Source organism: Magnolia sinica, chromosome 4 (genome assembly GCF_029962835.1).
Source record: "Magnolia sinica isolate HGM2019 chromosome 4, MsV1, whole genome shotgun sequence".
Lineage (NCBI taxonomy): Eukaryota > Viridiplantae > Streptophyta > Magnoliopsida > Magnoliales > Magnoliaceae > Magnolia > Magnolia sinica.
The window spans coordinates 8133558-8264939 of NC_080576.1; the positions used below are offsets into that span (position 1 = coordinate 8133558).

Below are 131382 nucleotides of genomic sequence, written 5' to 3' on the forward strand. Positions count from 1 at the left end.
TGGGACTCTAAGTCCAGTTGAGTTCTTAAAGAAGGCATAAGATCTCCCTGATCTCTACAAGTAAATCTTCTGAATCCCTAGTTTCCTACCTCTGAATTCTTTAAGTTTTAAATTAATATTTCATTATTATTCCCTCAATTACGTTCGATTTAGATAACATCTTAGTCTAGTTCTAGTTCTATTTAGTTTCAAATTACGTACAGGTTCCAGTCCCTTGGGATTCGACCTCAGTCTCACTGAGTTTATTACTACATCAAAACCCTATACTTGGGGAGTGAACACCCATTCTTGTACTATTAAGCTGGCTACACTTTTTTGTTTATATTCTTTTTTACTCAAAGCATCAGCAACTAGATTACCCTTACCCGGATGATAGGACAACGAGAAATCATAATCCTTAAGAAATTTCATCCATCTTCTCTGCCACATGTTCAAGTCCTTCTGAGAGAATAGGTATCTCAAACTCTTGTGATTTGTATAAAGCTCGAACTGTTTGTTATATAAGTAATGCCGCCAAATCTTAAACGCAAATACAGTAGCACCCAACTCTAGATCATGTGTTGGATAATTACGCTCATGGAGTTTAAGCTGCCTCAATGCATATGCGTTCACCTTGCCCTCTTGCATTAATATACAACTTAGACCTTTAGTTGATACATTGGTGAAAACTTCAAATACCAACCCATCCTTCGAGTGGGTTAGAACGGGAGTTGAGGTTAGAAGTTGCTTCAGTTCAGCAAAAGCTTCTTCGCACTTTTCAGTCTACTTGAAGGCACTCCATTTCGAGTTAAACTCATTAGCGATCCGACAATCTTCAAAAAATCCTTAATAAACCTTCTATAATATCCAGCAAGCATGAGAAAGCTTCTAACTTCTAACACACTTGCGGGCTATTCCCACTTCACCACAACTTCGATCTTCATAGGATCAACCGCAATGCCTTTTTCTGAAACAATATGCACAAGAAATTTAACACTCTCCTTTCAGAACTCACACTTAGAAAACTTAGCATACAACTAGTTATCTTTTAGAGTCTAATATGTCGTCTTTAGATGCAGCTCATGCTCTTCACTGGTCTTCGAGTAAATCAGAATGTTATTAATAAACATGATGATAAAGTTATCCGAATAAGGCTGGAACACCCTATTCATCAGGTCCATAAACACTGCAGGTGCATTGGTCAACCCGAACGGCATGATCAAAAATTCATAATGACCATAACGCGTTCTGAAAGTAGTTTTATAGATATCCTCTTCTTTAACACGTAGTTGGTAGTAACTTGATCTCAAATCGATCTTAGAAAAATATCGAGCTCCTTTCAACTGATCAAACAAATCGTCTATAAGGGGTAATGAGTACTTGTTTTTAATTATCATCTGATTTAAGCGGTGATAATCAATACACAAACGCCGAGTGTCATCCTTCTTATTTACAAAAAGCACGGCGCACCCCAAGGAGAAGTACTTGGTCGAATAAATCCTCGAGACCTTAATTCTTCTAGTTGCTCCTTCAGTTCCTTCAGTTCAATAGGCGTCATTCGATATGGAGACATAGATATTGGTATCGATCCTGGTAGGAGATTGTTCACTCCCCAAGTATAGGGTTGTGATGTAGTAATAAACTAGGTGAGACCGAGGTCGAATCCCCAGGGACTAATACCTGTACGTTATCTGAAACTAAGTAGAACTAGAACTAGACTAAGATAAAATCTAAATCGAATGTAATTTGATGAATAATGATGAAATAATTATCAAAAATTTTAAAGAATTCAGGGAAAGGAAACTAGGGATTCAGAGGATCCACTTGTAGAGATCAGGGAGATCTTATGCATGCATCAAAAACTCAACTGAACTTAGAGTGCATCTTCATCTAGTTGAAGGGTGTAACCATGAAGATCAAAACTGAACTTCCTTTAATCTAATTTTCAAGGGATGAAAGGTATATGAATTAGAATGGATTCCATCACCAAACCATGCCCAAGAGACAAAGTAAACAACAGAATTAAACTAATTACCAACCAATCAACAATGTATGAAGGTTAGGAAGGGTACCATCATCCGACCATGCCCAGGAGACGATGGTGAACAATAGGGCTTCCTGACGTCATACACATAAAAGGAAAGAAACATGCTCAAAGTCATCGCAGACCCATTGTAATTTTAGTCACAACAGACCATTAAAAACTGAAAGCATTCCCATAATCAAACTAGTATCAAGTTCAATTCAACCTAAATAAAAAAAAAAACACAAGCAAAAGTTCTCCTCATTACGCTACAAGCTTCACCTCTTAGCCCTAACTAAGAGGTTTAGCCCAACATAATGGAATTAAATCTCTCAAAAATAATCATAAAAAAACAGGAATTAAACAAATAAAAATTTAAACAAACTCTCTCTACTCCACGCCCCTGCTTCCTAAGATTGGATCCCCTGGCCCCCTCTCTCTCCTTTCCTTTTATAACAGTAGCAGCAGTCCATGGCTGAATCGAGTCAGTAAAGCTTCCCCACTCTTTTCTTGCGCAGGAAGAGTCCCGGACGTGCACCATGTTTTTGTGCCATGAAAGCCCTTGCGCTCGACCCGTGTTTGGAATGTTGATCATATATATCTCTCAAAAATGACTTCTTAGAAGGTGTTATGGCCACCTTCTCTCCCTTATGTACGGTTCAGATCTTCGAAAAGATTAATGATCGTGGCCCACAACTCCCCCGAATCTCCGGATTTCCCGGACGCGCGTAAGGCTTACGCAGACATGCTGACATGTTCGGTGGGCCCCATAGTGATGTTTTATGAGAAATCCACACCGTCCATTGAAGTACTTGTGAAAATCCAATCAGGAAAGAGTGATTTTGGTAGGTTCTTATGTGGCCCACTGTACTAACTCAATTCGTTATTCATCCTACGTTTAACGGCTGGGAACGTGCAGACGTTTGCATTGTGAAAAAATGACACCTAGGTGTTGGTCTTGGACATCTCCTGAGACAAGTAAACGGTTCGGATCATCAAACTGGATGATGAGTGAGGCCCACTACTCAAAACCGGCAGCCGCAGTGCGTCCGCTGGTGAGTTTTTCTAGAAATTGTCGGTCAGTGTAGTATTACGGTGCATGGCGAGTGCGTGCACACTGTGTACATGCACTCTCTTGAGTGGGGTCCACTGTGATGTGTATGATACATCTGCTCCGTCCATCTCCTTCCTCATTTAATTTAAGGGGTTGGGACCAAAATTGAAGTATTTCCAGATACCAGGTGGGCCTAAAATTGACCGTTTATGGGATGATCTGTCTGTTGGGCCACTTACAGAGATATGTAATGGCTGAAAACCGACATGTACGGTTTAATTATAGTCTTCATGCCATGTATGCAGTTTTGAGCTGAACGGATGGTGGAAACCCTGTGATCTTGCATTCTTGTTGATTTTCGGGTCACTTGAGCTTCAGTTTCTCAATTTTCTCAGATCTCTGGCGTGTAAATCCGTTGATCTTGCTCCCCTGGGGTCCATCCCTTGACTTGGTGATTCTGGAGCGTCAAATTCATGCATTTAGCACCCTTTTTTAGTCCAAGCTCGTAAATACACCTTGCATCACAAACACGATTAAATTGAGCCGTTAAATAGTACTATGTTTGTAAATCTATGTAATAAATGGGGTCTAATATGCAATATTCGACCCTCAACAGAGATCGATACCAAAATCCACTTCTTGCTGAGGTGGTAGTCCTGGTATACCTTAAAAAACTTCAAGATATTCCTGCACAACCGGAATCAAATCCACTATCTTTTCTTATTTCTCACCACTAATCAACGTCATGACATGCTCGATCTTCTCATTCTTCTTCTTCCCTTGAATAATAAGTGGTTCTATTCCTGGCGCTGCGAAAGTGTCTTCGCATAACAATCCAATGTCTCATGATTTTAAGTAAGTCAATCCATTCCGAGAATAACATCGTACTCCGCCATACTCATTTCTACTAAACTAGCTAATATAGGAATATCGCCTATCATAAGGGGGATAGATTTATATATTTTGTCCAAAATAATTGACTTGACAATGAGAGATTCTACCAAAATTTGCTTATCGAGGATTTCTGACTTTAATCTTAACCAAGATACTAACGATGATGAAATAAAAGATAAAGTAGCCCCAGAATCAAATAACACAAAAATCAGAATACCATGCGTTTCAATCATACCTTCAACAATGTTATCATTTTCTTCTAGATTCTCCTTAAATGAGATGGAATAAACTCATGCACGTGGTGGATATTGCCTGCTGGGATGATTCCCTTGGCCTTGAGGAACTGATGGAGATAGTCGATTTTGCTGATTCTGCTGCGGTCGAGGCGGTTGGGTACGTGATGCTTGCGATGTCTGACCTGTTTGTTGAGATGATGTTGAAAGTTGCAATCGTGGTGGTATCTATTGAAGAGGCATTATACCCATATCTCTCATCTTAGTTCTACGAGTCATATGACCGTACTTATCACAATACGCACAATTTCCTGGAAAGTATCGTTCTTAGGTTCTCGGTGTTGATGACTGAATTCTCATTCTGTGTTTCTTCTCTAGTGGTTGGTGTTGGGTAGGTGTCGAACTATTTTTTTATCCTATTTTTATTATTTACACACGAGATTTGAGAAACCACTCTGTATCTTGTTCTGCTCGTAAGGCTTTATCAACTACTTCTGAGTATTTCTTCACATCTATGCAATAAAATTTTGTTCTGATATTATGTCTTAACCCTTCTTAAAATTTTGTAATCTTATAATCTTTATCTTCCATTACCTTTGGCACATAACTTGCTAATTCAGCAAATTTTGCTTCATACTGGGCTACCGTCATGGAACCTTATTCTAGCTTTGAAAATTCTGCCATCTTTTGGATGCGGTACGCTTTAGGAAAATGTTTCTCACGGAACTTTTTCTAAAATTCATTACAGGTCCACACGTAATCAGCTGGAACCATTCTCTTTGCAGCTCTCCACCATACATCGGCTTCGCCCTAAAGAATAAAGGACTCCAGTCTAACATTCTGATCATCAGGGCAGTTCATTGCTTCTAGTACTTTCTCAATCTGCTTCAACCAATCTTCTACTATTGATGGGTCAGATGCACCCTTGAATACTGGTGGTCATAACTTTATAAACCTTTCAAGCAAATCTACCTCAAGAGCCTGATCAAACTTTAGTGAAGATGTGTTCTAGTGATGTTGGGGTGTCGATTCAAGATGGTTAACATGTCCCACTGAACAGCGAACCGTTCCTGCTGTTGTTTTAGCATTCCCACCATTTGCACTACTAACCCAAAGGCAGCGTCCCACGGCTGAACATTTGGTCCTACGAGATTAGCTCAAATAGTGGTTGAGGATAATGGGAGTTGCGTGCTAGGTCCAACATCTACCATGTTAACTGGAGGAGGAGGCGGTGGAGGAGCTTGCCCTGCTTCATTGACTTCATTCTCGTCTTGCTCATCAGGAGCTATTCCAGATTCTTCAGGAATATGAGGATTTGGTAAAGGAGTATCTGAGAGAGGTGCACTTACAGATGGTATTAAAGCACGAATACTACGTGTCTTCTTAGGGGCTATAACTCCTAAAAAATGGATTATTATTAATTCAATGTACTTTATAAATTCTCTAATTCATATTCAATATTATCAAAATACCTTAGTGTTAATAACAAAGAAAATTCTACAAGTAATTAAGTTAGTAGTACTACATTATGGACAGACCAGTTCACTATCAGTTGCTACTATTCCAATTGTTGGTTTACATAGTTAAAATTTTTAAATATATCTCAAAAATTTTCTGAAAGTTTTTACATGAGAGGGTCCAACTAGCTGTGCATTAAATAAAAAACACCTTTTTAGATTCACATATAATACCTCCTTATGAGAGGTTGTATGACATCAAGTTTTATACAGGTATAATAGGAACATTTTAATTAATAGCCCCTTCAATACATGGATATAAAAAACATAGTAGAGGGTGACCCGGTCCATCCGAGCCAGCAACACGTACAAGGGGACTGACCAAAAGCACTTTAACCGAGAAAGGCGTAGGCAAGTTTTGCTTATGTTGCAACTTAGGATCATTAGCATGTGTCGCTTTGATTAGGCCCCACATGCTGAGACAGTTTCCATGGGAATCGTCCATGATCTGGATGCTATGAATTATGGGCCAACTCCCGCCAGATGGAAGATTCTGACCAGCACACTATGTAGATGAATTTAGAATTCATCCTTGAAGCTTGATTATTGGACAATAGTTCAATTATGGTAAGGATGAGAAGATGGACGGTTTCGATCATTGGATGATCTCATCACGTAGACCCATGTGATGACGTAATGATGGTTATCCCTAGACAACGATTTCTATCGGAGGCATTAATTATACGAGTGCAAATGATTTCTACAAGGTGTATTATACATGCAAGTGGAATCGACCAGCCGCTCCTCCTCCTATAGACACCAGACTGGATTAGGTGCAACTCCGCCTTACCCAAGACGGTGGAGCCCACCTTGATATATGTATCTAAGTCCATTCCGTCCATCCATTTTTCCTGATCATTTTAGGGCATGAACTCAAAATTGAAGTAGATACAAATCTAAGGTGGATCATAATATAGGAAACAGTAATGAATGAATACCACACTATTAAAAACTTCTTAGAGCCCACCATAATGTTTATTTGCCATCGACCTGTTGTAAGGTGACACAATACTGGATGAAGGGAAAGGAACAAATATTAGCTCGATCCAAAACTTTCATGGCTCGTAAGAAGATTTTAATGGACCACAAAGTGGGGATTGAATGTCCCACCATTAAAACTTCGGGGAGCTGGAGAAGTTTCGAATCAAGCTGATATTTGTTTTTTCACTTCATCCACGTCTACATGACCTTATGAATAGGTTGGATGGTAAAAAGACATCACAGTGGCCCTTAGAAAGGTTTCAACGGTGGATGTCATTATCACTGCAGCTTCTTTTGGTGTGGTCACTGTGTACCTACTTCATTTTTACTATTATATCTTGGAATGATATGAGAAAAGCGATGAACAATGTGGATAAAACACTTACATCATGGTGGGCCCCACTGATCCCTACCCGGATGGATTACCATTCTGGCCGGGGGAGGGTGCAATCCACGTCCGTCCACTTGAGCCTTTAATCTGCCGGGGTTAGGATGCAATCCGCGTCCCAAGTGGACCACACCATAGGAAGCAGTGAGAATTAAAAGCATATCTTTAAAAACTTCTTAGGAGCACAAAAGCTTTGGATTAAGCTGATATTTATGTTTTCACTTCGTTTGGGTTTATGTGATCTTAAGAATAGCTTGGATGGCAAATAAATATCATGGTGGGCTATAGGAAGTTTTCAACTATAGAAGGTCATCACTACTATTCCTTGTGGTGTGGTCCACTTGAGCCTTCCATTGCTTTCTCTTGAGGCTCATGCTGTAGAATGATCTTTCAAAATAGATGGATAGAATGGATAAATTATATATATCATGATGGCCCCACGGATCCCCAAACACGGTTGTCCGTCTCTAAGTCCTAGTTTGGGCAATATGCAATCCACACCGTGGTAGCTATGTGGGGCCGAACCAGAAGTCCACACGAGAAATCCAACCCCTCCATTAGTTTCTAAGACTCATGTTAGGTTAGCATGCCAATAATGAGGTAGATCCAAAAGTCAAGTGGACTACACTATAAGAAATGGTGAGCGTTGTCCCCATCAAAACTTTTATGGAGCCCAGCATGATGTTTTTATCCCATCCAAACCATTCATGAGGTCATTCTAACTAGGATGAACCAAAAAGACCAATATTAGCTTGATCCAAAACACCTATGGCCCTATAAAGGCCATTTTATCCTCACTATTTCTTGCAGTGTGGTCTAACTTGAGTTTTGATTCTACCTCATTTTTAGCATCATGTCTTAACATACACATCACATGTGGACCCACACTACAGTAACAACCCTGCCTTCAAAATCACATGATCATTCCCTGTATATGATTAAAAAAAAAAAAATTTTAAATGAAAATTATTTTTGACATTTTAAAACAATACCATACTATATAATTAATACTTTGTGACAATATGGAGCATGCCTCGAAACTATGGGCTGTAGAAGTGAAACTATGGGCTGTAGAAGTATATTATACAAGGCGAATGCTGACATGCAAGTCAACTGTATAAAAATCGTATGAAGTTCCCTACTCATTTACTCGTGGAAAACAATTTATTTTATCAAGATTTTTGATCAGATGGGCCACCCGATGGAAGACCATTGGCCAAAAATCACTGCGATGGGACAATAATAACCATCCATTTGCTGTCAACTTTTCGCTGTTGAACGTAGGTAGTTGCTGTAACTGTTTCGATCAATTGATCAGATGTCCAATCTCCTTCATTATTAAAATATAGATTATCTAAGGTGGTCACTAGAGCAATGGCTTCCCAATATAGATGCATTTGCCATGCGCACCTTAAGGAGCCTGCATGGCAATTGGGTGCAACAACCTACGTTCCTTATAATACTACGCTACCGCCTAAGTTGTTCAAAACCATTAGTGGTTCTTATATAGCTCGTATAATGTTCACACCCCAAGTATAGGGTTATGATGTAGTAATAATCTCGGTAAGAGCGAGGTCGAATCAACAGAGATTAAAACATGTACGTAATCTGAAAATAATTAGAACTAGAACTAGATAAAGATGAAATCTAAATCAATTGAATATGAGGGAATAATGATGAAATAACAATCTAAAACTTAGAGAATTCAAAGGTAAGGAACTAGTGTGCTAAGGATCCACTTGTAGAGATCAGGGAGATCTATGCTTGATTCAAGAACTCAACTAAACTTCGAGTCCCATCTTCATCCAGTTAGAAGATATAACCATTAGAATCCAATCTGAACTTCCTTTAATCTAGTTTTCAAGAGATGAGAAAGATGTAAATTAGAATGGATTCTATAACAAAACCATGCCCATAACACAAAGCAAACAACAGAATTAAACCAATCAACAACCAATCTAAGAGATGTATGATTGCTAGGAAGGGTTCCATCATCCAACCATGTCCAAGGGGCGATTGTGAACAACAAGGCTTCCTGACTTCATAATCATTAAAGGGAAAAGATATGCTCAAAGCCATCGCAGATCTATTGTAATTTTGGTCACAACAAACCATTAAACACTGCAAGTATTCCAATTAATCAAACTAGAATCAAAATAGTTCCTTAACCATGAATTAAAGACATAGAACCATCCATCACACTATAGGCTTCACCTCTTAGCCCTAGCTAGGAGGTTTAACCAGCCATGGATATGATAAAGTTATAATCTCTTAAACAAAAATAAAAAGAAAAAAAAAACTCTTCCACGTGCACCAAATGGCTCCATGGCTGCTCCACGTTCTCAACGATGCCTCTCTTACATGCTCATGCGTCCTCCTTTATAGGAGTTTCCAGTCGGTGGTGAAGTTGGTTTACGCGGCACTACCTTGCGTAACGCCAGCAGAAAATGCAAACAGGGTCGCGTTTGGAATCTATTTTTGACAAAGCGGACCATCTCAACCTGCATTTTGCTTCCTTGGATGGGATCTAATCTGACTGGGCTTCCCTCTGGACGGTTTGGATTTGCCAACCAACCCAAGATGGTGGCTCACAGCATCCTGGAACGTCCGGAATTTGCTAGCTTGCGAAAACAGGGGCCTGCGCACTTTCTTGCGGTGTAATGATTGGTGGGGTCCATGATTGGTGACAAAGGAAAAATCCACTCCATCCATTGGATGCGGCTCGAAATTCTGGTCAGAAATGGATGTCTTTTACTTAGCCCGTCCATCTTCCGTTTAGATGGTAATCTGCCTGTCCGTACGTTTATGGGTCCAAAAGGATACCTAGTTGAGGGTCATAGACACCCCTTGGACACAATAGAAGGTTCTAATCATCAGAATGTGTGATATGTGAGGCCCACAAGAATTCCTCTGCACGCTCTATTTGAGCGTTCGCAGGCGGGAGAGAAGGATTCAAAATCCTTTAAAAATAGGAAAGCTCCGTCAAAGCTTTGTTGACCGAGTCCTCTGGTTTGGTGCTTTGCGAGTACACAGCCACTGTGCACTCCCATTCACGTAAGGTGGGTCCCACCTTGATGTATATGTGAAATCTTATCCATCCATCCGTTTTTACACCTCAATTAAGGGGTTGAGACCAAAAGTAAAGCATATACAGATGTCAGGTAGGACCCAAATTGACAATTCATGGGCTGATCTGGCCGTTGGGCCACTTTCACAAGGATCCAAGGACTGAAATTTGATGTGTACGGTTAATTTATAGTACTCAACCCATATATGAATTTTCGAACCAAACGGATGGTGAAAACCTGTGATCATGCATTCTAGACGATTTTCAGGCCTATTTAACATGAGTGGCCTGATTTTCTCGAATCTCTGGCTTGTAATTTCTTCGATCTTAGACCTCTGGAGTCTCTCCCTTGCCTTAATGACTTTAGAGCATCAAATCCACTCTTTTAGTGCCCTTTTTCAATCCAGACTCTTAAATTCACCTTGCATCACAAACACGATTAAAATAGGGCAGTAACCGATATCATGCTCGTAAAATCAGGCAATAACTAGGGTCTACTATGCAATATTCGACCCTCAACACATAAATGGGTCCATGGTTCACTGATCTGAACGGTTGATGTTATGGCTCCATTATGGCCAGCTCAAACATAAAAAACTTCCAAATTTATAAGAATCCTGACCCTTCAACAAATTATTAAAAAAGGTACATCACACCCATTTATTTCACCAATTAATATCATGATAATGTAAAAGAAAATGTGTAACAATTACATATTACTTGTCTTTTGACAACATATGCATTTAACCGCTGATTACTATGCTAAGTTTATCCCCAATAACATCGTAATAATGGCACTTTTATATTACTTTAATATTAAATCATTATTAAAATACATTGTTGTGAAATAATACTATAAATAAGTAAAATGATTATAAATTACTTTATTTGTTGATTTACCATTTTTGTGTTTGGTTTGACCATTAAAATCATAATGATAATGTATTTACTTTATAGTACCAAGTTAATTTACAAACAAACAGTGCAGGGCACTGAAGGCTTTGGTATCAACCTAGACCATGGGCCATCAAATGCTGAACCCTATCATATCAACAGTTTAGGGCACTGCACCATAGAGCCCACTCCACGAAACTGAAAACCCAAATGGCACTGTACATCTTTTATGTGATGTGCTAGTTTGATTTTCTTAGGATTATTGACACAATAGGCATTCATTCTTGCTGCCGTGGTGTTGTGGAGTGGAGCCCACCTTAATTAATGCCCCCATCACATACCTTCTAAATGATGTTTTTCTTATGTTGGCTCACAAGTCACACAGATGGTCCTATCCAGTGCACCAAAATATATATGTTAGTCGCTTGTAACCCGTGGTTGTAGGAATCCCCTATTCCAAGATTTGTGAGGTCCACTAAAATACTTGTGTTATATTTGCTCCATTTATTGAATTTGGCAGCTTATTTTAAGACATAAGCCCAAACATGTGGAAGATCCAAGATTCAAGTGGGACTACCCAAGGAAGAGTAGGGATTGGCTGCCCACCATTGAAACCTTCTAAGGGTACAGAGGTTTTGGATTGGGCTAATATTAGTGGTTTCCCTTCATCCAAGTGGGAATCACCTTATAAATAGGTTCAATGGCAGATAAACATCATGGTGGGGGCCATGAAGGTTTCCCCTATGAGCATTCCTTCACCACTGGCTCTGCGGTTTAGCCCACTTGAGTTTGAATCTCCCTCATGTTTAGACTTATGTCCTAAAATAAGTTAGTGCAACGGACGAATGGAGATAGCACAAAAACTGTGGAGGCCCCACAAAATGTGGACTCACAAGGGATTCCCATAAAGCAAGTTTCATCCCTAAAATACAGTGGCACAACATGGTAAAATTGCACCTACTTCTACTAGCTTGACAATGTAAACATGTTGGAATATTTGATTGAATTAAATAGACTATTAGAATGAAACATTGTTCTTTTTATGTTTCATTTTATTCTTATATTCTTTTTAAGAGGGCGGTAACTTTTCTATTAGCATTCCTGACAAAAACACTTCATCCAACTTAATTCCTTCTATCGATAATTCGTGAACTAGTTGAAAATCATGAATCTGATTAGTGACAGGTTTATCGTCTATCATTTCATAATGAAGAAAATTAGCAATTGCATGTTTCTTAGCGCCTGCATCTTCCAATATTATGATTATATGAGGCCCATCATGACCATGTGAAGCCCATTGTGATTACCTAAGACCCATTGTAACCATGTGAGGCCCATTGTGATTGTATGAAGCCCATTGTGACCATGTAAGGCCCATTGTGATGGTATGAGGCCTATTGTGTATGTATGAGGCCCATTATAATGTGTGAGGACCATTGTATTGTGATGGTATGAGGCCTATTGAGAATGTATGAGGCCCATTGTGGTGTGTGAGGAACATTGTGTTGTGATGGTACGAGGCCTATTGAGAATGTATGAGGCCCATTGCGATGTGTGAGGACCATTGTGTTGCGACAGTATGAGGCCCATTATGATTGTATGAGACCCGTTATAACTATATGAGGCACATTGCGATGTGAGAGATCTATTGTAATTATATGAGATCAATCATTATTATGTTCAATAATCATGCATAGCATCATGTTACATGCCCATACACATCATCTGCATGTTTGATATGAGATGCGGTTGACCATTGCATATGCCATTAGGCAAGTTGTTTATAGGACTCCCTGATAGGTGGAGTTGCCCCACATGAGTGCGCGATACGCGCAGGTTTGATGCATGACTAGATGGTATGACTCATACATCTCACATTTTATGATATGACCACCGTACGCCCTAGTGACATCAGAGTCATAGCCTCCACAGACATATCATGGATGGCCAAATGAGACATTGGAAATCTTTTCTTCATGGGTGTCATAGATGTCTCTGAGTGAAAGTCCATAAACCCTCTTGGTACCAGAGGACACCCCAACGTCTATGCCAAGTAGATATATATGAGCGTATGAGGGCCATATACTAGTAGGTCGCGTCTCCCACTGCGTCATGGTCGGTTGGGAGGAGGTGTGGTCTTACCCACCTGAGGGAGTAAGCAATATTAGGCTGAGTCTGACCAACTCATAAATGGGTCCGCTATCGACAAGCCGGGCCCAGATATTGGCAAGCAGATAGTTAGATCTCTTCCACTTACCCAATTATGCACTTGATGGGGCGGCAAGTGGTGTAGGGTGTACTAGACCCCAGTGATGATCCTAGAGATGTACGGTACTGATATGTGGACTTATTGAGCAGGAGTTGCATACTCAGCATTTTACTCATTCATTCATTCATTCACTATCCACTCGGGCTGGTGGTGCGCAACTAATTTGATAAGTGTACCTTCAAAATGGTCAGGATTTTGGTTAAGCGCGCAACTAATCTAAGATCAGGAGTTTACCACATTGAGTCTAGTTATTCAAATTTAGGTATAAGACTGGTTGGGATAGAAGTCCCTTGTTATAGACCTCACAGCTTGCGATACTAAGTACTATCATCCCGACTTCACGCTTTAACTTGGTCATTTCATTCGTACCACATATTGCATTACATTCTCAGCACATAGCATTTGGTTTACTATGCTCATGTATTGCATATTCTAAATGAGGCCGATGGTATTTATGGACTTACCAGCATGTTTCTGCATTGCTTTGATATTGTATACTTGGCACTTACCTTGAGCACACACTTACACCACCCTCTAAACTTTCTATAAGCTTATGCACGATAGATGCATACAGGTAGCGTTAGGTTGTAGCAGCATCGAGCTTGGACCGTGCAGCTGTCTTCTGGAGCTTTGATTTTCAATATATGTATTTCTCTTCCAGCACTGTATTCAACTGCTGATATTAGTGGATATATGATGATGATGTTGCCTTTGTGATTTGGATAAACTTGTAATTATGATTATTACGATATAAATGTATGTTTGAAAATCCTCCTTTTAGGATCCCAGGATCGGAATCTGGCGTATGGGTGCCGGAAACTGAAAATGGGGCACTACGGAGGTTGTCAGCGCCGGATTCGGCGATCGAGAATTCTGTGAGCCAAATTTTCGAGTTTGGGCCGTGACACCCTACATCTACAAAACACTTTCTAAAGTTCCCATAAAACTAATGTCCACTATAGATTTTTAATTCCAACTAGTAGAGCAATCAAAGTCCAAATTACAACTGACGCATGGAAGGACGTGTAGGGTTGAGCATCATCTTCCTCTAGGATAACTACTTCAAATCCACAGAGTTTCGCTGGACTCCTCACGGAGATTTCTCGAATCCAAGAGAAAATTAATAATAATATAAAAATAAATTCTAGAAAATTTGATTGTTGGTTAAAATAAACAAGTCTACAACCTTTTAAATGGGTCGTGATTCCTACTAGTGCGCATGGTTTTCAGCCAAAAATAGTAAGTATCCTATTTGGCTTACCACGCATTCTCCTAATTATTCTAATCACTTTTCATGTTAGGCGCAACTCCTAAAGCCCAATGGATGAAGAGTTATATTAAAAGTAAAACGTATTATAAATAATAAAAATGAAATTAAAACAAGAATTTGACCGTCGATCTGATGATATTTCGCAAATTCAGCATGGGCAACCTGGCGCGAATAATTAGGAGATACGTTGGTTTGCGAGATATGTAAGTTTTAAGTTCTGACAATCTAGATCACTTCTGTCATCAACCGGGCTTTTTCTGATCCATCTTGGCCATGAAACTGTATGTGACCCTCTCTACATCAACAATCTTATGATGGGTGATTGATCATGGAGATTTTTCTACCATCTCAACCATTGTACTTTTGTGCAGTGGAAGTACTAATCCTAAAGATAGCAACCTCATCGTATTTAGCTCCACGGTCTTACAGCATTATGCACAACTCAACAAACTCACACGTTCTCTCGTCATTTACACTAGCTCCTTGTTGAGGGTCGACTATTGTATATCAGACCCCAGTTATTGCCAGGATTTACAAACATAGTACTGTTTAACGGCCTGATTTAATCATGTTTGTGATGCAGGGCGTATTCACGAGCCTGGACTGGGAAATGGTACTAAAAGCATGGATTTAACAGTCTGAAGTCACCAAGGCAAGCGATGGACCCTGGGAGACCAAGATCGACAGATTTGCACGCCAGGGATCTAAGAAAATCGAGAAATTAAAGCTCAAGTGGCCTGAAAAGTGTCCAGAATGCAAGATCATAGGGTTCCCACCATCTGATCAGTTCGAAACTCCATACGTGGCCTGAGGACCATAAATGAACCGTACACGTAAAATTTCATCCATTGGATCGCTGTGGAAGTGGCCCAACGGACAGATCAGCCCACAATTTACTGATCTGGGGCCCACCTGATCTCTGGATACACCTCATCTTCGGTCTCAACGCCTTAAATCATGTGGAGAACCAGATGGACGGAGGAGATTTTGTACATACACCATGATGGACCCCACGTGTGCATTGCATGTGTACAGTGTGCACGTGCACCAGCCGTGCACCCGTGCACTCAAAGTCGGTCAGCAGGCGCTGACCGACAAAAACTAAAATTTTTCAAAAAAACGCAACAGCGTTGGCGCTGTCATCTGCGGCTGGCGTTTGTGGGCCACCACCGTGTTTCAACGGTCCAATCCGGACGGTCCATCAGATCCCCATGACGCCTATTATCACTGCCTAGGTGGCGGAATTGCAAAAGATCGCGAGGAGAGAAATCCAGCCGTTCAAACGCAGGAATGGACGGCTGAATGAAAGCATCTATGGACCACACCGATTGTGATCCAAAAACAGTGATTCCCGCCTGGCTTTTCGAGCAGAATGCAGTGGACGGCTTGGATTGATCATTTGAAGCTGATTGTGGACCCCACCATCGTCACAGCGTAACGATACGCAGGCCCTGTTTTTGCGCCAGACGCTGTCCGGCTTTTGCGGCAGGTTGTGCGCTCTTGGGGGCGATCGGACGGACGATCTGAACCGTTCATCATGTAGGTCTGTCAAAACACTCCCAGAGGACGTTGTCCTTTTGGAAAGAAAGCAAAGAAGAAGAAGAGTGGAGACGCCGAATTCCTGACTGCGTGAGGTATCGTCGCAGCAGAGGGCGTGCGTGAAGTCCGACTCCAGCAAGGTCTCTCTCCAAAAACCTCCGTCTGCACTGCCCTGACACATATAAAATAGAGAGAGAGAGAGAAGAGGGGGGGAAGGTGGCACGTGAGCTTGGCTTGGTTGGAACGAGAAGACAGGAAGAGGAAAGGAAAATTTTTTCCTGATTTTCTTTTTCTTATTTTTTTTCTTTGCTGTTATTCTTTTCTTTCCTTATGACTCCTAAGGATTTTAGCCTAATCATGGTCGGCTAAACCTCTTAGCCAGGGTTAAGAGGTGAAGCCTGTAGCGAGATGGGCGATTCTATTCTATGCTTTGAATGTAAATTCATGGACTGAATTTGTTTTTTGTTGATTATGGAAGGAATGTTTTTAGTCTTTAATGGTCTGTTGTGACTGAAATTACAATGGGTCTGCAATGGCTTTGAATATTTCCTTTTCTCCTTTTTTATGACGCCAGGAAGCCCTGTTGTTCACCATCGTCTCCTGGGCATGGTTGGATGATGGAATCCATTCTAATTTTCATGCACTGTTGATTGGTTGGTAATTAGTTTAATCCTGTTGTTTGCTTTGTCTCCTGGGCATGGTTAGATGATGGAATCCATCCTAATTCATATACCTTTCATCTCTTGAAAACTATATCAAAGGAAGTCCAGTTGATTTTCATGATTTTTGAAGCAGGCATCAGATCTCCCTGATCTCTACAAGTGGATCCTCTGAATCCCTAGTTTCTTATATCTGATTTCTCATAAGTTTTAGATTAATATTTCACCATTATTCCTCAAATCACAATTGGTTTAGATTTCATCTTAGCCTAGTTCTAGATCTGGTTATTTTCAGATAACGTACAGGTTTCAGTCCCTGTGGATTCGACCTCGGTCTTACTGAGTTTATTACTACGTCACAACCCTGTACTTGGGGTGTGAATAAGTTTTTGGCGCCGTTGCCGGGGACTGACGGTTGCGATTTTCTGAAATTAATTAGGTTTAGAATTAATTTAAGATTAGAATTTGACTAACTTTAGTTGTAAACTTTTATTTGATTTCTAGAACTAACTTGTTTTCCTGTGTTATAGAATCCTGACATAAGTTTCTAAATTGGTAATTCCTTCCTAATCTCTCTACTTTTTCTACTTTTTAGAATTAGGGTTTAAATTTTAAAAATTTTAATCCTAGTATTTTTCTATTTTTAGGAAGTAATTTATTTTTAAAAGCTTTCCTCTTTTGTTTTTTTACTTTCTAATTTTAACTCTTTTAGTAATTTACTTTCTAGTTTAGGACTTTCCTAATTTATTTTAGAAATTTTCACTTTCTTTTAGGAATTCCTTCTTTTAGAAATCAGTTCACTGCTATCTTTCTTTTAAAGGATTGTTCTTCTCCTTTTTAGAATCTAACTTATTTTGTTTTATTTTGCAGGTCTTCAACTTAGGGCCTCCAATTTGGTAACTCCTTTCCAACCCTCTCTTTCTTTTTAGATTTTCTTTCTTAGGATTAGGTTTCAAATTTAAATTGAGGGCTGCGAGTGTTTCATGCCCAAGTGGGCCCGTGACGGCACTCGACGTCTCTTGACTGAAGGAGGATTGGTTGAGGGGTTGACTATCCATCGCAGGACTAGACACCGCTCGAAATCCCCTGAGTTAATTGAAGTTATGGCTGAAGACCAACCTCCTCTACTTCCACCCAGGGTGGAGGATACCTAAAATGAGAACGAGGTGCATCAGGCACCCCCGCCTCGTACTTTACGAGATTATCTACAACCGGCGGGAGTGAGTATGCCCTCATGCATGATTTTTCCTGAAAACACAGGACAAATGGACATCAAGCCAAGAGTTATCCAACTCCTTCCCAAATTCCATGGACTTGAATCAGAGAGTCCATATTTACATTTGAAAGAGTTCGATGAAATTATAGCTACATTATGTTTTCCTAATGTATTTGAAGATACAATTAGGCTGAAACTCTTTCCTTTTTCCTTAAAAGAGAAAGCTAAGACGTGGTTATATTCACTGCGTCCTAGATCCATTGGCACATGGAACGACATGCAGAGGGAATTCATAAAAAAATTCTTCCCACATCATAAAACGATTACCCTCAGAAAAGCAATCATGAACTTTGCCCAAAAGGAAGATGAAACATTCTTCCAATGTTGGGAAAGGTTCAAAATTTTGGTCAGTTCATGCCCACAACACGGATTTGAAACGTGGTGCATTACAAATTTTTTCTACGATGGACTAACATCTTCCATGCACCAAATGGTCGAGACAATGTGTAATAGAGAGTTCATTAATAAAGATGTCGACGAGGTATAGGACTACCTCGACAGTCTGGCTAAAAAAATACAATCTTGGGACTATTACCCAAAATCAAACACCACGTCTAGGCCGACTCAATTAAAGGAGAAAGGTGGATTATATCTCTTGAAAGAAGAGGATGATCTCAAGTGTAAAGTGACTACGCTCATAAGGAAAGTTGAGGCCATGGAAAGAAAGAAGGATAAGGTTAATGAAATTGTTTGCGGCATCTGTGATTGCAACATTCATACAACTGAAAATTGTCCTACAATACCCGCCTTTCGAGGAGTATTGATGAACAAGCTAATGCCGTAAACAACTATCAAAGACCTTTTACTGGACCTAAGTCCAATACATACAATCCTGGTTGGAAAAATCATCCAAACTTTAGTTGGAGGAATGGACAAACGGCTACTCCTCAAGATTTCTTCAATCAAAATCCAAATCAAGTGAAACCTCAAGAGGAACCGGTTCAAAATTCCATACAAGAGCTGGCTCAGGCAATGCGGAGAATTACAGATTTTATGCAAAAGATAGATTCTCGTATGACGGTTATAGAAAAGGGGATGCTTCCTGCACAACCTCTCCCCAATCATAAACCGCAGTACGAGATCAATGATCCCATCTCTTCAAATCAGATGGGGCACGCTAAATCCATTGTCACTCTTAGGAGTGGAAAGATCATTGATAACTCTTTCGGTTAGGCCTGAAAAGCCTCAAGAACCAGAAGAGGACAACAATGATGGATCTAGTGATGTCCCACAAAAATTAGAACCGGAACTTCTGGAGAAGCTAGTTGCTCCATTCCCCTAACGGTTGGTTTCACCAAAACCTCTCTCTAACTCTCAGGATATCCTAGAGGTGTTGAAACAAGTGAAACTCAACATTCCTCTACTTGATGTCGTGAAACAGATACCTTCATATGCCAAATTTCTAAAAGACTTATACACGACTAAAAGACGGCAAAGTATTCAAAAGAAAATTTTCTTGACTGAGAAAGTGAGTGCTATCCTGAAGCAAGACGTGCCGCAGAAATTCAAGGATCCCGGTAGCCCAACCATATCATGTGTAATCGGGAACCATCAAATTGATCACGCACTTCTTGACTTAGGAGCGAGCGTCAATCTGATTCCCTACTCGATATACAAACAGTTAGGTTTGGGTAAATTAAAACTCACCCTAACCACACTATAACTTGCTGATCGCTCTGTTCGTATACCAAGAGGGATAATTGAGGATGTGTTGGTCCAAGTTGATAGATTTTACTACCCTGTAGATTTTATCATCCTGGACACCGAACCCATCAATAACATAAGCACTCTGATCCCCGTCATTCTTGGCCGCCCATTCCTTGCCACTTCAAATGCAATTATCAATTGCAGGAATGGTGTCATGACTATATCTTTTGGGAATATGACATTGGAGTCAAACATCTTTTTCAATAACGGCAGAAACTTAGAGGAGGATGACGATTTCCACGACATTAACATGATTGACTCTTTCGTGGAAGATACGACACCTCTAACCTTATCCTCCGACCATCTAGAGATGTGCCTGGCCCACTCCCATGATTTTGATGATGACATGATTAGGGAGACGTGCGCCTTGCTTGATACTGCACCGGTACTTGAAGTTAACCGGTGAAGGCCACAATTTGAAGAATTGCCACAAACCGATGTATTGCCTCTACCGTCTAACTTCAAGCCGCCGAAGCTTGACCTAAAACCTTTGCCCTCTGATTTGAAATATGCCTATTTAGGTCAAGATGAAATATACCCGGTGGTAATCTCTGCCCACCTGGAGAAAGAATAGGAGAGTATGCTCATATCTACTCTCATTGAGCATAAAGGAGCCCTGGGATGGACGATAGCGGACCTCAAGGGAATCGATCCCTCGATTTGTACTCACCGCATATATCTTGAGGATAATGCAAAAACCGCTCGGCAACCACAACGTAGACTAAATCCAAACATGAAGGAAGTGGTTAAGGCCAAGGTTCTTAAACTATTGGACGTGGGTATCATATACCCTATATCTGATAGTCAATGGGTGAGCCCAACTCAAGTGGTCCCTAAGAAGCCCGGAATCACCATCGTAGCCAATGCTAATAATGAACTCGTGCCAACTAGAGTCACTACTGGCTGGAGAATGTGCATTGATTACAGGAAGTTGAATACCGTCACGAGGAAAGACCACTTTCCTTTACCATTCATTGATCAAATCCTGGAAAGGTTAGCTGATCATTCCTATTACAGTTTTCTTGACGGGTATTCGGGCTACAACCAGATAGAGATAGCCCCTGAAGACCAGGAAAAGACCACATTTACATGTCCCTACGGCACCTTTGCCTATCGAAGGATGCCATTCGGACTATGTAATGCCCCTGCCACCTTTCAGCGATGTATGCTTAGTATCTTTTCTGATATGGTGGGGCAATATCTAGAGGTCTTCATGGACGATTTCTCTGTTTACGGTCCATCTTTTAGCAAGTGCTTGAAAAGTCTTAAATGTGTGTTGAAAAGATGTGAAGAAAAGAACTTGGTACTTAATTGGGAGAAGTGTCATTTCATGGTTCAGAAGGGAATTGTCTTTGGGCATATCATCTCGTCCAAGGGAATTGAGGTAGATAAGGCAAAAATCGATCTTATCTCTAACCTACCTCCACCCAAGAATATCAGAGACGTGCGATCCTTCTTAGGACACGCAGGATTCTACAGGCGATTCATAAAGGACTTTAGTCTCCTCTCTCGTCCTTTATGTACTCTTCTTCAAAAGGATGCTCCGTACGAGTGGACTGAGCAATGCCAGGAAGCTTTCACGAAGCTTAAGGGCACGTTAACCACTGCACCTATCATGCAGCCACCCGACTGGAACCTTCCTTTTGAGCTTATGTGCGACGCGTCTGATTATGCTCTTGGGGCGGTCCTAGGCCAGAGAAAAGATAAGAGGCCCTACGTCATTCATTACGCAAGTAGAACTTTAAACTCTGCCCAGGTGAACTACTCGACTACGGAAAAGGAACTCTTAGTTGTAGTGTTGACCTTGGACAAATTTAGGTCCTACTTGATCGGATCCAAGATTATTATCTACACAGATCATGCGGCACTTAAGTATCTTCTTTCTAAGAATGATTCTAAGCCCCATTTGATACGATGGATCCTTCTACTCCAAGAATTCGATTTGGAAATTAAAGATAAAAAGGGAGTAGAAAACGTTATGGCCGATCACCTTTCTCGCCTTAATACCTCTGATTCCCTTGAGACGACCCATATCAACGACATGTTCCCTGATGAACAACTGTTCAGAGTCTCCCATTCACCTTGGTTCGCTGATATTACTAATTATTTTGCTACAGGTGTCATACCGACACAGTGGACTGCGCAAGATAAGAAGAAATTTTTCACCGAGGTGCGCAACTTTTTCTGGGATGATCCTTATTTATTTAAATATTGCCCAGACCAAATTCTAAGGAGATGTGTACCAAACGATGAGCATCAGAGCGTCATCTCCTTTTGTCACTCACAAGCCTGTGGTGGTCACTTTTCTGCTAAAAAGACCACGACCAAGATTCTGTAGTGTGGCTTTTACTGGCCCACTATGTTTAGGGACACTCATGAGTTTTGCAAAGCTTGTGAGCATTGTCAGAAATTGGGAGCATTGTCCCGTCGAAATATGATGCCTTTGAATCCCATCCTTATCATTGAAGCATTTGATTGCTGGGGCATCGATTTCATGGGACCATTCCCCCAATCGTTTGGAAATCTGTATATTTTGCTCGCCGTGGATTATGTCACTAAATGAGTCGAAGCGATTCCGTGTCGAACTAATGATTATCGCACGGTCATTAAATTCCTAAAAGAAAACATCCTTTCTCGATTCGGAACGCCTTGAGCCATTATTAGTGATGGGGCTCACACTTTTGTAATAAACCATTTAAGAGCTTAATAAAGAAATACGGTATCTCTCACAAGGTGAGCACCCCGTACCACCCACAGACAAGTGGGCAAGCCGAGATTTCTAATAGGAAAATCAAACACATTTTGGAGAAAACAAACGGTTAACCCTGATCGTAAGGATTGGTCAATTCGATTGACCGATGCCTTATGGGCATACCGTACTGCCTTTAAAACCCCTATTGGAATGTCTCCCTTTAGACTTGTCTATGAGAAGGCTTGTCACTTGCCTGTGGAGCTGGAACATAAAGCGTACTGGGTGATCAAAAATCTTAATTTCAATCTGGACAACGCCGGCTCGCTACGCAAACTTCAATTAAATGAACTTGAGGAAATCCGGAATGATGCGTACGATAATTCGAGAATTTACAAGGACAAGATGAAAGCATTTCATGACCAACACATTTTGCGAAAATCATTCACGCCTGGTCAGAAGGTCCTTTTGTACAATTCTCGATTACATCTCTTTCTGGGTAAGCTTCAATCTCATTGGACTAGCCCTTACATTGTTGTTACTGTTTTTCCTCATGGGGCCATTGCGATAAGAGATCCCGACAATGGCAAGGAGTTTAAAGTCAATAGACATCGATTGAAACCATTTGTCGAGAAATTTGATTCAGAGGACATATCCATACCCCTGACTGCTCCTGTTTACCAGGATTGATCTCCTAGTCTGATGGAGGTATAGGTAGGTTTATCGCTTTCATAGGACTAGGGTAGTAGCTTTATTTGTCTGGCTGAAGACAGTAAACTTAGCGCTCCTGGGAGGCAACCCAGCTCTTCATTTCATTTCGTTTTTATCATTAGTTAGTTCAATGTTTGTGGGTTACATTACTGCAAACCCTCACGAGACTACAACTCGTCCACTAGGGGCAACCTAGGGGTTTAAAGGCTTGTTGCATACGCTAAATGCAATCGAGAGCACCTACGAAAGTGGTATAGGTAGGATTTTATTTTTGTTATTTTATTTTACTTCTGTTGGTTTCTCTCTTGTGCTGACCCACTCTTACGTAGATACTTTTGGAAAGCCTCTTGATTCTTTCATCCAGGTACTATCTTTCCATCACTTCTATTATATTTTCGTTATTCCATGTGCATTGCATGCTTATTTCTTTTACATTGAGGACAATGTAGATCTTAGGTTGGGGGTGGGAGATTAGGTGACCTAATCAGCATTTTCTTGGTCTTGAGCAAAAATTGTGTAAATTTTTAATTTTTCTGGACTCTCTTGTGAATTCGAGGGGACTTTGACAGCCATCTAGGGCACTTGGAATTTCAAGATACATGATGTTGGAAATTTAAGACGCCTGGATTCAGTATCTATTGGATTGCATAATTAAGTTTGAATTGTTAATCCAGAATTAGAAGTTGTACACATTGATTGAGTTATGATCTCACATGTCACATCTCGCTTTCACATTAAGGTTTCAGTTTGATATTGAAGGATTTTCTTGGTACTCACTAAGCATGAAAGGAACCGGCCTGAGAAAATTGAAAGGATTGGGTGAATAATCTTCACCATAGGTTTGCTCCCTATAGGTGAAGGTTTAATTTCCCAAAGTAGCCGGCGGAAAGGGGTGGGCAATGGTCTTCATCATAGGTTTGCTCCCTATAGGTGAAGATTTGATTCCTCCCCTTGGCGGTATTTTAATGAAATATATATATATATATATATATATATATATATATATATATATATATATATATATATATCAAAGGTCGATTAATGAAAAGATGATCCGTGAGGAAAGTTTGAGTTATTATGAATTATCTTAGTGTTTACCGATAATATCATGAAATTAAGAAGTGAACCTTAATGATAAGCCGAGATTACACGATACACCCATGGAACTCAATATTTAGAATCGTTCTAATTAATGGATTAATATTTGAGCTTGATTATGAAGTTTACCGGGAGCTTGATTTCAGGAGAAAGTAATGCCAACATTCATGAATCTTAGAATTCGAGGATCTGAATTGTTTTTCATAAATCTCTTGAGTTTGTAGAAATTGTCCTGTAATTCTCAATTTATTCTTCGCATACCTTGCTCGGGACTAGCAAGATGCTGGTTGGGGGTTGTGTTGAGGGTCGAATATTGCATATCAGACCCCAGTTATTGCCAGGATTTACAAACATAGTACTGTTTAACGACCTGATTTAATCATGTTTGTGATGCAGGGCGTATTCACGAGCCTGGATTGGGAAAGGGTACTAAAAGCATGAATTTAACAGTCTGAAGTTACCAAGGCAAGCGACGGACCCTAGGAGACCAAGATCGACAGATTTGCACGCCAGGGATCTAAGAAAATCGAGAAATTGAAGCTCAAGTGGCCTGAAAAGTGTCCAGAATGCAAGATCATAGGGTTCCCACCATCTGATTAGTTCGAAACTCCATACGTGGCCTGAAGACCATAAATGAACCGTACACGTAAAATTTCATCCATTGGATCGCTGTGGAAGTGGCCCAACGGACAGATCAGCCCACAATTTACTGATCTGGGGCCCACCTGATCTCTGGATACACCTCATCTTCAGTCTCAACGCCTTAAATCATGTTGAGAACCAAATGGACGGAGGAGATTTTGTACATACACCACGATGGACCCCACGTGTGCATTGCATGTGTACAGTGTGCACGTGCACCAGCTGCACCACCCGTGCACTCAAAGTCGGTCAACAGGCGCTGACCGACAAAAACTAAAATTTTTCAAAAAAACGCAACAACGTTAGCGCTGTCATCTGCGGCTGGCGTTTGTGGGCCACCACCGTGTTTCAACGGTCCAATCCGGACGGTCCATCAGATCCCCATGACGCCTATTATCACTGCCTAGGTGGCGGAATTGCAAAAGATCGCGAGGAGAGAAATCCAGCCGTTCAAACGCAGGAATGGATGGCTGAATGAAAGCATCTATGGACCACACCGATTGTGATCCAAAAACAGTGATTCCCGCCTGGCTTTTCAAGCAGAATGCAGTGGATGGCTTGGATTGATCATTTGAAGCTGATTGTGGACCCCCACCATCGTCACAGCATAACGATACGCAGGCCCTGTTTTTGCGCCGGACGCTGTCCGGCTTTTGCGGCAGGTTGTGCGCTCTTGGGGGCGATCGGACGGATGATCTGAACCGTTCATCATGTAGGTCTGTCAAAACACTCCCAGAGGACGTTGTCCTTTTGGAAAGAAAGCAAAGAAGAAGAAGAGTGGAGACGCCGAATTCCTGACTGCGTGAGGTATCGTCGCAGCAGAGGGCGTGCGTGAAGTCCGACTCCAGCAAGGTCTCTCTCCAAAAACCTCCGTCTGCACTGCCCTGGCACATATAAAACACATAGAGAGAGAGAGAGAGAGAGAGAGAGAGAGAGAGAGAAAAGAGGGGGGGAAGGTGGCACGTGAGCTTGGCTTGGTTGGAACGAGAAGACAAGAAGAGGAAAGGGAAATTTTTTCCTGATTTTCTTTTTCTTATTTTTTTCTTTGCTGTTATTCTTTTCTTTCCTTATAACTCCTAAGGATTTTAGCCTAATCATGGTCGGCTAAACCTCTTAGCTAGGGCTAAGAGGTGAAGCCTGTAGCGAGATGGGCGATTCTATTCTATGCTTTGAATGTAAATTCATGGACTGAATTTGTTTTTTGTTGATTATGGAAGGAATGTTTTTAGTCTTTAATGGTCTGTTGTGACTGAAATTACAATGGGTCTACAATGGCTTTGAATATTTCCTTTTCTCCTTTTTTATGATGCCAGGAAGCCCTGTTGTTCACCATCGTCTCCTGGGCATGATTGGATGATGGAATTCATTCTAATTTTCATGCACTGTTGATTGGTTGGTAATTAGTTTAATCCTGTTGTTTGCTTTGTCTCCTGGGCATGGTTAGATGATGGAATCCATCCTAATTCATATACCTTTCATCTCTTAAAAACTATATCAAAGGAAGTCCAGTTGATTTTCATGATTTTTGAAGCAGGCATCAGATCTCCCTGATCTCTACAAGTGGATCCTCTGAATCCCTAGTTTCTTATATCTGATTTCTCATAAGTTTTAGATTAATATTTCACCATTATTTCTCAAATCACAATTGGTTTAGATTTCATCTTAGCCTAGTTTTAGATCTGGTTATTTTCAGATAACGTACAGGTTTCAGTCCCTGTGGATTCGACCTCGGTCTTACTGAGTTTATTACTACGTCACAACCCTGCACTTGGGGTATGAACACTCCTCTCTAAAGAGACAATAAGCCTGCACTAATTTCAATTTCTATTCTTAGCTGTCTCTCAAACTAACCTCTTTTCATCTCAAAAAGATATATGCCAAAGGAGATTCACATGGAGAGACTATGGGGTTCCCCCACGGCACATATGCCAACATGTCACAAGCATGTGAGATCAAGAAGGCCAGACATTAGGTGGGGCCTACCGCAAACGTACCCCAGCCCACTCATTGGATGGCCACATGCATATGAGGAAATGGACCACTAGAGTAATGGACCAACTCTGTTTACATATGTGGCCCACCTAATAAGTGGTCCGCCCTGGTTCATGCCAGGCAAATTCATGGTGGGTCCCACCTGATGAATGGCCGCACGTATGCCACATTGGCACAATCCTACATACAAATCCTCATTCCACACCAGCCAATGTGCTGAGAGGCCCTGGCCCAATCCAGGCCTCGGGCTAACTAATCAGGTTCCAGCCAGGCACATCCAAATAAACAAAAGTGGCTAAGCTAGGCCTACTTATTAGGCCTTGAGACAAACTCAACCCTGGTCCAGGCTCATCAATTATCAGGCCCAAAATTCACGGCCCATCTGATCCATGGCCCAAAGTGCACTGGATCTGGCAGGACCAGACCAGTGTGGTCCATTTACAACCCAATCTACTTATTCTAGCCCTAGATCAATGGAAACGTTAACATTGGATGATGACAGTCACTAATTTCCTACCAGTTATCCCATGGGTTGTTGGTCTGTCACAAACTTTACAATGCACAAGATATGGGCTAACCTAGCTCTGTATCTCTCACACTCTTTTAGGAAGCCCTACGGACAAATCAGTATTTTGAATAGGCTGGCCTTTGCCGAAAAACAAAGTCCTACGTACGCCTGTTGCCAGCCCTTCTACTATGGAGGGTCCATTGGTCAAAAGACACATTGACCTGGCGGTCCTAACTATCGGATCAACAGCCCATAAGCAGCACAAAAAGACCGAATAAAATCAAGCAATGAGCTACATTCCTAGTAAAGGCTTCTGTTTTGAGTGTTAGGATCCCTCCGTTGTTAGGTGGTTGCTCGGACATGCACATCAGTTTATATTCATTGGATTTTATTGGTGATTCTTTGTGAATGTGATTGGTTTTCACGCAGCATATATCCTGATTATCATCAATTTTAAGGTTTGGTCCACCTTTGGATGGGAATTCAGAACTAGAACTGACTGATAAACATCGACTTCGAAAGAATTAACTCTGTAAAAACTCAACCAGTTGACCGGATGACTCAAACCGAATAACTCACACTGTGATTAAAATAAAATAAAATAAAATAAAGGTAGTTGTAGAAGAAAGATTTAAATCCCAGACCTCCGGCAGTGTAGTTGACTCTCTTAACCAATGCGTCAACCGCCCCGTTGTTGCATTGGTTTGTGTTTTATTATTTATATAAATACAAATAAATCTATTCAAAATATTTATTACCTTTCTTAATAAATTTAATTCATAATAATTAAATATTGAGTTAATTCATATTGAGTTGGTGCTGGAAAAGCTATGTGGGCTCCACTATAATGTATGTGTTTTATTTATGCTGCCTATTCATTTTGCCAGCTCATTGGAGTGCATGAGCCCAAAAATGAGGCAGATCCAATTCTCAGGTAGATGACATTATAGGAGACCGTGGTGATTGAACGCCCACCATAAAAGCTTCATAGGGCCCACTGTAATGTTTATTTGTCATCCAACCTGTTTATTAGATCACACAAACCTAGATGAAGGAAAAACTCAAATATCAGCTTGAACCAAAACTTGTGTAGCCCAAAAGAAGTTTTTAATGGTGGCTGTTTGACCACCACTGTTTCCTATGATGTGGTCCACTTGAGATTTGGATCTGCACCCACGGAACTTTTCCATCACCAACCAGTACCGACATGGATGCTGTCTACTACACTAGGCAATCCAAGCCCATAAAATGTGTATGTAAAAAGATGCACTGAGAATTATGAGTAGGGATGAGAATAATCATGCCTAATTGTAATTAAGTGACCAAATCCAAATCTTAAATTTGGTGCAGCTTCATTTTCTAGCTTATAAAGAGAACCCAATAGACAACACGCCATGCCCTGTAGGATCTTGATCAGGTTACAATGTGGTTTTGGAGCGCCCATGTTCTGTGGCATCTTAATTTGAGCTGGCTCATTGCATGTTCTCTAATTTCTGATTGTTTTACCATGTGTTTAGATGCCCTATCCAATTAAATTGAATTGGAAATGAGCAGTTGTCTGTAATATTCATACTTTCAAGTTAGACTTCGAAGGAACGTATCTGCAATTTGACTAGGAGATGTCACATGCATATGGTGGTTGAGTTGTGGCAAATGCACGCTAGAGATCTGGCCCATGGAGTATTCCTTACAGCTCTTGTCACAAGCTGTAATCTCATCTCACCACCAAAAACCAGGGGATAACTGCAAACGTGGACCACACAGGATACTTGACCGTGATTAGACTCCCCTAATACTTTGCTAATTTTCAAAATGGTGCCCCATTCATCGAAAGAAATATGCAAAATGCACTCACCTGGGTGGCCAGGGACTTGCAGCTTACACTTGCCCATGTGGTAGACATAGGCGAGGCTGAAGCTAGTAGTTAGGTGGGCCACATCTGGTATTTTCCATGGGCTTAAATGCAGGCTCATCTTGTTGGCCTCAAAAATCTTTTGAATGTAGACAATTACTAAAATGGATGTGCCACCAGAGGATGTGACATCCCGCGCCCATCTTACCTGCCAAAAAAATAGTTTCGTCTGTCATCCTGAGACATGATCTGGGTCTTAGTCCTGATTTCAGCAAGGCAGTGGCCCCGTTGCTTGACAGAAATTGTTGGGGCGATTTCATGGCATGTATATGCGAGATCATGGCCATCCATCAGGTGGTACTGCCCTGAACACAGACCAAGCATCTCTTTGATAGCTCTTTTAAAAGGTGAGTTATAGTGCAGAGTGGAATAGCTTTATTGTTGTTGTTGTTGTGAAGCATCCCCCGCCTTGCCAGCATTGGGTTTGATCAGTGGCCTTAGTCCATGTTAGGTCAACCATGCTAACTTTGTTTTAGGTATGACTTTGTTGGGTGCATGGGCTTAAGTCTAACTTGAAGGGTAAGGGAGGTAAGAAAGAGAATGTAAACCACCGGGAAAAGGAAATTTCTGCCATTGACATTAATTCCAAGGGGTGTGTTGGACAAGAATGGAATTGGGACCCAACGCCATTAGAGGTTTGTTAGAAGGGAAATGAATAATACAAAATGCCCTATAATAATAGGATAAGGTACCAATCAGTAAGGGGCATGTAAACGGATACAAATTGTTTGCAATTCAGGACTGCGGCCCTAACATGACTCATTGAAGGAATGTCATCTGTACCCGTCAGATGTTATGTTAGGGCTTGTTTGGATTTCGCTCAATGAAAAACTTTTACCTTATGTAGGTTAATAAGCAACTTTTTTATAAAGAAAAATTTTAATTAGTTTAATAAGCATCATTTAAAATTAACTTAATTATGTAATGAAAGTTGTTCATTCTCACTAGTTTTTGCTCTCCCTCTCTCATAGATGGTCCACATCCAAGGAGGCAACATGATGGGCGGTCCACACTAAAGGTGGAGCCCACATGATGGACAATCCACATCAAAGGTGAGCCCCACATTATGGACAACCACATCAGGGTGAGCCCACAAAGTGGATTGTTCACATCAAAGGTAGCCCCTAATGATGAATGGACCACATCCAAAGCGGGCCGCGCATGATGGACGACCCACATTGAAGGTGGGACCCACACAATGGACAGTCCATATCAAAGGTGGGATCCACATAGGGGTAGTGGATATTGAAGGTGGCCGCATGTGATCGACAATAACATTAAAGGTGGGCCTCACATGATAGATGACCCACATCAGGATGGGCCCCGCATAATGGACGGTCTACACCAAGATGGGCTTCACATGATGGGCAGTGGATATTAAAGGTACACCCCACGTGGTGGACAAGAACATTGATGGTGGGCCCTGCGGAATAGATGACCTGTATCAAGGTGGGCCCCACATTAGGACAGTTCACATCAAAGGTTGGCCCCTAACGATGAATGACCCCCATGCAAGGCAGGCCTCACTTGATAGACGGTCCACTTCGAAGTTAGGCCCTATATGGACAATCCACATTATAGGTGGGCCCATATGATGGATGACCAACATCCAAGGTGGGCCTCGTATGATGGACAGTCCACATTGAAGGTAGGCCTAACATGATGGATAGTTTACATTAAAGAATGGGCCAAGATGGGTCCAACATAATGAACGGTCTTCATCAAACGTTGGGCCCACATGATAGACGGTGGATATTAAGGGTAGAGTGAACAAAATTGAGGAATAAATACTAATGCGTTGTTATAAACCCAACATATTTTTCTACTTTTTTATTAAAAAATACATTATTTGTCAAACATATTTATCTATTGAATAAATATATTTATCTATTGAATAAATAAAAATTAAAAGAAGATACTTAAGCCTAATGCCCCTTAGTGAAAAGCAAAATTTTCTCATAGTAAAATGATGCTTTAGTTATATATTTACCATAGAGCCTATATTTAACAAGCGTACATCACAATTTTTCACTGAGCTACATTAAAACTACTAGCGATTTTTCTAAGAGTTCCTGTAGCCCTTAGTTACTAGCAATTCGCATAGACCCTAATGTATTACAGAAGGATACAATAGATTTTTGCCACTTGATTTAAATTCTTTCCTGTGACCCAAACCATTTGTGTGGTAGGACTCTCCTTGGATGGGGATGCCCCGAAAGACTCTCAAAATGACTATTTTAATCATTTAGTAATAGCAAAGGTAATGATGGCTTTTCATATTTACATATTATTTACCATTAAAGAGCCAAATTATCAAAGATTTGAAATAACCCTACTTAAGAGCTTTTATTTATTGGAATCTACTATATGAAACTAGTCCTAAAAGTGATTAGGATCATTGGAAGATAAAGCAGATACAAAGACTAAAGTCCCAACATATCCTAGCAAACCTCACCCAACACGAATGGCTTATGCAAAATCCATAACTCTAAAAGAAAAAGAAAAGGAAAAGGTAAACCCACTCAGTGGGTGTTACTTGTCCAATGAAAATGAATGCCTACAAGAAAGAATATGAACAATGACGGTTATTCAATTTAAATGTATGGCTAACCTGATGAGTGTAAAGGTGTCAAACTGTCGAACAGTCCACCCAGCATATCTGGTCTTCGGGGGAGATGATACCGTGGAGCTGAAACATGGAAGAGTCATCCATCGCTCAACATGACATATTACAAGACAATGTATGGATCACGACCACTTATCTTCTAGAACCTACATCAAAGGGCTGACATTTTAAAAATAAAAACTTATGGTATAATTGATAGAAATAGCTGAAATTCTTAAAGATGAATCAAACAAATTAAGTATACCTAATTGTACAACTAAATCCAAGCAAGAACAATTAAATTTTTACTTGAAAAAACTTTGCGGAGAAAAAATCATAACACAAAGCGATGAATAATGCACTATAAAAACAAAAATTACAAAAGATAATATCTTACTGATACGACCAAGTCTCAAATCTCTTTTAATACTGTCTAATTGTGCCCTTGAACCCATAATTTAGAAAGTTCTAATACACTTTTCTTTGTCTCAATTTGTGATCGCACTTGATATATATAGTGTTGTAATTGGAATTTGAAATAACATACACACTTACTTGATTCTACAAACATCTTGCATGGGACCTTCGATTATTACATCGATACCTTTTTTATGATCTATCAATGGCATCAACTCCTTCACTCTCATTGACATTTCAACAACTAACGTAAATTTTATGGATTTTCTCTATGAAATTGAACATTATTGATGACATTAACACTCATCCAAACAGCCAATGAGTTTTTTAAATCATCAGACAATCCATTAAGCGGAGAATGATAGGTGCTGCCCTCTATACCCAATCTAGGGTACCTTGTCTGGTCTTCTGCTGTACATGTAGCATGTACTTGGAATCCGAACCGTCCATACAGTGGAACCCATTAACTACTGGTTATATCTATATCACCAAAATTATATTTATTAGAAAATCTAGAACTGATGATTAATGAACACTTGCTTGTTAAACTTTGGACAATTTAATGCTTTCATTATTAATGTCCATTAGATGGCCAAAATATTCGGCCATTTAGCATCACATTTCAGCCTGTCTTTCGTGATATGGTCCATCTACGTGGGTTTCACTATATAGACGGTTAGGATTCTAGTCAAATGCCACGTGTACAGTAGGAGATGTGAGGCTAACAGTAGTTTTATTCTACTGCTCAGCACCCTCCGTAAAATATTCGTGTCCCTATTCTTTATCGAGGTGTGCTAATCTCACACATATATGCACGCGGAGAGATGTGCCAATAAGTCACAATTGTACCGAATCCGGTCCGTACAACTGGTGGGGTCCCCTAAGCTAAATGATCCACCCCAAGAACCATTCTGGTCCAATCAATAGGTGGGCCAAAAATGGGAGTTAAATTCGGACATTTGGAAATTCGTTTTAAACCGTCCATTGTTTTTACAGCTGTGGAGCCCGCCCTAGTAGTTGAACACCGTGATTTTACGTGACAAGTCATCTCCATCGTTGCTCCCATGCTCGGATGGCAGATCAGGAAGTGTATCAACTTGTAGAAGTGCGTGTACAGGAATGCGTGTAGAAATAGTAAAGCATTCCTTCCCATACTCCGCAATCTCAGCCCAAACATGGGAGCGAGCGAGCGAAAGCTGTCTGTACTCTATTTTACTTCCCTGTCTGATCGTCTGCTCGCTTGCTTTTCACAGCTCTCTCTCTCTCTCTCTCTGCGTTTTCTTCTGCAATGGCGAACGGAGTAGAATCGCAGCAGAAGATCGACTACGTTTTCAAGGTGGTGCTGATAGGAGACTCGGCCGTGGGGAAATCTCAGATCCTGTCCAGATTCGCGCGGAACGAGTTCAGCTTGGATTCAAAGGCCACGATCGGGGTCGAGTTCCAGACTCGGACGCTCGTCATCCAGCACAAGAGCGTCAAGGCCCAGATCTGGGACACCGCCGGACAAGAACGGTATCTTTCCTATCTTTCTTTACAAACCCTTGACTCTCATCTACCGTCTCTTGATTCAAGTGCCATAACACATAAATATCACCCACCCACCCCCCCCCCCCCCCCGCTTTACCCGTGGCAGTTCGATGGTGAATCGGGACCGTCCATCCAATGGCCACTGTCGTGGATGGCCCATTGTTCTGAAACCATGCCGATCGCAGAATCCTAGATTTCACTTACACTCACTTCGTCTCGATGAATGTCAACCGTTAATAAACTTGGGTTGGTTCCTTCCGTTTGAAGGTCACCATTTGGATGTGGGATCACTCAGTTTTTTTTTTTTTTTTTTTCCTGTTTTTTTCTTCTCCTTTATTTATTTACTTATACATTTGATGATCGTGAGTCTGGAATCTGAATTAGGGAAGCGGATGTCGTGGTAAACCCAACACCACCAATATCCCTGGTGACCGGATTCTGTGGGGCCCACCATGATGTATGTGTTTTATCCACGCTGTCCATCCGTTTCACCAGCTCATTTTAGGATAGGAATCCTAAATTGAAGCATATCTGAAGCTCAGATGGACCACACCACAGGAAACAGTGGGGATCGAAGCCCTACCATTGAAAACTTCCTGGGGGCGACAAGTTTTGGATCTAGCTGATATTTGTATTTTCCCTTCATCCAGGTCTGTGTGACCTTAGGGGTCGTTTGGATGGTGGTAAATGGTTTACATTGTAAATGATTTACTAGTAAATCACTTAAAGCTATAAATGATTTGCAGCATGTCTGTTTGGCTTTAAGTTGTAAATCATTTACAGTTTTTGGATAGCCTGTAAATGGTAAATGAAATCTGCCTTATAGGCTTTCATTCAAAAAAATAGAGCCGTTGCCATCTCCTCACTTACTAGTAAATGAAAACTCACATTTTTGCTGGTAAATGAGAAGGGGGATTTGCGAGTAAATCATTTACAAGTAGTAAATGATTTACTAGCAAATTAGAGTAACTAAACACAAGTAGTAAATGATTTGCTAGTAAATCATTTACTATTTGCCCCATTCACCACCGTCCAAACGACCCCTTATGAACAGGTTGGATGGCAAATAAACATTACAGTGGGCCCTAGGAAGGTTTCAATGGTAGACATTATTATCCCCAATGTTACACGTGGTGCAGTCCACTTGAGCTTTGGATATGCTTCAATTTTAGGCTCATTCCCCAAAATGAGCTGGCAAAACGGATTAATGGTATGGATAAAACACATACATCACGATGGGCCCTACAAAATCCGATCACCAGGGATAACCGTGGTTTTGGGGTCACCACATAATCTGCTTCCCTGAACTAGTGTCAATTTGGCGTAGGATGATGGATGAGAAAGAAGCAAGGAAGAGGCGAAGCACAGATTTTTGCACGTACAACACAAGTAGAAGGCTTGATTCATTTTGTAGGGTTTTCTCCCTCTTTGAGAGAATGCTTCTCCCTAAATTTGCACCATTTTTTTTCCAGTCTCCATGCCATGTGGCATCTACAAGGATGCACATGCCCACATGCATGCACAAAAATATTAACTCGAATATTTTAAGTTAAGAAAGGAATCCTAAAATACAACATATATGGAGATAAATTTCTATTCCTTCTATTCTCTTATGCCCATCTCTCTCTTAATGTAATATCTTTACTAAGTAAAGACTCCAAAGAGTCAAGCTAACAAAGAGTTAAGCAAAACTCAACATGTGTGGCCCGCATTTTTATCAAACATTTCTTGCGATCCTTCCAACTTGCACTAAGTTGCCAATCTTCTGCTATGTTGCATTTATGGTGGGTTTTTTTTTAGTTTTATCAAGCTAAAGATGATAATTTAGGGATACATGAGAATTTGCTCTTGAAATTGTTACACCATTGCTAGTGGCTGCTTGGTATGTGTTTTGATACTCCTCTGATCTTGATTTCCATCGAATCTTATCTTAGATAGCTGCTCATGTGAAGGCAAGAATGAAAAATGACCTACCTGGTTCCTTACATTTATGAATTTCAACATCTGTTTATGCAAGTTCTTAACTGTTCGAGATGCAGATTCTTTTGTCGAATGCTGAGCACTTCGAGAAGTTATTAGGTCAGCTTTTGGTAGATTTGGTATCAGTAGAATTGTGTGAATAGGAAAGATATTTCCAATGTTGATAGCTGGAACCCATTCTGCTGACTGTTTCAACCTAGACGACACAACAAGCAGCTTCATCTGTTTTTGTTGATGCCAGATTTAAGCTTACCAGATCACAGCATATAGAAATATAATTTTCTATTCAATCTTCCTTCTCGCACACAGCCACTTGCGTATATAGTACGCGAGCTACGCAAGCCCAAATTTTTTTTTCTCAATTACGAATCAAATTCATAATTGCAGGTGGGAACCGAGTGAACTCCTTAACGCTCATGCATTAGAGCTCATCATCTTAAGTTTTTCTCTAGTAACATTAATACTTGGCTTAAGCATGAAAATAGGGCTCCCCCCGAGGGCGGGTTACCAGCTCTTTTCACCACTGGGATACTTGTATCGCGTCTTTCCCTTCAGTAGTTGCAATTAAAAATTAAGAATAGTTCTTTTAGGATGATGCTAACATTTGGTTCTTTCCATCATTTGCTTAAATTTGAGGTGAACTATTGATCACATTTATTATTTACCTAAATTGAAAGTACAAGTATTTGTGGCTAACTAACACAGGTTGTAATAGTTGGATTCTTGGGAGTTTAATCACAAAATCAAGAGATAGTACAGAGATAACAGTCTTTTGAGTAAGCAATTTTAAATTCACCTCCAATCTTGGGAAGCTCAAAGCTTTTACCCTTAGTTCTGTGCACATTGCCTGCCTAAGACAACTAGACCACCAAGAAATAGTTCAATTAGGAGGTCCCATTGATGAATGCGCCTTTGGCATCTAGGAACATAGGTGGCAAAAACCATTGCACCTCAGCATCTTAGAGCTTTCTTTTTCTAAAATACCTTGCCTGAAGATTTGGGTTGTGTCAGAAGGGAAAGAAACTAGAGTACTATCATGAGAACAGATTTACCTCTACAATTCTTCTAACATTTGGGACTCCTATAAATTAAGCGAGTGTGCCCTCCCTCGGGGAAGATGTAGAGTGTAGATTCATTTATGTAATAAACCCGACAAACGGCTTTCTAATCCGTATGAGCTGTTTAGTGGTTAAAATATAATTTCTCCATTGATGCTCTTGGGATTAGGTGAAACCATGGGTGGAATTAATGACAATTCAGGTAGAAGTGTAATGCAGGGACGTTTTCACACTGGGCTCGAGTGGGGTTGCTTGTGGGATGCAGGGGCACACTCGGGGTGGGCGGCCCCTGTGAGGTGGGCCCCACCCGTGTAAAGCGGGTGGCTTGTGTGAAGCGGTACCCATGTGATTTAGGGCCCATGAGGGGGGTTTGGCCGAGGTCCTAACCCATGAGATGTGGGGCATGAGTTATGAGATAAAGGGATTAATTCGTTATGCTCTAATAGTTTGAGCTTTTAGAGCAAATGGTTAATTGTCCTGCATCAAATTGGTATCAGAGCAGGAGGTCCTGTGTTCGAGACTCCTTACTGGGGGTGATTAATGCAGGGACATTTTCACACCGAAAACGATGTGGATCCATACCTGGTCTGTGGCAAGGTTACCAGTATGTTGTACAATACTTCCTCCAATATGTGGTACACTAGGGGTAGGATCTTGTGGGAAGGCAGTTTTTTCAATCTTTAGCTTTCAACTGTTTTAAGACTACATACAGTTGTAATTGCACCTGTGCCACCTTAGTTTCTCTTGGTGATGTTTGGACTACATTATGAAACTCTACTTCCATTGCTTTCAGGATTTTGAGCAGTTCATTAATGACTTCTATAATGAGCAGATACAGAGCAGTCACAAGCGCATATTACAGGGGTGCAGTTGGAGCCTTGTTGGCATATGATATAACCAAGCGCCAGAGCTTCGATCACATCCCGCGGTGGCTGGAAGAACTGCGTAGCCATGCTGACAAGAACATAGTGATAATGCTGATTGGCAACAAAAGTGACCTTGAAGACCAGCGGGCTGTACCCGCTGAAGATGCGAAAGAATTCGCTGAGAAGGAAGGGCTCTTCTTTTTGGAAACATCAGCATTGGAAGCTACCAATGTCGAGGCCGCTTTCATGACCGTGTTGACCGAGATCTTCAACATTCTGAACAAGAAGAATCTGGTCGCAGGCGAGGATCAAGGAAAGAGCAATGGACCTCCACCCTCAGGAAAGAGGATTGTCATCCCTGGCCCTGCACAGGAGATCCCAGCAAAAAGCAGCATGTGCTGTAGATCTTGATCTGGCAAGTGTGCAGGTTGGTTCTCTGCATGGTTTCGTGGGTTCTTCGAGCTGGGCATTTGTACGTTTTGTATATCTTGATTGTTTTAGGCTGTGTTTGGATGCACTATCGTAATGAATTGGAATGGTTTAGTTCAAGAAAGAGGAAGTAATCGATGATCAATAGCATTCATATTGAGGGATTAGGTCCCAAATTGCAATTCCATGGCTCTATGAGAAAGGGTCCAAACTCATCAGATGTCATTTGGATTTGATTATTTCCTCTCTGGTGAAGATGAATTCATTTTGGTTTTGCATCCAAACGCAGCCTTGGTGTTGGTTTGAAGAAACAGATCAGTTATGTGTGCATTATAAAATATCAGTGGAGACCAGTAGTTGTTTTGAAGCTGCAGGGGGGGAATTCATTTTGGTTGTGTTTCAAATGTCTTCATTTCGAGAATTTTAGCATTCTATGAAATTTTCAACTCACTGAATAGCCTCCATTAATGGGGTTCACTGGCGTTCTATAACAATTCACAACTGCTCGCAGGCCCTTCCATGGATTTCTGTAATTAATCATAATAGCTTGTTGTTCTGTATCTAGCCATGCTTTGTGGAGCCACATGATGACCACCGTTGGATCTTGGGCAATTTGAATTTGAAATCTAAATCCCGCCAAAATTCCCCTGAATTTGGGGTGGATGTCAAACTCGTTTGGATTGAAATTCTTCAAAATTCTACCTTTCAATGCCCTCATCATGGCTTTCCCATCCTCTCTATAAAGGTCATTCACGTGCTCCTCTCTATTCCTCATACAATCATTAGGCATGCAACATGATAGAAAACATTCAACCACCCAAGAAGAAATTAGTGGATCTATAATTTTACTTGAATTATGAAGTTAGTGGTCCACGGTTCATTTTGGGGCCAAAGCTATGTTACAATAAATTCAGTACAATGATTAGATGTGTATGTCATATTTTAAGAGTATTTGAAACGAGTTATCTGATTAAATAATTATCCTGTTAATATATGAAGTATGATTCTTGAAATCAAACGTGTTGAAAATCTTTGCAAACACTTTCTGAGTTTCACAAGGTTGAATTTTCATGCTCATCACCATCATCACCTAAGCCTTATTCCAGCTAATTTGAGTGGAGTCAGTTACATAATTCGTTTTCTAGTTCGAGTGTGGCCCACCTGATGAGTGTATTCACATTGACCTGACCGAATTGTAAGACTGGATCTTGCACACGTATTCCGCCATACTGCCATGTGTGCCCCTCTCCAATTCACTCTCTCCTGCTAATCCACGTAGACAAAGAGAGAGAGGATGTAAGGCAGTTGGTGTTTCTGGGAGTTAATACGCTGGCTCACTGTGCTAGTTGATACACATGCACTAGGAAATTGTACGCATCATATATTTACTCAAATCAGAATCAGCTAAGTTGCCAAATCCATTGTCCGAAAGTCATAGGCCCAAAATGCGATCAGCTGAACAATTCTAACCACTGATTTCTTATACTATTTGTTCAAAAGGCGTTCCCAGCAAGAGGCCAGTCTGGTCATTTACAAAAACTCACTCACTCAATCCAACTTCCGTACAGAAGGTATTTTAATGAAAACTAACTAAATTATTAAGTTAGTAAATAGGTAATACTTTGTAAAAATTTCAAAATAAAAATTAGGTAGTAATTTGTGAATTTTTCAAAAAATAAAAATAAAAATAATAGTATGATATTCGTGTAAATACTATCATAATGAGGTAGTGATTTGTAAAATTTTCAAAAAAGAAAAGAAAAAAGGAGAGGGTTTCCTTGTAGAAAGTGATCAAGCCAACTTGCCACGCATGTGTGGCATCTGTTCCATGCAGATGGCTGCCATGGTGAGCATGACTTCCTACCAAAATAAATCATTCTTTTAGCTACTTTCATCACGGGCAAATGAGTGGTGGATTAGCAGAAAGTTGTGCCAATATAGAGCTGATAACATACTGAAATGTCAACTGTCAAGCGAGATGCGTAAGTTGCAATCTGTGCGAGTGAGATTGGGGAGGGGGTGTCCATGAAAGTGGCCCACCCCAAAAGTTTGGCCAGGAAGGTGGGCCACACATTCATGAGAAAAATTGGATGAGCTTCCATAACATTTCTTCATATTCCTTTTGATGCACTATTTTGCAACTTAAACCTAAGTCTAAAGCTAACTGAAGCAAGAAAAAAATAAAATAAAATCATGATATGAGCCCCTAAGAATGCAGCCAGCATGTAGTGTAGTGAAAAGAGCCTTGCTCATATAAATTGGCGAACCAGATTCCTATTGCAATGTGGATTGAAATATGAAATTGAACCCAAATTAAAACAAGAGCATTGTTCATATTGAACCCAAATTAGAGGAACTGTAAGAAAATTAAAGTTCTTTTCTTGATTTTGAAGGAATTTGGATCTGCATCTCTCTTCATTTTCTTTTTATAGAAATTAATGATATCATTAGTTAATATATCCTTAATTCATGGTTTTTATAGAAATTAATAGTGCATAAAACTAAAGTGGAGAGTGTTTTGATTTTAAAAGAATGCAATTTACTCTTGGGTATAATTATCTTTGTCACGTATGGTTATGAACGGAACTCCAGCCTGGTAGCAACACATCAGCCCCAGTTCCTACTAGGGTAAAGGAGCAGTTGATGTTAGGTAGGCCATCAAACCTTTACTAAGAAAAATCATTTTGAATAGCTGCTTTAAATCATTTTCAATAGTTGCGGCAAGGTTATGACGACGATGACTGTGAAGATAACAATTGATGGAATCATTACTTAATCTCCACAATGTTGTTATCCCAGTCAATGTGTTGCATCATAGCAGCTGCACTGTAATTTATAGATACTTTAATTAGGATCTACCAAAAAGGTTCTCCTTGCATCCATGTTTGGCCCATGGTGGATTTTGAAATATTAATAAAGATTGGTCTACAGAAATACAGCTGTCATCCAATCATTAGTGGAAGGCATGACCCTAATTGACATAAGGGTTGCAAGGGATTCCTGCAACCCCTGAAGTGGCAAAATGAAAAAGAGCCGCTTGCACATGTTAGATGCAATGGAAAGGACAAAAGCATCATTTCACATAGAGGAATTTTTGCATTTTCACTATAAGCCCTGCATTTGCCGGGCACACACGGCACTTTTCATTGGACCACATCAAGGGTTGTAGGAATGCCCCGTAACTAATCGGCATCCAACCCTAACCCAAAAGGTGATGGGACCTTACATGATGTGTCTAGCTCCCTATTTCAGGAGAGAATGGGGGGTATATAAAGTAGTTACTGCAGTTCACTGAAATCACTTAACTGAGCCTCTTCTTGAAATAATGTATCACTAGAAGACAACCTTGCAACAAAATAATGGAGACCATCGAATGCATTTGCAGAATTTGAGCCTCCAAACAATGACAGAATAAAAATAGGCAATTGAATTTTTCCAAGAGGACAACTCAACAAACAAGCACACTGAATGCATGCAACCTGAGTCACTGTACAAGATACTAACCTTCAACAAGCCAAATCTTGAAAGCGTGCATCCTTTTCATCTCTTCACATCACGCCGTCCGAAATCCTGAATCAATACAAGACTATCAGTCCACTTCTGAGATGCACCATTTGTTGATTTATGATGCATCTACATGTACAGGACATACACACATTGCAAGCTGGATTTTCGGGGCATGTGACTTATCTTCCTTTGCAATATCTGCACAAAACTTGTTGGGGTGTTTCATTTTCTTGATTAACTTTCTCAAAAAAAAAAAAAAACACTAATGCCCACTTGATAAGATAAACCAATCACAATTATGAATGGTATGGGAAAATGTGACATATGACTCTCTCTACTCTTCATCTCTTTTCTCAAGCAGATTGAACTATTGATGCTCTTTCTCACCATCATAAGGACATGAATCCAATCTCAATTACTTATGGAATCTGACGGCACCAATCCGTCTAGTTATAACCTTATTTCATAACTGATATCCTGAAATGTCATCCAAACCCAACTTCAGGAAGAAACTAACATCTCTCTTCTACCATGCAATTGATACCTTACCATACCAACCATATACAGTAACCAGCAAGTAGCAGCTGCTGAGTCCCCAAAATACAGATCTTAGGGAGACTTAACTAGTTCTACTTTTCTGTAATATGTGATTACTGAATCAATACAACTGCGTCCAAGATTTAAAAACTATTTTAAATAGGTAATATACCGAATTTGAAATAAGAAATTTGCTTTACAAGACAAGCTTAAGATTGGAAAAAAAAAAAAAACTTAAAAGAGTTCAGAACTGGGAGACGATACAACTATTTCCATGAAAGAAGAAATTATGATGAGAACTTGAAAGAAGAAATACCCACTAATTTAAATTTCATTTTATGATGAGAAATTATTGAATATTAGCCATTAAATATAAACAACATCAGATTAGTAAGATTTAATATGCTAAAACATGTCTTTAGTAGATCCCTTTCTCAGGTGGACCATGCCATAGGAAACAGCAGTGATTAACCATTAATGGGCCACACAAGTTTTGGATCAAGCTGATATTTGTTTTCGCTCTTCATCCAAGTTTATTTGACCTTAATTGACAGGTTGTATGGCAAATAAACATTACATAAATATTACCGTGGGCTTTATGAAATTTTTTATAGTAGGGTGTTCCATCACCTCTATTCTGCGTGGTGCCACCTACCTCCATTGTGTTTTATTGAAACAAAGTTAGGCCCCATCATGATGTATGTGTTACATAAACATAATCCATCCATTTTTGGAGATCATAAGTAGAGTTGGGCATGGAGTTAAGTCAAACTGAGTTAGGCCTAACTCGAATCAATCCAATTTTGAAATAGGCCTGACCCGAACTCAACCCGGCTCAGTACTAAGTCCAGTGTGCTTGATCTGATTCGAGTCCGGGTCTGGCCTAGACTGATCCAGACCGAGTCTGACCCGGTCACAAGTACCGAGTCGGCACTAAGTTGGGTCTGAGTGCAGCAGGTATCCATGGGCTGAAATCACAACTCAAAACTTAAATTCACTTTCCAGAATTGCAGCCTCTCTGCTAACTACACGGCATCTCAGATATGAAACATCATATATGAGTTATACGCACACAAGTCGAGTTTGGGATCAAGTCAAGTCCTCACCCCACTAGGTTTGGATCGAGTTAGATATGAATGAGTCAGTTTGGATCCAGCCAGATACGAATGAGTAAGATGAGTCGAGTTGTCCCGTGCCCAGCTCTGATTCAGATCCCAAAAAATAAGGCAGATCAAAAGCTCGATCACACGCCGACAATTACACATACGGTCGAAACCTCTGTATGGACAATCATCATGTTTATTTGCCATCCAAATTGTTCATATGGTCCCATATACTTCGACAAAGGACAAACACAAATATCAACTTGATATAAAACTTCAATGGGCCTCAAGAAGTTTTCAATGGTAGGCGTTCAATCCTCACTGCTTGATGTGGCGTGGTCCACTTAAGGTATGGATCTGCCTCGTTTTTGGGCTAATGCCCTGTAATAATCTCACAAAATGGATGGATGCAAGTGATATGACACATGCATCAGGGTGGGGCCACAGATTTTTGCCACGTCTAAACACAAGGAAGGCCTGTGGTCGCCACTTCACTGCGAACTCGGAACAGCGACGTAGGTTGGACGCTGACCATAGGGCCCACATTCATGTAGGCATTATATATCCACACCGTCCAGTTGTTTTGCCTGATTATTTTAGGATTGGTCATAAAAATTATGCAGATGAAAATTTCAGGTGGACCACTCCGGCTTCTATTAATAACTTTCTAGGGTCCACAGAGCTTAGCGGAGGCAATAGAGATTTCCCAAAAGATCTCTCGCATTAATCCCAGCTACACCATAGATACAGGGACGGAGGGAGATTTATTTCATCATCTATCTTCTTCTTCCTATTCTTCTTCAAGAGAGGTAGGTTATTTATTTTGTTGATTCTGTAAAGCCGTTGGAAGAAGCCGCAACTTTCCCTACATTACATTACGAATTAAAAATAAATAAATAAATAAATCCGTTGCCTGAAATCCCTTTACCTGCATGTTTCAGATTACAGCTAAAAGCTGTAATCCGATTACGGCCTGCAATCTCTTTACAGGCAAATACACCTTTCATCTCTCAAACACAGAGTTTTCACAGATTCTCATGGTATCAGAGCTTGGATATGATCGAAGCTGTTCATTTCAACACATTTGTTCATCTTCTTCCCTCCTCCGCTGGTGCCTACTATCGCTTTTTTTTCTTTTTTTTTTACGGAGACCCACCTGAAATATTTTTTGTGAACATCTCTCCTTTCATGCACCAAATGAAAACTACTCTTCAACAGATCTCTAGTTTCCCATTTCTTTTGAAGAAACATCTTTTGCTGAGATATCCACTGCAAGTCTTTCAGATAACCCGTCAGTAGCAGATTCAACCATTGACCGTCCTACGTATAGCTTCTGGACCTACTGATCATGCAGATTCTTCTGTTGTTCGTCGTAGTTTCAGACCTTCTGTTTCTCTTGCTCGATTTGCAGATTATGAAACCTTCTTGCCTCAACATTGAGTGTTCCTTGTCACTGTCCATTCTTAGTCTAGGCCTCAGTCTTACAAGGAAGTTACATAACATCCTGAGGGCCTGTTTGGCTGGACGGATCCCATGGGATTAGGAGGGATGGGATGGATTTTAAGGTAATGATGCTGGTGTCAGTGGATTGGTTTAAGATCCACGGGATTGCTATATCCCGGGACAAGTTCATCGAGTCTGTTTACAATGCCGGGCATATCCCGGGATTTTACCTTCCAATCCCTTCTAATCCGTCCAACCGAACACGCCGCACGGACGATTGAACGGGATTAGGAGTGATGGGATCAATTTTAAGGTAATGATGGTGATGTCAGTGGATTGATTTAAGATCCATGGGTTTGCTATATCCCGGGACAAGTTCATCGGGTCTGTTTGGCTCGTTTGGCATATCCCAGGATTTTACCATCCCATCCCTCCTAATCCCTCTTAATCTGCCCGGCCAAACAGGCCCTGAATGGCAACAAGCCACGACAGAAGAATTGGATGCCCTTGCTTGAATGCACGCATGAGACCTTGTCTCTCCTCCACCATGCAAACATACAATTGGTTGTCAATGGGTGTACAAAATAAAAATCAAAGCTGATGAGAGCATTGATTGCTATAAAGCATGTCTTGTAGCTAAGGGCTATAATCAATACTTTGGCATTGACTTTGCTGAACCATTATCTCTTGTTGCTCACATGACCATAGTTTGGACACTGATTTCTGTCGCTGCCAGCCAGCAATGGCATTTATATCAACTTGATGTAAAAAATGCCTTTCTTGATGGAGATCTTCAAGAAGAATTCTATATGCAGCTGCCTCCTGAACTATCTAATCTGGACAAATTTGTGTCGACTTCAACATGCTTTATATGGTCTAAAACAGGCACCTCACTAGCTTTGCAGTTACGACCATAGGATTCCTCTAGAGTCTCATGATCCAGCCTTGTTCATCTCTAATACTTCCAAAGGAAGAGTTGTTCTATTACTTCATGTTGATGATATGATTATTTCTTTTGACGATGAAGCTACTATTCATCCGATCAAGCAACATCTTAATCAACTCTTTGAAATGAAGGATTTGGGAGTTTTTACATTACTTTCTGGGGTTAGAAGTTGCATATTCCCAATAAAGCTATTTACTCTCTCAAATCAAATATGCCACCGATCCTATCTCAAGAGCTCGATTAACAGGTGATACAAAGTGAGCCAACACCCTCACTAAGTCGAATGTCAAGCTTGGTCCTATGGATGGAGAACTTCTTTCAATCCAACCTCTTATAGACAACTTATTGGTGGATTAATTTATCTACCATCTCCAAGCTTGACATTGCTTAATGTTGTTCACCTTGTTAGTCAATTTTTTAGTGCACCTTGGTATGTTCATTTATCAGTTGTTTTATGTGTTGATAAGGCTCTATTCTTCTCTGTGACTTCCTCTGAGCTTTGCGCGTATTTAGATTATGATTTTGCTGGAAGCCTGGAACTATCTCTGACCAAAAGTCAACTATAGGCTTTTGCATTTTTCTTGAAGACTCTTTTCTCCTGGAAAAGTAAAAAAGCATCAACACATTTCACAATCTACTACTGAGGCAAAATATTGTGCAATGGCTCAAATCACTGCTGAGATCATCTGGCTATGATGATTACTTGCTGATTTGGGTGTCCATCTTACTACCTCTCAGTGTTCGAAGTATCAGTATCGTTACAAGTTTCCCTGGCCAGAGATATGGAAACAGTATCGATATTGCCGATAATGTCGCTGATAACCGGAAATGCAGGGAATCATAGGAAAAACAGTGGAATTTTCAGCGAAACTTCAGGATATGTTAAAATGTACATATTTGCATATTTAGAAATTTTTATAAAAAAAGAATGCATATGTAACAAGTTTCCATTTAATGTGGCTTTAAAAGCATGTGTTGTTGTAAGAAATCAGTCCAACCATCTCATCCAACCTATTTAACCATCCAACCGTCCATCCAAACATCCATCGATATTGCAAAATATCAACAACAGGGTGTTTCGTAGTGGTAATGGTGGCTGTAACGGCCACCACCATTACCTTTACGATACGGGGTATAACGGCTGTTACGGCCCTATAGCGGCTGTTACAGTCTCTCTTTTTATTTATTTATTTATTGAAAAAACCCCCGAAAAACCTATATATGCCCTGTAATGTTGATTAAAAAGTATGAAAAACTTGTATCTGTCTAGTAAAAGACCATTATCGGACTATTATGGCCTTTATAGGGGACATAACATGCCGTCAACGGCAATTATGGGCCATTTTTTCCATAACGGCTGTAACAGCCATTACGACCCCATAACGTGTAACGGTTGCCACCGTTACCTTTACGTAACGGCCTTTACGGCCCTGTAATGGCCTTTACGGCACACCATGATCGACAACACATGATATTTCACCAAGAAATCATCAACAATAGGAAAGGAAATGGAAGATTGTGGTCTCAATATCACGCATGTTACGATATTGATAATATCGAGATATTATCAATATTATCAATGACAAATTGAACACTACATACAAACCATGTGCCCACGAAAAAAAATTAAAATAAAAAATTTTCTAATAAACAAAATTTTGATCATATCAATTTGTTGCCAATATTATTGAAATATCGTCGATACACTTATGATACAAGCATTACCTAGAATTTACATAGTCAAAAATATTGACGATACATTGGCAATATTGATGCATTGGTAATACAAGTGACACCTAGAATTTACATAATTGAAAATATTGGCGATTACATTGGCGATATTGATGCGTTGGCGATACTTAGCGATACATTGCTAATACTTGGAATTTCTAATACTACCAGCGTTATCGGTATCACTACCAGTGTTATCGGTATCGCTGAGTTGGAGATAAAGATAATATCGGAGATAATTCGAACACTGCTACCCCTACACCCTTGCACTGTGATAATAAGAGTACCATCCGCATTGCTCACAACCCAGAATTTTATGAACACACACCAAGCATATTGAAATGGATCGTCATTGTGTACGTCAAACGTATTTGGACAGGATAATTTCTCTTCCCCATAGAGCCTCCTCAGAACAACTTGCAAACCTTTTTACCAAGTTGCACAATGCCTCTCGTTTCTTGCATCTAATTTCCAAATTCTCCATGGTTTCCCTTAAATCATGTCGAGTTTGAGGGGGAGTGTGTGTGTGTATCTTCTATTCAACTGTGATTATCTTGTATAATTATATCTATTCGTATTTTGTATCTGTAGAGCTGTGCATGCAGCTAAACATTTGTATTCTATTTCTACCCTGTATATATATGCCCTTCATCTATCAATGAAATACAGACAGTTATCGCAGATATCAATTTACAGAAAACTGATCCTTCGTAGGGTTCCATTTCAGAGGAACTATACAATACGTGGCTTGCTTCTCTTCTCGGTATAGTTGTTTTCTCAATTTTGATAAGTAGGGCCCATGTCCGATGATCCGGACAATTGGTGTTTTGTGTCCCACCATTGATGGGATGCGTCTCAAAAATCTCCTGATGGGGCAATCTTTACCTCTTGATCTACGGCCTACTGGCAAACGGTTAAGAAGAGAAATACAGAAACAGTCCACATTCAGCGAGTGAAAAGATAGAAAAACACCCTTAAGTAACAAAAGTCCTAACCAAGTGTCCTAATCCAATTTGACTAAGGGGTCATTTGGATGCCTTTAAATGGGCCAAGTTGTAAATGATTTACTGGTAAATCATCTAAACTCTGCGTTTGGATGGCCTTTTTTGCCTGTAAATCATTTACAGGCTGTAAATGATTTACAGCATTTTGTTACCCCATCTCATTTGTAGGCAAAAAGTTCGGATTTCATTTACAGGCTCTCCATTTGCAGTCTAACAGCTATAAATGGAAAGATTGGCTCTCCATTTACAGGACTTAAACCATTTACAGGCTATCCAAACACAGATAATCATTTACAGCATAATGCCAAACAGGACAATCATTTACAACTTAACCATTTACAGGCATCCAAATGACCCCTAAAGAATAGACAAGAGAAGGTGTACGGCCCACATCCACATCCATCAGGTGGGCCGTACAGCTGGACGGCCAATATTTCTCATGCGTTAACAGTTACCAAACTTTGAATCATGTACTGGTTGTGTGATTTTGTGTTGTTTAATGCTGGGTCTTTAAGAATGTTCGTTTTTCAGTGAAATAATAGAAATTTGCTCAGATCTTGCCTTAGTCTGTTATACAACACCACCCCTTGTCCTTTTGAAGATTCTGTCGAAATGTTGGCCATGTGGGTTTTGACAATTCTGTAGCAAGGAAATTGTGTTTGATCTGGTTTAAAAGAGGGTACTCTCTCTCTCTCTCTACTGTTTTTATCATCATTTGAAGAATTGCTTGGATTTTAGATGGAAATTTGAGTAGTTGAGAAATGTCTTTTGCCTCTCTACTGTTTTTATCATCATTTGAAGAATTGCTTGGATTTTAGATGGAAATTTGAGTAGTTGAGAAATGTCTTTTGCCTAGCTAGTCAGATCTGCATTTTGTAATATTCACAATAAGAGGCCCAGTCCTCACAACTTGTAGTCCTTGAGACCACAGCCTTCCACTGTCTACTTGAAATAGATGACTAGCGGAGTGCCAATGGGGTCCTCTGTAAACCTTGCAGGACTCTTTTCCTAGTAATAATGATGGTGCTTTTGGCTAAGCTCATGTGCATTGATGGCCTGACATAAAAATCAGGCCAGTCAACTGATCAAGCAGGCACACATGTGAAAACCAAGGATGATTTAAAAAGATTGCTGAAGTTTCACTTTCAAATGCATGGCTTGACAAATGAATGGAATTGCTTGATTTTTGTGTCAAGTCATATCCATGGCAGAGCTTACCTGATTTAGGGCCCATTTGGACTCACACTCCAAAGGGGCATTTGAGGCTTAAACCCCCCTTTGGAGCCAAACTGGGGATTAAATGAGTAGCTATTGTTCATAGTAAATTTCATTGGAACTAGCATGTATAAGAATATCTAGTCACTTCCTATGGGAATATATTTAAAAAAATTTGAACCTGTGTCTAGCTATAGTTTTGACATCTGCTGCAATGTTTGAAATCTACTTGTATGCATGAACTATGAAACACTAGACCTATTGTTTTCTGACAGGTTGAAAGCAATATGACTGAAATCGGAGATATGTTTATTTTTGCAGTTGTATGTCACTTATGCTGGGATTTTAGTGTGGCCATGAGTTGTGATGAATAACTTCAGTCTTGTCACACACTAATTAGTAAGATCATTAATCATCACTTCAAATGACCACTGTCAAATTGATTGATTTGGTGTTTGATGACTTGGTAAATATGAGCATTCATTTCTTTCCTTGAAAGATGCGAGGGGAACAATGGAGACTGATACTCGGCATTCTTTCTCTTCAAGGGCGATCCGCAGAACAGACCGAAATAATCAAAGCCAGAAAAACAAAGGTAGAAACACATTTTAATGGAAGGCATTTTCTAGGATTAGGTTTGGAGTTTGGACTTGCTTTGATATACCTCAATGGAGTTGGTCTTCTGGGATGCATGACATGCGGAACTCTGTGGTGAATGCAGATGTTGAAGATGGTTTTCTTTTTTCAAGCAGGTTCTCCCAAGATGTTCCAATGAAGATTATTTGGAAGAGGGGTTTTATACGATTGGTTCTTGTGGGAGGCATCCTATGGATGTTACTCATTCTTGTCGCATTATTATTTCACATATGGTCATGCCAATCTTCTGTTGCTTTCATTTCAGGTATCACGGAGAAAGTGTTGGCCTAGTAGTTAAATTTGTTATAGTGATTGGTTTAATGTGAATTGTTAGTTAGATTGATTTATTTCTAACACCTGTGGCGATTAGTATCGTAAGAATTGTTGGGAATGGAGATATGATATAGTTTCAAATACTCATGGAGCAGCTTTGATAATTCTGCTTTCTTCATTGACCCTTCTTTTGGACTATGTAATAGACTATTAGATGGCGCTTGATTGTCATCAACCTGTGTAATAGTATATTACATTGCGTCCGTGGGAGTTTTGTGCTCTCATTGCTGGTCCCTAGCCTGGATAAAGGAGGGTTGTGTCAAGATGGTATCTGGTGTCAAATTTATGCCATAACTTTCATCATGAATCTGAACAATATGACATTCCAAACTCATGCTAGGGTGTATAAGACCAGCCATGATTTATGGGACAATGTTGGGCAATTAAGGAACAACATGTCAATGGGATGATTTTAGCTGAAATGAGGATTTTGAGATGGATGAGTGGCAAGTCAAAGAAGATAGAATCAGAAATGAATACATTTGAGGGAACTTAGGAGTAGCACCAATAGGTAGAGGGAACTTAGGAGTAGCACCAATAGGTAATAAGATGAGGAAAGTACACTTAAATGGTTGGTCATGTGCAACAGAGACCAAGATTCATGCCGGTTAGGAAGAGTGAGTTGGTACAAGTTGAAGGATTTAAAAGGGCAAGTTGAGCCTAAAGGACATGGATGGAGGTAGTAAGATAAGACTTGATAACCTATGGTGTAACTGAAGGTCTAGCCCTTGGCAAGGTGGAAGGCAAAGAATGATTCATTTAGCCAACCCCAATTAATTGGGATAAGGCTTTAGATAAAGATGATGACGGAGCTTCTTTTGAACTCTCTCTCTCTCTCTCTCTCTCTCTCTCTCTCTCTCTCTCTCTCTATATATATATATATATATATATATATATATATTACAACAAGATGCAAGAAAGGAAAAAAAAAGTGAGCATCGTTTGAATGAGGAAGAAACAGCCTGAGCTCCATGTATCTTGGACATAGACATGCATGTCGGTGTTTATTAGACATGGGGACCCTGGAAAACTGGGAACTCAAAACTAGAAGTGCTATGGTTGTGAGAAATATATATGGGAAGTTCATAAATGCATATGACATAGAGGTATGTATTTTCATAACTGGAAAGACATTGGGATTATGTAAATGATATATATGTACTGCTAAAGTATCATAATAAAATATAAATTAGTTTTTGCCGTATTACTGACATGTCTGACATTGGTGACACAAATCTTTTTGGAAGTAGAGTGACCTTGTTCATTGTTTGGAGTATCCCCGATATTATCGAAGTATCCCTGATATTTTCTGTATCTCCAATTCAACGATACCAATAATGCTGGTAACGATACTGACAACACTGGTAGTATAAAAATTTCAGGTATCAGCGATGTATCGCTAAGTATCTCCAATGTATTGATATCGTCGATATTTTTTATTGTGTAAATTCCAAGTGTTATTTGTATCGCCAATGTATCGGCGATATTTTGATGATATCGCCGGTGCATCGATATCCCAAAAAATCTATTTATTAAAAAAGTTTCCATTTCAAAATTTATTTATGGGCGCATGGTTGTACGCAATGTTTAATTTGTCAACAATAATATCGATAATATCACAATATTATCATTATTGCAACATGGGCGATATCGAGACCACAATCTTTCATTTCCTTTCCAATTGTCGACGATTCCTCAGCGAAATATCATGTGTTGTCAATATTTTGAAACATTAACGGATGTTTGGATGAAAGGTTGGATGGATGGATGGGATGGATGGGATTGTTGGACTGATTTCTTATAACAACATATGCTTTTAGGCCCCATTAAATGGAGGCTTATTATGTATGCATTCTTTTTGCAATTTTTTTAATTCCTAAATATGCAATACATGTATTTTAGCATTTCGTAAAGTTTCATTGAAAAAGTCCACTATTTGCCCCATGTTTTCCCACAATTCCAGTTATTGGTGATATCAATATTGTTTCTGTACCCTGACCAGCAAAACTTATAGTGATACTGATACTTCAAACACTGACCTTGTTACATTGCCCAAGCCTGTCGGTGGCCGAGTTTATCCGAAAGCAACTGCAGATCCCTACATGAGAAGCCATCTTGATTCTTTTGTCTACAACTGCATCTGCTGAGAGATTGGCCAATCTATGCACACAAGAGACTAAAATAGAACATCTTGAATGCAATGCCATTTATGGTTTCAGTTGAGCTGCAATATTTGAAAAATAAATGAAGTGGAACAGCACTTGAGCTTTTCACATTGGACATGCTTGTTTGCATGGATTTCTGAGCACACTGCATGCATGTAGGGCTGTCAATGGGCCGGGCCTGGGGTTGGCCTCAGCCTGGATTTTGAACTTTTCACGCTGGGCCTATTCAAAATTTTGATTTTGCCTGGCCTGAGCCCAACCAATTGACAGCCCTACATGCACGACAAGTCTGTAGCGCTTCTGCAAGTACACATGCATAGATTAGTGCCCCCCAAATTTGTAGGAACTATAATACTATTCATGTAGTGCGTAACTAAAATCTTCTCTAGGATAGGTAACTTATCTGGTTTCCATGACCATTTACTGCAACATACCATCTGCAATTCACATTCCAGGAAATGTTACTGCCCGTACTTTGAGACACCACCCCCGCCCCCACCCAAGAGAGGTTACTGCAGCATACCTTTTGCTTCTTATCCAGATCCTTTGACCATTTACTGCAACATACATTTTGCAATTCATATTCCGTGAAAAGTTACTGCCTCTTTTTTAATCCAAAAAAAAAAAAGTGAAGAGAAGAAAAATGAAGAAAAAAAATGAAGAGGATCACAGTTCTTCTAAACTTCCCACATGACATGATGACCAAGCTACTGCCTTGGTAGTGGAGCTTCATACAAGGTTATGGCTTTTCAGGATGCCATATAGGTGCTTTAGATCATTACTTGCATCCTTTTGTTTCTTATCCAGATCCTATGACCATTTACTGCAACAGACATCTGCGATTCATATTCCATGAAATGCTACCGCATTTTCTTTGGCCAAAAATTGGATCACAGTTGTTATAAACACCCATATGAAATGATGACCAATCTAATTTAGTTTGCCTTAGTTTCTGATTTTTATTTCTTTTCTTTTCTTTTCTTTTTTTGTTATATATATTTTTTTCAAGCATCAGCTGTGAATTGAGAAAGTTAAAAGGTCACCTTATTTTAACTAGATTGTCTTCACAATGCTTCTCACAAGAATGGAAGTGATATGATACCGTGATTTTCTGGGAAACTACCTTACTAGTTACAACTACCTCTTGTAAATGTGATGAACAGGAAGGTTTGTTGGGATCATTTTATCTTAGTGTGTCGGGGTAGGTGGTTAGCACTAATTACGAATTGTGAAAGTTTGAGACACCTCATTTTAATAGAGAGAGCTTCCACAATGCTCATCTCAATATTGGAAGTGATTCAATACCCCAGTTTTGTGGGAACTCCTTACAACGTACCTCATGTTGTATATGTGGTAACAAAATGGTTGATTGGGACCATAGATCTAGAATGTGGGGGTGAGAGTGGGGGTAGGGGTGAGCACTAAATAAAATTTGTGGAAGTTCAAGATCACCTCATTTTAGCAAGAAAGTTTGTACAGGATCATCTCAAGAATGAAGTGATACAATACCCTGGTTCTGAGAACTTCCTTACAACCTACCTGCCGTTGTATTTCACATGTGGTAGACACAAAGGTTGATTGGGACCATAAATCTAGTGTGCCTTATCATAGATGGACCGCTGTCCAGAAACCACATTGGTTAGAGGATCCTAGCTACTGGTGGTCTTCAAATATACAGTGAAAAAGAACTATTAATCAGAAATTTGTGGGTGGAAGTGATGGGTAGGATTTTTCTGGTTGGCATTTTTTCAACTGTGGCCATCCATGCATGATCCATGATATGGATGGTCCTGATCCACCTTCCCCTCTGCCATGTGTATGATGGGATCCTGGAAAGGTAAGCTGTACAGGGGTTCCCTACAAATGGCCCTCTTAAGAAAACTCAATGGTTGACACCTATTCTCTAACTCAACAACATATGTAGGAGTTACTGTGAGTGTAGTTCTGTTTCTTCTAGGTTGATGATGTTAATTCATTATGTTCTCCAAGGATGCTGCTGCTTTTTTCTCTTTTAATATATAGAATTGAGGTTTGTCCATGTTGTGGTAATGATATTTTATATTTTCTCTGAGTTCCGTTTGATGTATGTACTAGTTTTCTGTGTCTGAATTGGCAGGTATTTGTAGAAAAGATAGCAAGGTGTTTATCATGTTGGACAATATGGGACTCGTTCCAAAACAACACCGTAAGATTATAATAAAACAAAACCTCTATTCTTAGGCATGTTTTGTTAAACAGAGGACCTGATACTCATTCTTCTATGCTGATAATGCAATTAGGCTGTCCAATTCCTATCATGGATGATCCAAATTCCATAGTCATTCCTGAGAGAGGAATTTCCGACACGATTCCTCAGAAGCTATCATATTATTTGGTGGACGAGCATGTAAAGGCCGAACCCCAATCTCCTCCACTATTTGGAGGGCATCAAAGCTGGAAGCAAAGAGAAGATAGTTTTAAACTGAATTCAACCATGAAGGTATGTGTAATAGGATTTTCAATGCCAAGTCTTCTCCCTCAAAGTGGTTTTTAAAGATAAGGACAGGATCGTCTTATACAAAAGATAGTCATATTGCTTTATCTTGAAATTCCATGTTATTATTGCATAGACTCTGCCTAGTATATAAGCAAGTTGGCCGATGACATACATTCAAGGGCACTATTCTCTCCAAGTTTGGGTTTCAAAATTCGAACCTTTTCTAAACCTCAAAATTTGAACCTTTTTTAAACCTCTCAGCTCCAAGTGGTCAAAGAGTATCCAATCGTGGAATAAAGAGGTCTTTATGCTTATGAAATCAAAGAAATTGGATGAAATTGAAGCCGTTGATTTGGAGGTGGGGACCATTTCTTCAAATTTGCATGAGAGGGCCATTCTTTTTTTTCTTTTATCCATGGGCTTTGACACCTTCTACAAGTATTGGTTCTACGTATCAATTGCCTTAGGGATATGGGTTCCTTTCTCAACACAAAAAAGGGAGATAAAACAACTATTCTCTTATTCAAATATTTGCGAAGTAAAAAAGAAGATAAAACAATTATTCTCTTATTCCAGTCTTTGCACTCAAGTTTGACGTGTACAGGAAACTTTGTTTCTAGCAATTCTTGTTTCAAAACTAACAGAGTAGAATGGGGGCATGCAGCTAATATATTAGTTGCTGATCAGTTTCCAGTTAATTGACTCGAGTTGTAAAATCTGTGTTTTATTTATTCTTTTGCTTTTCTTTGTATATTTTGTCCTTTGGCCTTTTCTCTTAATAAAATTCGCTATTATCACTTCAAAAAAAAAAAAAAGGAGCATGTTATGCCCTCTTAATACTTAATGAGGCCAATCAACATAATTTAATGCTAATCATGGTTAAACTACATATTGTGCATGTTTTCCCTTTGCCATTCATAATAATTCCCATCCCCTTTTAAAAGACTTGGACTTAACCCCTCATAGAGAATTGTCATAACATGTACCATGCTTGTATACACAACTGAGATTTTCCATGATGTGGGATAAGTTGATTCTTTATATCAAGATGAATCAAGAGTTCTATTCAATTGTATAGCCTATTTCATCCCTATAGTGTAGAAACTGCAGGTTGGATTGGTCATTTAAGTCCCTAAATCTGGAAAAGTTGGTATTGTTTGTCACTTGCTGCATCTTTCAGGTGCACTGCGGTTTCATGCAAAATGGGGGTGCAGAGATGGATGCTGTAGATGTAAAATATGCCAAGAAATGTAGATTCGTGGTTGCCTCTGGCATTTTTGATGGTTATGATACGCCCCATCAACCTTCGAATATAAGCCTTCGTTCCCAAAAACTTTTTTGCTTTCTTATGGTGGTAGACGAAAAGTCCCTTGATTTCATCAAGCAGAATGTTAGTGTCAGAGAGGACAGGCATGGGGGCAAATGGATTGGTATTTGGCGAATCGTGGTGCTGCACCATCCTCCATATGATGAGCCCAGAAGGAATGGGAAGGTCCCGAAGATTTTAACCCACAGGCTATTTCCAGAGGCACAGTATAGCATCTGGATCGATGGGAAGATGGAGCTTATAGTTGATCCATTGCTTATTCTTGAAAGGTGATGTGATCTTTGCCTGTTTTCAACTTCAACATTTACATTACTAAGGTGGATAAAGGAGGAATTATATGTTCCTTGTTCTGAGGATTAGTATCCTCAGACTCTCAGTTTGTACAAGTGGATCCCATGGTTAGATGATCCATTCCATTGATCTGATGGGTCCTGTTCATCAATTGATGAATCTAGACATCCAATCTTTGTCCTTTTCTTTTCCATTGATCAAGGACTTTCTCCGTATTCTTTTCGAGATTTCCATTTAGAGGCTGCCAATCTAGGATTGTCCTGTCAAGGAAACATTTGGGGCATGGTTCATCCAAGGTGGAGCCCATCACTTCAATTTCTGGAGCACCTAACCATTGGCCCCACATATACTTAAGGCCCATGAATACCGTATGTATCCTTGGGCCAAGTATCCTTTCCCCTGTTCCTCTCTCATATATTCAAGTGGAGGGCATGTTTGGATGGCAGGAAGAGAAGAAAACGTAATAATTACCCAATTATGATTCCCATGCACTATTTCAGACATGTATTACCCTGAATTCCATTTCAGGGTTCTTGTTTGGATATCAAATGAAAATTTTATTTTTTTGAAACAATGCTCACATTGTATACTGTACTGGGTGAGTTGACTCTGGAAAAGCATAATGATTGCTACGTGGAATCCACTGCTATTTTTGATATCCAAACATAGTGAAACATCCCATCATGAGAAAAGTGCTTCACTTTCCTTTCTTTTCTTTTTTCCTTTTTAATTTTTTGCTATCCAAACAGGCCTTAAATTAACATTTTCACATTTCCTCAATGCATTCATTGGGCAAGTTTCTAGATTTGTGTTGACATTTTGCCATCTTGGGTCTTGAGTCTTTATCAGTCCATTTGCATTAATCTTACCAAACTGGCCCTCCCTTGATAACATGTAAATGGTTGCATCTGTTTAATTTTCAGGTATCTCTGGCGTGTGAAGCGCACGTTCGCTATTGCGCGCCATAAACACCACCAAAGTATTTACGAGGAGGCTGATGCGATCAAAAGAAGGAAGCGCTATGCTCGGCCACTGATCGATCTTCACATGAAAATATACCGTTTCGAGGGAATGGAACCATGGAATCCAATGAAAAATACACTCAGCGGTAAGAGAAGGAAACTCCCTGCACACTTCCCTTGCTTATTTCATGATATAATAGTCCATAGTATCAATAAAAGATATTTTTAATCCATAGTACTAAAACTCATTGAATCAACTTGGAACTTGGGCTTTAAACTCGACTTGGTTTAATTTACAATTTAAAAGAAATTTTAAAGTCGATAAAAATTGCAATTTTAAAGAGAGCCTGGTTTCTTTGGGGGGAAAAAGGATTGAGGACGATTGTTACCACCATTTATATTAAATTTGAAAGAATAGAATTCTCAAAATTTTAATATTTTATATTGCACTAATAAATGTGGTCCTAAAGAAGATTTAGGTCAGTCTATCAAGCCAACCCATCGACTCAGCTGGGCATTGTGTTGAGTCAGGTTTTCTAGTTTCCAAACAATGATTGATGATGCAGTGTCAAAATGCAGATGTGCCAGAGGGGGCCATCATCATACGGGAGCACACCGCCTTAAATGATCTTTTCAGCTGCCTGTGGTTCAACGAAGTCAACCTCTTCACGCCGAGGGATCAGCTAAGCTTCGGCTACGTTGTGTACAGGTTAGGCAGGTCCTTCAAGTTCTTTATGTTTCCTAACTGTGAGTACAATTCGTTGTTCATATTGCACAAGCATACCAGGGAGCATTCATCCGTGGTCGAGTGGGTGAAGTCCTTGGATGAATTTCAAGGGAATGCCACTGGACTGAAAGAGAGTAGGGGAGGTTTAGGCCTTTGGACTCCTTACCCTGGAGACCTGAAATCAGTTGTACTTCCACATGTTCCAAGGACATCACAAGCTGGCTAATGAAAAAATAAGACATGCATTTTTTTTCCAATTTTCCTTTAATATCATGTTGTTGTGTTTTAAGACTTCTCTACCCATCAAGAAGCTCCCGATATTTTGGTTGAGCTTGTTTTTGCTTGAGGTACTGCAAAGTACAGAGAGATGCTAGGGCTACTTATGCTTATGGGCTCACATGTCGTCAGGAACATGTGTTGGAGATCTGGGCCAATCGGGCCCTACTATGTACATGTCTTGGTTGCCAAAATCAGCTTCGCCCAGTTATCAGGTGGCTGTCTTTGCATGTTGAATGTTGACCCTGGGTCAAAATCTTTTTATAACCATCCATTTACAAGTGTGGCCTTCCCGATGAGTGTGGCTGGTCTGATTTTTCAGGCGAGGGCAGGGACAGTTGGGAGCCAACCCACAAATTGAATTGCTTGGAAGTGGCACCTGCTCATGCAAGTAGCCCTTGCAGGGCTCTTACAAAAGCTGTTCCACACCTTAAGTACGTTTTAAGATGGATTAGTAAGTTGCCACTTAAGTTTGCTTGCTTTGAATGACCGAAAAGAATCAAGTCGCTGTGCAATCTTACAAAAATCTCATGAATCAAGTGAAATTACACTAGACGTTTTCTGATGGGAATGAGGGTCCAGTTACATGTACAACAGCTATTTCCCCCTCCACTGCAGGTGGGCCATGCGCTAATGGTTTTCCCTCCATTAAAGGGGTCAGAACCTGTTGGTTTGGGGTGTGTGTTTTAGAACAGCTATGCTCATTCAAATTGATTTCTACTTGATGAAGAATTTATGTGATGACTCTATGGGATGCACCTTGTATGAAATGCACATTTACCCACATCTAGTTAACCCATCTTATTGCCAACTTGTCTTCTGTCGCACATCAGAGTCTTGTAAAAGGTGGGTCCCGCCCTTAAAACTCATTAGGTGGGCCATACCTGTACATTGAGGGAAATGATTTTGCTTTCCATTGAGTTTATGCAGTTACAGTGTGGCTGCCACTTGATGCATGGGTCACAGGTGGTCTTCATGATGGCATCAACCTTTGAATCATGCCTGCATTGCATGGCATCTCTTACATAATCCACATCGCATAGTATCATTGCCCAAATTCTCCATCAAAAATATTATAGTGAAATGACAGTGGAAGGGAACCCTTTGCCATTTCTGTCTGTCTCTGACATTCCACGCGACATGGCAAATGTAATGTAGCGGTTACCGAGAGGGTGAGCAATAGCCCAAAATCGAATCCGGATCCTCTACTTGCCACAAGCAGGAAAATCCTGTTTGTTGCAATCTAATTGGACTGCATCATCACACACTGAATTTTATGCAGCATTGCTGACAATGTTAGTGATGAAAGCAGGATTTTCCAGCCCGTGGCAAGCAGAGGATCCGGATTCAGGTGGCATTATCCTCGTGACCGGACCAGTGGCTGCAAATGGAGGATGGAGTCGATAATGGCTGTCCCTATTACCCAAATACCTCTTCTCGATTCATTGATGGAATTGAAATGATAGAAAATTGCACTATTTCAATTCCGAATATGAAAAATGGTTGTAAGCAAGTCTTGAGTTACAGTTCGGGTGGGTCCTATGTATCTATTTCCAACACGAATTTACACTTGCTGAAAACATTTCTAGTGTTACAGCCAACAGCCCAGTACACAGAGAAACCAGTTGCCTGCAAATCCAAAACAATAAATCACAAAACTGATATCAATACATCTCACAGGAGCTATGCAAGATCACAATGATGGACCTGAAAAAGCTTAAATGTTTATGGTTGATATGCAGTTGTTGATCAAACAGTTGGCATTTTTACAATACTATGTACAGTTGGAGTTAGCAAACTTAGATACGTGTTTACATGATATCGAGCAGAAGAAATCTCAGGTGATTATATGGTTGGTTAGGTTGCAATGAGATGAAAACATAAGAGTTTTCAAGAGATTATATGATCCTTTTTTTCCAGAAGGTGATGGGTGGTATCCACAGATTCTGAGTATGTACAAGTGAGGCCCATGGTTCACTGACCCTATCCATTGATCTGATGAGACCCATTGTGGACGGTCCATCTACCAACTTCAAGGCAACAATCCAAACTTTTTTTGTGGCCCGCAAATGGAAATTTAGGAAGGAAACGAAATACAGCAATGATGGACATTCAACAAGGGGAGCAAAATTTGGAAGGCTGGTGAATCTTTCAATCTGGAAGATTTTTGGGTTGTGGTCCATCCAAGATGGTTCCACCAGAAAAATGTTTTGGGTCACTGAAAAATTAACCCCACTTGTTCAAACTGAAGACTTGAGCACATATATGCATTGTCAGGGTGAGGATCATATGATTCCTCTTTACAGTAAAATGATTCACTTACATTATATTTTTGTCAATGTCATTGATAACTTCATTGATTGTGGCTTCATCACCCATTCCATATTCATTCAGTGCCTGTTTCAATTCATCTACTGTGATGAACCTGAAAAAATAAATAAATAAATAAATAAAATCTATGATGACAAGTAGTTGCAATGGTCGACTTTCATTAGATGGGCAGCCGCCTCACATGGGCCACTCACTCCGAGTGTGTCCCCGCATCGCACGGGCTAATTAACCAATTGCTCTAAAAGTTCGAACTGTTAGAGTACAGTGAATTATTTCATTTATCTCATAGCCCAAGCCCCACATCCCATGAGTTAAGATCTCGTCTGAACCCCCTTCGTAGGTCCTAAATCACATAGGTTGTCCACTCCGAATGTGTCCCCATATCCCACGAGCTATCCCACTCAAGCCGGTGTGAAAATACCCCTGCATTAACCATCAACTAAGGTTGTTGAAAGGTGCCAAGTTTTCTAGAGACACAGCAAGATATCTTGCCGAGCCGAGTTGACTCAGGTGAGTTTCAAGTCTGAGTCAAAAAACGGTAGAACTATTCTTCAAAGAATAAAAGAAAGAAATCAAGAAAAAGAAACGAGTCTGCAGGCCTTGTTGTCGGACACGTAAGCTGGAAAGTTGCAGTGGACACCAAAAATGGCTTCTCGAAAGAGGAAATATTGAATGGTGGATCAAGAAATAGACTACGAAGGTGGGAAACCACAAATATCAGCTTGATCCAAAACTTTTCAGCCCGTAACAATTTTTTAATGGTGGGCATTCGATCACTACTATTTCCCATGGTGTGGTCCACCTAAGATTTGAATCTGCCTAATTTTTTGCCTCTATTTATAAAATGAGCTGGAAAAAATAGATAGATGGCGTGGATAAAGCACAAACATCAAGTTGGGGCCCACGGAGCTTCTCCAACAGCACAAGTGATGGGACGTGGGTGCGCCTCGTACTCGGCTACGCAGTCCCGTAAAAATACCTCAATGATGATAGTTCATCACCATTTTTTAAATGGTGGTGACTCTCCAACCAACAAATAGCATAGTTGTATGCAATTCAGACCGTCCAAATACCTGACCTAATTTTTCATGGAGCATAACCAAAAGATTACGCTGAGAATATGACAGTACCGTCAGATATTTTACTCTAACCATCAAAATTGAACGGTTGAAGTTTCTTAATTATATTATTTTTAGAGGTAAGCTCGCTTCATCCACAGCCAGGATGGACTGGATGGCCGTACAGAAATGCCACGTATGACACGATGATAAGCGACTGCAATCTTCAAGATGGAGATAAATTATCAGAAGTGTAGTCCCTTATATTTCAGGATAACTGTAAATACCTCCCTCTGATTTTTAACAATTACACCCTTCAATAAGAAATATTGCATTCACCTACCTTCCGCCAATGCCGTAAGAGGAATCCTTCTACCATAAAAAGTATCGGATGCCTAAATAATTAGGTTAATCCAATCATGGGTAGGCCACACTCATGCATAAACTGCCAAACTCATGCGGTGGGCCACCTGATGTGTGGATCAACATCATTTCTGAATTTTCCGTTTTAACGGTGGAGCGATTGCACTGGAATGGGTTGGATAACAAATACGGATTGTGATAGCCACGTGTCTTCAACTAGTTGGACGTTGCGTACCAACTCTGGGAGAGCGGATTAGGTGAGAACCCCGACTTACCCGAGACCGTGTGGCGCCTACCATGGGCCCCACCTTGATGTATATATTCTTTATCCACGCCGTCCATCCGTTTTTTCAGATCATTTTAGTGTATTATCCCAAAAATGAAACAGGTACAATTATTAGGTGGACTATACCAAAGGAAACAGTGGTGATTGACCATTTATGGGACACGAATGTTTTGGATCAAGCTGATATTTATTTTTCTCCTTCATTTGGGCTCATGTGATCTTATCAACAGATTGGATGGAAAATAAACACTTCGGGAACATTAATGTACGCCCAAAGAAGCTTTTAATGCTAGTATATTCAATCTCTATTGTTTCATATGGAGGCAGTATCTTTAAATGATATGAAAAAAACGGATGGAATGCATACATCAAGGTGGGTCCTACGGTAAGGGTCCGGCCGTCTTGGGTGAGGCTGAGTAAAGTCTAAGATGTCATTGATGTATGTATTTTACCCACGCGGCTGACATTCGCTTTTCCCGCTTCTTTAAGGGCATGAAATCAAGATCGAAGCATATCCAACGCTCAAGTGGACCACACAAAGCGTATCCAAAGCTCAAGTGGAACATACCACAGGAACGGTGGTAATCGAATGCCTACCATTGAAAGCTCGTTGGCTGCCACACAAGTTTTGGATCAAGCTGATAGTGTTGTCCGTTCATCCTTCCATTTGCGTAATCATGTGAACAAGCTGGACGGCAAATAAACATCAATGTAGACTCTGGTAAGATCTAAACAGTAGCAGATTTTATTATCCCAATTATTTCCATGGTGCTGTCTACTTTAGTTATGCTCCAATTTTATACTCATGGTGTAAATTGAACTTGGAAAAACAGATAGACAGCGTGGATAACACACATACATTACTATGGGCCCCACAGATGCCCCCACAATCTACATCCCAACTGTTATCCACAATGTCAGTAAAAATGGCTTATTTTTTGAAAATAACAGTTCTATTGGATACTGTAGCAAATATCTCATGAGACTCTAACATGTCCGAATAATGACGGTAGATGGGATTACGTGGGGACCCAATTACATTTGGTCCCTTGCAAGGTTAAGGAACGGCAGGAAAGATTGGATTAATCTAATATCATTCACCCCTGTAATATATATTGCAACAGTTATGTGGATTTTGAAATTCACTATACTTATGGGTCAACATTGATGCATGTCTTTTATCTATTACGATTCATCCTTATGTGCTTTTTACTAATGATATTCCAGTTGCATGTGTACTTGTGACCAGCATTAGTTGTAAATTATAGTCCATTGATTACAATTTTATAATCCACCAAACGCATGTTTTACCTAATGTGTGATTTTTAAAAAAGAAAGCTTTGATCCTAAGTGTTGATTATTATTATTTTTTTATTTTCTTTTTTTGCGCACACACAACCTCCACCTACTGAGATTTCACCACAGGTGCTCGAACTCACTAGGAAACTCACAACGGGGGATGAGTAAGAACCCAATCCCAAGTGTAGGATTGAACCTTAAAACATTTGTTATTTCTAGATACGCAATCATTGTATAATAATGGTGTTAATATTATATAATGCAATCTCATCTCATTTAATCACTATGCTAAACAAGCCCGAAATATGCCATTTTTGTTGTAATATTCATTGAAAATTACTACAACCCTCGAACAATTTGTTATATAAATATATATTTAAAATTTAAATGTTGAGCAAATATTTTTAAATATTTTATTTTTAAAGAGATTTTTCTTGATAATATTCCAAGAAAGCCTCAAAAAATTTAAAATTTTCTGAGAAATTGACGAGAACTAGATTTATGACTGTGCCAGTGTACCGTACAGGGCAATCCTCAAGGATTCAGGAAACCAGGGGTGTGGTTGCAATAAATCCAAACCAAATGGGTGGTTTTCGTAATTTTCAAAGAAGGGAGCTTTTTACAATTATCTCTCAAGTTTAAACGAGGGAGAGAGAGGGGGGGGGAGGGGGAGAGGGAGAGGGAGAGAGGGAGCAGTCATGGCTTCTGCTCTCGTTCTTCCCAGTCTTTCAATCTCTCTATTTTGCAGGCCTCCATCCTCGCCACCTGCCTTCTCTCACCTCTTAAAAACTCCATCTCCCTTCATTCCCTCCAGATATCCAAACCAGAAGCTCCATATCTCACTTCCCATAGCTTCCTCCAAAGGTCCCTCAGTAGCAGCAGCAGAAGCAGCAGAGGCTTTCGACAGTGAAAGCTACAAAGAAGAAGAGATTTCTAGGGAAACGTTGATTTGGAGAGCCATCAAATTGCCTATGTACTCCGTCGCGTTGATTCCTCTCTCCGTGAGTTGCTTCTTTTGATCGAAAATTACTTGAATTTCCCTTTTTATAAGTCAATTTCGAGACGATTCTTTCTCTGTAGCTTTCTATGATGTGGAATTGTGTGTTTGGGCTGGGAATCGATTTCTGAATTTTGCTTCCGTGTGCGAATTTCAGCTTTTGGAATTGCTTATTTTCCTAGGTGAAGTTGTTATTTAGCGATCCCAACTATGGATATGTGGCGGGAGAAAACGATGATTGGCAACCGGGAAAAGTACATTGCTTGAAATGGAATCCTTAAGCAGGGAAAATTCTTCGGTTTGGCAGCCTGAAAGGATGAGGAATCCAATTCCAGCCAAAGGCCTTAAAATAATAATAATAATCCTTGCTGGAGGGTGGCTTGCAAATTCCAGGGGAATGAGTTCCTCCCAAAGGTCATTTTTTTAATTAATTAATTTTTTTTTTATTATTATTATTTTGAACAGACCCTTGAACGGAATGGATTCCCAGTGCCCAAATACAGTTTCTTGATTATGGAGATTTAAGTTCCTAGTCGCCAAACATGGTTGACAGAATCAGTTTCTCTGGGAGTTCGTTTCCTGTAGAACCAAAAAAAAAAAACAAAAAAACAAAAAAACAAAAAAACAAAAAACTTTAGAAACTTTTAAGTTCCATGTTGCCAAACAACCCCCTAAACAAAGAATTCTCTTAAGGAAGCAAAAGCAACAGAATCAAGGGCCTATGCATAGCACCAGATATAGCTTATAGAAAGCCACCCATCTCCCTAAAATTCAATCAATAATGCTAAGAGAATCCCCATTAACCCCTTTCCTTGGCAAGGGGGTCAGCTTTTGAGTGCATACCTCTTAATGCACATGAGGAAGAATTGGGATAGGAGGATCGAGTTCGACTAAGGCTATTTGAGAGAGTAGGATTTTGAATCGTACCGTCTGTGTACATGGCAATGTGATACATATGTATGAGATTTCATCAGGTGGGCCACACCATACATGTGCCGTGGGCCAAAATCAGGCCAGCACATTCATTAGGTGGGCACACATGTACATCAAGTGTGGATCATCAGTTGACCTTTTTAACCATCAGTTTTATCAGCCATGTGGCCCACATGATGACTAGGCAGTCCTCTTTTCTTCTTTTTCTTCTTTTTCTTCTTCTTTTTTGTCTAGTACATGTTCAGCAGGCCCTCCTGATGAACAACCCATATCTTTTATACCATGCCACATTAGCCCGTGTGAGGGCAGTAGGATTTGGAGCTTTCATGAGTAACCTTCACATTTCCGAGGAGGATAATGTGAATGAGAGGGATGGCATTAGGATGAATTGAGACGCAGCAAAGTAAATAAAGAACGTAACACTAGAGTGGACAAAGAATGGAAACATTGGCAACTAAAGTAGAATTAAAATTGGAGGGAATCAATCTATATTTTCTCTTCTCATTTGCTGATATGTCTGTTAGGGATGCTATAGTTCTCTTACTTTGAATATTCATTTTTTGATTTTTTTTTTTTTTTTATGCTTTGTTTCTCCATCCCAGGATTGCGTATTTGCACTCCCACCATTTTGTGGGTCTAGACCTTAGACAGCGTGATTATCCTTTGAACACCCTAATTATTGTTCTGCATGTTGATGATGTGAGCCACGCACATGGAACTTGACAATGCTAATCTCACTTGAGAAATGAAAATTGAAAGTCAATTTCAAGGGAAAGGGTGAATTTGTCTTTATGAAATACCTCAAAATCAAATCAGTTTCTATGGACACCTACTTCCCTTCCGTTTGTGAATAAAAATGGTGTGGAATATGTTTTCCATTTCCAAGCTTATCCATAAAGTAACCATTTGACCATTGACCTTTTTACATTTTCATATGAATCCACAATAAACTACAATGTAAGCCAAACAAAAGAAGAAGAAGAAGAAGAAAGCAATTCTTCAGGGTTGAATAATCAAATTCTATGAATTTGATATAACATATTATACACATATGATAGAAATGTATAACCTTTGCCCTGTGCATTTAATTTCATTTACATTGATTGATATACGAAGCGAATTAAGTATTTATGAGGAATGGATTTCTGTAAGATTGCTTTTGAATTTTAAGGAACATGACATCTTTTCATTTACATTGATTGATGTACGAAGCGAATTAAGTATTTTTGAGGAATGGATTTCTGTAAGATTGCTTTTGAATTTTAAGGAACATGACATCTTTTCCAGCATGCTGTAGTCTTGACTTATATTTTCCATTTTAATTTGATATGCCATTGCATCTTTCACTTGGCAGTATATATTTTTTTATATTTTTCTGATACTTTCTGATGATAGGTAGGGAGTGCTGCAGCTTATTTGCAGACTGGCCTGTTTTTCACCAGGCGCTATCTTGTGCTCTTGTTTTCATCAATTCTTATCATTGTTTGGCTCAATTTGAGGTGAGAATCTTTACAGTATGTAACAACTGTTATTTCTTCCTTTTGCCTTATGTATTGGTGATTCAAAACTCTTCCAAAGTTCTATTGATTTTGCTAAGGTGGCTTATGGTTTGTGGACAGCAACGATGTTTATGATTTTGATACAGGGGCCGATAAGAACAAAAAAGAATCTGTTGTAAATATAATTGGCAGGTAATTATTCCCTTACAGTTTCTCACATGCATGTTTGGTAGGTATATGAGTAATGCTAGACATTGATATATTTGTTATGCATTTGGAAAGCCGTACAGTGACCCTTTTTGCTGCAAACACATCACTTGTTCTTGGCTTCATCGGACTTGTATGGGCATCTGCTGAGGCAGGAGATGCTCGTTCCATATATTTGTTGACCTGCGCTATTCTGTGTGGTTATATTTATCAGGTACGTAAACTTTGAAAGTGAGGAATTTTGGAATCCTGCTCATTAAAAAAAAAACAAAAAAAAAACATGCAGTTTGATAGCACAGAATTCCATCCATGTGGGGCCCCTGATATGGCAATCCAAATCATTGATGTGATGGACCTCATTGTGGACAAGGGGTGCTCCTGAAATTACCCATATTAGATTATCCTAACATCCATTGGTGGAGAGCAAATAGATGGTCAAGGAACCAAGTACAGCAATGGTGAACACTCAATGAAAAAGTCCAAAAATATAAAGGTTAGGATGTTCCGACCTGAGAAATTTCCAACCCATTCCCAGCACATCAAATCAATGGTTTGGATCGTCCAACTGTGGGCTTATCAAACTGTAATTTATTGATGAACAGGACCTTTAAATTCTCTTTGAAAACTATTGAAACAAACATAGGATTCACTTTGTGTGGTAATCTTTTGTGTTTTTGTCAATTTTTTATCAGCTTCTCAATTATTTTTGCATACATGGATTGGTAACTGAACTTTTATGCTTTTCCTACTTCATGGTTGTTGGAATTGAGTGTTACAACTATTGTAGCCAAATCATCTTTTCCCGTGTAGCCAGATCGATTCAGAGCCATATTTTGAATTATTCGGTGTTCAGTGGATCTTTCACGAGTATCTAGGTAGGTCTTGAAAAGTTGGGGGAGCAGGCCTTTCAAGGAACGAGGACATGTTGTGGAGGTTGCTTTATTTGGATTTTTGGAAGGAGAAATCCAATCATATTTTCAACAAATTGATGGTTTTGGAGCCCAGTTCGTGCAAATTATTAAGAGTCCATTTCCTGAGGGTTCCAAAGGGATGGCGAAGGAAGAACCCATGTCCAGGTCATTTGGTAGGGGATATGTGGTCGAGGAAGAGTCATGATCCGTTACAGAAGCCTTGAGAGTTTTCAGTAAGGAATTCTCTGGCCCAATGATGGTTGAAGGAGACTTGAGAAACAACCTAGTGTGGTGGTCGGGTGGGGGCTCCAAGCCATGCAAGCTTAGTTTCATTTTCAATGAAGTACAGGATATCGATTCTAGGTTAAGCATCATTTGCTCATTTTCCCATGTCCATTGCGAAGCTGATGATCCAACCAGTATTTTGGCAAATGATGCAGTTAACCATCCATCCTTCATATAGGAAATACGTTATCTTCTTTAATCTTCTATAAGTTACACATTAATTACAAAAGAAAGAAAGAAAAAGAGAGTATTTTAGCATCAGTGTGTCACAATTAGGGGTGCACATCGAACTAGTAGAACCGTGGAACCGGACCGGAACCGACCAAACGGTCCAGTTGGTCCAGTTCTAGAGTGCACCAGTTCTGGTTCCGGTTCCAAAAATTAAAGAACTGTTTAATTCGGTTCTGTTTCAGTTTGGGGGTATGTAGAACTGAACCGAACCGTGAATCCGAATTGTGAATCTGATCGGTGGAACCGAACCTAGAACCGTGAGTTTACAATATATTTTAGTTGTATATTTGACTCATGATTTATGGTTTACAATGCATCCTTTGCTTGTTTTCATAAATGTATTTTTTCACACCATATGCAATATCTAAATCATTCATCAAGTGGATCACAACATGAATGGACATGGGCTAAATGATAAAATAGAACATGCAATTGGGCCGGATTATAAAAAGCCCAGAACCGTGGAACCGAACTGGTTTTCACGATCCGGTTCGGTTCTAAGGTGATAACGGTCCAGTTCCAGATCCAGTTCCGAAAATCCCGGAACCGTAAGGAACAGTTCGATTCCGGTTTCACCCCAGAACCGGACCGTGTGCACCCCTAGTCAAAATTGGGATCAATGACTTGCTGGTATCAACTAGGATAAACCTTAGTTGATTTGCTAGGAAAAGTACAGTGGTCCAATTGGCTGAGCCAAAGTCATGTCAAGATTATATTGATTGCCTAGTGAGACTATGGTGCTATTTAAAGGTTAAGGCAGATTGAAAATTGCTTATTATAATATTAATCCAATTTGGTGCTTTGGATGCAATAAAGAAATCAACGAAATATCATTGATCTTCAATTGCAAAATATCATCTTGATGATTAATGGCGCTGGTGCAAGACAATTAACCACTTGCTCTAAAAGCTCGAACTGTTAGAGCATGGCGAATCAATCCCTTTATCTCATAGCCCAAGCCTCACATCCCATGGGTTAGGACTTCGGCCGAAACCCCCCTCGTGCCCCAAATCAAATGGGCCGCCCATCCCGAGTGTGTCCTCACATCCCACGAGCTACCCCATTCGAGCCCAGTGTGAAATGCCCCTGCATTAATCACTCCCGGTGAGGAGTATCGAACACGAGACCTCTCCCATGGCCCCAAATCACATGGTTCACCCACCCCGAGTGTGTCCCTGCATCCCACGAGCTACCCCACTCGAGCTTGGTGTGAAAATGCCCCTGCATTAGGCGCTATACTTAAACAATTATTTGTCTAACCTAATTGTCCCACATGTTCCAAATTTTCTATCATTTATTATACATTTTTTATTCATTTATTTATTGTTTGTCTAACCATGAGCTTGTGCCGTGCCTCACACAATGGAGAACTTTTGCACCTTGTCCTGCTTCTCCCTTGGTTTGTGTCGGAGAGCTAGCACATTGCATGAAATGATGAAAGCAATGTGCTATGAATTTATCATAACTAAGCACTAATCACATTGCCCTGGATATTTATCCAAGAAATTTCTTGAGGTTACGATTAGACAATGAATGATGCTGAGTTTGTCTGATGCATGAAATGATGAGAAATCCTTGTCTGAAGCTATTATGAATTTTCATTGGTATTAGTTTTTTTCCCCCTTCCTGGTGATTGCATATCAGTTCATGCGGAGTATATGGTATGAGTTCAAGCTATGAAGAACACAATGTCTGAAAGCTTTCTAACACCATTTCGATGAAATTAGTTGGGAATTGGAAGGATGGATGCAAAAATCTAATCTGGAAATCCATATCTGTAAGCAAACAAAATCAATTTTGAAGCCCTCACCATAAGGTGTTTTCTGAGTAGAGTTTGAGATATATTTCATGAAGTATGTGAATCGATTGTCAATAAAGTTCGCTAAAGAAGTTCTGGAAGAAACAAACTCCTCACTGCTGTCCCAAACTATTTGTTGCAGTGCCCACCATTTCGATTGAGTTACCAAGGATTGGGAGAACCGTTGTGCTTGGCAGCATTTGGCCCTTTTGCTACTACAGCATTCTATCTCTCACAGAGCAGCAAAAGGTTATCGAGGGTACTTTAATGATGAGCAAAACTCGCATGTCCTTGTGGCCACTCATGACATTGTGCAGAAACTGTCTCCCACCATGAATTTGTGGTGCAGTGGACTACCTGTGCTCTTTTCCCGCGAAAATTTTCAAAAATTTGTCATGAGATTCCCCTGCACAAGCAACTCACACTGGGAGATCATCTCCAGACAATGGTTTTAAGACTCAGACAAGTCTGGTAGTACTTGTCCAAGTCAACTTGGTAGCACTTGTCCAAGTCAACTTGGATTCAGTACTACCCAATCTGGTTTGAAACCATGAGTCACCCCTGACTCAGGCGAGTTGGGCCGCTACACCTCCCAGCTTGGGCATGTTGTGACGATTCCAGACCTAACAAGTCAATCTGAGTCACCAAGTCTAAAAACCATGCTCCAGACACTGTCATGTGTGACCATAAGAAGACATGATATTTTCCACTTAATAAATTGCAATTATAGTCTGTACGTTGATTGTCATGCCCTTCTGAATCAAGGTATTTTATCTATCAGTGGAATGTTCCCCCTTCCGCTAACCGGCAAAGTTCTATCTGCATCACTCCTTGTTGGCTTGACGACCTCCCTTATTCTTTTCTGTAGTCATTTTCACCAGGTGCGATCTTTTTTTTTTCTTCTTTCAATTTCATCAGTTTATTTGGCTCTTCTTGAAATTCAAACCAGCATTGGCTAATTAAGTTGGAAACAGTTCAGATTGATGGTGATCGGGCTGTTGGAAAGATGTCTCCTCTGGTAAAGTGCTCAATCTGAGCCTTGGATTTTTTTTGCCTTTTTAATCCAAACCAGAAGTCCATTACAGTGGGCTAATTTTTCGCAGTAACAGGTTAGGATGGGCTCTAAGATGGGCTCAGCTGCGGTAAAAGTTGCAATTATGACACTGTATCTCCTTGTGTTTGCCTTTGGTCTAAGCAAAGCTCTTCCTTTAACATGCATTGTGAGTTTCTGATGAACTAGATGCTTGATTCTCCTTGAACTCTACCTTCTGATGAACCAACTCATTCTCACTGTAGTTGTTTCGTGGGATGTGTCACAGTTCTTCTGTGCTCTGACACTGCCAATGGGAAAAGTGGTCGTGAACTACGTTGAAGAAAACCATGATGTGAGTATTGTGGGGACCAATCCTGTATGCGTTTTGTTTGTTTTGAATTGAAAAATGATGCTGTAATGTTGCTTCTTATAAGTTTTTATGAAGTATCATCCCCCCATTGTATGCATCACAAACAAGAATGGCGATTGGGAGCATTCATCTTGTGGGCCGCCTCTTGGATGGGCCATAGGCCAGAAATTGTTGTAATGGTACAACTCTAGCCATCCAATTGGGATGAGGTTTTCCTGTTGAATGTGGACCATTGCTATCCTTTTTAGATCAACGTCCAATTTTTGGGCCATTAATCAGATGGCCACCATAATGAATTGCCTGATCACTGTGTGCGAGTGACACACGTAGGGCAGAGATGTTCTGATGTGACCTTCATGGAGCAGGATGAAGCTCACATGTTATGTTAGCATTCCTCTTATGGATATGTTGCTGGCTTCTGGTTTTGACATTTTACTCTTAACAGGATAAGATCAAGATCTTCATGGCTAAGTATTATTGTGTGCGCTTGCATGCTTTGTTCGGAGCTGCATTAACTGCCGGACTAGTGGTGGCTAGAGCTGTGTCTAGAGTACATCTGCCAAGGTTATTTCTGGTTTGATTTCACCAGGCAGGGAGGAATTTTAAATTGGAAGGAATCAATATCCAGGTGATGTTGGAAGTTTTGATTTTTTTTTCATACTATAATTATTTCTATCAAACGATCACTTGTGCATGCACATCACATTTTTCTTTGAAGGATACAATAATCTACTGTCTTCTTACAGCAATTGGCAACCTTGATGCTGCCACTAGTTATCACTTGCCGACCTTAAATTTCATGGCATAAATTTCCTAAAGATGTCATCTGCAGCCTTTGGTGCAGGAAAACAGCCAAGATGGTGTATGCAATCCGGCCACCATTCACCTGCTTGGGTAATGGAAGTTCCTTGACTGGTTTTGGGCCCTGGTCCAGCAGCTGCTATTGTTGCTTGAATGGGTTTGTTCTGGCATGCCTACGATTTACATCCGCTGCCATCAGCACATTCCACAACCACCTCTTGTGGTTCATTCTCTATGTCTGGGTGTGTGCACATCTTCATGCATTGCAAACAGGATCAGCAGTGAAAGGGCATGCAATTTGAAAGCCTTAAATATGGTCGGAAGAATGGAACTCAGTAACAGGGCTAACGACAGGTGGTTTGGTGAATGTGAACTTGGGAGGGAGACTGCAGGCTATGGGCCAAGTGCAGAAACACATTTATTGCTCCCATCGCACTCACAAATAGATGAAAATGCATAGGATTTTGCACTTCATACAAATTAAGTAATCGCTGGTTTTAAGATTTGAGTTTTTCCAGTTCTTGAAAACCAATAGATTATAGGAATTACTGTTGTGTTAGTATTCTATCCATTATTATATATTGGTGTTACAAAATAAGTGATGGGAAATCATATTCCTTGTTGTCTCACTAGTTGGCCGAGTTCTTCTTCTTCTTCTTTTGTGAAAGGTGATGATTTTATTGACAAAATTTCGAAGCCTAAAGAATTACAACTAGGACCGTGAAATTGGAAACAAAAAACGTTTGCCTAATATATCAGACGCCCAAGCCCATTCCATTACATGGGACCTTACTCATGGCTCAGTGGTAGACCCTGTGGATTGCAGCACTAAGGTCATGAGTTCAGGTACCCATGTATGTGTGTGTGTGTGTAGGAATGCTCACCTGAGCACCTTATGTGGGCACCCGTGTGCACCTTTGCACACGTTTCATGGGCATAGAATCTGAACAGCACAAGTTTATATTTGTGATTTCCCTTCATCCAGGTCTGTATGACCTTATGAACAGGTTGGATGGCAACTAAACATCACGGTGGACACTAGAAAGGTTTCGATGGTGGGCAAAATTGCCCCCACTGCTTTCTATGGTATGGTCCATTTGAATTTTTGATCTGCCTCATTTTTTGGCCCATGCTGTAAAATGATCTCGCAAGATGGATGGATGGTGTGGATATAACACAACATCATGGTGGCCACAGAAACTGGTGACGTCAACTCAGCAGTGGCACACCACAACCTGGGATGTGTACCTGATCAACTCTCTTCGAAGTTTGCCTTGATGTGTGCCAATCGTGGCCTGCACCGTAACATTTAATTTATACTTAATCCAAGTATGCCTGTCAAGTCAATTGCTGCCGAAGCAGATTCTAGTGGCAATTTCACTCCAGACAATGATGAGAAGCTGGTAGGCTTTTAAGCCCCATTAGAACTATTGCAGACATGTTTTAGTGGCATTGTCGTTATGCTTATCTCCCCTAAACACCTCTACTGTTTGATAAATTCTTAATATTGCGCCCTTATGGTTAAGAGTTCCAGTGTGTAATCGAGCACCGTAGTGAGAGATTTGGACCACCAGATCAATGGGCCACCTCTTAGGCAATCGAGAGACCAAAACTCAAGGCTGATAGCAACTTCTTTATTATTCATCCTAGCTCCGACAAGCTGGGAGAAACAATTACATGTGAACATTGACCAGCAGCCAGGGGTGGCAACTGTTGGACCTGCCCCAAATTTTGAGCTGCCTGAATCGAGCAGGGCCATTGAAAATTTGCCATTTGCGGGCCATCCACATTTATGCCTCTGCCTAAACCCCAGTGGGCCGCATATACAAGTGGGAGTCTGCTGTGCCATTTCTCCTAAAATGGAATATACACGCACTGATACACCATTGAACATGTAAACAATCAGAATTATATATATAATACTTGTTAGTTGGCGTGGATATACTCAACTTCTCATTTATATGGGAAGGTCGAATCAAAGGAAATGAAAATTGATCCCATTGGGCAGTCCCACTGCTTTAATTCTTTCAACCAGCAACCTATGTTGGTTTGTCAGATTATTTGGCAAGTCTATTAAATCCCACAACAGAAATATTACCAAAAACAAGTCCTTGAGAACTGCAATCTTGAACATTCAGAGTAAAAAATCATAGAGATGAAGCAATTAGAAGGCCTTTGTACTCTTACAATCCAAAGCAAGTAATATATGCAGAATAAATATGTTTATCGAAAGAATGCTTATGCCTGGGAGCAGAATCCACAAATTTGCAGCTTCAATACAATGGATGCCACATCCCCACTTCAATATTTTACCAACTCAGAATTTGCATTAGAATGCAGTCTAACCATTGGCAATCCATGGATATATCAATTCAAAGCGATATCACATGCACCCAGAAGGATAGTACATGGATGCATCACACATTAGTTTATGGACTGAAAACAGATGTCTTGCAGCATTAGGAGACGAACTTTCTGTTCAAGAACTTACCCTAATGAGATAAAGCACTGGGTGCCAATACTACATGAGGTGAATTTCCTGAGCCAATAATCTTTCCAAATGTCCTCTAATTACCAAAACGTATTTGTGCGTCATGAAACATCATCCTTTCATAGTAAATACAAAAATAAAAAATTACATAAAAAATCTTGCAACAGAAAATATGGAATCCATCAAGGCATGGCCAGATCCAACAGAACTGCAAAAGGAGTTTCAAATATTAAAAATTTGGGAACTCGTTTCAAATCTCTGACCTTTTGCTATCTCAGCTCACCTTCAAGGTAAATAACTAAGGGAGACAGACAGGCCCTAATAATATGACCCTGAACCCCTGCCACTCAAATAGCTATCGCTCAAGCCACGCCTAGAGTAAGATGATGAATATGAACCAACGCCCAACTGGAGAGAGAGAGAGAGAGAGAGAGAGAGAGAGAGAGAGAGATAAAGACGACAGAATGGAGAAATTCACAGTGAGATAAATGATATAATCTTATGTTCCAGAATAAATAATGGGAGCCACTACTTACACCCCACTTCATTGATAGATAAACCCACCCTTTCTACTTTTGGTAATACAATATTGCTATTTCTATTACCATATTACCTAAAAGTAGGAAGGAACAGATGCATACTTGTATTAACAAAATACAAAGTGTTGGTGTGTCTATCAATCTGGGAAGGTATAGATAAAACAATATGGAAGAAAAACGGGGAAAAATAAAAACTCACATCTTCTCCACCAGACACATAATCCCTGCCGTAGCTAGCATACATTCCCTCCACATCAGCCCTGCTCGCCTCACCTGCAAGAATTGCATGCAGTGAAGACAAAATGATTGTCCAACAACCTACTCAATCATAACAACTGCATGCTGAGCTTTCATACCTCGGCTGTACCCCATGCTTGATGTGTGGGTGTCGTACATGCCATGAGAATGCCCTGCTGAACTCCGGCTACCTCCATCATGTCCAAGATGAGAACTGCGCCCAAGCCTAATAAATTAACGCAAGTCAGCCTAGTGAAGGGAAAGAACCAGATATTTCAGAATTACAGGGTCTGATGCAACAGGACACGAATTGTTTCCTGATGTGCTGTTGAGCAAGTTGGGAGCCATGGTTCTGCAATTTATACCTTTCGCCTGTTCAGTCTCGCAATGGACATGGGATCAATCCTCCAAGATTGGGAGATAAACCTTTGATTCAGTGGCTAACAAATAGAAAGTTAAGAAAAAATACAGCAACGGTCCCAAAATAGGCCAAGGATCAGATTGATAGGATATTCAAACAATTAAATCTGGAAGACCTTTGGCATCCCCCATCCAATGGGAGGCCCCATAAAATCCAGTATGAATCCACAATCCAAGGTCCCCACTTATTAAAACTATGTGCATCATGACACAATTCATGTCTTGATGCATTAGGAATCTGTAATTAAACTCATCTTCACCATCATGGAAGCCTTATCCCTATTAATTGGGGTCAGCCACATGAATCCTGCTACGCCATGTTCAAATTCATAATGAAAGTTATGGCATAAGTTTGATGCCGGGTGCCAACCTGATGCAACCCCCCTCCTTTATCTGGCATGGGGACCAGCAATGAGAGCACAAAACTCCCACAGGCGCAATGTTATAGACTATTACATAGGTTGATTACAATCAAGCACTATCTAACAGTCCATTATTGGCTTGATAACAATCAACAAGTTGAATTTGTAAATCAACTAAGATAAAATAATGTTGTGAGGTCCAAGCAGCTGATAACCTTGTAGTCTCAACTCCATAATAAGCACTATCACTCTGTAAGGCAGCACTACTCCCTCCATAGTCAAGGCGTGCTCTTGATGATCTACCAGCATATTCAGCATAACGAGGATCAACATCATCCTAATAACATGCATAAGAATAATAGTTATACTGATGAAAACGCTACTGTCAAGTAAACAGAAAGATGCAGGAAATCTCATAAAAATAACTAACCATGAGTGCAGAATGAGTACGCTTTGTGCCCGAAACAGAACTGTAATCATAGATGAGAGTATCCCGATAATTTGAGGGACGTTCAATACGCCGTCCATAGCTTTCCTCTTCAACAACAGGCGGTCTACGACTAGCAGTCCTCGGTGGACTGGTCACGTACTCTGATCCATGAGGATAAGAATCTCTATAGGACAAGCGCCTCCAAGTAGCAGCTCTAGCAGCATAATCAGATGACCTAGGTAAAGGTTCATCATGTTGGATATAACTCCTCGTTGAACTCATCTTTCCATAGGTTGCAGCTGTTGCAAGAACAAGAAAATGATATAATGTGAACAAAAAGAACCTGATAGTTGCTAGCATATGTGAGAAAGTGACAAATCTCATTTTCAGCAATTTCCCAGCATGGTAGCTTCTCAGGATATTTCGAACTTTTGAGGGTTTCTCTGAATATACCCAGACAGAGAAAAATCTCTCAGAAATTTAAAAAACTAATTAAAAATATGATGAATAAATGGTATAAAAAAAAATAAAAAATAAAAACAATAAAAAATAAAATAAAAAATAAAAAAATAAAAAAATAAAAAAATAAAATAAAAAATGGAGGAATGTGACTGAGAGATGGATAGGGAGTCGAAAAAGTTGGGTGTCCAAGAAAAATCTAAGTGTTAATGAAAGTGGAAACGCATGTTGGAAGTAGCAATTTTTTCACAATACATCAAGATTTCTGGCTAAATTTTGAAAACATCGGGAATTTCCCAGATTTTAACATTTTCCAAAGATAACCTAAAAATATATTTTCAAAACATCAGTGATTGTCACTATAGTGCAGATATGGGTTGGTTATATGATCAATATATACCAGGTGACCTCCGATCCAAGGATCTCTCCAAAGGAGGCAAGCGGCGTCTACTCCCAACCCTCTCAGGGGCGATGTTCTCAACTGCATGTCCATCTCTAGTGCCACGTGGCCGCTTAAAACCATCACTGTATGTAGAACGACCATGGATGGCACGTCCACCAAGTCCTGCCAATCTCCTGGAATCCATGCGAAGCATACTAGGGCCCCAAGAAGCCCTACCACCTCGACTGCTACTATCCCCAATTAAGTAACCTCCTCGGGCATTTTTGACTGACCTGCCTCTGTGGCGCGGTCTTGATAGTCTAGCCCTAACCTTTACCTGCGGTAATGTGCATATATAAAATTTATCTGCATCTAGTGAAGGTCTGAAAAATCAATGTCATATGATCAAAATAACCAAGAGTTGGAAGAGCAACCAACCTTCTTCTCTCCATCATCAAGTTCAGCATTGTTAATGTCTTTGGCGCAAGCCAATGCAGCATCGTGCGTGTCAAAGGTTATAAAACCAAAATCCATCCTCTTAGCAGCTGGCATATTTCGCGCAAGTTCAACCTTTTCAATCTTCCCAAACTTTTTAAGATTTTCTTTGACACGGTCCACATCCCAAGTAGCAGGCAAACCATCTATGAATATTGTCTTGACCTGAGATAACAAAGTTAGAGCATCCTCATCACTCTTAGGAAATCATGGTCGTCGTCATCGTCATCACAATCATCATCATCATCTTAACCTTCTCCCAAAAATTAAAGGTCAGCTTTTAAAAAGTAGATTAGAAAATGTTTGACGATCAGCATCTTACCAGATATCAACTGTCTTTTACCTGGGCTCTTGAAAACCAGCAATCGCAGAGGCTCACTTTGACTCTTAGAATTCTTAATGCCAACAAAATTACATTCCCTCCCCAGTTTAAAGCACAAGCATGCTATTTGCAGATGAAGAAACATCACAAAACACAAGACATGCAGCATGGATACGCTTTGAAAGCTATAAGCATGCTGTAACCAAATTGCAGAGGTGGTTTCTGCACAGGGAAAGAATTAACCTTAAGTGCACAAAGTTCCCACTTAAGAGGGCTTTTATTGAAAAGTGAGAACGTCACCTTCCCAGCTGTGCATACAACAAGTGATTAATTACATCTCATGGAGCAGACCATTAAGAGGGACACCAAAGATGTCCTGTCTAGAGAGGTGTGCAGTATGCATACCATTGTAGGTGATCATGTGGGATTGGATTGATCATGGTAGATAATATCTTCAAGGACTCTGGGCGCTGAAGATGATTTGTGATTGTATGGACACCTAGGGGGGACGTGTGCATGTTGATGCACTCCTGTGAATTAGCACAGATCGAGACGTTTATGTACATGTCGATGCACTCCAATGGATTACTGCGGGTTGTGAGTGTCATGTCAACACTCTGTCAAAGAGTTATAGAACTCAAAAAGAACACAATCGCATTCAAGCAAAGGATCAACCAGGTGAACATATACCATGAAAGATGTAGGCTGTCCAGAGCCATCTTCAGACAAGTGGGAATTTGGCACAATGGTGCTAGGGTTCGAGGGTATCCTGGTTGACATCTGTGAGAACCTACAAGTGTGTAGGATTAGAATAGGAACACAGAGTTGGAAGCATGGAGCCTCTGGACAGTACTTAATGCATATGTTGATGCAGGGTTGCATGTTTAGATACAGTTCAGTGTGCAAGTGTCACAGCTAACACATTCCTAAAGTCCACACATCATGTAAGTCTCAAAGAAGAGCACAAGGACCCCACAGGTGGGATGCCATGTGAGCAAAGCACCATTGTTCTGTTAATCAGACCCTCTGAAGGGTGTTAAGGTGTATGGGCCGCTAAAGGTTGCAATTTTAACTGCATACTACTTGGGATCAATCCCAAGGCAGGTGATTATAACGCTACCATTCATAGATACTGAAGTTCAGTCCAAAGAATGGTATGGTAGGTAACAACGGTACCTAAAAAGGGTTTGCATACTGTTGTATGCATTGGATAGAACTTATGTGACCATGTTACCATTTTGGGATGGATGAAGTGCAACAGATGTCATTCTGTTAGGTTAACCGTGAAAAGCGAGGGTGATTCTAACAAAGAGTTGCAATTTGCACCCTCATGGATGGTGGATACAATAGGGTTTGCACCCTTATGAATGGCAAATTGTGGGACAATAACAACCCTACATAGGGGCAAAGGGGAACCTTCTCAAGTTCAGAGAGGCTAGTGGACCTCTCCTTGGCATTGACTTCAGCATATCCTTGGTGTGCCAACATGAGATATCCCTTCTCATTAAGACAGGAAATCCACTTCTTGGCCAGACACCACCTGTCTGTTATTTGTCACAATGACAGAGAACTCTCCTCAAGGAAGTAGGCATGGCTTGATTCCCCTTTTACTCCATAAAAGAGTGTTGCAAGGGAGGGTGTTTCCCTTTGGACAGGAAAAAGAAGAGAAAGGGAGGTAAGATGCCTATGTACCTGTTTGCCTGCATAAGGTACTCCGTAAAGAGTTTTTTATTTTATTTTTATTTATTTCGTGTGTGAGGAAGAAAGCCACATCATAGAGGAAGAATGGCGATTCCAATATGTACCATTTATCTTGAAGATCAAACCACGGAAATTATTCACAAATGCAACAGAAATAAAATAAAGGACTACGGATTGATATGCAACAGCTTACTAGCTGCTATGATAGTAATCGCAATATTCCCCCACTCTTCTTCTACAGTTCGCAACATATGCCAACAGACCACCTTGTATCTTACAGAATAACCAACATAGGGAGGGGGTAAAACCTTGGAAAACTCTCCTTTAGGGGCTGCTTAGCCGAAAGCAAAGTTGTATAGGCACAGGCTTTCAGGATTGGTTGTGTCTGCAGTCTGCACAGGCTACCCAAGTCATGCTGTTGGGACTAGTTGTCCTATTCCTTTTTTATCAAACACCCTGGAATTTGGGGTAATGATGGCTTTTGGCACATGTGGGGCACTTGAACTTGGACGATAGCACATGTGGAACATGTACCAAATGTGCCACATGTTCACGGAATTTTGTGTTCCTCAACAACCGGCCGGTGAAGGACATAGGCATGGAGTGGCATCTCCTCATGCAAGAGACTATCAAAGTCCCCCAATCCCTCCCCATCAAGGGGTGTTCAAGTTCAAAATCAGTGGATTTTCAGAGTCTATGTGGGCTGGCAGGAGTGTGGGCATCCGAAGGAACGCATCCGAAGTCGTTTGCCTCAATCTAAGCCCACCAGACTGTGCCTCCCTCACAGCCAGATGCAATCAAGGGCTTGAGCATTCTTGTTTCGACATCTTCTAAGTCAACAATCATTGAAGGATGCACGGCAAACATCTTTTATTAGGCAGTTCAACGTGCTGAACCATGGCTATTGTGCTACGTTCTCAACGACATAGCAACCTTTGTATCTTGATTAAATATTTCGTTTAATTTGATTTATGCAATAACATGCAGAAAAGGTAATATCATGCATTCAGGATCTATAATAATTTCACATGATGAAATTCATATATATATATATATATATATATATATATATATATGGGAAATGGTACTATACGCTCGACCTTATTATACCTTCCATAAGGTCGAGTGTTGGCGGCACGTTATTGGTTCGGATGGTGAAAATTTTAAACAAATGAGGAGATTTTATAGGGAAACTGGAGAAACAAAACCGGTGAAACAGGTTATTAAAATATCCATCCACCTCTCTCACGTGTATTTTCTGCGAAAGCCTTGCACCCGCCGTTGAAACTTTCCCAAGGCCCACTATGATGTTTATCCGAGATCCAGCTTATTCATAAGTTAAGACATGCATGAAAGAATGGAAAACACAAATTTCAGCTTGATTGAAAACTTTTGTGCCCCTTAGAAAATTTTAATGGTGGGCATCACTTTATCCACTGTTTTCTGTGGTGGGTACATTCCAGCTTTGGATACGACTCATTCTTTGTATCATGCCTTAAATTGATATCTCCGAGTGAATGGACACTATGGATATAACACATACATCATGGTGGGTCTGGTGATGTAACCTGTCGTAGCTAATTTGCGTCTAGCTAGCGTTGGAGTCCATTGCAACTTTTAATAGGACGCCGATTGCGTCGTCCAAACGGGCAAGGCTCTGTGGGGCCCACCGTGATGCAAGTGTTTTATCTACGCCATTAAAAGATTTTCTCATATCGTTTTAAGTTATTATCCTAAAAATGAGGCAGGTCCATAGCTCCATTGGACTATAATAAAGGAGGTTGTACTGATAATGACACTCACCGTTGAAACCTTTCTAAGTGTCAGCATTATGTTGTTTTACCATCCAACCTATTCATAAGGTCATGTAGACGTGGATGAATTGAAAACACAAATATCAACTTGATCCGAAACTTCTCCAACTCACAAGAAGTTTTTAATGGTGGACGTTCAATCCCCACCTTGTAGTCCACTTAAGCCTTGGACCTACTTCATTTTTTGGTTCATATACTAAAATGATCTGAGAAAATCTTTGAACGGAGTAGATAAAACACTTACATCACGTTGGGCCCCACAGAGCCATGCCCGGATGGAGTAGGACGCGCATTCCTAAAGGAAGTGGATGTAGGCGGATTAGATACTGAGAGGTGGATGCAGATTGCGTCCTACCCCAGCCCCTCTCTAGCCCCTAACAGGCAGTTCTGTATGCGGGCCCACCGTGATGTATCCGTTTATCCAAGCCGTTCATCCCTTTTCTAAAATCATATTAACGCATTAACACAAAAATGAGGCAGATCCAACGCTCAAGTGGACCACACCAAATAATAAGCTTGGTTGCATTAAATGCACAAAACATTAAAGGCTAATTGCATTAAATGCAAGAGTCTTATGTGGTGTAATCCATTTGAGTGTTGGATCTGCCTCATTTTTGTGTTAATGTGTTAGAATGATCTTAGAAAAGGGTTGAACGGCTTGGATAAACGGATACATCACGGTGAGCCCACTTATAGAACTGCCCGTTCGGGGCTAGAGACAGGCGGGGGTAGGACACAATCCGCGTCCCTAACAGGTTGAGTAGCAAGTCAGCTACTGAAGTTACGTCACCAAGTTTTGTGGGCCCCACTATGATGTATGTGTTGTATCCACACCGTCCATCCATTTTAAGATATAATTTGAGGGCATGAGACAAAGAATGAGGAAGATAAAAATCTGTAGTGGACATCACTATAGAAAATAGTGGGGAGAGTGATTCCCACCGTTGAAACTATCCCAAGGCCACCATAATGTTTATTTGAAATCCAACCTATTCAAAAGTTAAAAGAAGACATGAAATAAGAGAAAACACAAATATCAGCTTGATCTAAAACTTTCGTGGCCTTTAGAAGTTTTTAATGGTGGGCATCATAGTCCCCACTCTTTTCTGTGATGGGGTCCACTAGAGCTTTGGATTCAACTCATTCTTTGGATATTGCCCTAAAATGATCTCTCCAAATGGATGGAAGGTGTGGATACAAAATATACACCATGGTGGGGCCTACAGTAACATCACTTCAGCAGCGTGTCTCGCTACTCAACCTGTCATAGCTAATCCGCAGAAATCGAATTGCGTACTGAGTTACTCAGGTACGTTTTATCGTACTGAGTAAACTCGGTTGGGCCCACTGTGAATGTATGTGGTTTATCCACACCGTCCATCCATTTTTCCTGCTAATTTTAGGGGTTGATCCCAAAATTACTATAAATCCAAAGCTCAAGTGGACCATGCCACAGGAAACAGTGTGGAATAATGATTTCCACTGTTGAAACCTTCATAGGGCCCACATTAATGTTTATTTGCCATCCAACCTGTTAATAATATAAAAAAGACACGGATGAAGATAAAACACAAACATCAGCTTGATCCAAAACTTCTATGGCCTCCAAGATTTTTTCAATGGTAGAGGTTTAATCACACTATTTATTGTGGTGTGGTCCACTTGAGCTTTGTATATGCTTTCTTTTTGTTCTCAAGACCTAAACTTATCTGTTAACACAGATGAACGGAGTGGATAAACTAAATAAATAACGGTGGACCCACAGAGTTTATTCAGTACGCTAATGGTACTGAGTTATTCAGTACGCAATCCGCTTCGAATCCGCGATTGCACTTGAAGTGGATAGAATCAGTGGGAACTGAACTTCTATCATTGAGAAATTCTCTGGCATGTCAGGGTTGCACTGTTTTCCGTCGCGGACAACCCTGCACTGTTTTCAGTCACAGACAACCATAGTGTTTGTGAGAAATCCATCCCATCCATCAATTTTTGGAGATCATTTTAGGACACGGGGACAAAAATGAGCCGGATCCAATACTCAAGAGGGCCACACTAAAGGAAAAGGTGGGTAGGGAAATTTCTACCGTTGAAACCTCTCTAGGTCAAAAGTGATGTTTCAATTGCATCCATAACGTTCATAACAATATTCCTACTGAGATGAATTGAAAACAAAAATATTATCTTGATTTAAAACTTCTGTGGCCCCACGAATATTTCAACTATGGACGTTCAATCCTCACATTTTTGGCCCACTTGAGTCTTGGGTTCAGCTCATTTTTGGCCTCTTGTCCTAAAATGATATGGAAAAATGGATGGACGGGGTGGATTTCTCAAAAAGAAAAAACAAAAAAAGAGAGACCACGGTAAGCTCCACGTAAGTTTCTAACGCAACGTTTTCAGCATAAAATAAGCGTGAGAGAGATAGAGGTGGAGGGATATTTTAATAACCGGTTACACCGGTTCTGTTTATCCAATTTTCCTATAAAATTTCTTGATTTGTTTAAAATTTTCACTATCCAATGAATAACGTGCTGCCAGCACTCGACCTTATAGAAGGTATAATATAGTCGAGCGTATAAAACCTTTTCCTTATATATATATATATATATATATTCCAATATTGATTTGTATATAATATACAACTATTTTGTAGATACTTCGTAGCATGTACCAAACCTGAACAACCCATGCCACCTCTGGTGTACTGCATATTGGAGGAACTAGCATACAGCATACCCATTTCCATATCATGTATGGTGCAACTGATTTATCGAGTCAATGGGATCTCGATACCCAAATTGCATAAAATAAAAAATAATAATAATAAATAAGTATACCCACAAGAACAATGGAGTAGGTAGGGAAACAACTTTATTGATATCATCAACCTTCTTCTCTTACAGAAACTTTAAGAAAACTCATACTAATTAAAATATTCGAATACCTAACTCCTACACCACCACCCTCTTTGATAGATCATAAATGAATCTTTAATTGAAATGCCCCCAACCATTAAAGATTTTAATTGAAATGCCCCCAACCATGAGATTGATTTCAAACAAATCTAATCTTTCTTAATATGGTAAAAGCCTAATTTTTTTTATTAAAAAAAAAAATGCGCAAACATGGAAAGTAATTATATATCTAAAACTAGCCAAAATCTTTAATCATATTAATCACATCTTCAAATCAGTCCCCCATATCTCCCAAAAATAGTAAATTCCAATCCTTAATTTAGGCCGCCAAATATGTAAATAATGAACCCAAAAAATCAACACATGTTGGGCTCTATAGTGGGTTGTGGGCTTTTGTCTTGCCAGGCCCTACAATGGGCCTAGATGGACCATGGGCATATATGGGCTGCAGGCCTGCATCAATTCTCTTTGGCTTCGAAAGAACTCATCTTCAAGTTGGAAACCAATCTCAACCTTTAGACTTGTAATACCTCTACGATGAATCGTGTTCTTTCTTGTGAAAGTTGATGGTGTAACCCTAAAAAGGCATTCTGTAACGGTAACGGTGGCCATAACGGCCACCACCGTTACCTTTACGATTCAGGTCGTAACAGCTATTACGGACCCCATAACAGCCATTACGGTATCTTTTTTATTGAAAGAAAGAAATCAGAAAAAGCGGTATCTGCACCATAACATTTAAAAATAATAATAATAATAATACAAAAAACCTTTATTTGCTTTGTAACAGACCATTACAAGGCTTTATGGCCTTTACAAGGGGTCTAACGGACCGTTAATGACAATTATAGGTCTTTTTTCATACTGTTACAGCCGTTACGACCCTGTAACGTGTAATGGTTGACATTGTTACATTCACGTAACAGCCTTTGCGGCATACCGTGAACCCTGCATTGACTCAGCACAACCTTTGTTGGAGTCAACTGTAAATGATGTCTTTTTCACCCACGCTTTTGTGGGTGCCAACTTGTTTGTTATAACTTTAAATTTCTTCATTAATCCTAAAACATTTGCCGCATTTATCCTGCCACAGTTATCTTTTACAAAGGTGTTTCAATTTGAGTATTGAGACCCACTTGGATGTCTATAAATGTGGTTGTCACTATCATTAGATCCATCAATTGATCCATTAGCGAATTTAAGTGCAGGTCTAATATTAATGCATCGATCACCTTAGATGTCAACTTTTCCTTTTGACTCCATAGATCTCTTCGTGGTTTCTGAAATTTCTACTTCAACTCCAGGCTCTCTGTCACGTTCCAACATACGAAGGATTCGATCATTGGTGTTTTCATAAGCCGGGGTCACCTGTTATTGGTTAGGACTTGGTTGGGGACCTTCCTTCCCCTACGTATCTGTATGATCCAACTTCGAACTCTGGATTCTCTCCCCATCGAAGCTCCCCTACTTCATTAGTGAGACTGCTTACTGCATACATGAATTGATCTACTTGCTCTGTGAGTATGTGGATCAATTGGATTAATTGCACATATTCTTCTTGTGTCACCTCCTTTGAAGCCATTAGGAGATGATGTAGAGTTGACAGTTCCCTAATGATCATCCGCTTTGATACCAAAATGGTGTATATCTTCCCACCCAAAGTACAAATGGTGCTAAAGATACTGTGTCACAACCATCTCCCCTCATCAACAACTTGAGGCATCAATAGTATAGTTCATTGGATAACCAACAACTCTCCCCTATCACCATACGCATTTGTTGCATCTTCCCCTAACACACCATGGTCTTCATATTTTTTCCACTTCAATTTTGTTTTGCATATGCTCGGGAGTATCTTCAACATATTCTCCTTCCTTGGTCAAATTTATTTTAATTATAGACTGATTCTCAGGACAATGAAAAAAAAAAATGATGTCCCAATTGCCCACACTTAAAGCATGTGAAAGGAATGTTGCTTTGTCCCATCTTAAGTGCATTAGCCCCTCGTCCATGACCACCTCCCTCTAGGTTGGGGCTTCATTATTAGACGTTGGTCCATTGTCCCTTGGCCTATGGGAAGCCCTATGGTTGCCTTACGAGGAAAGTTAGTATGTTGCATGTCATCGATGACGATCCTCGGGGGGCATCAAATCATCCCCCGAGTCCTCAATTAATTATCTCTTCAACTTTCAATGCGAGTGTATATGCATCAAACATTTTAAAAACATCTTTGGAAAAAAATTCATTTCTAATATCTGAGTTAAGACCATTAAGATATCTTGAAATCTTTTTGTCTTCATACTCACGAAACCCTACCCGTGATGTAAAGTTATGGAACTCCACAATGTATTCATTTACAGACTAGCTCCCTTAACAACATCTTTGATAGAGGTCAAGGGCAAAAGTCGCAGGTATGAACTTCCCTTTTAACTTCTTTTTCATCTTTTCCCAAGAATATATTTTCTCCTTACCTTGACGGATTCGTTCGTCTTGGAGATCATCCCACCATGCTACGCATGACCAAAAAAGTTCACAACTAACTTCACCTTCCGTTTATTCGCGATTTCCTTGTACTTGAACATCTTTCTACCTTGCTTAGCCAATCGATTAAGTTATCAACAGACAACCAGCCATGGAATTCTGAAATTTCTACCTTAAGTCTGGGCTCTCTGTCACATTCCAACAATCGAAGGATTCAATGATTGGTGTCTTCATAAGTTGGGGCTGCCCATTGTTGGTTAGGACTTTGGTGGGTACATTTCCCTACCTGTCCACATGCTCCAATTTCGGTCTCCGGATTCCCTCCAAGTCGAACCTCCCCCACTTCATTAGTGAGATTGCTTACCGCATACGTGAGTTGATCTACCTGCTTTGTGAGTATGTGGATCAAATGGATTAATTACACACACTCTTCTTGTGTCTTCTCCTTCGAAGCCATTAAGAGATGGTGTAGAGTCGGCAATTCCCCAACAATCACTCGCCCTGATACCAAAATGGTGCGAGCCGGTTATCGAGTTAATGGGATCTCGATACCAAAATTGCACACACACACACACACACACCCCTGCAAGAATAATGGAGTAGAGAGGGAAACAACTTTATTGACATCAACCTTCTCTTACAAAAACTTTAAGAAAACTTACACTTCGAAAAATATCTGAATACCTAACTCCTACACCACCACCCTCTTTTATAGATCCTAAATGAATCCTTAAATAAAATCCCCCCAATTATGAGAATGATTTCAAATCAATCACAATTTATTTCAAACCAATCTAATCTTCCTTAATATGGTACAAGCCTAATAATAAAACGCAAACATGAAAAGTAATTATTTCTCTAAAACAACCCATCTCTTTAATCGTATCAATCACATCTTCGAATTAGCCCCCTATATCTCTCAAAAATATTAAATTTCAATCTTTGATTTAGGCCCCCAAATCTATAAATAATCAGCCTAGAAATCAGCACATGTTGGGCTCTACAATGGGCTATGGGCCTACGTCTTGTCAGGCTCTACGGTGGGCCATGTATGTATGTGGGTCGCAAGCCTGCATCAATGTAGTGGATCAAGATGTGGTCTAGGTAACCTTTTGTAAGCCTTAAGTGAATTGATGGCCCAAAGGCGGGCCACTGAATGCCCCCCAATCATCTCACAAATACAATGAACTCCAAATCATGCTTATTTCACCATCCGACTATCAAATCGATGGACATTTATCAGATGGTGAAGAATTAAAAATATCCTTTGTCCTATTTCAATAAACAAGCGTCCATAAATCAACGGTTAGAGGATCATTCAAACAATCTAATTTTGGGATTGTGACCGACTAAGCAACAATGGGCCTTACATTTTAATACATGCCACGTACAAATTTCTGAGTGCAAGTGTATCAAGCTTCATACACCACTAGAGCATCATATAAGGAAAACGGAGAAAAATCTCAAGTCAAATCAGTCGGACCAAAAGCTACGGTCCACCTAGAAAATAACTTCCAATTGGTTAAGTTCATGTGAAATCCAACCTTTCCAATAGATTGGCCCCAACACCTAGTGCAAAAATCATCAATATCTACTCATTAGGTGACCCACAACATAGACAAAAGCTTCTAGACATTGATAAATAGTTTTTTTTTAAAAAAATTACAAGTGTCGACCACTCAATGCCTGAGTAATGCAAAACATGATCCTCATGGTGGGCCCAACTTATTGGATGGATTGAATTTCTCACGCATGAAAGATTGGAAGTCATCCGCTGCTGGACCATAACTTCTAGTCCAACCAGTTGGACCATCTCTGTTAAAAAACTTGGAGATAACGAAGCCACGTTGAGGCAATCTTTTGAAAAGACAAAAGAGGAGAGGGGGACGCACTTGCTCTCTCCCTTGGAAACCTTGAGAGAGAACAAGAAGCACTTACTCTCTCCCTTCAAAGCCCAGGGAGAGAGAGAGAGAGAGAGAGAGAGAGAGAGAGATGTTGTTGGCAGAGGAGGATGAGAAGAGAAAGAAAAAGAAAGAAGAAGAAAAGATTCCATCCTAGCCCTAGGTACATTTTTTTCTTGAAGAAGATAGGGGGGGAGGGGGGGTAATGTCCATTATGGTGCTATTTTTCCGGGGGTGCCCAATCTCGCCCCAAATCGTGTAATGGGGTGTGCCGATACCATTACATAACAGCCGTTACATAACCGTTTCAACACACCTTAGGGCAACGTGTGGGGTCATGGAGTCCCACCTACAGTGGAAGTTTCTACTTTGGACGATCACAGCAAACAAAATGCCAATGGCAGATAATACAGAAAAAAGGTCACTTGCCCTCCCAAACACCTGCTTCATGTGCTGGGGGAACAAGGAACCGTTGATCACCTATCCCTACATAGCTCCCTGGTGAAGAAGGTAAGGTGTTATTTCTTCAATTGTTCGTGTTGAGTGCTATGGGGGGAATGGTAAGGGAGAATATTCGAAAGAAAAATAGAATCAGCCTGTTCCATGAAAAGAAGAATACTCTTGATAATTGTCTAATGGGCTATGGTGTTTCTAGAATTCCATGCTATATAGAGAGAGGAGCTTCTCAAGCATTAGCAAAGAGTGGAGGTCAATGCAAGAAGGCGATCCATTATTTGGTGCGTTGTTTTTGCTAATAAAATGTTGCTTATTTTCTCAGGGGAACCATAAAGGGTCCATGCTTTTCATATGTTTCACTAAAAAACAAAATGCAATAGAGCATTCATCAACATCAACCACATGAGAGATAAGTGAAGATTGATCCAAAAAATAAAAAATACAGGTCAGTATGAAATACCTGTGCCATGATTTCATCGTCAGGTTCAATGAAAGTGTCTGCAAAAGCAACCTTCGCAGTCCTATCAGTACCAAACACAACGCCCCTCTTCTGCAAGCGCTTGCACGCCTCCACAGCATCTGAACGGGATTCGAAATCTAGAAATGCAAATCCACGATTCATCCCCTCATTTTTAGTATCCTCAACCAATGTCAACTCTTCAAATTTAACCACACCATAATTTGCAAGCTTTTCCTTAAGCTGTATAAGAAATTAAGAACGCCCAGTAAAAAAGAAAGATCTTCACAATGAAATCACTTCATAAATAGAATTCCGCTTCACTTACATTTTCCTTTGTCCATGTCTTGCATATGTTACCAACAAAGAGCGTGTCATTATCCTGGCTCGGAGCTACTCCGCATTGCTTGCCATTAATCTATGGGATAAAAACAGTTGGTTAGAACTGAACGCAAAGAGACATTCTTCAATGCTTAGCCAAAACTAACTGGATTTTCGTTTGGAGCAGCATTCTATATGTGCGGGACCTTATTATGACTGCTGTGTTCATCAGGTGGTCCCCATCATGAATGGGCAATGAATAAAAGATCGCTCTATCGAACAATCTCAGCCATATGATTCATTTACCTTTTTGCAATAACAGTGGCCATTCATTCTAGGCCAGAAGTCAAATGGCCAGGATTGTCCAATAAGCCCTTCCCAGCATTGCCCATCCATGGTAGACCCCACCAGATGAGAAAATTGAAATTGCTATGCTGCAGGCCCTGCGTTATGCATCTCTCCGAACGCAAATCCGATGCACAGTACCGTTGGATGCTTGAGCTCCTCCAGAGCGCGATGTGCTTGCTCAATGGTTGCAAACCGTATAAACGCGAAGCCCTTGTTCTTCCCGGTCGAATAATTCTTCAGCAGTCTCACTTCGGAAATCTCACCAACCTCTCTAAACACCTTCTTCAAGTCTTCCTCCGTAGCATCCCTATCCAATCCCCCAACAAATATCTCAAACTCCTTCCGCTTCCGGCGCTCCTGCACGATGTCACGGTGCTCCTCCCCGTCCCCATCGACCGCATCCTCTTCCTCTACACCGTCTTCTTCTTCTTCTTCACCTTCAATTTCCGCATCCCCGCCCTCCTCTCCTTCTTCTTCTTCTACTTCCTCTTCTACTTCTTCTTCTTCTTCGACTTCCTCGAATTCCATGTCCTCGTTCGGCCCGCTGTTGTCATCGGCATTTCCGGAAGTGTCTTCTTCTGGATCCTTCTCGTTAAGATCCAACCGTCGAGATCCACCGATCTCGTGATCGGCCACAGCAGCGGTATCCTTTGCCGCTGATACGAATGGCACAAAACCGTAATTTAGGGAGACTGTAGGTTTTGTTTTTAATTTGTGCGTGTGAGAAGCTAGAGAGTAGCATTTGCAGAGATATAGCAGTAATCGAGAGAAAGGGAGTGAGGAGTACCTTTTGGGGAAGTATCGCGGGGTAATTCGTTGAGAGAAGGAAGAGGCGACGATCCGGTATTCTTTTCAGTGGTCACGACTTCTTTGGCTTCAGCTTCTTCCTTGATTTCGACGGAGGTTGCTTTGGGAGGCGGCTTTTTCTTTAGGGCAGGAGCAGTCGAAGGTCGCCTTACTGCTCGAGGCGGCATCTTCGAGGAGAAAGAGAGAGAGAGATAGAGAGAAACGCCACAATATTCTCTATCTGGAAATCGCAAACCCTAAACAGGACCCGCTCATCTTCGCAGGAGAGGATTCGGTCAGGTCGGGCAGACACCGACTTCGATTAAGCCGTGACCGTGGGGCCTACCTTGATGTATCTTCTCTATATCCACGCCGTCCATACGTTTTTTTCATCTCATTTAAGTGCATCGTTCCTGAAATAAAGCATATGGAAATCTCAAGTTGACGACACCATGGGAAACAGTCGTGATTAACGATTAAAAACTTCTTTTGGGCCATAAAAGTTTTGGATCCAGCTGATGTTAGTGTTTCCCTTCATCTGGGTGTGTGTTACCTTATCAACGGGTTGGATGGAAATAAACATTACGGTGGGCATAAGGAAGTTTTTGACGGTCAATCACCATTGTTTCATATGGTGTGGTCCACTTAAGATTTATATTTGCTTCATTTTGGAGCCGTGATCTGTAAAAACGAATGAATATAATGGATATACATAACAATCATCGAGATGGGCTCGGGACGCAGCCTAACCAAAGTCGTTGTTACCCAACCTGTGCTACCTGACCTGACCGAGTCGGCTGTCCCATCTGGGCCTCAGCGAACACGGTAAAACCCTCACACATGATGGGGCGAGGCAAGGCATGTATGAAGGTGGTGGGGCGCGGAATCCAGGCAGAGCTGGGCATCGGACCGAGTCGGACCGGTTTGGGTCCAGCCTGATTCCGATCGAAATCTGCAGAGCCTGACCAAAACTCAAGCCGATCCGGTACCGGATTCGAGTCATCTAACTCGAACATATCTGAATCCCTATTAGTATGAACCGATCCGAGTCTGACTCGGTCAGGAAAATTGAGTCGGATCGAATTGGGAAAGGTTCGGATCATCCATTTTTTCAACGGTGTGGAAATCCTTATTCTCACTGTTTCTTATGGTGTGATCTACTTGATTATTAGATATACTTAAAATTTAGCATCAAGCCCTCAAATGATCTTGAAAAACTAATGGACACTGTGGATAAACAAAAAAATTTAAGACGAGCCCCACATAGTTTACTCAATGGGATAAAATATCTCACTGCGAAAGCTTCTTGAAGAAGCTTTGTATGAAAGGAAGCGGATTGCGTACTCAGTACGGTAAGCGTACTGAGTAAACTCAGTGGACCCCAGTGGCATTCGTGCATTGTATCCACTCCGTCCATCTCTTTTGAAACATAATTTTAGGGCATTATCCCAAAAATGGAGTATATCCAAACCTCAAATGGACCACCCCACCAGAAATAGTGTGAATTGAACATCTACTGTTGAAAAATTCTTGGGGACAACAAAGGGTTTAGATCAAGCTGATATCTGTGTTTTCCCTTCATCCATGTCTTTGTGATCTTATGAACAAGTTGGATGACAAATAAACATCATTGAGGGCCTTAAAAAATTTTCAACGGTTGAAATCAATACTTCCACTTTTTCTAGTGGTATGGTCCACTTGAGCTTTGTATATGCATCAATTTTGGGTTGAACCCATAAAATGATTTGGCAAAACGAATGGACGGCATGGATGAACTACATGCATTCACGGTGGGCCCAACTGAGTTTACTCAGTACGATAAGAGCATATGAGTAACTCAGTACGTAATCCGAGAAGTACTGCGGCTACTGCCTATGGTCTGTATAGCTCACGCCAGCTATACAGCTGCTCATGCGAAGACGAGCACTGACGCTCCTTAAGCTCCGAGTTGTACAAACGGTTCAAAGGAGATCAAAGTTACATGGCCCCACAATGATGTATTTATTATATTTATACCATTCATCTATTTTTAGAGATCATTTTAGAGCATTATCCAAAAAAATGAATCAGATCCAAAGATCATTTGGACCACACCATAAACAGCAGCGAAGATGATGATTTTCACCGTTAAACAATTTGTAGGCCCACTATAATGTTTATTTTACATCCAATCTGTTCGTAAGGTCACAAAGACCTAAATGAAGTAGAAAAACAAATTTCATGTTGATCCAAAACTTCTGTGAACCCAACAAGGGTTTCAATGGTAGACGCTCAATTCCCCGCTGCTTTCCGTAGTGTGGTCCACTTAATAGTTAATTTGTCTTATTTTTGTCTCAAGCCTTAATACGATATTGCCAAATAGATAGACGGTTTGGATATAACACATACCTCATGATTAGACCCACAGAACTTGCTAACATCCGCTTCCGTCTCTGGGTCTGACTATCATGCCTGTAAACAGTTGTATGACAACCGTCTTTGATCAATGTCTGTTGCGTCTCTCTTTCTCTTTCTCTCTTTCGTACACAGCTATCCACCGTATCTCAGTGTATATCTCTCCAACAGAGAAATCTTCAAAACTCAACTGCAAAAAGAAAGGTATTTGATCTACCGTAGGATATTTAACTAGATTTTTTCTTGCTTTCTTCTTCAACAGAGAGAGAGAGAGAGAGAGAGAGAGAGATAAAGAGAGATAAAGAGAGATAAAGAGAGATAGAGAGAGATAGAGTGGGGGGCTTAAGTGTATATTGGGCGAGTTGTTTTGCTGCCAAAGATATAGGGATATTTTGTAAAATAGAGGGATATTTACATCCCAGGTCGGGTCGGGTCGGTTCGGACCCTTTCGGTCAAGGTTTTCGGATCGGTTCTGTCCGAATACACCACTATCCGAACCCGACCTGAAAACGATCGGATCTGGATGGACAGACTCGATCAGGGCCAATCTAGGGTATTGGTTTTGTTCGGAATGGTACCGAGCCGGGTTGGATCGGGTTGGATCCACCGGATCGGATCCAACATACCCACCTCTAGCGCGAATTAGCTACTGACAGGTTGAGTAGCGGGACCCTCTACTGAAGTGACGTCAACAAGTTCTGTAGGCCCCACCATGATGTATGTTTTGTATCCACACCTTCCATCCATTTGGAGAGATCATTTAGGGCAATATCCAAAGAATGAGTTAAATTCAAAGCTCCAGTGGACCCTAGCACAGAAAACAGTGGGGACAGTGACGCCCACCATTAAAAACTTCTAAAGGCCACAAAAGTTTTAGATCAAGCTGATATTTGTGTTTTCTCTTATTTCATGTCTTTTTTAACTTTTGAACAGGTTGGATTTCAAATAAACATTAAGGTGGGCATTAGGATAGTTTCAACAGTGGGAATCACTCTCCCTATTGTTTTCAGTGGGGGTCAACTACAACTTTTTATCTACCTCATTCTTTAACTCAAGGCCTAAAATGATATCTCAAAATGGATGGACGATGTGGATACAATACATACATCATAGTGGGGCCTACAGAACTCGGTGACATAACTTCAATAGCCGACTCGCTACTCAACCTGTGAGTATCTAATCCACGTCCGAAAGTGGTGTGCGGAGAAAGCATGTTTCAAAGTGGTTCAAGATTGGCCTAATCAAGCCTCGCCATGTCACCCTAGCTTTAGGAATTTACTTCTCATCTAGACTCACTAACTTACCAAGCAACACGTTCACATGGCATCCTCGCATGAGATCCAGTCTATTTGTGTGGTGGACGTGTGCTCCGATGCACAAATCCAGGTGGTTCAGATCATTAGGTAAGTCATGTTGCAATATCAATATATACAACTAATGTTATTATTACCTTATGAAGACTAAGTGATCAATTTTAATTTGATAGAAAGCATAAATTAGCAATGTCTTACTAAATTTGTCTAACTACTTTATTGGAGACTGCTTTAAACTGTAAATTATTTTTTGAAGTATGCGTACTCTCTCAATATTTACATTTGTAATAAATCATAAAGGTTGCTTCATGTAAACTTTTCTAGCCAAGTCTTATGAAAGAATGCATTTTTTTAATATCCAATTGATAGAGAACTAGTTCATGATAACTATAATAGAAATTAATACTTAAATAGAGTTTAATTTAATTATGGGATAAATCGTCCCCTCATTATCAAGTAGCTCTTTGACTATCAAACGGTTTTAAGTAGTTCAATGATCTATCCAGGTGATACTGTTGTCAAAAGATGTCTTAAATCTTCTATTCGTGCTGCTCGACCAGTCAAGGGACTGGCTCGACTAGTCGAAGGTGCCTTCGATTGGTCGAAGCCCGTTCGACTCGAAGTCCAGCAATGAGGTATCTGGGATTTTCAGGACACTCAACCAGTTGAGGGACAGGCTCAACCACTCGAAGCCCTGGCTCGACTAGTCGAAGGTTAGGCAGATTGTGCGTGGATTCCACGTGGACTGCGTAAATTTGAAGCGGTTTCTAGGGAGATGCGCAAGTGGGGTTTCCCCATATAAATAGGAGTCCCTAGGGTCATTTTAAAGTATTTTAAGGCTTCCTAAAAGTATTTCAATGGTCTCTAAAAGGGTTATAGGGTTATCAAAGGGTGTAGTAAAGGTGATATTCGAGGTTGTTCGAATCGGGTAAGTCATCTCTATCTATAATTTCTATTTTCATAGTGAAGATCTGTCGTTTTGTGCCGTAGGTTTTTTCTCGAAATAGTTTTCCACGTTAAAACTTTGTGTTCTCTTGTGATTGCTTGGTGCTCTTGGATTGCTATCCTAAATCCATATATGTGTAATTCCGCAGACCAAACTACAACAAGTGGTATCAAAGCTATTGTTGGGGCACAGATCTGAATTTGTAGGATTAAAAATAATAGGAAGTACTAGGTATGATATTGAGAAGTATTTAGGTAAAAATAACTTTAAATTATGGAAAATCAAGATGATCAATTCCTTAACCAAGCGGGGCGAGGATAGTGCCCTTGAGGCAAGAATGTAACACCCCGAATTTTCGCTATTTTGAATTACCAAAAATCCCTAATTTTTTCTTTTTTATAATTAATCATGTCATCACTTACCCTTGACATTTGAGATGAGCTTATACGTGTCCGGTACCGATAAAGAACCGTACAAATAGGATTGATCGACCGTAGAAAACCAATAAATCCAACCGATCACTTAAACATCGAGATTAGCTCCGTGATTTGTTCACATATGGTCCAAATCTAACTGACCTATCACTGACTAATCAAACAACCATAACTAAATTAAAGATCTACCCGAAGCTGAGTCAGTTATGGCCTGAACCTTAATTAATAAATCAAATCAACCCATTACTCTTTTACCCTAAAACCGATGGTTTAGAGTGATCGGGACCGAATCACCGTTTTCGCTAATTTCGAATTGGTCATACTGTGAACTTAGTCAATACATACATCTGCGCCCAAGAAATCTCCCTACCCAATTTATTCCAGAAGTGCCCTAATTTCCTGAACAACCTCTAGACCTCTCGTTAGTGGGCCACTAGTTCCAAAATTATAGAGTAATGTCCATCTCACTGGACTTGTGATCCATCGTAGGAAATGGACTCAAACGACGCGTGGAAAAAGACGATTTGCCCCGTCTAATCGGCACTTGTAAAATGCAACTCTCCCAAGTATTGACCAAAAATCTAAATTTCAAAACAAATGGCCCCACTACTTGGGACAATAAATTAGGACATTTCAGTCGTCGGATTCCACGCAAATTTACATTATAGGTTGAAGATATTTCCCTACACTCGTCCGCCAAATTTGACCGTGATCGAGATACGGTGACCATTGATCGCAAATCGGACTATTGCGACAAAACCCTGCATCCGTTTGATATCAAACTTTACCCAGTCCTTCATCGGGCCATGGGGTACCTGTTCCATAAATTAGATGGGCCAGGGGGCCATCAGAGTAGCCCCAATAGCCGAATATGGGCCCCATAAGGCCATTGAAGGCACTTTATGAAACTTATGGCCAAAGGATTTAATTTTTGAATATTTAATGCCCAAACCCCTCTCATTTCCACCATTTCCAGCAGGTGAAATCTGAGAGAGAGAGAGAGAGAGAGGGAGGGAAGGAGAGTAATTGTGTGGTGCATGTGGTGCTTGAGGATCAAAATTTCCCGCACCCACACCCCTAAATTGCCAGGAATTCCGACTCAATCGATGTAGAACCAAGCTACGTCCGATTTAAGGTGAGATTCAGACTCCAATCCACTCTTTTTTAACGAGCAGCCACATGCTTGCATCTCACCGCTACTTTCTTGCAATGTAGGGCCCCGACGCGTTGAGTTTGCGGACCCGATGACGTTAGGATGCTTGCAAAGGCTTCCAGTCAACAATAGGTGCGGACCATTACCTTTAGGTGGCCAATTATCGTGCCTAGCGTAGGTTTAGTAAATGTGTATGGTGTATTACTATTGCGTGTTGCTAAAATTTCCTTGGGAGTGCATGAATGGGACTATAGACCAGGGATTTCTCAAATTCATAGAGAAGGGGGTTTGAGCCCCTAATACCCCAACGTGTGAATTGTTGATTGCATGTTCTTGTAGGGTATAAGCAATTGATTTTCTCTAAATATTACTGATTTTAGATGAATCACTGTTGCATGTCAAATGTGCTAGGAGAGAAGGTATGAATTGTTGACAACTTACTGATTTGTTGAATTTCTTGTACTTAATCCTCTACATGCAACTGGATTGCACGATTTGTGTTGACTCATGAAAGACCGAACTGTTGTATATTGGTGCATGGCTATCGTTATGGCTGTTTGTGTTGGAACATGTTGAATGAGATTCGTATGATTTAGCTGAATCTAGTGTATTGATGTCCATGTATTTGAATTACTGATTTATGCTTGCGTTATATGACTTATTCATGAAATCAATGATACTTGTTGTTTACTAGTGCATATGCCTTTATGGATTGGCCGGTTAACTGAATCATTTGGGCAACATTCCGTTGGACCTACCTTCGAGTAAATCTGGCCCAATCAATTAAGCTATAGATCGGTTGTAGTTGGACTACACGAGACGTCGTTCTCAAGCCATTCGGTTCATAGTGCGACTTATGAGGGTATATTGACTCACAATCGGCCATCCTTGTGTGTTAACCATGATCGCACACCTATGTAAGAACTCAAGATACCCCGAGACCTTTGTGTCCACTGTTAACTATAATATTCAGCCCACAAGACTCATGAGCCGGAGATGGTGGTATGAGATGCTATGCCCTTGCTGTCGGCCTAAGTTGGGGTAACAAGCCTCCCCGTAGTGACCAATGAGCACCGAGACTCGTGAGCCGGGGACAGTGGTATGAGATACTATGCCCGTACTGTTGACCTATGTTGGGGTGACGACCTCCCCATAGTGACTACGAGCTAGACTTGAAAGTCCTAATTAACTTTGTATGAGCTTAAGAGCTATGGGATTATCGAACCCACGAGGGCTAAGGATCACGAGAGCCAATCGGTCATGGCCCTGAGCCGCGTGATCAGGTTAGGGCAACATTTTACTAAGTGTATTACGGTTTCTCTAAACTGCTGGATGAATGAACCTAATTAATCAACTCGGCTAACATGATCCATAACATTGTATTGCTTACTTCGGCGATTAGGGAGTTGAGGTCACACTGAAGGAGTGTTGGTCATTCGCAATCGTTAGATGTTGTCGCTCGAAGGAGTGTTGGTGGAAAGAGGCATGCATCATATCATGAACCATGCATTTCATTAACAAAAGTATTTAGAAATCTATGATGTATGTTGTTTGCTAAATCTATTCTATGCATGATTATTTATGTTGTCTATTGTTAATATTACCACTGAGTTGATTACTCGCTCCCGCTTTCGGACGGTGTTGTAAAACACCAACCAGAATCCAGCATAAATGCAGGCGTTGGAAGATGCCGGTGCGGACGACTAAGAGGAGCAGATGTACTGTCAAACTCTCGGGGGGTTCTTCTAGTTTATGTTTGGATGGTCGCGGGACATGGGTAGGGCCCTAGTCATTTTTGAGATATTTATCTAGGTGGGTCTAGTTCCCGATTGGATTTTCTTGGTACTATATTTTAAATATCTTACATGTTTAACAGCCCATATTTACATTTTTATGATATTCTCATGCCTATGATTTTCTTAACTCCTCATTGCTTATGAATAAACCCAAATGCATTGGAATCTGGAGCCCATTAGGGCACATGTGACACCTAGGATTTCAGGAGCTAAGTTCCTACTCAGCCCCTGAAATTCGGGCGTTACAGAGAAAGTCTAGCATGACTGATGATGATTGGAATACTCTTGATAAGAAGACCTTATCCTCAATCCATCTATGTCTCACGGATAAGGTTCTCTATAATGTTTTAAAGGAGAAAATTGCGGCTAGTTTATGGGCAAAGTTAGATGATATCTATACGAAAAAATCTTCTGAAAATCGCCTACACTTGAAGCGGCAGTGGTATAACTTCAAGATGGCAGAGGGTGGAGATCTAGAAGCCCACATCAGCAACTTTAATAAATTAGTTTGCAAATTGCTGGATTTGAAGGAAGTGATCAAAGATGAGGAACAAGCATGTATGTTGCTGAATTCTCTTCCGACATCATATGAGTCATTTAAGGATACAATGTACACCATAAATAAAACTCTGAGTGTCAACTCCGTTATCTCAGCCCTTCAGGGAAAAGCTAGGAGAAAGCTAAACGACAACATAGAGACATCTTTCAATGCATTGATTATGAGAGGTAGAAATTCTGAGTAAGATACAAGATCTTCAAGACCTAAATCCAAATCCAAGGGTAAGGGCAAAGGAAAACTAAAGTGCTGGAACTGTGGGATATCTGGACACATGAAGAAGGATTGTACCATTCCTAAAGCGAAAAAAGAAAATTCGGCATCTTCTTCCAAGGAAGCTAATGTTGTCACATCTGATGAAGAGACAAGTGGTGATGAAGTTCTGTCTGTGTCCATGATTGGACATGTGCACGACAATCATGTAGATGAGTGGATCCTAGACACAGGAGCGTCATATCAAATGACTCCTCATCAGAGTTGGTTCACTAGTTACAAGGAATGCGATGTGGACAAGTTTTTATGGGTAATGACAATGCCTGTAATGTTATGGTTATTGGTACGGTGAGCATCAAGATGTTTGATAGGATGGAGCGTACCCTGACTGATGTCAAACATGTTCCTGATATGAAGAAAAGTCTGATTTCTCTCGGTGCACTCGAGGCTATAGGGCGCAAGTTCACTAGTATTGATGGTGTCCTTAAAGTTTCAAAAGGGGCACTCGTGGTTATGAGAGCACAAATGCACGGAAACCTTTACAGGTTGATTGGGAACACTTTGGCAGGTGGAGCGGTAGAGCTATTGCAGATTTCACGCTTCTATGTATGTGGCATGCTCGTCTGAGCCACATGAGCGAGCAGGGCATGAAGGTACTATCTAATCGTTGTTTGATTTCAGCTTAAAAAAATTCTGATTTAAATATATGCGAGCATTGTATATATGGTAAACAATCTAGATTATCTTTTAAATCTGGAAAACATGTACGTAAGGGAGTGCTTGATTATGTGCACTCTGACGTATGAGGGTCATCGCCAGAAATTTTCGTTGAAGGGTCGTCATGGTTTGTTTCATTTATTGACGATTACTCTAGGAAAGTTTGGGTTTACTTTATGAAACGTAAATCCAAAGTTTTCACCATATTTAAATAATGGAAGACAATAGTGGAAAAATAATCAAGGCGAAAAATAAAGGTTTTAAGGACTGACAATAGTGGAGAATTTGCTTTCACTGAGTTTAATGATTATTAAAAGGATGAAGGGAACATCAGACACAATACAGAGCGCCACATGCCCGAGTAAAATGGTATGGCTGAGCGAATGAATCAGACTCTCTTGGAGAGGGCCAGATGCATGTTAAGTAATGCTGCGTTGGGCAAGGACCTATGAACAGAGGCTGTTAACATGACTTATTATTTAGTGAACCGATTTCCTTCAATGGTAATTGAATGTAAAATCCCAAAGGAAGTATGGAAAGTTCAGAAAATCGATTACTCAGATCTACGCATATTTGGTTGTTAGGCTTACTCTCATGTACCGTCAGTTGAGAGAGATAAGCTAAATCATAGAGCTAAAAAGTACATCTTTGTTGGCTATGACATTAGTGTGAATGGTTACAGGTTATTCGATAAGGTTACACACAAGGTCATCACTAGCCGTGACGTCAGATTCGATTAAAGCTTCATATTCCACAAGAATGATCAGGAGGAGCAAAAAGAACCTAAAAGGTTAATCGTAGACGTCCAAATTGACACAGATAATAATCAGACAGAGACAGATGCACAGACAGAGGTACAAGATCAGGTGAAACAGCCACCTATGAAAAGAAACTCACCGCATGATCGCAGGTTACCGGTAAGATATATGGACGACTCTAATATTGCATATTCCCTCGTTACAAATGATAAAGACTCATCTACTATTCATGAGGCTCTCAGTGAACCTGATGCAGAAAAGTGGAAGGCGGCTATGGACAATGAGATGGACTCGTTGCACAAAAATCATACATGGGAACTGGTGGAGCTTCCAATTGGCTAAAAAGCGATCGGATGCAAGTGGTTATTTAAAAGAAAACATGATAGATACAAAGCTAGATTGGTAACAAAGGGTTATGCTCAGAGAGAATGAATCGACTTCATAGAGATATTCGCACTACTGGTTAAATAATTGTCTATCAGATTCATATTGGTGCTGATTACCCAATATGATCTCGAGCTGGAACAAATGAATATCAAGACTACATTCCTACACGGGGAGTTGAAAGCGCAAATTTACGTGAAGCAACTAGAGCGCTAAGAAATTAAATGAGCAGAGAAAAAAGTTTGTAGGTTAATGAGGTTGTTGTATGGCTGGAATAGTCACCTAGGCAGTGGTATAAAAAATTTAATTCTTTCATGGTGAGTCGAAAATTTACTCGGAGTGAATACAATCACTGTGTCTATTACAAGACACTGAGTTATGGAAAATTCATCACTCGAGTATTGTATATTGATGATATGTTGATTATCTGTCATGATATGTCTGAAATCAATGTATTGAAGACAAAGTTATCAGGTACATTCGAGATGAAAGATCTGGGGGCTTCAAAGAGGATTCTTGGCATAAATATTCATAAAGACAGAAAGAGGAGTAGGCTTTGGCTATCACAAGTAGAATACCTTGAAAAAGTGTTGATCAAATATGGGATGAACTAGGTAAAGCTGGTAAGCGTTCCCCACGCGGCTCACTTCAAGCTTTTCTCAGAATAATGTCGTAAGTCAAATAAGAAAAAACAGGTTATGTCTCATGTGCCTTATTCGAATGCGGTTGATAGTTTAATGTATCTCATGGTCTGTACAAGACCAGATATTTCACAGGCAGTCGGTGTTGTGGGTGGATACATGTCAAACCCCGACAAGTAACATTGGGAAGCGGCGAAATGACTACTTCGATACATTCGAGGTACAAAAGACTACGTCTTAACTTTTGAGAAGACATGGACAAATTTGGTAGGGTATGTGGATTTAGACTACGCAGGCAGTGTGGATTTCAGAAAGTTTACTTTATGATACTCCTTTGTACTAGCAGGTGGAGCAATCAGTTGGATGTCAAAACTTCAGTATATGATGGCTCTTTCCACGACCGAAGCAAATTATATGGCAGTGACGGAAGCTTTTAAGGAAGATATTTGGTTAAGAGGCATGATAAATCAGTTGAGACTTCAGGAGGAGGCCGTGTCGGTTACCTATGATAGTGAGAGCACTATCAATTTGGCTAAAAATTTTGTTTATCACTCACGTACTAAACGCATTGATGTTCATCACCACTTTAACCGATAGGTGTTTGAGGAAGGAGGCGTAACACTGGAGAAGATTCACACCAGCGTGAATCCAGCCGACATACTCACCAAGGTCGTTCCTATAAAGAAGTTCAAGTTCTGTGCAACTTCTCTGGGCTTAGCGATGACGTAAAAGAAGGATAGAGTGTGCACGAAAAGCGTTGATTGAAGATATGATGCGATGCAGAGATAAGAGAAGAGGTCAAAAAGCTACACGATTGAAGATTGAGGACATGGTGGAGATTGTTGTCAGAATATATCTTAAATCTTCTGTCTGCGCTGCTTGACCAGTCGAGGGACTGGCTTGACTAGTTGAAGGTCCCTTCGACTAGTCGAAGCCTGTTTGACTCGAAGTCCAGCAATGTGGTATTTGGAATTTCCAGGACGCTCGACCAGTCGAAGCCCTGACTCGACTAGTCGAAGGTTATGCAGATGGTGCTTGAATTCCGCACGGACTACGTAAACTTGAGGCAGTTTCTAGAGAGATGCGTAAGTGGGGTTTCCCCATCTATAAATAGGAGTCCCTAGGGCTATTCTAAAGTATTTTAAGGCTTCCTAAAGGTATTTCAATGGTTTCTAAAAGGATTATAGAGTTATTAAAGGGTATAGTAAGGGTGAGATTTGAGGTTGTTCGAATCGGGTAAGTTATCTCTCTTTGTAATTTCTATTTTCATAGTGAAGATCTGTTGCTTCGTACCGTGGTTTTTTTCCGAAAGGGTTTTCCACATTAAATCTTTGTGTTCTCTTGTAATTGCTTGGTGCTCTTGGATTGCTATCCTAGATCCATATATGTATGATTCTGCATACCAAATCCCAACAAATACTTAGCGGTGTAAACTCATTGACACCCAACTTTCCTGTATTCAACAGGCAAATTAGTTAACCCACTTGTATGAATTTGACATATAGTAACCATCTCATCTTCCATGTCTTTACGATAACTAGGATATAACAGTGCATCAAGGTAATTTGTGTATAGATATATGTAATAGAGACATAGCATAAATATAGAGCACGAGAGCATAATCAATGATAAAAAATAATGTGAAGCATACGATGTTGGGTGCAAGATGACATTCTTTCTTTTTTTAATACAATAGTAATTCTAAGCCAACAATTATGAAGAACAGACCCATGGATGAAGGAGACAATGGAAGGGTGCCAGGACTAACAACCTCTTCCCTACTAACAACCTCTTCCCCGATAAATTCTGGCAATGATATTCTCATAGGAGCAAAGTAGGTAAATCCTGAAATATCAAGACCCTAACGGCAGTCTTATTTAATCTGTGACCCTATCGTTGGACTAGATCCATTTCAGTACTATTAGTCAATCTCACCCCCCAAATCACTTGAACTCATGCGAGTCGCAGTTGGACCGAGAGTCGAAAGAGCCGTGTTAAGTTGCATGGCCTTTAAACCATGATCACATGTAATGCAACGTGCAAGAGCCACGTGCATTCGTATCCACTAGTCGCCATTCATTGATAAGGCATACGTATGCAATATCCAACCGATTCATCAGGTGGACCACACAGTCAATTTATAAAGTAGACCAAAGGTGTGTAAAAAAAGACAACCAGAGAGATAACGTACACGTGGAGCCCCTCTGATGGGTGAGCTGGCCTGATTTTTAGGCTAGGATATTCACCAGGAGGCCCATCTGATAAATCTGGAATTCTCACACGTGTGCCACATTGGCACCAGGGACACCTTGTTCAGCTGGAAAGAATACTCCACCCTTATCAAAAAGCCCCAACCCGCCATGAACCATGCTAGGTTTAAAAATGGAAAATGGGACTATGTATAGGCCCAGGTCAGCCCAATTAGTGAAATGCACACGTACGTATATCATGTGTATGAATTTATATACTTTCTGTTAATTTGTTTCAGGTTTTGGGAGGGGTGAAGTTGGGCCATTTGGCCAAGCGACCGATCAGCTATATGTATGGGCAGGTGAGTTTATGTGGGTTTAAAGTGGAACCTGATCCACTGCCCGTTTAACTTGACCCAAACCTACCTCAGAAGCGGTTCAATTGAAGTGATTTGCAGGCCCACCTGACCCATTGCCATGTGTGATTTTTATGGTGGACTCCACACAAAAGATCCAACGGTGGGAGACGATAGATGAAAATCTGTTACTAGAATGCTAGCCAGTGCACCTTAGCATGGCTTGCTAATTTTGCCATGTTAGACCCAACTAGTGGGTGGCAAGCAAGATGGGATGCCCTTGATTACCTCAACAGCCTCATTTCTGTATAGTCACGTTTTACACAGTGGGGCTCCCCTTGGTGATCGGCCCAGATCTCACACAATCATGCTATATTGGCACATGTTGATTTAAGCCAGCCAGGTGAAAAAATAAAGCAACATGTACGAGGAGCCACTTTCCAAACCCACATTTGCTTGGGGTGAAATTGGTCAGACCTGGCCCGGGTCTAACCTGTGGCTGGCCTTGATTTGAGCTGAGCTTAGATGCCAGTGTGTGGGTTCGGGTACATGTTATGAGGCCAAAAGGGTAAGCTGTCAACCAGATCCGATGCGTACAGTGGTCACTTGGGGCCCACCCAAAATTGATATCAGATGTTTTGATCGCTTGCTGATGGGTTCAACAGGAGATGAGATGACTCCGTGAAATCAGCTAATAAATGACAGGAAAACTAAGTAAATGGGTTCTTTAGGCGCACACAAATTACAAAACTTTCAACTAGACAAGACTTTGATATGCCCATCAAGAACTCATGTTGTAAAGAGATTAAATTAATGATGACACTTTATAGTATGATTAATATGTTATTGATGTCTTCAAATATGAAAATCAACAAGCCTGTTGAGGACAACTCAATGCTATCTCGCAGACTTCGATGGCATCGAAAAAATTCAGAAAATCCAAGTTTTATCACTAGAATGTTTTGGTGTTTAGTTCGATGACATCAAAGATGTTCGATGTCATCAATAGTGTCTCGATGCCATCGAAATGCCATTGACGTATCATTGGACGATCGTGCAAAGTTATACAGAATTGCGTAAGCGTGGGATTTGTTTCCTATTTCGATTGTGATTCTCATAAAGGTTATATATATGTGTGTGTATATATATGTATATGTATGTATATATATATATGTATATGTATATGTATATATATATATATATATATATATATAGGGGAAAGGTACTGCGCTCGACCTCACGAGTCCGTCCCATGAGGTCGAGCTGTGTGGGCCCCACCATGATGCGTTTCGAACATCTACCCCCATCAGTCAGATGCACCATTCCATCATGGGCCTAGGTCTCAAAAATCAAGTCAATTCGTGACTTTTGTGGGCTACACCACATACAGAAGTGGGGAGGGGCCGTGTACCATTAAAACATTCATAATCATTTTTTTGGCCCACCGAGATGTGGTTTGCAAATCCAACCCATCCATTATGTGTGTCCCACTTGAATGAGGGTTCAGACCAAGTTTCAGCAGCATTCAAAACTCAGGTGGGCCCCACCAAGTGCTTTTATATGTTTTAACGGTGTCTTCACATGATTTTAGATGTTATGGCCCACCTGAGTTCCGTATATGGCTGATTTTTGGGATATCCCATAATTTAGAGGGCACCCATCAAATGCACGGTGTTGATGGTCGACACGCAACACGGTGGGGCCCACACAGCTCGACCTCACGGGAGCTTATCGTGGGTCGAGTGCATAGTACCTTTGCCTATATATATATATATGGGTGTAATCGGAAATAAGGAATATCTTAGGGCTTTCTAATTCGTTCCAAAGGGTTTTAAGGATTTGTAAGAAATGCTTGTTCGAATTGGGTAATCTCTCTCTTGCAATTTTCTACTTTCATAGTACATTATTATCGCTTCGTACCATGATTTTTTCCCTCTAAGGATTTTTTCACGTTAAATTAAGAGTGTTAATGATTGGGCTTGGTTATGCGATTGGAATACTTTGCTTAATTCATCTCTATGTGCTTCCATGGTCCCCTAAAATCATATAAATTCTCAAAATTTCCTTGCCACTGATTTGCACCATTGAGATCACCCCTTGAAAGTAATTTTTAAAGGTATTAGCCAACAAGGTGGGTCCTAATGAGTGGTCCCAATTAGTGATTGGATAATTTCTAGTGTGGTCGACATAAATTGTCCTTATTGTCCTTAGGCATTGATTAGACGGTTGGGATCATGCAACAAAAGGTTATTTTTTAAAAAGGAATGGGCAATCAAGGCTAGGACCCACATGATGAATGGTCCAAATTAATGATATGATGGCTTGTCAAATCTGTGAGTTGACCATTTGTAGAATGAACAATATTGACCATGCATTTCCTTAAGGAATTTAGGTTTGGCCAGCCGTATTAGATGGTATTAGATGGGATTGTATTCACAATCTCATCTAATAAATGGTGTTGGCATGTTTGGAAGGACGCTAATATGCGGATGAAAATTATTTTGAGTTTCGCGCCTAAACCGTGCGGGATTTGGGTATCCCTCTCCTTGATTTTCCAAATCCCACACTGGGAGTTACAACGGAAGGGTGGGACCTCCATTCGTGGGTCCCAACACGATGCATATGTTTCATCCAAGCCATCCATCGAATTCTCCACACTAATTTAGCCTTCAAAACCAAAAATAAAGTCGATCTTAATCTCAAGTGGGCCACAACGTGAGGTATAAGGACTGAAAAACTCCAATATTAATGACTCTTTCCATTGCATGCGTAGAGTTTTGGAGTGGCTTTCCACTTGTGGGACTCATCATGAGGCAGCTGTTAGATCCACACCATCTACCTCTTTACCCCAGTCATTTTAACTCCTGAGCCCAAAAATTAGTCTCATCCAACCATCATGTGGACCACACTACAAGTGACAGTGGGTCAAGAACATCCCCTCACGTCACTGACGGTCTGGAGTTTCACCCATCGTTGAAACCTTTCCAAGGTCCAACGTGATGTTTATTTGCAGATCCAACCTATACATAAGTTAACACAGACACTCAAGAAGGGAAAAAACAAAGATCTACATGATTGAAAACTTTTTTGGACCTTAAAAGTTTTTAATGGTGGGTGTCACTCTCTCCACTGTTCTCTATGGTGTGGTCCACTCTAGATTTAGATCGGACTCATTCTTTGGATAATGTCCTAAAATGATCTCTCCAAATGGATGGTGGGTGTGGATACAAAACTTATTTCATGTTGGGACCCACAGAACTTGGCGACGTCACTTACATGGTGAGTGTGGCGAGTCAACTGCTCCGTAGCTAATCCGTGACCCTCTCGTACGGTCGTATACCAAACACACTCACTATGTAGTTTTACCATTACATAGTAAATCTGTGTGTTCCCAGACAAGATCACGTGGCATCCTTGCAAGATCACGTGACATCCTTGCCTTTTCAAATCCACTACAAATTCACGACAATCACTAGAGGTGGGCAAAATGGACCCGATCCGGCAGATCCGACCCGATTTGAACAGAGCCGATGGCCCGGATCGGTCAGGTTCGGGTAGGATCGGTCAGATCCGAACGATAATCAGATTGGATTTGGGTAAGTAGCAAATCCGACCGAAACGAATCGAAATCCGATCCGTTTGGATCCGATCCGATTCGATCCGGACTGCACCGGGTGTGGTAACTAGTAAATTATAAGTTTACCCCTCCCTATATCTCATATTAGTACGTGGATCCTACAAATTTTTTAACGGTGAAAAAATCATTATCTCCACTTCTATTTATGGTGTGGTCCAGATGATCTTTGGATATGATTCATTTTTTGGATAATGCTCTAAAATGATCTCTGAAAATAGATGAACGGTGTAGATATAATAAATACATCACTGTAAGACTCATGTAACTTTGATCTCCTTTGAACCGTTCGTACAACTCAGAGCTCGAGGAGCATCAATGCTCGTCTTTAAGCGACACATACCAAGAGCAGCTGTACAGCTGGTGTTAGCTGGAAGTGGATTGCGTCGGATTGCATACTGAGTAACTCAGTAGGCTAAGCGTACTAAGTAAACTCTGTGGGGTCCATCGTGATTTATGTATTTTATCCACTCCGTCCATCCATTTTAACAGATAATTTTAGGGCTTGAGCCTAAAAATTAAGTATATCCAAACGTCAACTGGACTACACCATAGGAAGCAGTGTGAATTGAACATATGCCGCTGAAAATTTCTTGGGGGCCACTGAAGTTTTGGATCAAGCTTGTATTTGTGTTTTCCCTTCATCCATATCTGTGTGATCTTATAAACAAGTTGGATGAGAAATAAACATCACTGTGGGCCCTAGAAAGGTTTCAGCGATGGAAGTCATTATTCCAACTGTTTCCAATGGTATGGTTCACTTGATTTTTGGGTATGCTTAAATTTTGGTCTCAACCCCTAAAATAAGATGGAAAAACGGATGGACGGCATGGACAGACCAGATACATTTACGGCGGGCCCAATAAAGTTTACCCACGGCGTGGATAAAATCCGATTTCGTGTTAGCTGGAGAGTGCTCGTCTTCTAGGGACACATACCTAGAGGCTAGAGCAGTTGTATAGCTGGTGTTAGCTTGTACTTGAAGCTTTTTCAGGAAGTCACAGGCATAAGCTTCTTCAAGAAGCTATGTATGTAGCTGGCGTGAGCTTTACTTTTATCCTAATGAGTAAACTATGTGGGGCTTGTCTTGAATTTTTTGGTTTATCCACACCGTCCATCAGTTTTTCCATATCAATTTAGGGGTTGATACTAAATTTTAAGTATATCCAATAATCAAGTAGATCACACTATAGGAAACAATGAGAATAATAATTTCCACACCGTTGAAAAAATAACGATCCGAACCTTCTCCAATCCGATCCGACTCGATTTTCTTGACCGAGTCGGACTCGGATCGGTTCAGGCCAGCAGAAGATTAGATCAGATCAAGTAAGATGGCCCGGACTCGGTACCGGATCGGATCGAGTTCGGGTTTGACCCTGCAAATTTCGATTCGAATCGAATCGGGTTGGGCCCAATCCGATCCGACTCGATCTGATGCCCAGCTCTAACAATCACTGACAGGAGCTATGATAAGATTATATGTAATTCCATCCTATCTAATCCAGTCTTATGCAACTGGCCAAACAGGCCCTTAGATCATATAACTAAAGTAACTTTTCATGTTGATGGGTAATAAGGGTGGGACCCACTCGATGGATGTCCTAAATCAATCATCAAAGTATTTGTAATATGATCAATACGTGTCATTCTTCCGTAGGAAATGAGAGGACGCTTAAAATAATTTGATAAAAGTAACTTTTTGAGAAGATTGGACAACCAAGGGTGGACCCAAATGATGGATGGTCATTCCAACATTTGCAGTTTGATCAATATGGACCACACCTTTTCCTTACCATTGAGTGATCATCCAGAATTATTTGATAGTTTTTTTTATTTTATTTTATTTTAATGATCCATGATCAACGGTTAAACCAAGTGGTCGATATTCTAAATGAGGGTGGACTATTAGCAATAAGGTAAAAATGTACTGGCACATTTCCTAACCATTAAATAGACAATTGAGATCATCTAACAAAAGTGATTATTTACAATGGTGAACTATAAAGTGTGGGACCCACATGATGGATGGTCTAGATAAATGATTGGAACATTTCTAGTACGATTAATATGTGTTGTCATTTCCCTAACCATGAATAGATGGTTATGATCATCCAAAAAATATGATAATTTACATTGATGGGTGATCAAGAGTTGGACCCGCATGATTGATGATCTAAATCAATATCAAACCATTTTTAGTATGATCCATATTGACCACCATTCCCTAGCCAATACAGGCCATTCATTTCCCTAGCAGTTGTGTATCGTCCAATTAAAGTAATTTTTAAAGAGGGATGGGCAATCGAGGGTGGGACCTAGATGCTGGACGACCTTGATAAGTGGACCATTTTGTAGTATGATCAATAACACATTATTTCCACCATAATAGGTGGTGATCTTGATAAGTACTCAGCTCTTATCCAAACACCATGATGATAATTTCCAGTAACCACAATACCCAAGTAAAAGCAATTATCAATGCAAATTACACAACTGAAACTCGTGTTAAAAATGTTCCATGGTGCGTCACTTTGCCAATGCAACGCCTGCATAGCTAATGCTTGTCGTCAGCCATGTCATAAAAAAATAAAAAAATAAATAAATAAAAGAAGAAGAAGAAGAAGAAGAAGATCCAAATTCAGTTGGGACACGCTATTAATGCAGGACCTGTTTGGGTGCCACAATAAGATCATTTTATTTTATATTCTAACCACAACAACAAAATTGTAGGAAACTGCTATCACCCAACATTTCTCAGAAAAAAATAAAGATTTACAAGAGGTGGTGATTTAACACCTCTCACACAAGTGTAAATATACAGTACTGCATGTATTAGATCCCAACTATACACTTGTTACTGTAAGAAAAGGCTTGTTAGAAGTCAAGTAAACTGGATTTCTAAGCTTTAGTACTATTAAGATTGGAGTTAATTATTATTTTTTGCTTTCATGGCAATTTTTTTTTTTGGCAAAAATATTATAAATAGAAATACAGTAGAAAGAGAATAATAAAGTATTTTTTATTTTATTATCTCACTCATCTCTTGTAAGGGGAGTGTGAAAGCTGGTTTGCCTACGACTAGACACCTAATAATAGTAGAAGTGAGGGTAGATTAGGTGCCGCCCGGCCTCACCAAGACAGTGCAACCCGTGCCCACCTTGATGAATGTATCATATATTCATGCTTGTCCATCCATTTTTCGAGATCATTTTAGTGCAGTAGCCTAAAAATGAAATAGATCCAATTCTCAAGTTTGATGGTAAATAGACATTATGGAAACTTTAAGTCATAGGAAGCTTTTAATAGGGCGTTTAATCATCATTATTTCTTATAGCATGGCCAACCAATCTTCTCAACTTTTGAGTTCATGCTCTAAAATGATCCGTCAAAACAGATTAAAAGCACGGATATAGAATACATACATCATGGTGGGCCCTTAGGTAAAGGATGCATGGTCTTGGGTGAGGTAGGGGCGGCACCTAAACCGCTACCTGCACAAGTGGAGTTTTCATGGCGTACAACATTTTATAAAAGATCAGTCATTGCTTACGTGTCACTCATGTAGGCCCAAGCTTTCCATGTGACTTGAATAACGTCATTCTTTTAGTCCAGATTTCAAGGGAATCATTTTAATAAAGAAGGTTTCACCTTTGTTATGCTGGACAACTAAAGGACTATCATGGCCAAAACCTAATACAAGGCAGATGGGACCAAAGTTGAAATGCAAACTAAACGGGCTATCCTAGCCATATGGCTGGTGGCTTTTAAATGGACAGCACAAATGAAAATGATCAACGATCAATATTCAACAGGAAAAGCTAATGTATATGATTACCGCTGGATTTGATCTTCAACATGGGCCACTTGACTAAAGGACTGGTGTCGTGCATTAAGTGGGCCTGTGTATGATGTTGAGTGGTACATTCTACACGGTCTTGCAATGTTGCTGACTTATTTAAGGTATTTGACTGATTTTTTCGGCTTCACGACTGAAGAATGGCCTAGATTTTGTACACTTGTGCCATGTTGGCACGTGTTCAGGAAGTTCCTGTTCATCTCACAGTGTGAAAATGAACTGACCACCGGAACAGCTGATGTCATGCCTATGGGCCCTGCTAAAACCGTCTTAGATATGGAATGGTCTGATCCTGGACTCAAAGATACAGACGGTATCAGGTTCTACAGGTGAAAAGGTGATCAGGACCATTGGTATGTTGGGCTGCAGAGAGATGGATGGTTCTGTAAAAATCTCCCACATTTGGAAGATTCCAGCAACCAATGTTGGGCGCAAACAGAGGGAGAAGTTATAACTGTCCAATCGAGGAGCATTTAGGGCATGTTTCATCCCGATCAAGCCAATGTGAGATTAAAAGGGTTTAAAAAAAAAAATTTGAAAAATCTAAAAAAATAATTTTTTGACTTTATTAACTAACTTATCTTTTTGGGTTTAGTTTTATGCCACGTTGAAAAGTTGTTAAAACTCTTCACTAATCTTTTGTATTGGGAAACTAGAATATGCTATGTGAGCAATCTCACACATGTGCGTGCCATGGCCACGACGAGGCGTTACATGGTGTGTCTTTGATTAGAAACTTTTGATTTTTTCCACATGTTTTGGGTTACTTATGTACAAGAAGATAGAGAGCCGTTATGTTTTCTACGTGCAGGGTTAGTTTAAAACTTTATGATATATCCTTCTAACAAATTCAACAAATTTATATTAGGCAAGATTCAAATCTTTTAGATACTTTTGCTAATTCAATTCATTTTGCTAATTTGTCCAACTGGTTTTATAATCGTTTTTTGATTTTTCAAAATATAGGGAACCGTAAGTAAGATTAAAAAGATATATTTTTTTAAAAATGAAAATTTAAAAAATTCAGAAAAATAATTTTTTATATTTGTTAACCAACTTACCTTATTTGAATTTAATTTTGTCTCATATAAAAAAGTTGTTAAGAAAATAAGCTTTTATATTAAAAACACTTATTAACCATTTGTATTGTAAAACGATGGTATGTCATGAGAACAACATGTCAAGTACTGCAGCCGCAACCACAACCATAACCATAATCATGGCAAGGTTATTACTGTCCATTTATAAAGACATCTCCTCTCCATTGCAAATTTATTTCGAAAAATTCTCCTTTTTAGTTTTTTTTTTTTTTCTATGTTTTCCCTGAACATATAGGTTTAAGAATTGTTGAGTTCATGTAATTGTGATCGAGAGTGAATCATATCAAAGTTGTTCATCTTGGAATAAAGTTGTTGTATCTTGCAGGCAGACTTGTTGGACCCATTACATCATATATATATATATATATATATTTGTAGAGACAAATTTATCTTTAAGATAATGACAATAACATACTTAAGCTCTCTAAATTCCTCTCTTATTATTTTTAATTTATTGTTTTGGATTCTCTGTTGTATCCGTGTAATTTAGAACCAAATTACAATGGTTGGGGTATCTAAACCATTGGCCCCACCTGAAGAGAAATCAAAGCCAAGTATAGAATGCATATTCTCGGGACAAGGATAATGCACTTCCTCCCTAACTTTCCACGGGATGCGAATGCGATTGCGATTGCTGAGGATTCACGCGAAGGTGATAAAGCTAATCCACCTTCTACATAAAATATTACGTGGCCATGATATTTGACTTTTGCATGTGTGTCATCCGTCACCATCGAATGCAATGGGCCTCATGTGTCATCACCATGCTCGGATAGAGTGACTGGTGGTCCACTCAGGTTGAATTGTTGCATCATTGCTCATATCATAAATGGACCGTGCTGAGGTGACTTTTGGATTTTCCACTATAAGTGACCCATCGTCAAGTACTGAAAACATCCCATCCGTCCATAGGGTGGCCCCCTTCAAGTTCACACTTTATGCCAAAAATCAGGCCGATCCAAACACAAGTTGGGCACGCCACAAGGAAAAAGTTCAGATGGCGAAGGCCATCATTTAAACCTTCTTAGATTGTTTGTGGGCCCAACTTATTTTTTATGCAATCCAATCCAATCGGAAGAGACACTCCAGCCAGATGAATGGACATGTCAAAAACCTGGCCTTTTGGAAACTCAGGTGGGCTACACCACGTGATCTTAGAGATGGTACGCATGATTTTAAATGGTGTGGCGCACCTGAGTTTTGGAGCCTCGCGTGATGGACAGATTGGATTTCATGCACACATAATGTTGGGGCCCATCGATAACACTTTATTAGTCCTCAAACGTAGCAGAGGATCCGGCATTGGATTGCTTACAGTTCCAACAATTGTCCTTGATGTGATGTCGTAACCATCTTATCCCCATGTATTAGAAAACAAATATTTAGAAAGAATGCGAAGATGGAACGGATAAAACCATCAGAACCGTTAGACTTTTGCATAATGGTCCATGAGGTGTAGATTATACCTAGTACGGTCCAGATTGATTTATTAGTCCGCCCGCCCAACCAAATGCAATTTATCACATCCTGTAACTGCAGTTCAAGAACACTTGACTTTTCATTTCCAAGAAAAAAACGTGGGATGCGTTGTCAAGAGCAGCCAATTTATGTCGGAAATGAGGTTGCGAGATTTCATTGGTTGGCTTGTTGTCATAGGAGTAGATTTTTCTGCACACGGATTAGATACTGACAATTTGAGAAGTGAGTCGGCTACTGAAGTGACATCACCAAGTTCTGTGGGCACCACTATGATGTATGTGTTATATCCACATCGTCCATGTTGGGTATTTGAGCTGCGGAATCACACAGATTTAAATCTAGGATAACAATCCAATGACACCAAGCACACACAAGAAAATAAAATGATTTAATGTGAAAAACCTTGTGGAAAAAAATCACGGCACAAAACGACAGATCTCCACTATGAAAATAGAAATTACAAAGAGATAAGACTTACCCAATTCGAACAACCTCAAATCTCACCCTTGCTACATCCTTTGATAACCTTAGAACCCCTTTAGAAACCCTTGAAACTCCTTTAGAAAGCCTTAGAATACTTTAAAATAGCCCTAGGGACCCCTATTTATATATTAGGAAACTCCACTTATGCATCTCCTTTTGAAAAGTCGAAAAACCACCTCAAATTTACGCCGTCCGTGTATTGGCTAAATAACCCTCGACTAGTCGAAGGAGGGTCTCGACTGGTCGAGCATCACGGACACCCAAAAAACGAGCTCGTTGTACTTCGAGTCGAGCGCGCCTCAACTAGTCGAGTAGCTCCCTCGACCGGTCGAGCAGCTCAAAACAGATTGGAGACATCTGTTCTAACAACAATTTCCACATGTCTTCAATCTTCAATCGTGTAGCTTCTTGATCTCTTCTCTTATATCTGCATCATAGCATAGCTTCTCGTGCACACTCCATCCTTCTTTTATGTCATCGCTATGTCCAGAAAAGTTATACAGAACTTGAACTTCTCTGTAGGAACGATCTAGGTGAGCATGTCTATCAGATCAAAATCCATGTGCTCAACCACCTTTGCTCCTGTCTTTTCAAAAGGAAAGACGTAGTCTTCTTACCATCTCATTGCTACCCAATATTGCTTGCCGGGGTACTTGCTCACAACATTGATAGCCTGTAAAATAACCGGTCTAATCCTGACCATGACATACACTACCAACCGCATTTGAATAATGCTCATGAGATATCCTGCTTTTCCTCATCTGTTTTGAAACATGTCCTGAAGAAAATTTGAGGAGAGACGCGTAGGGAACGCTCTCCGGCTTTACCTGGTCCATCACATCCTTGATCAATACCTACACACAGGGTATTCCTCCTATGATTACCAAAGCCTACTCCTCCTTCAGTTTCAATGCCGAGAACCATCTTTGCAGCCCCCCTGATCCTTCATCCTGAATGTCCCACTTAACCGAGTCTTCAATACATTGATTTCAGACATGTCATAATTGACAATCTACATATCATCAACATACAATACCTGACCCACCATGAAGGAATCAAACCACTGGCCTAGGCGACAGGTCGTACCACGACCTCCTGCAGAGTCTTTTCTCAACCCCTTTAACTTCGAACCGCTCTGATTGTTTCATGTAGATCTACTCTTCACTTTTCCTTGCAGAAGTGCAGACTCCACATCCATCCTTCCAGCTCAAGATCACATAGGCCAACCAGTGCTAATCAAGGATCTAACAGACACCTGCTATATCGTCGGCGTAAATATTTCTGAGAAGCCGATCCCTTCTCTCTTAGTATAACCCTTCGCTACAAACCTCGCATTGTATCTATATTGTATCTTCCTGAAGATCCACCTGTATCCTACTGATTTTCGGCCCACTAGAAGCTCCATCAGCTCCCATATGTTGGTCTCGTACAATGAATCCATCACATCTCCCATAATCACCTTCCACTTCTCAGCATTAGGCTCACCAAGAGTCATCTGAATAGAAAATGAATCCCCTGCGATATTGGAGTCATCTATGTACCTCGCCGATATCCTGTGATCATGCCGTGTGATTCTTCTCACAGGTGGCTGCTCCACCTGCTTTGTATCCCTGTCCGCGCGTCTCAGCCTTCCTGCCCTGCCTGCTCATGTGGCCATGCCCAGCATGCCATACACGTGCAGAGGTAGAATCCGCTACATCCACTGCAGCTCCACCTTTTGAAGTACTCCTGATTAACCTGTACAAGTTATCGAGTCGTTGCGCTTTCATGATTACCCGTGCCCCCTTAGATACCTTAAGAGCACCATCAATGCCTGTGTATTTGCATCCTTTTGCCTCAAGTACACCAAGAGAAATCGGATTCTTCTTCAAATCAGGAACGTGCTTGACATCAGTCAGGGTACGCTCCACCCCATCAAACATCTTAATACGCACCGTACCAATAGCCACAACATTACAGGCAATGTCATTGCCCATAAATACTTGTCCACCATCGCACTCCCTATAGCTGGTGAACCAACTTCGATGAGGAGTCATGTGAAAAGACGCTCATGTGTCTAGCATCCACTCGTCCTTACGATTATCGTATGACCGCCTGATAGTAGACACAGACAAAACATTACCATCACATCCACTCGATCCATCTGACGTGGCAACATTGGCCTCCCTATATGAAGCCTCAGAATCTTCTCTCTTTGATTTAGGATTTTCACAATCCTTCTTCACATATCTTTCCTTCCCACAGTTCCAGCACTTTACCTTTCTTTTGCTCTTGCCCTTGAATTTGGACATAGAACCTGAAGAACTTGTACCTTATTCAGAATTCCTACCCCTTACAAGCAGTGCCTCAGAAGATATCCTCATGTCGATGTTAAGCTTTTCTCATAGCCTTCCCTTGAAGAGCCGAGATAAGAGTGTCGACACTCAGGGTTTTATTCGTTGAGCACATTGTGTTCTTGAATGACTCATAAGACGCCGAAAGAGAATTCAACAACATACATGCTTGTTCTTCATCTTTCATCACTTCTTTCATATCCAACAATCTGCAAACTAATTTATTAAAGTTGCTGATGTGAGCCTCCAAATCTCCACCCTCTGCCATCTTAAAGTTATATCACTGCTGCTTCAAGTGTAGGCGATTTTCAGAGGATTTTTTCGCATATACATCCTATCTTCGCTCATAACTTAGCCACAATTTTCTCTCTTACGACGTTGTAGAGAACCTCATCCATAAGACATAAACGGATTGATGATAAAGCCTTCTTATTAAGAGTATTCCAATTATCATTAGTCATAATAGACTTTCGATCCTCAAGAGCATCATCTTCGCCTTGCTTGATTAAGGAACTCATCATCTTGATCTTCCATAACTCAAAATTATTTTTTCCTGAGTACTTCTCAATCTCATACCTAGTGCTTCCCATTATTACTAATCCCTCAGATTCAGATCTGTGCCCCAACAATTGCTCTGTTACCCCTTGTTGGGGATTTGTGCTGCGGAATCACACAGATCTAGATCTAGGATAACAATCCAATGGCACTAAGCACACACAAGAGAACACAAAGATTTAATGTGAAAAACCCTTGCGGAAAAAAATTACGGCACAAAGTGGCAGATCTCCATTATGAAAATAGAAATTACAAAGAAATATGACTTACCCGATTTGAACAACCTCGGATCTCACCCTTGCTACACCTTTTAGAAACCTTAAAACCCTTTTACGAATCTTTGAAACTCCTTTAGAAAGCCTTAGAATACTTTAAAATAGCCCTAGGGATCCTTATTTATAGATTAGGAAACTCCACTTACACACTTCCTTTGGAAAAGTCCAGAAACTACCTCAAATTTACGCAGTCCGCACATCGGCTGCGTAACCCTCGACTAGTCGAAGGAGGGCCTCGACTGGTCAAAGGAGGGTCTCGACTGGTCGAACAACCCGCTCGACCGGTCGAGCCTGACTCTCGACTGGTCAAGCATCATGGACATCCAAAAAACGAGCTCGCTGGACTTCGAGTCGAGCAGCTCACTCGACTGGTTGAGCAACCCACAACAGATCAGAGACATCTGTTCTGACAACAATCCATCCATTTTTAGATATCATTTTAGGATATGAACTAAAGAATGAGGCAAATAAAAATCTGTAATGGACCCCACCAAAGAAAACAGTAGGGAGAGTGATTCCCACCGTTGAAACTATCCTAAGGCCCATTATAATATTTAATTGAAATCCAACCAGTTCAAAAGTTAAAAAAGACATGAAATAAGGGAAAACACAAATATCAGCTTGATCTAAAACTTTTGTGGCATTTAGAAGGTTTTAATGGTGGGCGTCACTGTCCCGCTGTTTTCTGTGTTGGGGTCCACTGGAGCTTTGGATTTAACTGTTCTTTGGATATTGCCCTGAGATGATATCTCCAAATGGATGGAAGGTGTAGATCCAAAACATACATCATGGTAGGGCCTACGGAACTTGCTAACGTCACTTCAGTAGCCAGTCTCACTGCTCAACCCGTCAGTAGCCAATCTGCGCCCGATTTTTTTTAAGGGATTGTTGGGCACAGCTTTCGGAATTTAAAAGTAATTTGAATCCATCATTTATTTCATGGTGTGGATTAAAGGGTATTCCAAATTCAAGGAATTTTAAATCCTTACTCCCCCTGATTTATATAATCCTTTTCCCTTGCTTGGATTATTAATTCTCTCTTCTTCTTTTTTTAGTTTTTTATTTTTTTTCTCATTCTTAAAGGCACTAAAGTTATATGTATAATATGTGTCACTAGGCTTTTAATCTATTATGCACATAGCCCATGGATGATATTCCAAAAAACCAGAGTATCAATTGCATTATTAAAATTATATTAATAGAATGATCTAAGTAATTCAAACATTGGCCATTTAAATGAATGGTACAAAAACGTTGATTGGTCACTTAGTTGTGACCTTATGCTTGTGGCCCATTCAAGTCTTGAAATTTCATTAATTTTGACCAAAGTATATATTTTAATGGGATTATTATAATTAATATGCTAACATCATATATTTATACTAATTAAGAATATTAAAATTAATTTAATAATTAAATTCAAATTCTTATAAATATGTTATATAATTTGAATATATAATTAATTTTGGATTGCAAAATTAATTACTTATTTTTGTATAGACACTCATGTTCTTAGACTACACTATAGTAGAATTTTACAACAATTGAATATTCAAACCCATGACCCTGTGTTAAAACTCATATATTTCAAGGTATTTCAAGCTCAAGGGATTTTCAATAAGATATTTTGAATCTACAATGACAAACGAAGCCTTAGGGCATGTTTGGACGGGCCCAACCCATGGGATTTGATTGTATTAGGTGGATGGCAGGTAATGATGACTGTGACAGTGGATTGCTGGTAATCCCATGCGATTGCTATATCCAGTGAATCTACCACCGAGTATGTTTGGCCTGCCTGGCAAATCCCAGGATTACGCCTGGCCAATCCCTTCCAATCCGTCCACCCCCTTCCATTCCGTCCACCCAAACATGTCCCAGGCAAAATAGATGGGATTAAGAGGGATTGGGTGGATTTCAAAGTAATGATGGTTATGCCAGTGGATTGCTGGCAATCCCATGGGATTGCTCCAATTTAGGCAGAAATTCAATGTGCCTATTTGGCACGCCTGGCCAATCCCGGGATTGATGCTTCTAATCCCTTCCAATACAATCAAATCCCATCCAGTCTGCCCGGCCAAACAGGCCCTTAAAAGATTCTGGACATGATACTCAGCTAACCCCTACAGCATAGAGTCCCACCAGTCAAAATCTCACCATGTAAGTTCACCTACGAGACTGGCGGTGAGCTCCACACCACCCAAGCCTTGTTTTTCACTTCCAACGAAACAAATCCGAACAGATCGAGTGCCCTTGTACTGCTGGAACCTGGTGTGATGAATTAGAATAGGTCAGGCTGACATACTAATTAGTCAATCTAGGCCGTCTACTAAGTATAATCCACATGGCCCACTTTGCAAAAATCTCACTGCTTTGATGGTCTCATCCACCCGTACGTCACATTCATTTTCACCATTTGTTTTTCTAAGCTATGGGGATAAGATGGTCAGGACCATCACATCAAAGACATTGTTGGGAACTATAAGCAACCCAAAATGGGGCCCGCCAAATGGATGATTCAAAATGACTGTATGCAAACAAGCTTTATCTTCTTTTAAGGGATATGGATCTGATGTTTAGCAAACCTCCATTTGACATATTTGCTGTGGCCTTTGAAAAGTCGGTTGCACCGAATCAACTGTACAGATCGATTAATTGATTCGATGTTCCACGTGTCCAGAAGCAACTGGGAACGGATTGGCTACTCCCCCTGACACCAGCTCCGTGGCTGGTGTTCGGTGCTCTGTGGGCCCCACAATGATGTATGTGTTTCATCCATTCCGTTCATCCATTTTTAAAGATCATTTTATTTTTAATCCCAAAAATGAGAGGGATATAAATCTCAGGTGGACCACATCACATGAAAACAATAGTGATTGGATATTGACCATTAAAATCCTCCTATGGCCCACTATACTGTTTATTTGACATCCAATCCGTTGATTAGGTCATACAGGCCCAGATGAAGAGAAACAACAAATATCAGCTTGATCCAAAACTTTTATGACCCCCAAAATGTTTTTAATGGTCAACCCTCATTCAAAACTGTTTCCTGTAATGTGGTCTACTTGAGAATTGGATATATCACATTTTTTGGACTTATACTGTAAAATGATCTGTTAAAACAGATGGATGGCATGGATGAAACACATACATCATGGTGTCGCCCACATAGCACTGACCATCTGCCATTGGCTGGTGTCAAGGGGAGTAGCCAATCCGTTCCCGAAGCAACTCATAGCACAATAACTGATTGTGTGACACCCGCATCATGACATCGCACGTGCCTATCACCCGCATCTGTAGAAAGATACAGAATCAAAAGAAAAAGAATGCCTCATCATTGATGGGAGTTTCTGGACGGGGATTACCTGCGAAAGTTCAGAAATATAAGTGGGCCTCTCCGTGATGTTCATCAGAAATCAATCTCGTCCATCCATTTTGAAAGTTAATTTTAAAACACGAGACGAAGAATGGATGGATCTAAAATTCAAGGATGCCAAAAGTGGGAAAGAGGCTTATTGATGAAATCTTCCTGGGTCCACCTTTGGGGTCGTTCGGCACCATGGATGTGGGAGGATTTGAGGAGGTTTCAAATCAAGGGAGTTTAAAATCCTCCTAAAACAGGTGTTTGACATCCATATATCATTTAAAATCTTTTCAAGAGTTGCATGTGTAACATGCATGTCAATGAATTATTAATACATCACACATGGCCTATTAAGCGCGGTCCAAACATTGTCTATGTAAATCAATGGTTAAAAATCGTTGGTTAAAAATCTAGGAAATTTTCTTTTCGGATTTGATTACTTAAAATTCAAGAAAACCGTCCATATTACAAGGAAAAGAGTGAAATGATCAAAGGTGAAATAGAATCAAATCCAAAAAGAAAAATTCCTAGATTATATCTAGTGGACCTTATCTTGGATATGGCCGAATTTTCAAAAATTATACTTATCAAATGACCACAGCAATCCATAACTTCCCGTTCACATTCAGTCACTTAACATTTTCATTTAGATGGACACGATCATCCTATCTATGTCTGTCGATAACCATTGGAAATTCAAGGTAGTGTCCAATAGATGGACAGCCCTCCCTGATTAATGCATAAACCATGCCACCTAGGTGCATTCATCTACCATAGTCCGGATCTTCCTGCCACGTAGGTGCATTCATCTACCATATTCGGGATCTACCATGAATACATCCTGATCTACACATTTGTATTCGTCAGGATTTTTAGCCATTCTATCAGGCTCCTTTCAATTATCCAAACGGTTTATATGATAGGCCTCACAGCAAAATGTAAGATGCTTAAAAATATCCTTTTGATTATTTAAAATTCAAGAAAACCATCCATATTACAAGGAAAAGAGTGAAATGATCAAAGGTGAAATAGAATCAAATTGAAAAAGAAAAATTCCCAGATTATATCTAGTGGACCTTATTATGGATGGTCGAATTTTCAAAAATTATACTTATCAAATGACTACAGCAATCCATAACTTCCCATTCACATTCAGTCACTTAGCATTTTCATTTAGATGGACACGATCATCCTATGTCTGTGGATAACCATTGGAAATTCAAGGTAGTGTCCAATAAATGGACAGCCCTCCCTGATTAATGCAGAAACACTGCCACATAGGTGCATTCATCTACCATATTCCGGATCTTCCTGCCACGTAGGTGCATTCATCTACCATATATACCATGAATACATCCTGACCTATACATTAGTATTCGTCAGGATTTTTAGCCATTCGATCAGGCTCCTTTCAATTATCCAAAGGTTTATATGATAGGCCTCACAGCAAAATGTAAGATGCCTAAAAATATCCTCTTGATTATTTAAAATTCAAGAAACCATCCATATTACAAGGAAAAGAGTGAAAATGTCAAAGGTGAAATAGAATCAAATCCAAAAAGAAATATTCTTAGATTATATCTAAGGGCCTGTTTGGACGGTGGGATTAGAAGGTATAAGGTGAGATGGGATTCAAAAAATATAATTATTACCCATGGCAGGATTCTCCCCTTTTGGTATGGGATAAGATTAATGCCATGCTATGTTGGTAATACGGTGGTACATTGAATGGATATACCCACCATAATTTGAAATTACTGAGAATAACATACATGTGTTTTATCTAAATTGTTCATTTGTTTTGTAACCTCATTTTATAGCATGGGCCTAAAAATGAGGTAGATCCAAAACTTATGTGGCCCCAAAGAAGTTTTCAACGGTAAGTATTTGATCCCCGTTGTTTTCTATGGTGGGGTCCACTTGAGCTTTAGATTTACCTGATTTTTTGGTCCATGCTCTAAAATAATCTCGAAAAATGGGTGGACGGTGTGGATATAGCCCACACATCTTGATGGGACCTACACAACTTGCTAACATTGAGTGAAATTGGCACCGGACCCGGTGCAATTCCTTCTCTTCTAATTCCAAGCTTTTCCATTCTTCCCAAACATAGAGTGGAATTGGTACAGGACCAGATGAATCCCATCCCACCTAATCCCTTCTAATCCCACTGCCCAAACACGCCCCCAGTGGACCTCATTATGGATGGCCGATTTTTCAAAAATTATACTTATAAGATGACTACAGCAATCCATAGCTTCCCATTCACACTCAGGCACTTAACGTTTTCATTTAGATGGACACGATCATCCTATCTATGTCTGTCGATAACCATGGGAAAGTCAAGGTAGTGTCCAATAGATGGACAGCCCTCCCTGATTAATGCATAAACCCTGCTACGTAGGTGCATTCATCTACCATATTCCGGATATCCGGCCACATGCAGTACTCTATGGCCTATGCTGAGTTCTACATGAATACATCCGGATTTACACATTAGTATGCATCAGGATTTTTCACCATTCGATGAGGCTCCTTTCAATTATCCAAACGGTTTATATGATAGGCCTCACAGCAAAATGTAAGATGCCTAAAAATATCCTTTTGATTATTTAAAATTCAAGAAAACCGTCCATATTACAAGGAAAAGAGTGAAATGATCAAAGGTGAAATAGAATCAAATCGAAAAAAAAAAAATTCCTAGATTATATCTGAGATGCATCCCATCAAATAAACGGTTTGAATCATTGAAATATGACTCCTGACCCAAAGCATCAAGTCCCGGTGCATTCTAAATCAATGCACCGGCATGTATTCTTACTAACCTTATTCCATGCTTCCTCGCTTCCCCTCCGGTCTCTGCTCCCGATATCAATAACATCTTATTTTTTATTGTGAAATCTTAGGAGTTATGTCATGATAATCGCACCATTTAATAAATGGGACCACCTTTTGTGCCTCCGGTTTTGGTGTTTCCACATGCTGGAACATGTATATGACAATCCAGACCAGACATCGCGTGGGGCCCACTTTTGATTAGATCAGGACCAAAGATACATTTGATTGAACTATGTTAACCATCTAATTAAAGGACCTTTCTTAGCTGAATTAGAACCGTTCCTTGCTCTTGTCTTTTAGTGTTGATTTGACATTTACTTTTCTCTATATATCAAGTATCTAGTAGGCATGAGTCGCATTACATGTATGGGACCCCTCGCAGGAAGATAGAGACCATCGTAAGTATAAAGTTAAGGAGGGGCCCACCATCCAAGCTACATCGCCACCGCACTATAAAAGAAAGGTAATATATGGACAACCGAGTCATTTAGTCATGTGGGCCCCACGGGTGGAGAAGATAGGAACCAAGAGAATGCACGTGAACCATGGTTTTTCACCCGTCGGAGATGTGGCACTCAAGGGGGCGCGAATTCGGTAACCACCGAGGGCGGTGAATCCGTGACTTAGGGCACACGTGATGTATATTTTTATATCCACGCCATTCATCCGTTTCTTTCGGGTTATTTTACGAAGATGAGCCAAAAAATGAAGTAGATCCAAATACCAGGTGGACCACACCTTAAACGCCCACCATTAAAACAGTCCTAGGTCCTACTGTGATGTTTATCTTCCATCCAACGTTTTGATGAGGTAACACAAAACTTGGTGAAGGAAAAACACAAATATCTAAAGCTTTTATGGCTCCTAAGAAGAATTTAATGGTGAGTGTTCAATCACCACTGTTTCCTGTGGTGTGGTCCACCTGAGATTTGGATCTACTTTATTTTTGGGTTTATTCTAAAATGAGCTAGTAAAATGAATGGACAGTGTGATATCACGGTGGGCCACAGTCACTAAAGTGGTTTTCGGATCCACTAAAATCCGGTTCCACTCGAGGGGAGTAACCGTTTCCTCGACCCGGAACTTTGCAAGTTATAAAAGTGGGGCCCATGATTCGATAACCCAGACCATCGGTCCCATTAAAATGTCGAAGAGACCAATGGTCTGGATTACTTAAAAAAGGGCCCACTCGACAAGATAGAAACCCGACTTGATGTAAAAAGGACGCTGGTTGAGGATGGTGTGTATCATCTTGGTTTTGGTTGTATTAGAGGAGGTTTTAAGCTAGCAATGGCCCAGGGTTGAACCATAATGACACTTCGCTCTCAATGAGCTTATCTTTGTCCCATTGATAACAGTGATGGGCACCAAGCCATTTTCTTTGATTTTTCATCATGTAGTGCGATCAGGTGGGCCCACATTTTTTTGGGTGGCCCCATCTTGATTCTTTGCCGTGGGTTTGTTTCCAAGGACGCCGATTGCCTACTGACGCTGCTAGTAGTGAGGTGGTTACTGGATAGTGCTCTGGAAGCCTCAACATAATGTATATGTTTTATCCACGCTGTCCATTTATGTTTTCTGATAATTTTAAGGCATGAATGTAGAAATGAGGCAGATTTAAATCTCAAGTGGACCACACCACAAGAAAACAGTAGTGATTGAACACCCACAGTTGAAAACTTCTTAGGCCCACTGTAATTAATGTTTATTTTCAATACAACATGTTGATTATGTCCCAAAAAGTTTTTAATAGTTGGTGTCCAATCACCATGATTTCTTGTGGTGTGTCTACCTGCGAGTTGGATCTTCTTCAATTTTGGGCTCATGCCCTGAAATGATATGAAAAAGAGGATGGAGAGAGGGGGAAAAAAATACATAAGTTACGGGCCCAAAAGAGCACCGTCTGGCAGTGCATCTGCAGGCAATCTGTGTCTTGTTTCCCATGGAATGGGATCACCAAGCGAGGTGTACAGGAGTTGAGCTTGGCACAGCTCAACTTGGCTCGGCCACTAGCCGACCCTAGCTTGAACTCGGCTCGGCTTGGTCCTCGAGCCTAACTGGCCAGCTCGGATAGTTCGAGCCGAGATCGAGCCCGTGCGGCATTTTCACAAACGCATGGAGTGCACTTTCAATTTCCTACGTTATGTAAAACATCAAACACCTTGTAGGTAACATCAAAATAAAGAAAAAATGGTATTTGTTTCATATACATATCTTCCTTACCACCCAGCCGACACTTCGTTAAGTTATTTCATCAAGCACTTGGTGAGCAACATTAATATTAAAGTAACCGAGTCACCAAACTGGTTTGATCTGAGTTCGATTCGAGTTGGGGTTCAATTCGAGTTGAGTCGAGCTCGGGCAAACTCGAACTCAGTTCGAAGTTTTTTTGAGCTAAAAACAAATCAGCCTGACTCATCTCGAACTCAGTTTCGAATTGAACTTTTTCGAGTCGAGTCGAGCGAGCTAACCGAGCTAACTCGGTTCATGTACAAGCAAGCATTGAGAACAGGCACATAAAGGTCACTTTGGTAGCAAATAAAAGTTTATTTCTGGACAGCTAGATTGCTTGCTTAGACGGATCTGGACTGGCCTGCTTTGAAATTAGAAAAGAAAGAAATAAAAAAAAATGATAATAATAATAAAAAGATTTGAAAATTTAGTATTGAAATACTGTAAAAACGCACAAAAGGAGCTCTATTTTCAAATTATAGAAGTAAAAAGACTATCTTAAAATGTTTATTACAAAATAGGTATACATCTCATACAACAACTCTGTAACTAGTAAGTAACAACTAATCAATATAAGAAGAGAATTACAAAAGCATACCCTTAAACTACATAATTAACAAAAATACTACACTTTTCCTCATCTGTCTAAGGCATCTCGGGGACTCAATCGTAGGTAGTGTCATCCAAGTCATTTGAATAGGCATCAACAACATATTAAGTCTATGCTTATCTAGCTCAATCATATTTTAATAGATTAGGTATTCTCATATTATTTGTCAAGTACTTGAAATAAGGAAAGATTGTTTGACGTATCTCAATATTAAAAACTTGACACGTGGTATATGTATAAATTTGAAAATATATACTGTCCAATTTAGTGCTTGTAGGGTACTTAGAGATGAATGGTGGCACACATTAATGCATTACACATATATCTTGATAAGCATTACAAGTGGATAACATGAATGGCAATATGAAATATTTGCAATGCTTGTAGATGTATTGTAGCACCTGTGACACATTGGTACATGTGATAAATTTGTGCTATGAGAGAATGATCTATTGCAATAAGTTAAAAGCCTTACAAATGTTAAAGAATTGAATGGTTTAAAAAATTTCTTTTTATTTTGTTACATAGGTAAGTAGCAGCTAAAGTATGGACAAAGGAATTGTCCTTGTTAGGACTTGGGGTCCATTTGGATGCACTTTCACATAGGAGGTTTTCATGAAAGGAGTTTTTGCTCCTACTATTTCTATCAGCTTGATTGGATGCACTTAGACTGGTTAAGTCGGCATCAAGGCCCATTTAGATGCTCTTCCTCCAAGGGGAGTTTTTGAAAAGTAGGATTTAAGCCTCCCTTTTCAGCTGTACCAACAAAAGTCAATCTAATTTGTTTTGGTGAAATAGGTGTTTTAATGCCTATTTTATCGACTCAAAGATGAGATGGAGTTTTAAAAAGTGCATCCAAACACACATCATCATTTATCATTTGGATCACAACGGTAGTTAGGCCTTGTTGATGCAGAAATCTGGTTCACCCTTTCGTCGAACCACTAGACCTTCGGATACTTGTGCACTAAGAAGACAAAGGAGACCCTAATTACAACAAGGGACCCTCCGATTCTAAAGTCAGGCTAGGAATCTGGATCAAGTAGCGTGGATAAGCTTTATTGGGTGAGATTGTGCGTACCTCTTAGTGTAGACGAGTCTCCTATTTATAGTGTAGAGGGATTATTATTGGGATTAGAAACGGTTCTCGATCACAGGTGCAATCTTTATGTACGTTTCTTAACCGTTATAGGGAATTTGTGAGGGTGATAAGTGTTGAAGTGGTCACCTCTAAAATCATGTGATGGATGGTCAAGGCCGAGCTGGGCCAAACCCCCGATCAGTTGGGCTGACCTCCATGGTCGGCTCAAGGTGGTCTTCCACATTGACCATCGCTGGTCAACTAACTAATTCCTTGGTCCGCCCGTGCTTGGGCATGGGAGCAAGCTCATTTTCTCGGAACCTGATTGTCCCCTCGATCTTGTCGAACTGACTGGTCTTCTGGCGGCTTGTCAAGGTCTAGTTGAGCCAAGTCCTCGATCAATCGGGCATATTGGATAAATCTAGGCGTTCCTCGGGGGTCAAACATGCTTGCTATGAACCCAGAGATATACGGTGTCGTGGCCTCAGCTCGGGAGGTTGTTGCCTGTTATTCTTCAAATTGATTTGAGACAGGATTGTTCATAAGTCTTTTGGTCATGATTAGCCGTGGCCCTTCCTTTGAATCTTGAGCCAAGAGGCCCGTGTTCGTGAGTCCGAGCTGACCTCGCAAGTGGTCAGACCATTTTCACCTGTAACGGGCCTCATATGCCCATTTCATGGGTTCATCTAAACAGTTACTTATAATGTTTATTTTGTCCAGTGGGAGATGAGACAAAGTTTATATAACTAAATACCAAGACAAGTTAGATATTGAGTTTGACTTAAGTAGTCATTTAAGTCAAAAGCAGTTTTGCAGGTGCGGCCAAACGTCAAACAGTTCAAGTCCATGCAAGTGGGTCAGAGAATTCACTAAAGAAAATGATCAATCTTTTCTTTTTAAAACCTTGATTGACCGTACCCCATCATATTTCAATTTGTTGATGCTTTTCTGGCATGGGCCTTCCACAAAGGGTTACACCGGACGGCATTCAGTACACTGAACCATGGACCACTTCCACAAACTGAAAAATCCGAGTACCCTGAGCACATGCTAGGGTCTATGATCTAATCAATACCTCAACTGGCTACCAACTTGCCTTTC

General features: G+C 40.3%; 4 protein-coding genes, 1 long non-coding RNA gene and 1 other non-coding gene across 12 annotated transcripts; 4 read left to right on the top strand and 2 right to left on the bottom strand.

The window, feature by feature from the left end:
• Positions 1 to 18308: 18308 nt before the first annotated feature.
• On the bottom strand, positions 18309 to 18415 carry LOC131244791 (small nucleolar RNA R71). Its single transcript, XR_009170566.1, has one exon. It is a non-coding gene; the product is annotated as a small nucleolar RNA R71 (small nucleolar RNA).
• A 15118-nt stretch (positions 18416 to 33533) lies between these two features.
• Positions 33534 to 38557, top strand: LOC131242329 (ras-related protein Rab11A-like). The gene is made up of 2 exons (XM_058240911.1): positions 33534 to 33836; positions 37722 to 38557. The coding sequence occupies exons 1-2, from the start codon at positions 33613 to 33615 to the stop codon at positions 38164 to 38166; spliced, it is 669 nt and encodes a 222-aa protein (XP_058096894.1). The 5' UTR covers positions 33534 to 33612; the 3' UTR covers positions 38167 to 38557.
• A 5462-nt stretch (positions 38558 to 44019) lies between these two features.
• On the top strand, positions 44020 to 58917 carry LOC131242328 (probable hexosyltransferase MUCI70). Of its 6 annotated transcripts, none has more exons than XM_058240904.1 (9): positions 44020 to 44140; positions 49992 to 50069; positions 50170 to 50265; positions 50392 to 50571; positions 54921 to 54989; positions 55084 to 55283; positions 56461 to 56876; positions 57822 to 58006; positions 58440 to 58917. In XM_058240904.1, exons 3-9 carry the CDS (start codon positions 50184 to 50186, stop codon positions 58811 to 58813), a joined length of 1506 nt encoding a protein of 501 aa, XP_058096887.1. In that variant the 5' UTR covers positions 44020 to 44140; positions 49992 to 50069; positions 50170 to 50183; the 3' UTR covers positions 58814 to 58917. The 6 variants fall into 6 exon arrangements, with proteins under 6 accessions (XP_058096887.1, XP_058096890.1, XP_058096889.1 ...); XM_058240907.1 differs by having other exon boundaries at positions 50219 to 50265; XM_058240906.1 differs by having other exon boundaries at positions 49992 to 50265.
• LOC131242330 (uncharacterized) lies at positions 50578 to 51471 on the top strand. The gene is made up of 2 exons (XR_009169586.1): positions 50578 to 51150; positions 51181 to 51471. It is a non-coding gene; the product is annotated as an uncharacterized LOC131242330 (long non-coding RNA).
• Positions 58918 to 64858: 5941 nt separating the features above from the next.
• LOC131242331 (2-carboxy-1,4-naphthoquinone phytyltransferase, chloroplastic) lies at positions 64859 to 73894 on the top strand. 2 transcript variants are annotated; one of them, XM_058240913.1, is made up of 11 exons: positions 64859 to 65201; positions 67526 to 67629; positions 67750 to 67821; positions 67912 to 68050; positions 71204 to 71310; positions 71843 to 71942; positions 72041 to 72079; positions 72171 to 72281; positions 72381 to 72446; positions 72910 to 73092; positions 73309 to 73894. In XM_058240913.1, exons 1-10 carry the CDS (start codon positions 64899 to 64901, stop codon positions 73042 to 73044), a joined length of 1176 nt encoding a protein of 391 aa, XP_058096896.1. In that variant the 5' UTR covers positions 64859 to 64898; the 3' UTR covers positions 73045 to 73092; positions 73309 to 73894. The 2 variants fall into 2 exon arrangements, with proteins under 2 accessions (XP_058096896.1, XP_058096895.1); XM_058240912.1 differs by having other exon boundaries at positions 64860 to 65201; positions 73297 to 73894.
• Positions 73895 to 75800: 1906 nt separating this feature from the next.
• Positions 75801 to 92862, bottom strand: LOC131242332 (uncharacterized). Its single transcript, XM_058240915.1, has 11 exons — positions 92584 to 92862; positions 91935 to 92452; positions 91456 to 91545; positions 91131 to 91370; positions 79024 to 79245; positions 78604 to 78922; positions 77745 to 78043; positions 77530 to 77651; positions 76652 to 76758; positions 76495 to 76568; positions 75801 to 76164 (listed from the first exon to the last, which is right to left on the bottom strand). Exons 1-11 carry the CDS (start codon positions 92768 to 92770, stop codon positions 76075 to 76077), a joined length of 2268 nt encoding a protein of 755 aa, XP_058096898.1. The 5' UTR covers positions 92771 to 92862; the 3' UTR covers positions 75801 to 76074.
• Positions 92863 to 131382: the final 38520 nt, after the last annotated feature.

What these genes read in the sequence shown, in the direction of transcription:
- LOC131242328 (XM_058240906.1), top strand. Translation starts at nt 50,184, where the DNA reads ATGGAGACTGATACTCGGCATTCTTTCTCTTCAAGGGCGATCCGCAGA. An exon ending in TTCTGTTGCTTTCATTTCAG is followed by an intron (nt 50,572 to 54,920) that starts GTATCACGGAGA and finishes CTGAATTGGCAG; the next exon opens with GTATTTGTAGAAAAGATAGC. An exon ending in CCATTGCTTATTCTTGAAAG is followed by an intron (nt 56,877 to 57,821) that starts GTGATGTGATCT and finishes TTTAATTTTCAG; the next exon opens with GTATCTCTGGCGTGTGAAGC.
- LOC131242331 (XM_058240913.1), top strand. Translation starts at nt 64,899, where the DNA reads ATGGCTTCTGCTCTCGTTCTTCCCAGTCTTTCAATCTCTCTATTTTGC. An exon ending in TTGGAAAGATGTCTCCTCTG is followed by an intron (nt 72,080 to 72,170) that starts GTAAAGTGCTCA and finishes TCGCAGTAACAG; the next exon opens with GTTAGGATGGGCTCTAAGAT. An exon ending in ACGTTGAAGAAAACCATGAT is followed by an intron (nt 72,447 to 72,909) that starts GTGAGTATTGTG and finishes TACTCTTAACAG; the next exon opens with GATAAGATCAAGATCTTCAT.
- LOC131242332 (XM_058240915.1), bottom strand. Translation starts at nt 92,770, where the DNA reads ATGCCGCCTCGAGCAGTAAGGCGACCTTCGACTGCTCCTGCCCTAAAG. An exon ending in AGGAGCTCAAGCATCCAACG is followed by an intron (nt 91,546 to 91,934) that starts GTACTGTGCATC and finishes TTTATCCCATAG; the next exon opens with ATTAATGGCAAGCAATGCGG. An exon ending in TATGGAGTTGAGACTACAAG is followed by an intron (nt 76,759 to 77,529) that starts GTTATCAGCTGC and finishes TTAATTTATTAG; the next exon opens with GCTTGGGCGCAGTTCTCATC.
- LOC131242329 (XM_058240911.1), top strand. Translation starts at nt 33,613, where the DNA reads ATGGCGAACGGAGTAGAATCGCAGCAGAAGATCGACTACGTTTTCAAG. An exon ending in GACACCGCCGGACAAGAACG is followed by an intron (nt 33,837 to 37,721) that starts GTATCTTTCCTA and finishes TATAATGAGCAG; the next exon opens with ATACAGAGCAGTCACAAGCG.